Below are 144,179 nucleotides of genomic sequence, written 5' to 3' on the forward strand. Positions count from 1 at the left end.
AAGGAGCTGACCAGGATTTCTTTAGTGATGGAGAGTGAAGAAAAATCCCTACTCAGCAAGCAGATGAGAGAACTATGAGTTGTGGAAGACTACCTTGTCTGGCATTGAATGGGGACCAGAGCCCCTCTGGTCAAGGCTCAGACTACAGATGGTGTGAGATCATTAATAACTTCTGTCATATTAGGATTATGTTAATTAGGATTCCTAGAGCCTGATTATTTAGGAATGTCAGTCAAAGTATGTGGTTGAGTAGTACCATAAAGAAAAATAAAAAGAACTTTGAAGAAAATGAATGAATACATTATAATTTGTTTAGAACTGATAGATCAATCATCTAGAAAAAGAAGTAAAACAGAAACTAAAAAAATAACATTGTAAATATAAACATTAGTTTGTATAAGCATTTAAAAACATAAACTATAATTCCATGTATCTTATTGCCTATATTTAATGCTTTCATTTTCTCGTTGTGAATTGCTACATTATGAAACGTTAATGCAGTTGACTCTATACCAATAAAACGTAATATCTGGCTATAATGTGTTTTGTTTCCTGCAATAGAATAGTACTTACTGTATGCAGGAGTATGCAAGAGCAGGTTCATCTTTAACTGAGTGTAAATCCTCCATGTTCTATTTTCATTCATATGGAGTTTAAATCCATTTAAATCCACCGAGCATTTATACTTCAAAGAGGTACAGTATAAAAATAACCTTCCTACATGTACCTGTATGTTGAATGGATTTAAATATTTGGGGAAACCTCTATTATTATGAAACCTTCTCAAATAGACATAACAAAGACAGCGAGTGACAGAAATAATGGGAATTACCATTATTACCAGTGTGTGGCGCAATTGAGCTTTTGTTTGTCAAACTATTTCGTGTGTGACTATCTCTTTTGCAGTTTTACTTCGCCTTGTAGTGAAAATGTAGTAGTGAATGGGTTTTATTTTATTTTGTACAGGTTTGTACAGGTTTATAGCTCAGTTTGTTGCTCAGCAAATTAATGTCCCCAGAATGATGAATACTCAAGTCCTACTCAGATATTTTAATCCAGCACTGGTTTGTAATCAGAGTGTATTTTAAACCACTACATAATCCCCTTTCTTTTCCACTTTGATTGATCATTTTGGTTTATATGAGTTATTAGCCAGCACAGAAACTGCATCACACTGGATGCACATCTGGAATAAGCTAAGCAATTATTTAAGAAATAATATTTTCAACTTCTACTGTACTTTTAACTAGTACTAAACTAGTAACTGGAGTGTTTTCAAATGTACAACTGGTCTTTTGAGTCTGTAGCACTAGTCCAGTCTTGCACTTCTCATTATATGAGGTGTTTGGCAACTAGACCAGAGCCAATGTACATCATTTGTTCCCACCTTTAAATATTGTTTAATATTTTCAAAGTAAGTTCCCCTACTCGAACATTTTAGCATTGATCTCTCCTGCCACCTGGTCCTCTTTATCTGTCATGCCTTCTGCAGCCAGAGGGCGCTCCTACTCTGTCCCTAGTTTCCTGTGCTTTGCTGTCCTTCCGGTGTCTCTCTCTCTTAGGCTATATATTTCTGGGTCACTTATTCCCCTTCGTTCAGCATTGACGTTCGGATGTCCTGAGACCCACCTAGCACCAGGCCGCCGCTCCGTCCATGGCCTGAGGGCATAGGTTTCTATACGGCATTTCCAGAACTCTTGCACTTCTGAGCCCAGACTAACTCCCCGTTCTGCCGCTTCGCACAGGGTCTTTTTCCGCTCTCCTGCCATTCCACAGTTCGTCCCTTCCGACATCCGTGACATTATCATTGATGAACATAACACCCTCCTTTCTCCCCTCTCCCCTCTCTCTTAATTGCAGTGTTCTTGCATAGTGACTTCGACATTCACCTTTCTGGCTCAGCCAATAAGCTGTGCTATTTCCTCTGCTCCTTTCTTTTCCCCAACTCATACATCAGGTAGTCAATTGGACTCGATCTTTTTTCAACCTCCTCTCCCACCCACTCTGTCATCCCTTATGACTAGACTATAACACTATTTCATTTCCTTCCTTCTCACATTCCCCTTCATTGCTTATTCAGTGGCTTGCATTGTCACATTCTGTAGTAACTTTAGTTGTCAGTCTACCCTTAACTTTGCTTTTCCCGCACTCTCCTATCTTACCCCTGCTGACTAATTCTCTAAGCATTATGTACTGTAAACGGCTACCTACACCCTTCTTCTATGTTCTTAAGTCATCCTCTGATTTCCTCTGCCCACTCACCTCTTACTATGCATTCCCCACCTTTTCCTATCCCTCTGGTACTCTACTTGGTAAGAACAAAGCAACACTCAGCTGAAAAAAAAAACTTAATTGCTCTCTGCTTTGAATTTCTGTTGCTCCATGCTCTCACACTACACTTTAGCACCTGTCATTTCTTATCTTTTCTTTTCATATGATAATCCATTACTCCTGTCCCTCTGTTGCCCCATTCAAAACTCTTCACCCACTGCTGTATCATCATCATCATCATCATCACAACAACAACAACAACAACAACAACAACAACAACAACAACAACAACAATTAGCCAGCAGCCATATCACTCTGCAACTCACAACTGGCAACCCACTGAAGCTGGAAGAGGTGTTAGTGAGGCCAGCAGGGGGCACCCACCCTGCGGTCCATGTGGGTCCTAATGCCCCAGTATAGTAATGGGGACACTATACTGTTATCAGGCGCCGTCCTTCGGATGAGACGTAAAACCGAGGTCCTGACTTTCTGTGGTCATTAAAAATCCCTGGGCGTTTCTCGAAAAGAGTAGGGGTGTAACCCCGGTGTCCTGGCCAAATTTCCCATTGGCCATTACCAATCATGGCCTCCTAATAATCTCCATCTATGAATTGGTTTCATTACTCTGCTCTCCTCCCCACTGATAGCTGATGTGTGGTGAGCGTTCTGGCGCACTATGGTTCCGTCGCATCATCCAGGTGGATGCTGCACATTGGTGGTGGTGGAGGGGAGTCCCCATTACCTGTAAAGCGCATGAGTGGAGTGTCCAGAAAAAGCGCTCTATAAGTGTAAACTAGTATTATTAATAACAATAATAATAATAATAATAATAATAATAATTATTATTATTATTATTATTATTATTATTATTATTATTTGGTGGTACACCATCTCAAGTCATTATACATAATAAAACAAAAGAGGTAGGAATACACAAAATAGTACTGTGAATTAAAAAAAAATGACAGAATCGAAAACTGCATACCGACTCTGTGATCTTTTAGGCTGAGAGGTTTTTTTCACAGTCTTAATTACGTTTATTCTCTAATAAAAAACAATATCTGATGTGGGAAAAAGAACAGTACCTAACTATATTATCAATGTGGTTTTAAAAAAAATCTCTGAAGGCTGTGTGAGTTACCTGCCTACAGTCATACAAGCTGGGCGGGTGCTTACTCAATAGTGTCTGAGAACTTTTCACTTCTTAACTAGAACTCAAAGATTCGCTCTGCTGGGAGTGGGACGCTCGATACTCAGGTGAGTTTTGTAGGGTATTATTTAGTTTGCCTTTAAAATTAAGGTTTAATCCTGTTCTGTTCTTTTTTAGTCGCAGGTTCCAATCCCAAAATACAACGTTGTTTTTCCATAGGTATTACTACGTTTTCTTTATGATTTTTAATACTATGCACATCGGAAAACACCTGAACGTACTGCAGTGTTAAAACAATTCAAAAATAAATTGGGCTTTGTCCTACAGAGGTACACAGATCTTCCTTTATTAATTATAAATTATCCTACTGATACAGCCCTCCGTAATAATAATATCCCATTAAAGGGTATTTATAATTTCCATTAATGTATTGAACATTAACTGTATGATGCCTCGTGTGCTTTTAAAGTTTGTCATCAACTTGCAGAACAGGTAGGTACTGTGTTAGTTTCTTCCCTGAATTAAAAACAAAAGCTTTGAACACGATCTGAGATTACAAAGAAAAATTTTAGTATGGGGGTTCCAAATGGTGGGGCTATTTTTATGCATGTTAACGTGATATGTTTTTTGTAATCACGGTCAACGTCTGTTTCATCGCGATGTACGGGGATTCGTAATCTTTTGCGGTTTCTTCCTCTGTTAATATGATGCCGTGCTTCTCAAGTACCAACTTGAACAGCAAGTAATAAAATAAAACAGATGTGTTTTCTTCTGCTACGAAGTTAGAAACGATCGATCTGGACTGTAGATATAAATAATATGAAGATACAACTGTGTTGACCATTTAAGAAAACCAATCACTTTTTCTCATCCCATTTACATTATGTGAAAAAATGTTAAAGTTTATTATATGAAGAGCATTAAAATAAGTTTAAAAACAGTATAGATGTAAAGTATATATATTATAAGACTGGTTATAATCGCTTAGCTCCCACACACTATACAGAAAACAGCTTTTATAGTTTTAAAAGAGCTCAAATAGGTAGAGTCAGAAAAAGATTTTCTTTTGTCTTTTAGGGTGCCTATAGGCTGGGTTTGTTCTCTGAATAGGGCGTGTACCTGTGACTTTTGTTTTCCCTCCAGCCCTAGATTTTTTTTAAACAATCCTACTCTCTATACAAGCCCTGCAGTGATAAAAAAGGGCTCCGCCCTGACTAACAGGGTAGATAAAAACTTTTTTTAACCTTTAAAGAACTTTATACAAACACATTTTAAAAATGTGACCTAAATATATTCAATTTTTTTCTTAAAGGTATTGCTTTTTTGTAAATCTACTGTTTTCAGGCATTTGAACTATTTATTTTGTGCCTTACACAATAGAAAGAAAAGCAACAAAACATGTCTACAAACTGCCCACTATAATATTATACGCCATATTAGTCAGTCCACTGTTTGACAAATTTGACAAAAAAAAGTATGTTACAGCAAGAGTTTCTGTTCTTGCTTTTGAATTTGGTTACTTTTACACAATATTTGCTCATGCAGAGAAAATATTATTCATTATACAAGTATATTGGTGTGTTTGCAGCTGGTTCGTCTCTAATTACACTTGTTGTAGTGTAAGGTTGATTTAAGTAAAGATTTTGTGTAGGACTCCATAGTACCTCATACTGAGTGTTAGTTGCTCAGTTAATGTTAACCTGTGAATCACACTGCCAAGTTTTGGAAAACAAGACACACACCTAAAGACCTGTGATTTTTCACCATGACATAATGACAGCATGTTTAGTCATGTGGCTGCAGTATAGTGAGTACATCTGCAGCATCAGGAAATTTCAAACCTCTTAGCTAGCCTTAAGACTATAACAAGTACACTTTCGGTGAATACATTTCAAAGGTGACTACAGTGACTACCCTAGAGTCTTTGCCTACTGGAAGCTTATTGTCTGTGTGTAACAGAATACTCTTTTTGCCATTTGTTTGGATACTCAGTGAGATGGTGTCTTGACTCTCTAAGTGCAGGTAGCAAACTGTACTGATTATTTTTTTAAATCCTCTATTCATTTGACATTTTTTTCAAGAAAAATAATTGCTCATCAAAATCTGTTTTGTCACTGAGCTTAAGTTTATAATGTACTTTTTTAAATGTTGTGTTCACAATAACTTCAGTAGCTTTAAAACTGATACATTATTACTATTTCTTAGCATTCTTTTACATTTTAAGAAATTGTTAAAATGTGAACAGTTATAGTTACATAATATAATTAACTTAAATTTAATCCAATACCTTCTTTTTGTATTTCTCTTAGAATTCAAATACTATATATGTGTGGAAAACGTTGTCAGAGAAAAAAAGTGCAAACAACTACTGAAGTGAATAAAACTGTGGGTATCACACTTTAAAAATTGCAATAAAGAAAATGCAGAAAATGGAAAGGCCAGTTGGATACCACAGCATCTGCAGCCTAAACAGTTTCAACTATAACCAGACCAAGTCTAATATTTACAGTTCTCAGGTACGGCTTTTAGTATTTTGTAGTGTGGAGACAAAAACTACTTAACGTCTAGATTGATTTGAAACAACAGATGTGGTTTGCTGTAAATTCACAGTATAGACAAGGTCAAAGTTCAGTCTTAATTAGGCCTATTTGCAATCTTTGTACAATCTGTGGAGCATTCATTTTTTTGGTGGTTATCATTCATTATTTCTTAGAAAATATATCTTACGTTTAGGTTAAGCTGGTTAATTTACAGTTGCTGGAGTTTCATGCAACATTTATAATATGCATTATTAATAAAATCTAATTATTCTAAACACATTATTATTTGTAGATTTTATTTAGCTTCAGAATAAAATTCAAACATTACAGTACACGCTAATATTGATGGTTTTTGTATATCATTTTACCCAAAGTTCTCCTTAATTTTCCCATTTTCAGATTTCCAGAGGTATTAATGTTCATAAAACAATTGCATGGCCTAGAAAGAATTAGAAATGCTTCAGAGGCCCATATTAAGTAGTGTGAAGAAATTTTCACTGGAACTTAAACTCATCCTGTAAATATTTAAGTTTCTGTATGTGAACTGTTCAAATCGGCCACATTGGCATAAAATGCAAAAAATCCATTCTTCTACAGTTGTAGATGAAACATACTTCTCACCATTTTTGATACTGCTCTGTGTACTCTTTGAGGACATTGGGGGTCATGTAATTGAAACACCTATCTAACATTAAAGTAAATGTAAATGGCTGCTCAAAGCATCTGTGTAGCATGTAAAGAAATCGTATTCAAAGAATCTGCATTATGTGGTTTTTAAAACAATATGTATATTATGGTTTAGCTGCTCTTTGAAGACTGTGGAAATGGTAAAAAAGAATAAACGTAGGTCATTCCATTGTGAAATGCTTGCCTCAAGTTATTCATGTTGCCACATGTTTGCAATTCCTCTGCTAGATCTACATGTTCTTGTTTCTTTAAAAAATGAAGCTTGCTATTTCTTCAAGTTGTTCTGTACATATTTTAGATTATTCTATTATTTATCTACCAATTGATTCAAATTACAAGGAAAAAGTATTTGTCACTGTACAGGAATGGAAAGATTTAGATGTTACATACAGTTTTGTAGTATTTTGGGATTAATGGCAGGGATTCATGTTTCTAATGATTAGAGGAAAGAACTTTTACAGAACATACAGTAAATTATTTATTTTTCTCTATTTTTAATTAAATATTAATAATCGAAAATAAGGTTCATTTCTAAACTTAATGCTACATAGTAAATGTACTGTACATGAACTGTGACACCAATATTTTACAAATTGTCTAAATGTACCTTTGGTGCAGAAAACGAATATACAGTACATGTTTTGAAAGACAAATGGACCCCCTCCATAAAGTAAATCACATTGCTTGTTACTTTTTCTTTATCAGTGTTTCACCTTTAGTATAGATGGATATATTAATCCTTATCAAATAATGGGTGTGCTCACTAATTAAAAATTAATCACTAATTAACAATTTAAAAATGCCTTTTTTAGACTGTGTAAAGGGGATAATATGATATTAATGATAGTTCACAGTAAATGGGAATATATTATTTGAATTTCAAATACTCTTCTCAATTTATTTGTTTTTATTCTTCTTATTCCTATAATTATTATTGTAGTATTATTAGTTAGCTTTGTTTATTGTAACATAAAATAAAGTATTATCAATTTCAAATCCCTTCATATTTAATTCATAGCACCCAATAACTGCATCCTATATGTGATGTTTGGGGTTGTTATACAGTATGTAAAGTAATTCAGTTTTACTATTCAGGCAAATCATAGGTATTGCCAGGTATTAAAGGGCAGACAGAGTCTTAACCAGACAGCCTTTTAACTGTGGTATATTTATTGTGGTATTATGATGATGATGATGATGATGATGATGATGATACAGCAGTGGGTGAAGGGTTTTGATTTTATTGGAGTGTCAAGGGGCTCTTTAGTAATAGGACCTTTGCATTTCTTAATGTGTGTGATTTAGATTCTGGAATGATAAACAAGCTACTCAAGTTTAGAGTTCATACTATAATAGGTGGATTAACACAAACAATCACAGTAATGGATACAAACAGAGCAAATGATGTGGTATATTCAGATCCTCGTAAGATTAATTCTGAAATTACAGATTTAAGGAAATGCATTATTGCATTATTATGCTGAAATTCAAGAAATATAATTATCAGAGTACCACTGGGATCTGTATTATGACAACTGCTCTACCAGATGACCTAGATCTATACCATACATAAAAAAATTAAAACTAAACTAAAAAAAGGGAAGCAATTAAAAGGCAAACAGGATATGTGTCAGGATATATATTTATGGGTTATATTAAATTGTACAATGACTACTAAGACCTCATTTATTCCAAGTGCATTGTATAATTATATATTTCAAGCACCTGCATATAACATTGAATCATTTTAATGCTAAGATTGTCCAAGGAGTAAACAGTCTCATAGCAAACACAGGTGTTGTTGTTCATTTCAGAACAGACAGCGTTGGCGTAAACAGCACTCTCCGTTCATAACAAATTCAAGAGACTTTGGAAATAAATTGAAGAGAAAGACTAAATCAGTGGTTTTCTCAGGAATCCTCCCACACTATGCAAAGGAAATGTTAATTTTAATCCGTTAACACTCCAGACAGATGAGGATATAGTGTGTTATAGAAGTGTTCAACCTTCTTGGCTACTGGAAGCCTTTCCAGTGAAATTGGCATCTGTTCAGGTGACGTCATTTGAATCATTGGAATATGGCTAACAGAAAGTTAATATTTAACTAAGGATGAAGTTTTGTACATTATAAAACAAACAGAGCTTTCAGGAACAGGAAGTTAACACAGAATCAAGAATCTTAGAATCCATATAGGTCAGAATTATAAAAAAACATCCAAAGGGCATAGTGTCAGGAGTATGCCACAGACCTCTACATTCAGATGTAAATTCAAATGTCATATAATGAAATTAGGAATATAATGTAAAAAAAGAAATGGTTGTTGGAGATTTTAATTTTCCTCACATAGCCTTGGAAATAAAATCAGCAATATCAGTAGCTGAAACATGAAATTAAAGACACGGTGAACTCTTTCTATGTTTCTAATTACTTATGTACTGACCTTGTCTTTTTAAACTGTAATGACAGATTTGGGGTAACTGGTGAGAGAACCATTATGGAACTGTGATATTGATTTGGTGTGTTTTGAAATATATTTTAATGTTTACAGATAGAGGTCAAAAAATAAGTTTAGAATTTCATTAAATTTCATTCATTTCATTTCCACAGGTCATCACTGAGAATGATTACTGCTGCAGAATATGGAAACACATCCTGGGAGCTCACTGTACAGATTGATCACGATGAAACAAAAATGGATTATAAACTGAGGGTGAAGGGAGATCTTCATATTGGTGGACTGATGCTGAAATTGGTGGAGAAAATCCGTAAGTGACCTTTTCATTCTCTTTTGGAAGATGAACTGCTACATGAACTGGAAGATCTTTGGTAGGCTTGTGAGAAATTAAGAAAGGTTTCATATGAGTGAAGGCCATTCTGGCTTTCTTGTTTCTGTGGTGTTAATCATCCATGTTTTGAGTGAACCTTATTTGCAATGAAAAGGTGAAAATTTAAATTTAAATTAATGGAGTCAATTGAAGTAACAATGAAATGTAAGAAGCATAATATAATGAGGGGTGCCTTGGTGGTTCGGTGGTTAGCATTGTTACCTAAAGCTCTGGCTTCAATTCCTGGGGTGCTATCTGTGTGGAGTTTGTATGTTCTCTCTGTGTTTCACCTGGGTACTCCAGTTACTTCCCATAGTCCAGATGGTAGATAGCAGAAAGTTGACCCTGGTATGTGATAAAAAGGTTAGAAAATAGATGGAATAATTTGGATGTTTTGTTTTTCTTCTTTATACAATAGCAAAAACACAGTACCTTAAATTAAATTAAATGAGTCTGTTGTAAAGTCATAATCACCAACAGACAAGCTGAAATATCCGATGGTTCTTATCTTGCTGGTGGGTAATTCCCAAAGCATAGATTCATATAGTATGTTTTGAAATATAATTTAATGTGTACAGATAGGGGCCAAAACACATGTTTAGAGTTTCATTAAATGTAATTAATTTCTTTCCAACACTCATGTTAATATAGTTTTAGATCTTGGGGTATAATAAAGTTTAAGTAGGTGTACATTACACTTGAATAAATGACGGAAACTGTGGGTATTTATTTCAAAGTATATACAGGTAAAGAGACTGAGTATACTGTATATGAAGAAGTTGAGCACTGTGTATAAAATGGGTTTAAGTACTAAGACAACTATGGTTCAGCCCCCTCACTTAACTCTGCGTCAGCTTTTTAATTTATCACAGTAAGAATGTGTAATGTGAAACGTCTGTTATCAAACATCCAGTGCCTCCTACTGACAGAACTAAACATTTTTAGTCATCACATAACTCATGTTTGCACCCAGTGCCAGACAGGTGCATTCTTCAAGAAATGAGCTGCTGTTCTCCAGCAACAAAGTGACTAAATGATACCTTGGAGCCGTGTAGCAAGTGTGAAAGACTGTATACTGTATAAATGATACCTCATTTTCTTGAAATTATTTAGTACATTTAAAACCATTTAAATTCAACACAGTCCTAGAAATCTGTCACAAAAATGTTAACTGTACCTCCCTTTCTATGCTGATTACTACTGATGTACAGTATTCATGTTTATGTCTGAACGTGAATAAATCGGTGCTGTTGATATCCTAGAGCTGTTGTGACATGATTACATAGTAAAACCACGTAACCTCAGGTTTGTAACAGCTAATTAATAGTTCCAAACAGAAACCACTTTGTTTCTGGAGACTTGCAATTTACAATTGTAGATCATGTTGCAACTTCATTCTAATACATTGCTGGACTGTTATCTACATATTGATCAGTACCGAAGACAGTACTAATACATTAGATACCTTAAAGGTCAACGTTTCTAACTGCTATGCTGTGTTTTATTTTCCTTCATTTTAAAGCAGCATAAATGATTAATTTGAAATAATTAGGTTTAGTTAAATCAATTTATGTTTTAAATGTTTAAGATGTGATAATGGGAATAAAAATTAGTCTCAGCTTTTGTTTGTATTCTACCAAACCTTATGCAAGGACCAGGCATATTGTTTTCTTTTTTTTTCTTTTTTTTTAGACTAGAGATTAGATTGAAAGCTTTATGTCCCTTATTTTGGTTTTTGTTTGGGTGTCTGTCTGTTTTGAAATACCTGGTAGTTATGCTGTCTTCATATGCCCAATGTCACATATGAGTAAGAGCTGAGTCGTCATTTGGGAGTTGTAGGCTCAGGGATTTTCTCAAGCCCTGTCAGTTTTACTCAGGATAATTTCTAGGACTGATTACTTGATATTAGTCATTATCTATATACCACAGACCTATGTCTTATATTATGTTTTTGTTCCCTACTGAAACAAAACAAAGCGTTTGTGATGAAGTACTATTTTACTTGAAAATATTTGAAAAGTACAAATAAAAATAAGTAAACTTTCTGAAGTGGTCCTTCAAATATTTAGACCAGAAGGCCATAGCAATATACTCCTGAGTTTTTTACATTTCTTGTATAACCAGTCATTGTGAATTTATTTTCAATGCACACTGCACCTTTCCTCTCCTTAGTCTACTTTTTCTTATTGCCTTATATAGTATGATATTATTTATAGGTGAATATAAGCATTTAGAGTCTGGTCAGATAAAGTATATAAAATACTTGCATGAGGAGTTTGTCCTGGGATTTAAGTTATTCTATTAGAAAGGCATATTTACATCTGTATACTCCCAGGTATTGCTTTAGTAGAAGTCATGCTGATACATGCTCATGTGGTTATTGATTTGCTTTCCTTGTATTTAGATCAAGATGAGTCAATGGAAACTTTAATAGTGTTAAGTGCACCTCTATGCTTGAGTTCATACCTGCAGTATTAAAAAAACTGGTCTTGCACATATAAAAACAAGCATGTACTGTATATAAAAACAAAGTCTTTTGCAATGTTTGCTCACCTCCTGTTAAGAGGATGTGACACAGACTGAATAGTAATCAGAGTCCCAGATACAGTATTCTAAATACTTTCATGAGTAGTTTTTCCTGGTATTTAAGTAATTCACACACTTAACATAGACTGAATGACAGACTGATTGCTAATCTGAGTCACTATACAGTCATAATCTGAATATTGACTAAGTTCATCCATTCATTTTTTACCACTTTATCCAATACAGGGTAGCAGAGGAACTGGAGCCTATCCTGGCAAGTAATGGGCAGAAGGCACAATATCTACGACAGTCCATCACAGGGCACACACAGACACAGGCATGCACACACTCACACCTAGGGCCAGTTTTCACAGAAGCTTAATAACCTACCAGTGAGTCTTTGGACAGGAGACTGAAAAATTCATGCAAACAAAGGGAGAATTTCATGCAGATAACACACCGGGTCCAGAATTGAACCTAGGACCCCAGGACTGTGTGGCAGCAATGCTAACTACTTCACCACTATGCCAACTGCAGTTTATCACAGATAAAAAAAAGTTAAATGAATAAGTCGTACCAGTAAAACAATGGAGTGATACTTGGATTTTTTCACACCTTTTCTCATTGCTTTGGCATGTAGAGATTCCCCGAGACTGGTCTGACTATGCTCTGTGGTGGGAACAGAAGAACTGCTGGCTGTTGAAAACCCACTGGACATTGGACAAGTATGGCGTCCAGGCAGACGCTAAACTCCTTTACACACCTCAGCACAAGCCTCTGCGACTGCAGCTTCCCAACATGAAGACTGTGAAACTGACTGTCAGCTACTCCACTGTGGTCTTCAAGACAGTCACTGAAATCTGTAGAGCACTCAGTAAGCCAAGAGTTTTTTTTCTACCTTTTGATTTAATATAAAAAAGAAAACTCTTCATTGGAAACTCAGTATTTTAAAAAAAATATTTCATTAGCTGAGTCAATAAAAACATAACTTTGTAGTCGACACAACATTAATACTAAAAAAAAAATCAGTGGGTGGTTGATTGTTTTTGTGGATGTACAGTAACTGATACTGGCACTATCATTAATGTCAGTCACTGACATTTGTGTTTCAGGCCATCTACATATTATTCCATTACAATCCATAGACAGTGCAGTGCCCTAGTTGTGACAAATCTTCTCCTTCTTGTTCTTTATGATCAGAGCATTGTAAATGCCTTCATTTATTTATGTGCTGTTTTGCCATCATTCATAGACGTGAAGAGGTTCAATACTCCTTCTGGTGATACAGTATGCACCTCAAAATAATTTAAAAAGGTGTTTAATCTGATTGATTTAGAGAAGGTTTGAGATAACATGGTGGAATGATTGTGCTAGGGAGTAAATTTGTTGCTGTTCACTTTGAAAATGTAGTACTATGTACAACTAGAATAAAAACAGCTACATTTTATCACTGAAAAGCTGCAAAACTAAATTTTATCATACTGTAAATTGTTCTGTAGTTTTGAGAAATTCAAACCCATAACCCTTCTATCCACTAACAGGGAAATCTCATTAGAGTAACAAAGAACAGAGCTGAGAAGAACTTTAGCAGTTGCTTTACTGATTATATGTTTTACTCAGACAATAAAAAATAAAACAATGCTTTAAACATTTAAGAGAAAATCTTAACCTTATAGCTTTTTATTATAATTATTGTCAAATTTTCAAGAAATCCCACATTTGCTGCCAAAGTTGCAGATCATAGTTTCAGCTCTCTATGCTGTAAGTCTTGAAACAAGATGATGGATGTAGTTACAGCTACAAAACAATTATTAAAATTCTTAACATGGCAGTGGAGTCACCATATTGACATTTCTATGTGCTTAACTGAAAGGTGGTTTTGTCAACCTAGAAATTAAGCAGTGCTACTTTCAGAACAAAATTTAAAGTTTTACTATTCTATCAGTCCTACACAGTGGTTATCAAGTAGCACGACTCTCGTAACCAACTTCAGCACCTCCTTCTATGTTCTGTGCAGTATAAGCTTGAATGTGGAGGCTACACGATAGACTTAATTCTCTGAGTTGCTGCTAAGTGACAACGTGTGGTCAAACATGTAAATTGAGGTTTATGTTGAAGCTCTCGAGTACAAAATTAGGGTAGTGTTACTCTGCCTCCTATAGAACTGACCCCATTGGCATAACAAGCCTTATTCACTTCTTTTTCACAGCTTTCACCTTGAGTTAATCAATAGAGGAATTAGATTGAATGGATGCCATGGCCAACTTATTATAGATCTAGCTGTCAGCTACATGTATTATGTTATACTTTTTACTAGAGTAAATTATATTTTTGCATCACATAAATAAGAGCAATACTTAATTTGTGATGCATTTAATAAAACATATCTTTGGATGAGATATGAGTACTGCAATGCTCAATATATATTAAATGATCAATGGAAATTCCAGTTCCTTACTTTAAAACCTTAACATTTCAGATGTGAACAGTTTAATGGAATTGAAAATTAATTTGAATTGAACAAATCCAAATTAATTTTATGAAACTGGCTTAATCATTTACTTACTGGTCAAAGACTTAACTTGAGTCAGTTCAGCAACAAATACAAGCCTACAAAACACTATTTACAGAAGAAAAAACAATGTGTCTTCTGCCTGTGGGTTGCTAGGGTCCATCTTTTGCACTTTTTCTCTTATTGGTAAATGAGTCCAGATAATTGGTTAGCAAGGTCACCTTTAGTCAGGTTCACTCATTATACCTCCACCTGATACCTAAAAGTAACATCTTTTAGTTCAAGAAAAATAAATAGAATACTATCTTGTAAGTAATGCAAATGAATTTAAAGAAGAGCCTTAAATGATCACAGATACAATTCTGTTAAACAGCAGTATTCCTCTTTCTCCTGCAACTTGAAGGAGGAGGTTGTATTTCAACACTGTAATTGCATGTTTCTCACACATAATTGAGACGTGAGGTGCAAGCATAAAGCTTAGTCATCAGTTGAACACTTTTTAAGTCTCTCTTGTTACAATAGCAGGGTTCATGCATGTGATTGATCTTTATTCCATGAACTGGCACTTAGATGGAATTCAGACAGTCCATAGTTTTAAAAATATGGTTTCCTCCTGATAGATGTGTATGAAAACACCTATTATAAAGAGTAGTACTTGAGTACAGTATGTTTTGTGCCTATCATTATAGGCTTTGGAAACATGTTGATCATCCATTTAAAGACTCTTCAATGTTTATTTCTCAAAAATCCAGCTTTAGGTAATTTTTTAACCAATGTTGTCTGTATTGAAAGAAAAAAAATCAAGCACAGTGAACAAGATCTTGAATTATTGAAATAGGTAATGCCTGTCATTTTACTTATTCAGTGTTTTTTTCATGTCAGTGATTATCTGCAGCTTAGGAGGTATTTATTCTTTGAGTTGCAGCCATGTCACAGAATTAGTGCCTGCAAGTTTAAAGGTGCTAACTTTTCACCTGAAGTCATTAATATCTCCCACTCCTAATAAATAAGGTGGAAAAAAGTGAAAGGTGAAAGTTAAGTGATGCTCTATAATGAACCATTTTTTAAAGTGCCGCAGCCAGCTGCCATATCACATTTGGGGAACAAAAAAACCAAAGATCCCAGTCCGTTTAATTTATTTTTTATTTGTTTTCATAGCTGTCTTCCAGAATTTAGAACTTGTGTCATATTATTCCAGAATATTAAAAATAGAAAAATTAGATGGATATATTAGGCATATTTCCAACTTAGTGTTGAATTTTGTAGTAAACTATTTCATTTAATTACTTTTAGTAAATTTGATGTCTGACTGAAGTGTACAGTATCCATGTCACCACATTACATTAAACTGAAATACTTTCGCAGACACAGTATGACCAACTTGAAGCAGTACCTGTCATATGCAGCTGGTCATAGACTGAACACTTACAATGCATTTATGCATTGACAGCTTGTGTGAGAGCATACTGTAGGTTTACAAGGTTTTGGAGTGAAGTAGGGCTGTGTATAAAATGGGAGAACAAAAATTAAATATTGATTGCTTTGAGCTATGGAAATGAAAAATATTTCCAAGAGACTGACCTTGATATGTTAAAATAAGGACAGAATTCGTATCAGGTTCAGCTAAAATATTAAAGTGTCCATAAGCCAGCAGATAGAACTCTGGAGTAGAGCTGCCCTGGGACACTGCATGATGGAGAATGGTATGGAATGACAGAACAGTTTAATTTTGCTGTTTCTGATTACATTAGCTCTGTGTAACTGTGTGTGTATAAATGTAGGGAACTCGCAAGAACTGTGTGAGATGAAGGAAGGGGGTCACTCCTTCTTTGGTTTTCTGACTGTTGCAGGCAGTGAAGGGGACCACAACATCACTGTCCAGTGTTATAGATACCATTTTCTGGTAATGTCCCTCAGATATCTTTGCACATTGAAAGACTGGACTATAGATGGAATCTATAGGAATCAAAAAGGAATCAAGATTTGTTTATAACAACAACAAAAACAACAATAAAGCCTGGCTCTGTCCAAGCTCTAGCTAAAACTTCTTTAGATTTTTCTCTACAAACACAATGGGGCAGTGGAGTTGTTTACTGGTTCCAAAACAGACATCTCTCTCTGAGACCAATACAACATACAAAGTCCTTGGAGTCATGGATTGTTTGCCTCCCTCTTTATTCCGGAATCCCTCCAGATTCCAGTCCGGATTATTCCGGATCGGATGCCAGTTCATCATAGGGCTGACAAACAGACACAAAGACAAACATGCACACACTCATAATTAGGGCCAATTTTCCCAGAAGTCAATCAACCTACCAGTATGTTTTTGGACTGTGGGTGGAAACAGAAGCGCCTAGAGGAAACCCACGCGAACACAGGGAGAACAGTCCAACTCAACACAGGTAGTACTCCATGTCAGGAAATTGAACCCTAGGCCCCAGCACTGTGAGGCAGCAATACTAACCACTGTGCCACTGTGCTGTCCAAGAGAGATACACCTGTGTTCTAAATAAAACACAGTACAACCCAAAGTTAAATCTCCCCTTCTGATCTGGATGCTCTCAAAGTGAAAGGGACAAATTAGTGATGCATCCTAAGAATGTCTTTAGCTTGGGAATTCCTTACGAAGGAAATCAGAATTTCCAAATTTAAGAGAAGTCACAGCCTCATTTAATCATTTACTCCATATAAGCATTAAAATATTAGAAATTCAAGTGGGCTACACTGTAACTCAGAAGTCACTGAAATGTGCCCATAAGTTTTTTGACAAATCATGTGCTAAGCAGTTAACCCCACATGAATTCTCAACTAACCCACTGATCTAAGAAACAATTTCAATTAGGCCTTTTAAAAAAAAAATCAGATCTGTTTCATAAGTTATATGGTATATAAATGGAAACCTGAATGTGAATTGAACTATAAATGAGTTTTAATTTATTAATATCTCTTTTTACTATTGTTGCAACAGTGAGACTAATGCTAAATTCCTATCTCTTCAATTATACAGTTCATTTGCAGTCTATTTCTGACTATTCTCTGAATATTTGCTCTCTCAGATATCAGGAGACCAGAGGAACTATCCTTGTTAAGGTCTCCAGATGATGCAATGAAAAAGAAAAAGAAAAAAGACAAGCAGAAAGATACAATTATTGAAGAAATTTTGGATATGGATGGCTTAAACATATCAGCAGGAAATACAGGTAGTATTTCTTGCATGGGATTGACTTATTTACTCAAAACAGAAGCACACCTTTTCAATTATATAAAATGAATAGTGTAACATGTACCTAAAATTTACATGCAGCACTGCTTTCAGCACTGCACAATTCTTTGTTTTTAAGTAGCCTTAAGGACAAAATTCCATGTTAAGATGTCAAGATAAACAGCAAATAAAGGGTATTAGTTTCTTGTTTCCTCTTGCAGGATAAAGGTCACCAGCTTAACTACATAAATTGTAACAAAAGTTATTAAGATGATTTCAATCACTAAGATCAGGGCCTTTGAGTTAAGCCATTTTACAAATGTTCATAAAGAGCAGATGCAATTTTGTTATTCTTCCATATCAATTTATGTTTAATTAGGACAAAAGGATAAAACTGACTGAAATCAAACATCTTTGTCCTCTGCAGCTAGTCCTGGACTCTACAGTAAAACAATGATACCAACATATGACCCAGAGAATGGCACACCTGCTTCAGCAACGAGCCTTTGGTTCGGAGACAATCCTTTAACCGTCAGCCAGCCAAACCTGCAACATGATGAGCTCATCAAAATGTACCAGCCTCTACAGCTAGTTGACAAGGCAATCATGAACTCAGGGTAAGAAAGTGTATGTTGAACAGGCATTGTATGTAGCTTAGCCTTGGTCTTAAAAACAACATCAGTGTTTTTTAACCAAAGAAAATGGAAGTGGAAATTTAACACTTTATCAGTGACACTTCAATTGTTTGTACAAAACCTAATTATGGCACAATGGAGACATAATTTGGATTAGTGCTGTTAGCTGAGTGAATGACAGGATAAGACAACTGAACAGTCCCATTAGGTGGAGGGAGCTTATGCAAGGTTCATGGTGTGGTGAAGGGAATGTTAATGATAAACACCCGGAAAAGAAAGTGATTTGTTGATTACAAATATTTATGCTTAATCAGGACTGGCCAGTGATTTGTCTTAGATTGTGAAGTTCAATTTTGAGCTCTAGGATTGAGGTGGAAATATCATCCATTTCTAAGACAGTATTTTTCCCCAAAGTGTGTTTCGTTATTGCTTTCAGGCATTACCTGTGTCTTTCTTTTCTCTGTCAGTTTTATATTATTTTTTTGTACACAGGTGGTTGGACTCCTCTCGTTCCCTCATGGAACAAGACATCCATGAGGGTGACAAGCTGTTGCTGCGCTTCAAATATCACTGCTTCTTTGACCTCAACCCAAAAGTAAATGATCTTGGCAACATCCATTTTCCTCATAACATGGGCTTAGAATTTGGAGCTTCTGATCGTGTTATTCAAATATACTGTTGTCATAGTGTTATAGTAACTTTCTATTTGATTACAATAGTAGTCAAACAAGATTACTTTAAAGCAGAAGCTCAAATGTGTAGTTTTGAGTAGATTTTGGTATAATTACATTTTGAATAATAACATATCGTTTTTTCTTTACAAAATTAGGCAGTTGTACATCATTTTACACTAAAGAGGAAGTGTTAGAATGAAGCAGCAGATACATAATGTGGTGAAAGAAAGTAGGGAAAAGAACATTGCTTCCTTTACCTACTGAAAGGAACTTATTGTTCTTTAAAAGAACTTTGCTGACACTAAATAGCACCCGTGATTGCAGTCCTCGCAGCTTTTTGTAGTGTATGCCTGGCCAGATCTCAGGCAGATGTACTAACTAGCATAATGACTGTAGAACATATATGCTGATTGGCTGGGCAATCAGTTAGTTGGACACCAGAGGCATATGAAAAATGTAAGACACTAATTTTTAGTTAATATTTAAGGGAGCCATAATGTTTATTTTACTTGTTTTATGTTAAAATACAGAATACATACACAATTATTTTATTTTTCAGCTAAATTTGCTAATTCAGGTTTGCCTCATTTATTCATATACTGTACAGGCTTTTACAGTATGTGATCTCACATTTTTTTTTGCTAGAATACTGTGCATTCTAAGAAATCTGAACAAATTGTTGTAACCTACAAAAAAAAAGAAAACAGCACAGACAACATAGTGTGGTAGAATGTGAAGAGAGAAATTCATGTGAATTTGTTCTTTGGACGATTATATTCACAAAACACCCTTCTTATCTTGAATAAAGAGAAATGCTTGATGTCAGGTGAATGTTAATCTTTGTCTTTCTTGCCAGTATGATGCTGTCAGAATAAACCAGATATATGAACAGGCAAGGTGGGCCATTCTCTTGGAGGAAATTGACTGCACTGAGGAAGAAATGCTGATATTTGCAGCCCTGCAGGTACAGGCTTGACCATAGCTGCAGAACCAGTTCTATTTGGCTTTCGAGGGGGGAGGGGGTGCATGCTGTGACAAGAATATAATAAAACAGAAACATATTAACCGAGCTGTGGATGGGTGTCAGGTTTCAGTTTCCACTGGGAAAATGCATCAGTCTGAAAACTCTGCTTTTGGAGGAACTTCAATACAGGGCAAGGTACAAACACTTTCAAATAAAAAAATACATGTATCTTTGGCAGAGATCCATTAAGTATTAAAACACAAAGAATTGTACAGTACAAGTTTTAAGTAATCAAATTAAACCAGACTGATATTTTTAAATATACCCGCCTTCGCTAAATATCATTAACAGAAAACAGTTATACAGTAGTATAGCATAAAGGTAGATTCCTATTTTATTTGATCATTTTAATAGCAAAATATAAGTAAATCTCTCTAACCAGCAGCAGATGTATAAAATATTAGAGCAACTATCTACATTTACTTTTGAAATTACATTTTCATAGCACGACTACATAAAATAACAAATGTTTGACTGTCATTTTAGAAAGAGTATTCAGAAAACTCCTCCTATTGTTCCTATGTCCTTTTTTTAGTATTACCATTATTCAGTTTCTTGGTAGATTGAAAATACATTGTTGTTTTTGACTCTAGATCTCACAAGATTTTGGTACTGTTCTTTCAAAACCAGGCTCTATTTATTCACCAAACTGCTTATTCCTGATAACCAAGGGTTGTTTAATCCCAGAGCCTATTTTAACATAGGGTGCAAGGCAGTACCACACCCTTCATGGGATCCCAGTCTGATGCAGGGATACACATAGACATGTAGACAGGAATGAGTAAAGGATGCCAGTTTACCTAGATAGAATTGCAGCAGTGCTAGTCTGGAAGGTGAGAGGAAACCGGACCACACAGTGAAATTCCAATAGAGTATTGGACAAAAATGCAAACTCCATATAGAAGACGCTGCAGCCTAGATTTGAACCAATGACCCAAGGGCTGTGAGGCAGCAGTCCTAACTGCCACACCACCTAAAAACAGGCTGGTTAATTACTGTTCATTGTCAGTCCAAGTTCAGAATCAGAGTTTTTAAAAGCAGTCCTGGTCACAAATTTACAAATCTATCCTAAAAAACACAAGATTGAGAGTAAACACTGTAAAGCCCGAATTTGTACAGGAAAAAGGTTTTCTGTGTTGTCAGGCTGTGCTACTATAAACATAATTTTCATTACTTTCAGTACCATATAAGCAAGCTGACAATGTCATCTGAACCACTGAGTTCCTCAAAAGAGCCTGACGAGGATGAAGTAGAAGCTGCCCTTACCAGTTTGGAAGTGACACTTGAGGGAGGAAATTCAGACAGAATCCTGGTATGGTTCCGAGCAGCGATAACTGTGTTGTAATTCTTGTAACATCATTGAAGTTCCTTCACTCTAGTCCCATAACCAAAGATAGCTGTGAAGGAAAGTGGTACCAAAGCTTCTCTGTATTGGGGCAAATAGTGGAATGGGCTTGTTGACTCTTGGCAATAAACCCCAGGTATACAATTTTTACAGGAGTCAGGCAACAATACTGTCCTCAGTGAAGTTAGTAAAGTTAAAATATACCGATTCATATACCGAAGTATGTAAAACTGTTATTCTGAACTAATTTGTATTCAGTATGTAATTATTTCAAAAGCATGAAAAAACACTTTTAATACATTTTTTAAAACTCCTTTAGACACCCTAGGTATTAATGAAAACAAGAATAGTAAAGGAGCTTAAGAGACTGCACTGGGAAATATTATTCACATAAACTGTCATTAGATTTACTTGTATTTTAAATTTAGTTGATGTTTGGTATCCAAAGCATCAAATAAACCAAAACAGTCAGAAATCAAAGAACTAAACAGATAAAACCCTGTGGTTAGACAGGTCCTGGGGCTCTTATACTATTAGGATTCTTATGTTCATAGTTCTTGGTACTGTACATGTAAAACACCTTAAAATGTTTCCATATTAATAGACCATTAATAGTCTTACTTTTCATGTTTTATTTTTTTAATTTATTTTAAATAAATTAAATACTGAGTTACTTGATTTTTCTCAGTGTACTGGTGTATATATTGCATATTTGAAACATTTCTTATGTATTTTAGGAGGACATCACAGATATCCCAAAGCTTGCAGACACCCTTAAATTGTTTAGGTATGTGTGGGAAACCTTTTTAAGAAAGTTAAGGCATACCTAGAACAGAAAAAAAACAATTGATAAGCACAACTCCTAAGTGTTTTATTTTTAATAAAGTCAGTTCAGTTCTAGACTCTGGAGTCAATTAAACAAATTGATAGTGTTGGACCTCTTCATTTTCAAGTCGCAAAAGTATTGGGGCAGTTGACTTTTTTTAGTTACATGTTCATTGCTGTGTAATTAGGCACTCATAAAAGAGCTTTGAACATCACCTGTCTTTAAAGGCAGTGTTTGTAATTCTTTAAGTTACATTTTGAATTAAATTGGCAATTTTGATGCTGAAAGAATACCCCAGTCAGACCAATAGCAAAAAAGTGGGTAAACTAAAATCAACAATTTGGAATACACTGCAGAAGAATGAAACCATGCAAACCAATCAGCCAACGACGGCTAAACCAAGAAAGACATCTTTAAAAACCTTGCTGCACAGTTCTTGTGTTATGACAGCATAATTCTTAAATTGCATCCTGATACTCAAGTGTCTCCTAAGTTGACAATATTGCTCTAAAATATATATACATATCTTTATGAGAATGTTTTATGGCAGTTGTATAAACATCTTTCAAGTAAGTTGCAAATCTTCCTTTCTAAGCTTGAACTTGTGACTGTATTTTGAATTTTTAAAAGTGGTAAGAAGTTATCACTACGTCATTAAATCTTAATATTTTGGATGGCCTCATAGCCCCACCTAGAGGATCTTTAAAGGATATATGTATATTTTTCTGTCTGTCCTATTACATTTGCCTGGTCTTTATATTTTAAGTATTTTCCAAGACTGACATATGTTTTTTTTTATATTTCAGACCTAAAAGGCTGACTCTGAAACCATATAAAGAGTACTGGTTTGTTTTTAAAGACACCACAATATCATACTACAAGAATAAGGAATCAGCCACTGCGGAGCCCATCGAGCAGTTCCATCTCAGAGGTATGGCTGGAAGATTTGGTTTTGCACACTGACTGCTATCACACACTTGTCTCAGGGATGACAAGTAATGAGGATTATCCTGATTTGAAAAACTAGGAGGTTGATGCTGGTTAAATCAATTTGGCGTTGAAGTTTTAAAAAAATCAATATGTCATAAGGAGGATAATTTTCACAATTAATAGAAATATTTGAAGTGTCCATTGGATCGGCTATGAATCATGTGTCAGTCTGAACATACTCCCATGTTACAGTATGCTCACATCAAAGTCCAGAGACAATATGCCGTAAGCACAATGGAAAGCGTGTTCTCTGCCCTTCATCACAGACCTTGGTTTTTAGATATCAAGCCACCAAACTATGATAATACTTTCAGTACAATGATAGCAGAGATTGTAGTTCAAGTAGGTAGGTACTTAACACACCTGAAGAAGGCTCCACAGCCAAAACCTTATGTTTCTTTTCTTTTCTTTCCAGCATTGAATAAAACTTTACTTGTTTCTTAGCAGACATTTTGTCTGGTATATAGGAGACCGTATCCAGTGCAACATTGAGCATCACTGATAAATGCTAAATCAAGGGGTGAGGGGTCATACCAGATACTGACATTTGACTATAAATTCTGAAGGTGTAACAAACATGGGGAGCTGTTTCTAATTCCCCATAAATGTGCTACAGGAGGAGAGAGCTAAGTATACAGTAAACAATGTACTTGTATATAGAGGCACAGAAAGATAGTGAATAAAGGAGAGGGGCAGACAATGAGAGAATGAGGGTTATTACTGTCTGACTTTTCAAGAAATCTTTCTTTTAATGTTTTGTTATTTAAACTTTACACAGGTTGTGAAGTTGTTCCCGACGTAAATGTCTCAGACAAAAAGTTTGGAATAAAGCTCCTACTTCCTGTTGCTGATGGGATTAATGAAGTGTACATTCGATGTGAAAATGTAAGCTTATTACTAAAATCTTTTGATTAAATAAGCATGTATTTTCTTACCCATCAGAGGTACAGAGTTACACACATTTTGTTCAGTGCAAAATTACAGGGAAAGAGGGTTTTGAGATATTAAATTTCAACTGCATGTCATAACCAGGTATATACTGCATGGAAGCCACTACAGCATTTCTTGGACAGACATTTGTTTAGAAACCTCATCACAGTACCAAAAGCAGTTAACAAGAGTTAACCCCATGAGGGTGTGACAGTGAAACTGTTGCATTCCAGCAGTTCGGTGAAACCCTAATTAAGTCACAAAAATGGCATGATTTGCATAGTGAACTTTACAAGAGTAACTTTTAGGAAGGACATGTCTGTTGGAACCCCTTCCCTTTAATGAAGGATGAGACAGGAAGCAGATGCGAGGACAAAGGTGAGATGCAGGGAGGGATATACACAAACGAAACTTGCAAATGAAACCCAAGAGAGTAAGAAATGATATTTGTAGGTAGTGGGTGAGATTAAGGTTTGACCATCTACCAGACTTTTGTATAAACTACATCACTTTAAATGCCATATGTTTTTGCAGTAGTAGTTAAAAAAAGGATAAGCCGCATTGTTACCACCTGTTAATTTATCCTGTTGTTGTAAGGTTTGGTTGGCATGATAATCTAACATATACTGTATATATACTGTATATATGTTTGTGAAGGAAACCCAGTACGCAAAGTGGAAAGCTGCATGCATTCTCGCTTCAAAAGGGAAGACTATGGCTTACAGCTCCTACAGGAGTGAAGTCCGCAACATCCAGTCCTTTCTGCAGATGAAGAACCTGGCAACTCCCTCTGGACAGACGTCCCTCGACCCTGAAACCATGGAAATGAATTCGGAGTGCTTTGTGTCTCCCAGATATGGAAAAAAGTACAAATCCAAACAGGTATGACTGTACCCCCTAGGGATGTAAAGTTAGTAAATATTAAGTTCAGCAAGGGAAGAATTGTTAATACATTACTGAAGTTAGCAAGAAATCTGAGTTCTGGGATATGATTACTAAAATCACATTGTTTAATTTTATTGAATCAAGCTCAACAAACACATCAAGTACCATGATTTATTTCTCTTGTAGAAATTAAAATTAGTGTTACTGCTCCTGAAGTTCACAATTAAACCTCCTGTAAAATTAAAATTTCAGTCCTCACATTTTACATAAAAACATCTTTAAAAAATAATTTGTTTATCTCTAATTGATGTTAAATATATATATCTTCTTCACATTGCTTGCCAGGATAGGCTCCATCTCCCCTCTGGCCCTATATCCGATGAAGCAGATAGATAATGAATGAGTGGATATGTTTATATGAGTCCTTTAATGAGCATATCATCCAAGCAACTTCCTAATGCTACATTTTGTCAAAAACACCTTTCATGTACTTCTTCCTTGTAACAATTCATGCTACTCTTTACCAATAACTGTAACCATGTCTAATGAAATCATTTTTGTTTTGAAAAGCTTTCAGCCCGAATCCTGGAGGCCCATCAGAATGTTGCTCAGTTATCTCTCATGGAAGCCAAGATGCGCTTTATTCAAGCTTGGCAGTCCCTGCCAGAGTTTGGCATTAAATACTACATTGTAAGGTAATACTGTACTACAGCAAATTACCTTAAGAAATGGTTATCACACGTTATTTATATGACAACACATTCTGTCATATAACAATTCTGTCAGTTCTTACGCAGAGACATACTGTTTTTTAATGATTTCTAAATAGAAGATGACTACTTGCTTTCTAACCCCTCTACTTTGTCAGGGATAAGCATAACTAACAATTTCCACTCCTTTTTTTCAGTACTATAACTTTTGAGTGATGACAAACCTAGTACATAATTCTGTGTAAGAAGTGAGTCTGTTGCAGTGGTTGTGATTGTAACACACTGCTCTTGATAAGGAAGCAATGACCCAACCTACCGTATCTGCAGTATACAGACTAGATTTTTAGAAGGTCAGATTCAGTGTGAAATTCAGGAGCACTCCTTGTCCTTCTCCAACAAGTGTTTTTTTTGCAGATTGTATTGTTATATATAAAAATACTAGTCATTACTTTTTTAGTCAAAATGGCCTCCTCTTATTTGTAACCTTTCTTAAGTTCTTACTTGAAGGTCACATACAGTATAAATCCCTGTCTCACCTGTGTTGACCTGTGAATAATAGTTTTCTCTGGTACAGTTGTGGTCCTTCAGTGTTATAAGCTAATTTGTCTTTGTGTTCTTGCAGCAGATTGTTATACAGCACATATAAATTTATAAACAGCTGTTTAGAGTCCATTAAAAGGTCCAATTCTTAATCATTTAATTTGCTTTCCCTTATTTTTCCAGTTTGGAAATTTGCTTTGCAGGCAGGTAAAAGACAGAACACAATGCATAATACATTTCACACAACATGAACCCTTTAACAAGAAACATAAATGCATAAGATGAGAAAATTGAATTGGCAGCTTTAAGTAATCCTCACAATTTAGAAAGAAAAATGAAATTGGGTCATCAGTGTGTGAGATACCTATGAGATAGGAGACAGACTTAAATATTCTATGCAACTTAAAAACTTTTTAACCTCCTCTATATACATTTATACATATGTAGATATAAAGAAAAACACAAGATGGAGTTTTACTTTGAAGATGCAATGTGCATCTCACTGAGTGATGGTGTTAAAATGTAACGAACACGACATCAGATTTACAGTTCATCTGATGGGGTAAAAATATAGACTTATATAGAGCTTTTCTGGACACTCCACTGAAAGCACTTTACGGGTAATGGGGACTCCCCTCCACCACCACCAATGTACAGCATCCACCTGGTAATAATGCTATGGTTATCCCTATTTTCAGTTTTTTTCTTCAAATTTGAATTTTTATTAGCATAAATTCTGTGTTTAAAAAAGACGTTGTAAGTTACATATAACATTACAGGTAACTTTTAAAGTGTGATAAACAGCCATGGATTTTTTATCCATTTTCTAATTACCCATCAATACAAAAATTGTTTGATATGCCTGGAATACTTTTTTTATGTGATGATTTTATGGACAATACTCTGTCGTGGTGTTAAGGGTTGCTTTTGGTTATGAAATTTAATTCCAAATTCAGTTTGGACACAGGGAGAGTTTATGAGCTCTCCCTGATTCTATGTGAGTTTTCTTCAGGTGCTCTGGTGTCCTCAATAAATCCAGAGACATATTTTTCCATTTAATTGGCATTTCTAAACTGATCACTTTAAGTAACTGTGTATAGGTCCTCCTATGATGGAATGGAATACCATCCAGGATGTAGTCGATGCTGAATTAGGCTTCTGCTTACCACAATCAAAAGGATAAAGGAATTCCTAAAGATAGGTGGTTTCATCCACATTGGTGTGTAATCTAGGGATAACAGTGAATTGTCATTTTAATTATGTTAATTATTTTAAGTTTCATTTTTATGTTTCAATATTTCACTGCTACATAACAACTAACCTAGGGTACAGAAATGGATAAACCCAAGCCACAAATATGAATGGTTCGTGTAACATTCGGGTAATGAATATTAATGGAATTTGCTTTTCATCTTTGAAGTATTTCTAAAATAAATTCAGTGACTGATTTTTTTTGTAATGTTGGATACCTTAGGTTTCGAGGAAGCAAAAAAGATGAGATCCTTGGAATTTCCTACAACCGACTCATACGTATAGACATGTCAACAGGGCTTCCAATTACAACATGGAGATTTTCCAATATGAAGCAATGGAATGTGAACTGGGAGATTCGGCAGGTACAGTGCCAAATGCATATTAGCATACTAGCTACATCTGAGGAACGTGTGCCAAATATTATTTAAAAAGGAAATTAATATCTAATTCTTCCAATGTAGGCTACTGTATCCTTCACTTTCATATTTAGTTTATTCCAAGTGAGAATGGGACTTATTTCTGCAACATTTCATACCCCAGGATAAGACTAGTTGTGAAGAGAGGATAAAATTTTTGGAAAATCTGAATTTTATAAACAAATACAATGAAAATTGTGGTGATTTCCTATTTTATGCAGTTTTTTTGCAGTTTTGAAGCCCAGAATTGGTATGAGGAAATACAAAATTATTTGATACTGTATATTGTTTTGTTTTTTGCAGTGACCAACATTTTGAAAGTTAGTTTTTGAAATGGTGTAGTTAGTAAGGAAGCTTGAAAAATACATAATTTTCTAATTGAAAAATTATCAGTTAGATGTTTGGTGTTGTACTGTTTGTTAATATTCATAAGCGAAGTGTGTGTTTAACTGTATTCTGCCTACAGAATACAAAGGACATAAAATCAGCTACAAGAACAGTAGTTATACAGTTGCACATGTCCAGTGACAGACAAATTACAAAAAAATCCATTTAAGGTGGTTTTTAATGTTTTAGCATGGCCTTGTGGAAGGATGAAAATAAAGGATGTTTACTATTTTCTTAAAGACTGAATTAGTTTAATGCAGCTTGTAAAAATGAATAATTAATCAGATGTGTTATGGGCCCATTATGTGCACATTATATGCAAATTCTGTTCTTAAAAGAGAACATAGCAGTGTGCTGATGAAGGCTGTTGAAGTTTATTTTGAGGTTTTCTAGATTAGATATTGTTAGGTTTCCTGTCCATTTTAATGGTTAATTATTAAGGTTTTAGTGGTTAATTTGTAAGGAATTTGTTGAAGAATATAGTGAATATACTGAATTCTGAATGAGTGTCATTTAATGATTCATGGAGCACAAAACAATGTCATAAAAAACATTATACAGCAATATAAATTGTACCTAAGTAAGTTAAATAAGATTAATACTTCATTTACTTTTTTTTTCATTTTCCAGGTGGCCATTGAGTTCGACCAGAATGTGTCTATTGCATTTTCCTGTCAGAGTTGTGACTGTAAGGTGGTACATGAATATATAGGAGGATATATATTCTTGTCAACCAGATCCAAGGACCAGAATGAAACCTTAGACGAAGAATTGTTCCACAAACTAACTGGTGGTCAGGAATGAGCCTGTATAAACCTGTGATTTTGAAAGGCTCATACTTGCTACAAGTCTCCCAGAGCTCAAATTCATATTTGAATCTGAAGTACAGCGGAAATGCGGTACAAAAATGTGGTATAAAACTTCAATTTCTGTCTAGTTTCCAGCAAAATAAATGTCAGCACCTACCATTTTGCTAAATAAATAAAAGATGTAGCAAACAATGCAATTCAATAAACTGAGGAACTTACTTTTACCCATGAATCTTTCTTACCACATTCAAACTCTGAATCTGTTTTTTTCCTATCATGTATTAATATCACATTTCATGTTTTTTTTTAAATCATTATTCCCCCAACATTTAAAATTGACACATATTAAGACCATTCTTTTCATGCTAATTCTACAAAAAATACTGATAGTGCTGGTGGACTATATCGTAATACTAAACAAGACTTGGTTGCATCTTCTGGTGTTGCTTCATAAACTTAGAATCAACATCAATGCTTTAAGATCAATATTTCCATTTCACAATTGATTTGATTATTTTTTCTTCAGGTTGCCACTTATTGTAGTTCTTTAAGTTTATATAGGCAAGCTAGAGAAGCTCCCTAGGACACCAAGCTAAATGAAGCATCAAATTTGAGGAAAAATAAAAAAAAATAATGTAAGAAAAGTAAAACATATTTCAAAAATAAAAATACTGTAACAAATGGCATTATTTCAATTCATATGTAGGTATTTTATTCCTAGACAATTCTGAGAGTCTGCTCAAATCAAGACAATAAGACCTGAATTGTGCCCTGCATTCTGTCACTCCATTCCACAAGGGTACATCATTACTGCTTCTCGCCTGCACTACCGCCTGTGTTACTACCATAGAGCGGATACACAGAGTTATTGTCTTTCAACATTATAAATCCAGAATGTGAGGATATTGGGGTGCATAATTATTAACTTTTCTATCTTATAACTGGTTACTTGTAGTAAGAAGTAAGATTCATTGATTAATTTGTCATTTATTTATCAACATTCATTTGATAATATTGTTACCACTTAAGAGGTCTAAAACAATGGGTAGAAACTGAGTACTGTATGTAGCTGTAGGTGGGCTAAGAGAGAGGATCAAAAGGAAGCTTCTGGAGAGTTGCTCTGGTTACTCATAATGAAGAATAAACGTTTAACAGGGATTAAGAGAGCATAAAAAATGACAGAGAGAGATAAGGGAAAGGAGATAAAGACAGACAGGGAAGGAAAGGAAGGAGGAAGCAGCAGCACCAAGTGACAACCTTGTTTTATGTAAATTGAACCTTGATAAAGACAGCTTACTGTCCTGTTATTTAAGGAAATTCTAAGTCCCTTTACTGTGAGTTTATCAAGCTAAAAACATTCCCTCCTAATTTTGTGATGCATTTTTTAGAATAGAAACATAGTTTCTAAGTAAGAGAGATTTACCACTGGGTCAAATTCTGGCAATATGGCACACTCAGAAACAAAAGCTCTTTCAAATGGACTTTCCATGTTCAAATTTGTGACTTCACTCATTTTACGGTACAACAACCTTTTTGAGATTAACCTCAGTAGTAAGCAGCTTCAGGAAAATAACTTGAACATATGCTCTGCTATTCAAAACTAGGAGCAAACTATATTCCAGAACAATTCATAAGTGAGGAAAGGTTCCAAAGAAGGCCGAGGGCATTTTCTTACTTATTGTATTGAGCCAGCCCAGTGTAGCTTTGGCCTTTTTTCATGCTTTTTTCAGTTTTATGTCTGAAGCAAGTTTTCCTCTAAGATTTGACAGTAGTTTGCTCCATTTATGTCCAAATCCTATTTGACAAGCTTCTCCGTACCAGCTAATGAGAAGACATATTACATAATGCTGCCACCACCATGCTTCTTGAGTTTGCATCAGATGCAATGCTTTGCATTTAGACCAAAAAGTTCTAATGTCTGATGTCTGAGCACATCACCTTTTGCCACATATTTGCAGTATCACTTTGTTGAAAAGTCCTTGAGGTACTTGAGATTTCTTTATAGTTCCATAAAGCCCCTTTTGTAGAGTGACCATGGACATTTTCTCTCATCTCACCCATTAAGCTGCGTAACCTTCAAAGTTGCCTTTGGCATCCTTACCCAGTTGCCTCCCTTGACTGCCCATTTTGGAGGAGCAGTCTGATCTAGGCAACATCTGGGTGTCTTCTACTGTACTTCTTAATGATTGACTTCACCTTGCTTTTAGAGATTAAGGTTCTTTAAAATGTTTAATACCCTTTACCTTATCTGTAATATTATTCAGCTTTATCCTTGAGTTGTTTTAAAGATCCTTCATCTTTCAGATTGAATCTTCACTTGAAATTCATTTCTTGATTCATGGACCTTACAGAGATATGTGTATTTATTCTGAAATCATGTAAACCACTGTTAATGCACACTGACAGAGACCAACTAATTGTGTGGCTCTTAAGGTTGACGTTTTGCACCTATTTTGCATCTATTTTCTTCGTTTTGGTTTTTACTTTAAATATCTGGAGAAGATTAGGTACATAAATACTGCTACTTCAAAATGACTTCAAGCTTTAAAGCAACAAAATTTGAAAACTGTGGAAGGGTCCGAATTCATTTGCAGGTCACAAAGAGTAAAAGCATCTGTCCAGAGAAGAGATTCTGCTACTTTTTTACTTTGTATGGACAGTGTACCTGTGTTTACCGAAACAGGATTAGGTCAGGTATCAGGGTCCTTGGTTTGCTCTGTGATAATGATAATGTCTCCAGCCTGATACCTGCAGGCATCAGGTATCTTTCTAAGTGGCAGCAGTGTACACACTCTTTCTACTAACTAATCTCTGCTGTTATAGATCTGGGTTTACAGCATACGATAAATAAAGAATTGGTTTTGCAAACTATGCTCTAGAATTGAAGGAAAAAGTATTCAGATTTTTAAAAAATATCTTGAAAAATAATTTTGAAAAACAGCATTCTGTAGGTCTATAAGCTCATATTTTTCCAATATATTCTTCAAATTTTATGGTGACATCCCATCATGACTGAATGCCAAAGAATTAATTCTTGAAAGGGATAACCAATCTTCAATAAGAAATCAATAAGATTGTATTTATTAAATTGTAAGCAATAAATGTGAACTTGCCATCAGTATAATCAGGTAGTAGTAATTTTTACAGTTATTTTAGGAGTGTAATATTTCGCATTAAGGTGGTTTAAATTTGATAATAATAAGGAGAAGTATGTCAGGGGTATTCCTTACGAGATAAGATAAGAGTTCTATTGTTGACATTTCACATTCCATACATTTTCAAGGAAACAAAGAATGTTTTCTGAAGACTGATTGGAGACTTTTGTATACTGTGTAGTAATATTTTGAATCTAACTTCCCCATCTACATGGTGTCATCTGGTCTCTGTCAGTGAAGTTTTGAAAGTTGTCTGGATTGTATAAAAAAACAGTGCTCTGTTAGTCTGGCAATTTGTAACTTTAATGTACAATGATCTTTTTCTTTGCAAAATAATGCATTAAATGCTTAGATTAACTGCATTCTGAATATATATTTTGTATGGATGTTTTGGTTGGTTTAAGTGTGGTGTGTGTGTGTGGGGGGGGGGGGGGGGGGAGATAGAGTATAAGGGAATCTATCTGGGGAAAATGTTAGTTTTTCTTGTAACCATAGAGACTGAGAGACTGAGTCTTTGAGTTTCTTGAATGGTGCAAGCTAGTGCTGGGTACAGCCGGTGGTGTGTGAAAATTCCATAGATTTACATTGCATTAGTCATATTATTATAAATGGCCATTCTTAACTTTTCCCTGGCATTCTTATCTTTATCCAAGTAAAATCGGAATTAAATTTTTAAAGGTATACATGAAATGGGTTATTCAGATAATAGGTTCAGTAACTTTATGATAATTTTTCAGCTTATTTGTTTCTCTTTCTGTCCTGTATACAAAAAAGGTGTTTTAATTGTGTTCTTAATCCTTTTTTGTGCATTAATTTGTGCATTAATACAAAGAGAATGCTTAAAATGTACAATATTTTAACATCCTTCTCTCCATGTTGACATCTTAAAAGTTTTTTTTAGAAAGCCATACACAACTCCCAAACTCTATTTGATAAAGTTTGATGAAGTTTGATTTTCATTTCCTTAATTTCTGAGATTGTCCCTCCTCACCCTGAGCTATTTCTGAACACTTGAGAGTTGCCATTTATTGCTTAACTGCATTAAATATTTATCAAAACCTTTTATCAAAACAAAAAGCAAGGTGCAAAAAACATGAAAGATTAAAATCAAAATTGACTGTAAATGCTCTGCAAATACACCAAAGAGAATTTAACAAGGATCATATGCAAATAGGCACTGCCTTTTTAAATGATAGTTATCTGGACAATCACTTTATAAAAGAAACAGGACATTTGAAATGTACTTTGAAATGTAAATTTCTCAAATGCAACATACTGTATGAATTGTTTTGTGGTCATTATCTTCCCCTGTCCCCCTGTTAGCAGTTACATATTTCCATAGTAATATGGTGTTCCATAGCAAAGGGGGTGAATAATTATGCAGTTATTTCTGGTATTATATTTATATTTAATTTACGAGGATCTGGAAAAATTTGTTTTCACTTTGACATTATAGAATATTTTGTATTGATCAATGACAAGAAGTTACCATTAAATAATGATTCTGAATTGAAATACAATAAAATGTGAAAAAGTCCAAGGGAGGTGAATATTTCTTATAGCCACTGTACATGTTCTGTACATCCTGAACCTGAAACAGGTGTACCACTTTTGTCTATTCAATCAGAATTGTTTCCAACCTTCTCTTTTTCTCTATTTTCAAGGTCATTACACACATGGGTTATGATGTGTGGAATGTCGTTGACAACAGAAAGAAAACACGTACATAGTGTACTTAGCATATCAAAGAGTTTTGTATGTATGACTGTGGGTGTGAAAAACAGTTTTAATGTTACACAAAGCTCATGAACATTTTTATTTCTATAAGGATATCTTAGGTAAAACTGAGTTGATGATCTCAGCTTCTTACTGAAAAAGAACTGATAAGTTTACTCCCTTCAGCTGTTAGATAACAGCAACATGACCCTACACTCGGTCCTCCCCCTCCTTTTTGGTATGTTAAGAGACAAAGTGGAGTTTGGGTGGCGTCAGAACCTTTTAATATTACAAGTAAGAGCATACCAGTCGCTTCAAAGGAAAAACACATACTGATTTCATTTGGATTCTGGTGAGTACCATTAATTACAACATTTACAATTTACCTTAAGATGACTAGACACAGATGGAATTACTTGATTTACACTGTTTGTTGAACAGTAAAGACCGAATAAAATCCGCAGCTAAAGGAGTAATAAAAACCTTTAAAAAAATTTAAAAATTGTGGTCAAAGACAAAATGGGAGGCTACAGTTAAGGTCTAATTACATGCCTTGTGATTTATTTTTAGTGTGTATTTTTTATGTTAAATTATTAAATTGTATTGAAGACGCGTGACTTTTTGAGAAACTTAAAAATCAGGGTTGGCAAAGCCCAAAAAATAATAAACCTTATGTGGTTTCTTCCTTAGTTGTATTCCCCCTAACAAATATCCAGTAATATAAAGATAACAAAAACTGTATTAAACTACTTTTAAGTTCTAAATTGATTCTATTGTCTATCTTGGTACAATGATATGTTGTAAACTTTTACTGTATGTTAATAAAACTGCTGCATTAAAATGCAAAATAAAATAACAAAACTTGTTTTATTTCAGGACGCATAAAGAACAAATAAAATGCTTCTGATACTAGGATGTGTTTTGACCACCTCTATAGTTTGGAAAACTGAAAGCAAAATAACAAATGATCAGATTTCTCATATCATGGACACAGAAAACAACAGCCTGATAATAGATCTCTCTCATAAAAACCTATACAACCTCTCCTGTGGGATATTAACCGATCTTAAAATTGAAATTCTAAACATATCAAATAACAACATAATAGAGATTCCACCCTGTTTACCACCCACTTTAAAAACACTGGACTTGAGCAGAAATAATATTTCGTACTTAACAGACCACAGTTTGCAAAACCTCACACACTTGCACAACCTGATACTCCATGGTAATGATATAAAAGAAGTTTTTCTGAAACAAGTGGTGAACCTGGAATTGTTAGATCTTAGCTACAACAGACTACAGGCATTTCCACATGCACCAGATTGGCCCAAGCTGCAATATTTATCTGTTGCACGAAATGCAATTAGCACCATGAATCTCCGAGACTTAGAGGCTATGCCAATTCTGAAACACCTTGATCTATCACAAAATGATTTTAATTTGAACTTCTCTGGAGGATCCAATATCTCTACAGGAATCATCAGGGAGCTTGTCATGAGTGATAGCAACATTACTTTTGTAAAAGGCAAGTGGGATTTTATTTTAAAATAAAAATGTTTTTTGCATACCTATTTTGGGCGCATTTGTAATGGTTTATTGCATAAACCATAAAAATATTTTATTAATATTTTTGTTTAAACAAATAAATTATATGCCTATGTACTTTTTAGCATTACATACTCTAGTATAAAGTAATTCAAAATATTTGAAAGTCACTAAAATGAAGTATTTAAACCTACTTAGGATTTGTTGTTTTTAATGCCTCTCAAGAACTAGATTCAAAGACCATTCATATTAAAGTTATCTGCACCTATCCACTGTTCATATGGCATAATATATTTCTTTGTTTGAGTAATGTATGTAGAGTTGACTATTACAGAATATTCCAAAATAGCTTCAGATATAGCTACTATTATCAAAATGCTCTTTAATTTGCATGTTTTGGGAAAATTTAAAATAATCTAAAAGTTGTAGCAGGAGTTGTATATTTCTGTAAATTAAATCATTTTTAATTTGTCCAATGGACGGACACTGTTCTTTGATATCAGGCTCCAATTCCTAAAACTAACTTTTTTTTTATTTGCAGATGATTCGTGGTGCATATATTTCAGGAATGTAGAACAACTCTACTTAAGAAATAAAAATATTTCAGATTTTCCTAAAGACTGTATGCCCAAATTAAAGATGATACATTCTGAGGAGTCACCCTTAGCAATGAAAATAGATTATTCCCAAAATGACAAAGCGATAGAATTATCCCTCAGGTAAGATACTGATAACATATCAGAAAAAAAACTTTAATTTAAAAGTGCTTATTGTTTCTAGAATAGTATACAAAAGGTTAGGTTTTATACAACAAAAAGGCCTTAATAACATGTTATTAAAAAATAGCTTGTAATATTTAAATTCTGAAATGCACACTAAAAGAATGCAAGTTCATTAAGTCGTCTGTCTTGCCAAACTAATCTATGTCATTATGGTCAATTCCGGATTAGGTGACCCATGTTAAAAGATAATTTAAGCATGTTGTTTTGCAAAACAATTAATATCTCAGACACAATGTAGATTATTAGGACCTCAATTAGAAGTTTCATAAAATATGTGTACTCAGTGTTATACTGTATACATTCAAAATAGCACACTGTGTTGTGTATAAGCAGATTTATATTACAATGTGGCCTGTTTATAGGTTTAAGAACATGACTACTGAACCACTAGGATTGATTACCTTAGCCTCAAGGATGTCATAAGATACATGTTAAGTGCATTGGCTACAATTAAAACATTAAAGTTAGCAAACCTACTAATGCACATATGTAATTAAAAAGGATTGTAATACATTTAAATGTATTGTTTATGTTCAATGTACTATTTTTCAGTTGTGATCAATCAATACTGAATACATCAGTTACAAATAATATTATCGAGCCTACAAGTGGCAATGACAGTATAGCTCTAAGAAAACTCTGCCTTCTGAATCCTACATTGAAAAGGTAAGCTCTATAATAATTTAAATACAAACAAAAACAGCTTACAGTTGTGAGAATAAGTTTGTGAACCCTTAAAATTTATACGGATTTCTGCCTGAATGGCTCCTAAAATGTGATCTGATCTTCATCTAAGTCATAATAATAAAGTTTTATTTAACAAACAACATTTTACATTGCCATAACTTTATTGAACAAATGGTTTAAACATTCAAGGTAATTGATGGAAAAAGTATGTGAACCCTTATATTTAGTAACTAGTGGAACCTCCTTTACTGGCAATAACCTCAACCAAACACTTTCTGTAGCTGCTGATCAGACCCACGCAGCGGTTAGCAGGTATTTTGGCCCATTCCTCTATACAAAACTGTTTCAGTTCATGTATATTTTTGGGATGTCTTGCTGTCACGGTGGACCAGACTTCGGAGGATTGGGATCCTATGCGAGGCTCTTCAGAGAGGAAGGTTTGGAGTAGAGATGGGATGCAAAGACGTGGTCGAGTAGAAAAGCAGGGTCTAAAATCCGGGAAGGCATCTAGGGTGGGTCGGTACCAAATCGGGAGGCGAAGGCATAGTCGGAGTGAAGCGTAGAGTCGAATTGCCGGGGATCTAACACTAGTAAACGCGGGTTGGGAACATACAAGTACGGAGCTCAGGGAGGAGACCTCAATCGTGAGCAAGAAAAGGAAGACTAGTGAGGGTTTGAATAGTGCTGAGAAGATTGGTGCATGAACGTTTGGGGAGAGAAGAGCTTGTGGAAATGCGAGTGCGCTTGCAAGCGCGAGTGCGATTCGTGACACTTGTTTGAATGACCTGCTTCAGATCACACCACAGCACTGTGGCTCAGGATCTGCATCTGTGGCTGGAAGGTTGCCTGTTCAAATCCTGCGGCCGGCAGAGGAATCCTACTCTGTTGGGCCCCTAAGCAAGGCCCTTAACCCCACCAGCTCCAGGGGCACCATGTAAATGGCTGACCCTGTGCTCTGACCCCAAGCTTCTCTCCCTGTCTGTGTGTCTCATGGAGAGCAAGCTGGGGAATGCGAAAAGACAAATTCCTAATGGAAGAAATTGTAAATGGATAATAAAGTGATCTTATCTTATCAATGGGACTGAGGTCAGGGCTCTGACTTGGCCATTCTAAAATATGGAATTTCTTCTGTTTTAGCCACTCTGTTGTTGATTTACTCCTGTGTTGTCGATCGTCACGTTGCATAACGCAACTTCTTTTGAGTTTTAGATCGCAGACATCCTGACATTATGCTATAGAATTTCCTGATACAACTTGGAATTCATTGGTCCCTAATGATTGCAAGCCATCCAGGCCCTGAGTCAGCAAAGCAGCCCCACATCATTATACTCCCTCCACCATGCTTCACAGTTGCGATGAGCTTTTGGCGTTGCTATACAGTGTTTTGTTTTCTCAAAACACAACCCTGTGTACATTTATCAAGAAGTTCAACTTTTGTCTCATCTGTCCACAAAACATTGTCCCAGAAGTGTTGTGGAACATCCAGGTGGTCTTTAGCAAACTTGAGACAGGCAGCAATGTTTTTTTTGTAGAGCAGTGGTTTCCTCTGTGGTAACCTCCCATGAACATCACTCTCGTTCAGTGTTTTTCTTATGGTAGACTCATGAACAGAGACGTTGTCAAGTGCAAGCGATGCCTGCAGTTCCTTAGCTGTCACTTTAGGGTTCTTTGTCACCTGTTTGAGGATTATACGGCCACTCCTAGGGAAAGTAGCAACGGTGCCCAGTTCTAGTCTTATGAGCTTCAACAACTCTTCTTCTGAGGTCCTTTGAAATCTCTTTTGATCTGGCCATATTGCACTTCAACAGAACTCTGTTGTGAAGAGCAGGTAACCAAAATTATGAGTTTTGTAAATGGCATGGCAGGTCAAACCCACACCTGAATTGATTGGAACAGCTGATTCACTGATTGGAATACCTGACTCCAATTACATACTTTTACATACTTTTTCCATCAATGATCACGATTGTTTAAACTATTTGTTCAATAAAGACATGACAATGTAAAATGTTGTGTGTGTTGTTAAATAATACAGGCTTTATTTATTATTATGACTTAGACGTAGATAAGATCACAATTTAGAAGCCATTCATGCAGAAATCCAGATAATTCCAAAGGGTTCACAAACTTTTTCTCACAACCATAAGTAGTTATATTCAACTTTGTTGTGAGAAATGTTAGTAGAAATAGTAGTATTTCATGATCACGCACTGTATAAATCGAACCACGTGGGACAATTTTTCATAGACAACAACTTTACAGACGATCCTGCATCAGTTGGTGTATTTGGTTTACACCCTAAGCACACACTGTGTACACCTTATGTTCCTCATGGTTTCATCTGTATGTGTGCCAGCTTTCACCACACTATCATCTAAATGAGTCAACTACATGCAAGTACCTTCTGAAAGAGTCTTTTATAATAGGCTCTATTTCAAGTGAAAAAGTGTTTTTAAATGGTTAAAAAAGAACATTTGTCTGAAACACAATGGTGCAATTTTTTAACCTTTTCAACAATGTAACCATTTAAACAATGTATACTAAAAACTTCTTAATTTTGTAAAATTCTTTGCATGTGTATATATGTATATTTGTATGCTGTCATCTGTTTATCTCATGGATTGTACATTTTCAGGTACAGCGCATCAACAAATGTCTCAATTCCAAGTGTGCATCAAACAACTGTAGTGACATCTCCCACCACAGCTCACTATGCTACAGAACATAAGTCCTGGACTACGCATCAATCCCCCATTTTAATGAATATACCTGCATCAACAGTCCACACAGAAAGGACAATCACTTCATCAGCCTCAGATTTAAAAAGAACCACCATCAAAAGCCCACCGCAAAAAAAGCCGACTCATAAAATGACAACTATACCAATTTTAAAACAAGATTTTCTGGATTATAATGACTACTCACATGAAGCTGAGCCCGAGACTAACTTAGGCAGGAAAGAATGTAATTATGATCGATGTAGGCACCTCCAACGGCCGTGCTCAGAACTTGCCCGAATTCACAATTGTTTATGCCCAGGTTTATCACAAGAAACAGTCCGTCCCGATCCTCCAACAATGGCAGAGGTATCCAGGATTACACACAAGTCTGCGGAAATTCAGTGGTGTGCACCTTACTCTGTTGTAGATGAGTACCAGCTGAAGATCAAGCAGGAAGGAAAAGTTAATACAATTAAAAGCATCAGCCCCATGTTTAGAAAGTTCACCGTTTATGAGCTGTTGGCAGGCAAGGCATACAACATTTGCGTTTTAGCAAAGAACAAAGCAGGTGTTTCAAATGAGCACTGTACGACATTCACAACTGACATGAACAATATTGCTTTTGTTTATGCCTTAGCCAGTGTAGCTGGACTTCTACTGCTTGTTGTGATTGTACAGGCTATCTGCATATGTAAACTTTGCAAAAAGCTACCCCCTCCTGCTGAAACGGCATTCCTTGCCAGTTTAGTCTCCATCTCCAATCCAGCATTCTGTGACTTTGAAGAGAAACAGGCTGCATCAGCAACCACTTTCAAGACATAGAGAGAAAACGTTGCCTCAAGGGTAGAAAGAAAAACTGGAAATGTCCAAGAATTGTTGAAAGTCATTACAACAACACAAAGTCATTATTGTATAAGGTTAATTATAAATTCAGTTCCAATCAGTGATATTTTCCATGAATATATTTTCCATCAATTATGTTTTTTTCATTACCATCAAAGTGTATAACATTTTTTCTTGACTGCACTGTTTTGATCCGTATGAATCACTGACGAACGTATCAACATGTTACATAAGTGAGAAAAACTGGAAATGTCCAAGAATTGTTGAAAGTCATTACAACAACACAAAGTCATTATTGTATAAGGTTAATTATAAATTCAGTTCCAATCAGTGATATTTTCCATGAATATATTTTCCATCAATTATGTTTTTCTCATTACCATCAAAGTGTATAACATTTTTTCTTGACTGCACTGTGTTTTGATCCTTATGAATCACTGACTTACTTATCAACATATTGCATAAGTGAGGTATCACAATCTTTAACTATTTTCTAAAACAACCAAATAAGTTTAATTATTATTACCAAATTTGACATTGCTGCCTCTTAGAGGACATGACTCTTCCAAGTTCAATGTAAAGATCTTGCATTTGTGTGGAATGACTGGTATTCAGAAGTCTTTCGTTCATGTTTTGGAAAATTCAATCGGAGTATTATATTCCTGTTTAATATTTCAACACATGCAGTGTAAAAGCATCTGATATACCACTGACAGCAATTCTTAAATGTGTGCAACAGTATTTTAAGCTTTATCCTCCTTGTAACTGCATCAACACATAGAAAAGACAGACAAGTTTTGTGATTGTCTATTTTTTTAATTAAATATGTCAGAAAATTTTTAGATTCCTCATGATATAAACATTTAAAAATGTTTAGGTCTTTATGATGAGGCTTCCATAAGAGAGGCTGAATCTTATCTGAATATAAAACATGTCCCCAATTTTGAAAATTTTACCATTTTAAGTGCACATCAAATTCAGCTGATCGAAATTTAAATTCCCTTGTGATTGGTGTAAATCAGTAAAGTGTAAATCAACCGTCAGTTACGGATAAAGCACAGAAATTCCATAATTGTTTTCCTTGAAAAGTACAATTTCCAAAGTTTAGATATTATTTGCATTGATCATCAAAAAAACTGTAATGAATCACATAATTCTGCTTTAGTGTTGAAGTACAGTGATTTTGCCAAAAATTATTTTGTATTGTTTAACACTTGGACAGTCTTTTTACCATAGTGGTAATAGCTATATGCAGATGCTGTTGTTGTGAGTCCTGTAATATACCTGAAAAATAAAAATAAATTAATGGTGATTCTGTGGACCTCTGCTGTAAACTGTTTTTTGCAAAATAGCATTCATGTTACTCAGTTTTTCCAGGTGATTTGATATAATTATATCAAACAAATGCTGATCAGAATCTTTCTATTATAAATAAAGAAAATCTAAAATCATACTTAAATGTTGACTTCTTCAGCTTAATCCACAGCCTTCTCCTATTACGAAATGCTACAGTCACTCAATGAGAAATACAGCTGGAAATTCTGTTACAGATTTCTTATTTCTTACTATATTTTATCCCTGAATCCTGCTTATTTTACAACAAGTGAGGTCTAGAATATTTATAAACACGGTTCCTGTATGACAAACCTGCATTATACTGCATGTACTTACCACAGAGCCTGAAGGAATATGCTGTCCACATAGTGAAAGACAGGTGCAGCTAAAGACGCAGCCACTAGAGCCAGCTGGACCGCAGTGTTCACCTGCACAGCAACATAAAAACATGGCACAATTCCTGACTCTCACAAACCTTCACCGTCTTATTACATTTCAATATGAAACACTCAAGAAAAAATGTCAGTGAGAGAAATACAAACAAAAACCTATTTACCATATTGACTGTGAGGTAATAGGAGAGTAGAGCTTAAATGAAATAGATAGCTATCTGAAAAGTACATAGACCAATATATGTGGAATAATCTATTGTACAGATTCTTTATATAATTAGCTTAATCTATTTTAAAATATATACTTTTCAGTATCTACTTTATTTAAATATTTAAAGACTATACTTTATGCAGTTTAATCCACTTATAATGGATGTCAAATTACCTAAAAAATAATCCTTCATTCCTCTGTTCACTATTAATGCATTATGATTTGCAGGAACATCACAAAAGATGGTAACAGTCAAAGACATAAAGCATACACCGCTCCAAAATGAGACCTCTAGATTATACTTTTGACAAAACAGCTCTCAAATTACATTCTCCATTTCTCGTAGAACATGCCTCCAAAAAATATTCCATTTCTTAATTTAGAATAAACTAGTTCTCAATTTAATATGCTTAATTGTGGCTAGCAAACCAGAATATTTTTATAGCAATCGAGAAAATGTACATTGCGCATACCAGGTGCATGCTTAGGAAAAACAAGAATTTGTTTAAAAAACAAATGAATAAATTGCTTACAAAAATTACAAATCATGTTATTATAATACATGTAAAATATATGGAAAATATATGTATAATGTTACTTATTCAAATGAATGGCATTCAAAAGTCTGGTAGACTAAAAATCACCCACCAGTAAAAACACTCTTCATTTCACATTTTACATTAAACTGAATTGTTTCACTTGAAAAAAAACATTTAATTTAAAATTATGTATACTTGTAAAATTATATAAACATTTTGCATGTAAAAATGTGTGCCACTGTTTTATTTGGCAGTTCAATCTCTTGCGGGGAGTGGTCCTGAAAGGCACCTCTACTCCCATGTACATACATTTCTATGGGGAATTAAGATTTAATTAACATTTTGTTAAAAATAATGCTGCATTTTTCAAGAATTAATTCCCAGCATGAATTAAGAACTACCTGTACACTGGTTCACTGTTCTGCTCAGTTAATAAAGAGTCTTACCTTACTAATAAATGTTGGCTTCAACTGAGCAGTAGCGTAACATGGGTTGAAGTACTTACTAATGGTTCTCTGTTAAGAAAAATTAAATAAAATGATTTATATCTTGCACTGCATGAGTACAAAAAATCATCAAGGTAAAAAATGACAAAAAGGCATTCAAGGTCTTTTCTAATGGTAATATAGCAAAAATAAATTTAGAACAAAAATAAAATGACAAAATATTTATAAATATCTTAATAGTGATTACCACTGACAGCAAGATATTAAAAGCAAATTGCATCTCAATGTTATTTTTTATATCTTAACAGTATTAGAATTCTCACAAAGCATTTACATATAATGCAGGCTGCTGCTGTACATAATTATATTTGTTTATTTACTTACTGGAGGTGGGACAGTTCTGTATCGGACATAAAAAACAGCTGCAATCAAAGCAATGTCTCTTGAAATAACCATTGCAGTCAGTGGAGCTGAAAAAGAACACAGAAAAATATTGAAAAAGAAGCCTAGCAGCTCAATATTGTCCTAATTCTGCAGAAGTAAAAAAAAATATGAATATGATGCACATCTAATTGACCACATACTGCAAAGCATATACCTCTTGTCATGGAAATATAACTATCAAGGAAGCCACAAGAGAGAGTTCTCACCTGAGTAAGGTCTTTATTTCAATATTGCAATATTGGGAGCCCTGCTGCCACTTCGCAAAGTGCAACCAGAGACTCCCAATATTGCAATATTGAAATAAAGACCTTACTCAGGTGAGAACTCTCTCTTGTGGCTTCCTTGATAGTTATATTTCCATGACCATTTGGGGGCTCGTCCCATTTTTGTCTCTGAATTTTAATTTCCCATTTTTACCGACCGGTGCCTTACTTAGAACCTTATCACATTAACTACTCCGCAGAGCAAAAACCACACGTCTGTGTTAAGATAAGTTCTTTATATGAGTCCCAGACTCATCAAACCCGCGTGAGAACATCCCTGTGGCTCGCTTCTCAAACTATTAATTTTAAAGGATCACTTACTGACGTCAGACAGCTGCCAATTCTCCAGACACGTCTCTGGAAGGATAAACAGTTTATCCTCCGAGGTTCGTCCAATTTGCTAAAATTGTCCGGGTCCGGATGGAGTTTCAGCAGCCGTTTGCGTTCAGGTTTGTGATCCCGGACGAGCCCCCAAATTGTCATGGAAATATAACTATCAAGGAAGCCACAAGAGAGAGTTCTCACCTGAGTAAGGTCTTTATTTCAATATTGCAATATTGGGAGTCTCTGGCTGCACTTTGCGAAGTGGCAGCAGGGCTCCCAATATTGCAATATTGAAATAAAGACCTTACTCAGGTGAGAACTCTCTCTTGTGGCTTCCTTGATAGTTATATTTCCATGACACTCTTTAGGAACAAGTTTATTCTATGCTGAAAAGAGAAGAAAAGAAACACATTTCAGCTGTGGAGCCTTCCTCGGGTGTCATCAGAAGGCTCCACAGCTGAAATGTTGTGTTTTATTTTCTTCTTTTTTCAGCATGGAATAAACCTTTACTTGTTCCTTTGCAGCCTAAGCATGCTGATGCAGCCACCTACTTGAACTACTATATACCTCTTTAATTTACTTGATCCCAAAGATGCCCCTTTTTTAATCTATTTCACTTATCAATGGTAAAAGACAGCTTAAACACATATTGAAATAATTTGGTTCTATTAACACCTGAGCTTTCACTCATGACACATGGCACTCTAATGTTCTTTGACCAAACAACATTCTTGTTCTACTTACCTGGAATGAGATGCGCATAAGTCAAGCTGATATACAGAACACTGATGAGAATTTTATCTGCCAGTGGGTCAAGAGCACTCCCCAAAGCAGATTTCTGACTGGCCCAGTTACGTGCAATGTAGCCATCCAGCTTTGAAGAAAACACATTGAGCAAAGTTATGTCTGTCCTTCAAAAACACTTCATATAAAGACCAAAAATAAAACCAAAATGAAAAACTAAATAACTGTTTTGGGTGACATTTGTTTTGCACGTGTAACTTAACCTTTTATCTCAGTGTGATTGTTCTGTCGAGTGTAAAGTGTTCTGTCTGGCTAAAATTGAGCAAAATCACATTGCTTCTTTTAAAAAACTTTATTCATAAGCTGTACTGGTAGCTACTGTGTAGCTAATCTAATTTGTATAATTAATTTTCAAATGTGCAGCAAAATGGTGGAGCCACTTTTTAATAAGTACAAAACTGTAAAACCTAAAATACATATGTGCTTCTCCAAATACTTAACTCACCAGGTCTGTCACTCCAGCCAAAACAAAAAGGCAGAGAGATAAATTGAAATCCTTCTCCACAATCAGGTACCCCAGAACTGGAGACAATCCAATTCTTGCCATGCACAGTAAATTTGGAATCGTCCATGGGTTTTCATACTAAACAAATTAAACAAAAACTTGTGTTGCTTTAACATTAAAATAGATTTCCTTTGAAGCAAACGCCAAAAATCTGCTCATTCACTTTTTGCCCCAAAATGAAAAGATTAACAACATAAAAGCAAGGTCTACTGTATATTAACACAAAAATATACAATTTCATTAGAAAAAAACAATAATGTTAGCCAGTTTCTAACATGTATACAATATGCAGCAGATCCAAGTGGTGCCACTTCTGTTATTTACAGTAAAAACACTTCCGACGTTTCTTCACCACCTTGGTCTAAGTGACAAAAGTTTGCTACAGTGGCCCACTGGCACATACAGTAGCGTAAGCCAGCCGACTCTAGCAGTGTACATGAAGACCGTCACCCGTCGATCAGTATTTGAGTAGCAACCTACCCCTTATACAAAGTTGAATAACTGATTTCCCTGCTTCATCAAACTACAGACGCCTCTGTCCTTTACAGCTAACACTCCCAGCCGCACCTACCAGCTCTTTAAAATTAGACAATCCTTCGGGTCGAGACGGGGTCTTCTCCTCTGCGTTAGGAGAGGATTTGTTTCCACTCCGCTTCTCTTTTGACAGGCTATGATTGCCATCACCTGGGGGCTTCCCAGAAGTAGTACTGCTGTAGCCCCTACCGCACTGAGGAACACCTGAGCCCCCCAAGGTTGCATTTGTGCGGAAGACAGATTCAAGTTTTTTAGAAAGGAAAGTCAAACGGGAATATTTCATACTATGTTCCCAACATCCTTTCAGCCTACCGTAAATAGTTGTGTTTCCCTGAGTTTGAAAAGAAAAACTGTTTTGTTGTGTTGGGTGTACAGCAATTGGCAGAGCAGAAGCTGAACTATCCTTACGCACAGCACAACGTCCCGTATTAAAAGTTGACCTGAGAACAAGCAGCCCGTCTGTAAAGCACTCTTCAAAGTTTAGCGACTGTCCACGGAAAGATAGCGGGGCTTTCAACCTTTGGAAGCATTTCCTTTCTGTCTTTGTGTGCTTTATGAATGTTTTCTGTTCCGAAGTTGCCGGCGATGCTTTCATAAAGTTTGTCGTGCTCCACAATCCACAAGGCAGAGCTACAGCACTGTATCTGTCCACTAAGGGACTAAGTACATGTCCTTTTGCACATGTTATCAAGTTACTTTTACAATAAGCCGAAAGCATCGCAAAAACAATTTACACCAAGCTTTGCAATAGATTAAAATGCAATGGTACGAACACTAAAATCTCTAAGCCCCTGCAACCACATGTGTACAATTTACAGCCCCGACAATAAAATTTTCACATTTTCGTTTAACAGATCTAATCCCATCCACCCTCTCTTTCCACCTTGCCGCATTCCGTTTTGACGACTTTACGACAGTCGTTCCAGCAGTACGCTTTGAGGCTTCGCTGCGCGTTAGTGTTGTCCCCTGGCTCAGTGCTGCGAACGTCATAAAATTGTTCGATAGGCATAAAAAATAATAGGAATGCAGTTTGAAATCTGGGATTATTAAGTGATAGCGCTTATATTTTGTTTACTTTTCTTCCAAGTATTTTATCTTTTAATCTGATCCAGAAAATAAAATGCTGTATATCTCTAGTGCAGTGAGATCAGACCGTACAGTATGTATCCACATATTGTATATTACACTTAGGGGGTTTGAGAGTAGCGAAGCGATGTACATTTTAGGAGCAAGAACGCGTAATTGTACTACACATGGTTCAATTAATGCTTAACTTTTAGAGACATTATTTAAATCTATCACACGTTTAATATTAAATATGCACTTCATCGCTTTAAGAATTTTATGTTGTATTATAAAGCACTCCAATAAATTGCTCCATGACTGTGCAGCATATATTGTTCACATATTTAAAGATAATCCACACTGCTTTGAATACTGAAGATAAATATACAAACAGAAACATTTAAACAGTGTTAGCTCTTTAAGAACTGTATTTTTAAACACCACGATCAACAAATATAACACTTCGAAAAGAAATAACAAATACACAAAATTTAAAACATAACATAATCCTGAAAATAGTGTGACACTTAAAGGATTACGTAAACCAAGTTTTGATGGAAAGAAAATCAGATATCATAGAGCTTCATCTAAATGAATGCATTAGAAAGGACAAACTTTAGAAGCACAATAATAAAGAGTAACTTCATTTTAAAACTATTTTGAGAGTTTAATTATGAAATACATGAATTACAAGCCCTTTCTGAGGCGTTCTACATATGCAATGTAATATGTTGCATTTTAGACATGAAACTCCATTTAAATTGTTTGAAGTTCATACATTTTTGGTCCTTTTTTCAGCAAGTAGCCTTGTTCATTCAAGGAACTGATAAACCCTTCAAAATCTGCCACCTACGGAACAAAAAATGGGAACTGCATTAAAGATTCTGCTGTGCAGTTCTTCAGAAAATACAAAAATACATATTGCACAAATTGGACTATAAGAAAAATCTATTGCTGCTAGAAACATACACAAAGCAGTTACTTTAATTTTCAGCACATGTATTTCTAAACATGTTTTAGTCTGGATTTGCCTATAGAATAAAACAAATTAAAGCTTTGTTACAGAACAAAGTATAAAATGAATGCTGTGAAAATGTTTTTTGTAAATCAATATTTTCATATAAATGTCCTTTTCTTTTTACTCTTTAATTTTTACACACCCATAAACTACATTTAAAAGACAGACAACAGTAACACATTGGCTATGCATTTTTACATGACTTTTGTTTAATAAGAGAAAGTGGTGGCATGATGGTGCATTAGTTAGTATTGCTGCTTTGCAGTGCTGGGGCCTTGGGTTCAATTCTGGACCTGGACCTGAAATGGGGTGTTCTCTCTATGTTCATGTGGGTTTCTAAGCAACACAGACCACTACAGACACTTGTGGGTATGTGGGTGCTGTTGGTGAGGGACATGCCTTTTTTGCTTTGGCATTGAACCTCTGGTACAGGGTAATGCTATGGTGCCTATAATGTGTTAAAAGATGAATGGCTTGGAAGTGGGTGGGTAGGAGGATCTGTCTACCCCTACTCAATTGTGTGAATTTGTGGTGTTTGTAGCTGCGAGATGTGTGAAAAACGCACATTTGTCCATTCTATAGCCAAATCAGGGGGTGTGTAAGAAAAATAATGTAAAAGTTTTCATTTTAAACTTTCAGCAGTGAGTCAATTTAACAATACATCTTCGTATCTGAGGGTGTTTTCATTTTTATGGCCACTAATCTTTCCTATGTGATACTTGCACTTGTTAATGCTGCCACATCCTGTACTTTTCTTTTACTACATTGTCTTCTGTGTAACAAGGGTATTAGTCTCTTTGCCAGGTCATCATTGTACGTAAAAATGTGCTCTCGACTGATGCATCCTATAATAATAATAATAATTATGCTGCGTAACAATCCTACATCGTTAGGAATCAGACATCTTAACAAATACTCCTTGTTTTGCAGGATAAATGTGTAAAAAACACATTTCAAATGGATGCCCACGTACAGTATCTTACCTGTATATGCAGCTCCTTAGCAATTTGGCGCAGCTGCTGGACATCAAACATGGTCTTGTAGGTCCGTTCTGCTATCTGGTTAAGCCCGGTCACAAATTTCTTTGCTTGTGATCTATTGCTCATTCCAGAGCCAAGCTGCGAGCGATCAAAATCCAAGTGACCAAATTCATCTGAATAGGTGTCCAGTAAGCTGTAGAATTCACCATTTAAATATGTATAAATTATCATTTTAGAGATAAAGGGAATACAAATTGTATGATTTGACTTTTAAAAAAAGGCTTTATAAATCAAAACCAGAAATTAAAACTGGGACACAGAGTCAATTGGCCCTTGAAAAATTTTTTACCAGAAGGCTATTTATTATTTGTTTGAAATGACAAAAGTCTGCTCCGTGGCTTCCAAAAAATAATTAGGCTAAAAAAATGCAGACCATAAACACCCACCTGTGTTTCATTATCTCAACTACATCTTCTGCATCTGTTTTTGTAGCCTTCTCTCGAAGTTCCAGTCTCGCTCTTGCCTTAAAATAATTCAATGTTATATGCCAAGATGTGCAGTAAGTACCTCACACAGTACATATTTTTTCTGAAGTCTAAATGTTTAAAAGATAATAATACCTTGTTTATTGTTTACACACACTACTACCAGATACACAGTAAAAAGGTTAAACTCTACTTCCAAGTAACCTGCAAATAGTTAAAAAAAGATAAAACTGCTCAGGAAAATATAGCAAAGATGAAAATAACTCCAAAAGAATAAGTTACATCATAAAACCATTATATATGTTTTTCCGTCATCAAGTATCAGCTGTAAACACTGAATAATCGTGACAACAAAGTTTCAACATCTTTAAAAAACACCTTTTCAACCAGTGGCTTTATGTCATATGCCTTTTACCTCAGTCAGTCGTATAAGCGACTCCAGCTGCCTAGTGGTGATGGGAATGCTGTCTGCTCCATATTTCTGCTTCCGCAGCTCCAGGTAAAACTCCTGCAGTACCTGAGCTGCTTCTCCAGTCAAAGTGGGGTGGACATAGTGTCGAGCATAACCCACATATTTTCTCAACATCTGGTGAGGGATGGGTTTAAAGCTTTCTCCAGGTTGGACCTGCAAGTCATTCAGGAGTAAATATCTTAACACGAACATATGGTTGTTTTTTTGTTATAAACTCTCATGTAGAGTCCAACATTTTTAAAACAAAATGTATCAAAGAGATGAAGCAAAATAAAGTAAGTGATATTAAAGGTGTCCTAATTTTTTTTAACTCTTATGCTGTTGTACACTGCTTTCATATACATTATGTAAACAAAGTCACCTTTAACTTCTCTGATAAAGGTTTATCAGGGAACAAATCCAAAGCAGAAGTGTTTAAATCCTGTGATCTGTTCCTTGTGACAGTGGCACTGCTAAGAACCTCTTTCTTCCCTGACCGCATAGCCATGACATGTTCAGACAGCATGTGGTCATGATCTTCATTTGGGGTGTCCAACAGAATGAATACCAAGTCAAACCTGGACAGCAGTGCACTCCCCATTCTGCAAAACATACAAAATGTAATTGAATGCAAACACAGAAAGCATCACACAATCATAATGTTACAGCTGAGAGGTCATAAAATTTCAAGACAAGAATTCCAGTTTGCATATTACAGCTGAGCTTACAGACAGGTAAACAGTGGATCAAAGGGAATGTTCTGGTGAATTACCCTGCTTAATCATGATAAAGAATAAACATTAAACACACAGAAAGACATCATAAGAAGGCAAAGGAGAGGTACTGTAGGAAGAACAGAGACAGAGACAAGAAAGGAAGGAAGTTTATGTCAGGTGAGAGAACCTTGTTCTGATCAGTCTTGGTTACTGTCTAAGTAATTCAAACCTTGTTTAAGGGAGCTTTATTATGGGAATTTCTGATTTCCTTTCTTGAGGACTCCTTTTGCTAAGACAGTGGTTCTCAAACTTTTTGGACCAAGTACCACCCCTAATCCAACTAAAGCATCCAAGTACCACCTATAAGCCATATTCTCATAGGAACCCCAGAGATTCTCAATGACCAACATGAGGGCGCGTGCACACACACACACTCACACATACATATAATAAATATTATAATAATAAACTGAATTTTTGAAATAGCGCCTTTAAAGGTGGCTTCTCAAAGTGTTTTACAGAAAAAAAACATTAACAACTAATAAAAAAGCACCATTTCAGTGAGAGGGGTGAGCCTGTTTAGTTGAGCAAAGCAGATGTGAATTAATTTTTCGAGCCTTGATACAATTCACAACAGAGTCTAACAGATATTAAATCGTCAGGCATTTTCTTGACGGCAAAGGTCTCGCGGTGGATGTTGTAATGCGTACATTAATTTCTGGAGCAACCTATCTAATTCGTGCAACTACACCGTTATGTCGGCTTGTCATTGCTCTAGCACCGTCTGTACAAACTCAGACGCATTTTATCCAGTCGAGGCCATTCTCTTCGAGAAATTCATTCAGAAGCTGAAATATGTACTCTCCTGTAGTTCCTGTTGGTAGCGGTTTACAGAACAGAAGGTCTTCATGGGACATGCCCTCAAACTCGTATCTAACATAAACGAGCAAATTGGCCAAATCGACTACAGACTCATCTAATTGCAGTGAAAAACATCTGCTCATTTTAACGCGCTCTATCAGTGTACTTTTGATATAATCCTTCATTTCAATAATTCTATGAATGACTGTGTCTTTCAGGGGGAGGGGGGCAGCAGGTCGAGCTGTTTAGCAGCTTTTTCTCTACACATAATACATGTCAGCTCTTTTGCCAACGGTAAATAAGGTTCTTCAAAAATAGTGTAGCTTACCTGCTTTAGCAATCCGCAAGCTTGCATTTTTCCGTGTTTCCGTTTTTATTTCCGTATTTATTTAAAGTTTTCATTTCATGCGCATGAGAGCGAAACACAGAGACGCTCGGTGCATTTTTCTCAAATTAGAACAGTTGTTAAATATTTTTCTGTTATCTATCACGCTTTCCTGTGCTCACAAGATTACCTGCGTTCGTAGCACGTATTTCTATGCATTCCTGTGTTTACAACGTTGGCATTGTTCCAAAATCACGCACATTCTCCTTTCTCCCTATTTGCTGGAGATACAGTAGCTTTTTTTAAATACAATTGGTCACTTGCATCCGTAGCACGCATTCCTATAGAGTGGTATAGAATTACAGAGTATCTCTTGTGTCCACTGAAGTATTAGCGCGCACTGTATCATAGTACGTAGGTTGCGTATTCGACACGTATTAAAATACAAAATATGAAAACCGTTCCGATTTTTCAGCGCACACGACACAGTTCCAGGGTCATTTGGCGTACCACCTGGCGGCACTCCACGTACCACTGCCGGTACGTGTACCACAGTTTGAGAACCACTGTGCTAAGACATTCTTTTCTAGTAGGTGATGCCTTTTGGAATAGGGAGATAAGATTCCCATTCACTTTTGGGCATCCAGGTTATAGGAAGGGAGTTTTATATTGCATTGCAGGTTACAGCATTAGCATTCTGGGTTTTCTGGGTCTGAAGTACATAGTCCTCTGAGATGCCTTGGTTTGTAAATAGTGTAGCTATTTTTGCTTTTTTGCTTATTGTTATTTTTTTAGGTTGTGTTATTATGTTGTTACCAAATATTTGTTTTGTCCTAATTTGCCTCCGAATTATTACTTTTTTTTTTACCAGAGCTGTCATTGTTGACATTGGGGTTATAATATATAATACTGTATTTATGTAAGTTTAAGGTCACTGTCATTTATTGCAAGATGTTTTTAGTGAATCTCTGCTGCTCCTCCCAAAGTTTAAGGAAAAGATAAGATGCTGATATTGGAAACATCAAGACACAACTTAAATCCAAGGGACTTCAAGGAATTGATAGTGCTTGTTTATCACACGTCCTTGAAATAAGGTACGTCAATCAAAACAGAAGATGCAAAACTATAAAAGTTAAGTTTTAACTGAATTTACTGCTGTTCTTTTTTAGTGGTGGATTTTTCTCAGTATCTAAACAAAACCTTTCTTAAATGAATTGTTATGTGCATACTTCAAATTCTCAGAGACAGTTTTGGCTCTGTTGTAGTGTCCTCCAACAGGGTTTGCAGCTGCAATAATTGAGGTTCGTGCTGGTAAACTGCAAACAATCCCCGCCTTTGCCAGGCTGATGCTCTGCTGTTCCATGGCTTCGAGCAGGGCTTGGTGCTGATTCCCCATCTTATCAAATTCATCAATACAACAAAGACCTAAATAAAGCAGAAATACAATGTAGAAATGGGTATGTTGATACATAAAAGATGTCTACTGATAATTAATTTTTTTTCTACATTTCTCTAAGGAAATTAAAAGAAATAAATGCAACAAAACTTTCCTTTTTACAAAAGGATAAATGTAAGCATTTATCTTGTTTAATAGCTATATTATGGCTTAAAACTGTCATCTGCCTTGTCTTGAATTCTAAATCTTGAATTTCCTTTGCAGGTTCTACAGTGTTTTCAAAATGGTCTATTTTAGTACCATCTGACAACTCCATAAGTGTTTAATTATACCTGAATCTGAATCTTAAAACATTCACATAAATTAAGTTACATTACATTGAAGGCTTTCGATCTGCAATTTAAGAATTAACTTTTTATTAGGAAATGTATTAAAAGCCTTCAGAGATTATAAATGTACTGTTTATTGTATGTTGTGTCCACTATTATCATTTCTTGTTCAGAGAACACTGACAAGTTAGTGGAGCCTTTTCTAAATCATGCTGATTCTATCCTAGAGTTCTATTTTCATATACATGATCTATGAAGTCCTAATCGATTCAATAACCTTGGAAGTAATAGACAATGTAGTCTATAATTACTTGATTATTTTTTTATATTTTATTATGGAGAGGCACTGTCAGAAAGTTTTCAGTCAATGGGTATTACTCCTGCTTTCACCAACTGTTGCAAGAGTTCTGTTAACAGTTAACAGTTCTGTCTATAAACATCTTGATTCATCGAGTAGAAATTTAACCAAAGACTAATTCAGTGAGAACTCAGAGCAGCACTTACGGCATTTCCTGTCTGTGTTAATTACACCCATCCCTGAAATTTATTTTCAATATTTTTTTAAATGGAGGAGTAACCCTATCACACAAACTCTTACTACTATATTAAGAAATTCTGTAATAAAGATTAAGTTAATTAAGTCTAATTAAATTTACACACCTTGATCTCCAAGTACCAGTGCTCCAGCTTCTAGAGCATAATCCCCAGATCCGCTGTCTCGGGATAAAGTCACTGTGAGGCCTGAGGTAGTTGTAGTATTACCACACACATAAACACCACGTGGTGCAACGCTGCAAACAGCCTAAAGCAAATTAGTGAGAATGCATAGTTAAACTAGCAATCACCATTTAATCTATCATCTCTGAATATTTATCATGTACAGAAAAAAATGATTTTGATCTAGCCTGAGAAATCAGGGTGAGTAAGCTAATTATCCCCAAAGATGTGTGATACATATTTTTACTTTCATTCAAAAGGCTTTTTTACACAGGTGCATTAAACAGCAAATACACAATGATTATAAGCAATCAGTGTTAAATCAGAATGTGTCAACTGTTTTTATCCCCAAAAATATAGTGTTAGTTTGACATCTGGCCCAACAATGTTATTGAAGCAGAAATCCTGGGGGAACCTTCAAGACATGGCTGGATGAGATTCTCAGCTCAATTACTGTAGGTACCAGCAACCCATCCATCCATTTTCTTACCACTTCATCTAATGTAGGGTTGCAAGGGGGCCCTAGCCAGTCTTGCCAAGCAATAGGTGCAGGGTGGGGGACACAGACACAAATATGCACATACTCAGAGGGCCAATTTTCTTAGAAGCCAATTAACCCACTAGTTAGAAGCAACATTCTGTGATGTGGGGTGAGACCGCTATAACATTACAGTTGCAGAGCATACAATACAATTTAGACATTTATAAAACAGATTAGATTAAACATTTATTCTGCACTGGAAATCTAAACAAGACTGGAATAAATGTTTTGTTCTTTTAGGTAAAATTTCCAAGCCTTTTGCTTACCTGTAACATTTGACTTTTACCCAGACCAGGGTCTCCTACAACAAGAACATGAGGGTTTCCTCTTATTGATATCCGATTCTTATCATCCACATACTTTTGACAGCCCCCAAATAAGGCCAGTATCAACCCTGCTTTCACCAGCTGGAAACAAACAAAAACAATACATGTGGGTTATCTGAAGTTCTCAAAAGAATTTATAAAGTTGATCCTTGAAAATATATAAGGATGAATATTTTATTCCACAGATAATGCATTTCATAATTTTTGTAGAAAAACATAAGGAGTTTACCAGGCACTTACAGTAATACATCTAGCACTTCTGTATCATGTATTTGCATAACGTACTGTACTCTTTCATTCTCAGTCGATAGGTAATAAATGTGACAAATACATATTGTTTGTTTCTTCAATTAAATTAAAAAAATTCCTAGATAAAAAATAATGTATCTACGGGCATTCAATGATATTATATATATGTGATATTATTAATAATACTGGATTCTTAAAAAGATTTTTAAACATATTTACAAAATCAACTCACCACATGGCCATAAATGGCTGGACACAATGAGCTAAAAAAGAAAAGAGCATTGTCAGGGAATTATTCTTGATTATGATTATTCTTATATAAGGAAAACTTGGGTTATTAAGTTTAACACAGTAATTCACAATGTACTTCTTTCTTACTGTGGGTGTTAGGACAGTGTTTACCATAAAAAACTGAAAGAACCAATTTCAAGTTTAATGTCTCTTTCTAATTCAGAATTATTTATTGTATTTTATTATTTGCTATTATTTGTGATGTTCACATTTTTTCAGAACATTACTACTGTATTATTATAAAGTATTGAAATTATGCTGAATCACTTGTTAGTAAACAAATAAGTACATATTAGAAAAAAAATGGCCCTTACTTGACCATGAATTTTAAAAGGTTTTCTTCAGCTTGAATCTTCTGAATGGTCTGAAGGTCATTGAAAGAGAATTCTATTAATGCTCCCTGGCTCTCAGACTCCATCATATCTTTTTCTTTCTGCCCTTTGGAGTTGCTGATGGAGTTAGCATCAATGTACAACAGAAACATGCACTTATCTTTTTTATGCTTTGCAACTCCTGCGGGCATAGAAAGAACACAACAAATGATACATACAGTACTGATAAGTAGTAAAATCAACTCAAGATGGTAAATGTTTACACTGTGAAGAGCCAAAGTTAATTGTACACATCTAAACAGCATTATTAGCAAGCTTTAATAACATTTCTCATGCGCTGAACCTACAGTACTCTGATGATAGATTGTCCATGACCAATTACTCGTAATACATTCATGCTCATTTGAAAACAACAAATGCATATCAGCTAAGGCAGATTTCCCCATGGTATCATTACAAACAGTCTGTTTTGAAAAATCAGCACTATCCCTATACATGCGTCATGCTTAAAAACCATCATGTAATATAATTACTGAATTGATTGCATTGCTTTTACTGTTTCCTTCTTAATGTCTTCTACGAAATCATTTTACCCATCAAGAAGCAGATTCATCTTGCATGGAGACGAAGGAAACTTATGAAAAAAAACATGAGTAGCTTGAGTAATAAAACAAGAACTAGATTTAAATATATATTTTCATTTATAAATTGCGTACAAAATGACAGTCTGCACATGGATGGGATCTGAGATCTTCTGAGGCTTAGAATCCTTTTAGAATTGTGTTTTATATTTTTCTGTTTTATACGAGAAGAAAATTATTTATCAGTTTGGCCATGTTATGGGACTCTTGACATATGAGATGAGCAAACATCCATACATATGGCTTTTCATATACACCATTATATACAGTTTATTATATTCTATATATATGAGAATACAAGAATTCTAAATAATATTTTAGCAGTTTTAAATTTAATATCTAGGGAACCCCAGGATATTAAAGAAGGTCTCTGAGACCTTCCCAGATGTCCCCTAGGGAAATATGTTTGCCCTAAATGATAGTCGGGTTTTTGCTGCTTCTTCCCGATTATTTCAATGATGACAATATCACTGTTCTCAAAAGAAAAATCCCTCGATGACTTTGTAAAAGATTCCATGTCTGGGCTTTTTTTAAAGCCTTTCAAATAATGCAATGGAATGTATATCAGCCATTCCACATTGAGGAAGAATGATTAACACCTCATCTTTGACAAAAAAGTCAAGCACATTATGCTGAACACACCCTGAACTCTTACAGTGAAATACCAATTAGAAATGTGTAGCAGCAGTTAATGAAAAACAGCCACCTGAAACTAGAACTAACCTTCCTCGCTAGACACCTTGACAATCCCTGTGATGGTCACAGTGTCCCCTGGGACGCAGCTGTCCACAAGGCCCTGAGAAAGTTCGCATTCAATGGTCCGAGGTATTCGTCCAGCTTCTCTCTGGTCATCTGACATTAACTCTTGAACCCTGAAGAGAACATGAATGTTCCAGAACCACTTAGGCACTACATAAAAAACAAAACCTCTTTTTCAGGGGATCTTGTCAAAGCTGAGAGAAAAACAACATTTTGTTATTGTTATTTTTGAAAAATATTGTTAGTTTATTGTTGACATGAACAAGCCTTTTACTGACTATATTTTTCATTTGTAGTATAGCTGGGTTCATCAGAAATTACACATTTCATTTATCAGAATAGGTAAATTTTTGGTACATTTTGGTCCATAATGCAGTGTTTCCTAGGAACATAACTATCTCGTTATAGCAGAAATGGCTATATAGACTAAGTGATGCACTGTGTTGACTGTGATGCACCAGATGTAACGCTTTGCATTTAGACAAAAACCCTCATAAAATGTGATACTTGTTACTATCCATCCATTTTCTAACCATTTCATGCAACTCAGGTTCAAAGGATAGCCAGAGCCTATCCTGTCAAGCACTGCACAAAAAGGCAGCATACAACCTGGATGGGACACCGATCCATAATAGGGCACACACAGACACAGACACACGTACACTCATACCTGGGCCAATTTTCCCAAAAGCCAGTTAGCCTACCAGTATGACTTAGAAATGTGGGAGAAAACCAGAGCACCCTGTGAAGACCCACATGAACACAGGGAGAACATACAAACTCAGATAGTGCCTCAGGTCTAGAATTGAACCCAGGGCCCCAGCCCTGTGAGGCAGCAATGTTAACCACTGCGTTGTAAATGTTTAATACTTGTAGATGTATTTTGTTTCAATAAACTAAAATTTTAATTTCAATAAAGCAGAACTAAAGTATTTTAAGTAAAACAAAACCTGCATTGAACTTAATTAATATAATTTCCAAGTTATTTTACAAATGTTGAAGTTGTATTGTTTGAAAACACCTTTCGTGTTCTGAAAGCCACTGAATTTCTAAGAAAAGAATGTGGCACAAATACACTGATTTCTCTGCAATTTATTAGGATATGCACAGTCACAATCAATTAATCAATGCCCAGACCAATTACTGTAGCTACTAACTACCAAATGGGCCAAATGTAAACTTTCTTTCTTTCTTTAAATGAATGTTGTCTGCCATCCTGTACCTATTGAGTTTTAATTTAAATTAGCATAGTAATTATAAATACAAATTTAAGTACCAATTTCCCTAAAAAGTTACAAAAATAACTAACTGCCATCTATTTAATGGCACTTCCTATCTCTTAGCCTCTGATGCCCTATAATGCCATTTGCAGTATCATTAAAACGATGATTTCCATAATACTGCAATGCGTCATTGTGATTCATGGAAGAGGTTTCCTTGAAAGATTTTTAATACATTTACATTACAAAATTTGCTAATTCAAAGCACGACAGCAAACAAAGCCTTTGTGCCTCACACTTTGATGTTTACTTCTATTTACATTTTCTTTGTGCCAAACCACAAAAAGTAATAGGCTTACTTAATAGTCTGCCAGTCCACCGTTAGTGTTAAAGGTGAACTTCTGTTTGGCGTGAATGATCGGCTGCGACAATCTGTCTGCGGACACTGAGTATGAAAGAAGAACAGACATTTTAAAACAAAGCTGAAAGAACAAGACCAAAATAAAAAGATTTGTCCGTTTATCATTCTTGGAGCCTCAAGAGAAAATTAGAATACATTTTCTAAAAATAATTAAATGATAAAATCATAAATTTGAGCTGAAACACTCATAATTTCCCCCCACCTTGCATCTTGTTTTGAACTTCACATTACTTTGAAGTACAAGAGCAGTTTATGATATTGTCGGAAACCAAACTTCCTTTTTTTACATGTGTAATTTTTAGATGACATTAACTGTAAATATTTTGATAGCCTATCATTGTATATGAAAATGAAAATACCCAAAGCCCAGTAATTCATGTATTTGCACAGCATGAATGCTTTAGTAATATTTTGTATTACTAATATTACCATTACTATTAATATTACAATTGTAACTTTTTATACAATATATGGCAAATATTGCTGTTAGTGGAGGCCTAGCACTACTAGGTTTGTTGAGCAATATATATTATTCTTTAGAGGACCAAGAGATGGTAATAGGTAACTTCAGAAGAAAGCTTGTCCACTACCTCTCAAACATGGTTTTAGATAAATAAAATAATTCATTACACCATATAGGTCATCACACCCTGTTTTTAGTTGTCCTGGGCCTTGCTACAGCAATATGTTCAATTGTCTTTCAAATAGCCGAACAATTCCTGAGGAAGTATTCTCACAAACCATTTCAATGAAATGATGTCTGAAGGAACGTGAAGAAAGAGAAGATTAAATTATAAATTATAAGCCATTTCATGGAGAAATAAGACTTTGATAGAAAACCTAAAACATTTTAGTTTGGGTGAAACCACTACCTTGGTAGGTACAGTGAACTTGCCATCAGGGAGTTCAAGGCTCTGGATGTGTCCACACGTGTTGCAGGTGAAAGCCATCTTTGTGCAGAGTGGCTTGATATTACTGACTCTCACTACAGTTCCCCGAAGAGCTACATATTTGCCATACAGGTTAGCGCGGAGGTTCTTCAGAGGTGTTAGTGGTTCGTAGTTGTAAATCCTAAAAAAATAAGCACATTAATGCACAAAGGGGGGTTGTTTTTTCCTCCTTATCCTAGTATCCATTTTAATGGATATTTATATGTATACAATAAATAAAATATAAACGGAACAATTTCAGGTTTATACTATTTCAGCTTGTACATGTTAAAAAACAGATTTCATTTCTAAAAATAAGAATGGATGACAGAATTTTCAAAAGCCCCTTTTGATAGGGCCAATTTCATCCTTTCACTGAAGAAGGAAGGAAAACAAATTGGTTGTTTCTGAGACTTTAGTACTTCTGTTTATTATAGTCCTTGTTATAATATCCATGTTCAATATCACCAAGGAACTGCTCTTAGACATAAAATGTGTACTGAAAAAATGCCTGTTACATATTGCATACATATTTAGCACTTGGAATAAGAAAATCAGTTGTAAACTCAGAGTGCAGGAACCTTATACCAAAGAACTTTCAAAAGCAACACACCATTAATACTGTACATATTATAATGACTACAGCTGCCAAATACTAAAAAAAGAAAATTTGTACCTTGTTTTTTATTACCTGGCATGGATATATGGCATATTGACAATAGGTGGTACCCCACTGGGAAGCCCTTCTTGTTCCTGCAATTCTGTGGCATGTCGCTCCAGATCCTTTGTTAACACCTGGAAAATAGTGAGAAAACATTAAGTCAATCTGACAACATATGACAATATATCCAGATGAATGACCCTTAGTAATTCCTATTTAGCTGCTTATATTAAAACATTTCATTGCACATTTCATTGACAAATAACTGAACTGAACTACATTTTTATTTAACATTGCAGGACAGTTTCATTTAGATACTATATACAGATGAACACCATTTATAAAACCATAGTTTCCAGAAGTTGTTAAACAAATCTGCCATTATCAGATTTATAATATGAGTTTATGTGGTAGCTGGATGTTTTCATTTAATGCACACCTTTTTAAGTAATTACTACTTAAAAAAACACAATTAGATATTACATTTTAAATTTGAAGTAACAAGTTTGTAAATAACCTTTAATGTTTCACAGACAGATCCTTTGTTAACATGACCCATCGTATTTTAATATGTCACATTTCATAAATGTTAAGACTAAAACACAGATAAGATTAGTATTTTAACAGCGAGTGGAGCTTCTTCTTGGAATGCATAGGAATGCATACCTGATGCACTGCCAAACCCAGGCAGTCCAATGTTTTCTCTGGCATATCTCTGAGCTCTGCTGCTAAATTGGGGATTGCTTCTGTGATATTTGTGTCCTGCACAAGATCTTTGAAATCCACCAGTATGCTGCCTTTCCTTTCAATTTCATCCTGTTAATAATCAAAAGGAAAAAAAAAAAGTCTTCCTATAAAAATTGAGACATTCCATAATCCCAAACCAAGACACATAACAAAGTGATGCATTAAATTGGCCTAGCAAAGGATGTTGAGAAGATTCTATATTTGATAGCCACAGTATATTTATAAGCCAGTGAGGATTCAATTTAATCACTACAAATATTCCCCCCTTTTGGGGGTCTCCTTAATGGCTCAATCAGTAGTAGCATTTAAAACAAGAGCAGGCAGAACTCATCAATTATGGGTTAGAGACCCATGTCTTGTCAATAGCTAACTGTGAGTGGGATTTCCTAAGCAGCCGAGGTTAGGGCAGGATTAGCTGGCCAGGGTTCTCTTGGCTTTTTGCAACACAGATGCTTCCAAGCATGTGGTGCTATCAGTGAGAGCGACACTGTGACATTGCCTGTCCTTCCTCCTCCGCATTCCCCATCTGTACTACACACTGCCAGAATGTCACTTTATCTTTTACCATGTTAAGTGGCCGGTCTCCCTGCCACCATACTATTGTGCCCCCTCCAGGATCCAGCTCTCTCGCACCGCATAGCTTTTGGGGAAAGTGCAGGTCTTCCTATAATCTCGTCTCTCCTACACACACTTCTCTTCATACTTGTCACACTTGGCACTGAAGCACTCTTACCTCTCAAGAGCAAGCACTTGCAAAAACAAAACCTGCGATAACAACACAACAGCAGCCAGTTTGCTGCTTCCTTTCTATCTTAGAGACTCTCCGATTGCTCTTAAGGCACAAGCAGTAGCCGAGACTCAATCTGTGAGATCTAGGCCACTCTCTCTTTTCTGCACACAAAATATATGCCATTACCTTGCCAGGAGACGCCCCACTCCTCCAAGTGCTAACGACTCCAGTCGGCTCAGGCCCAGCAGGCCAACCCTGCTCTTCAATAATGTACTTCATTCCAACTGGGCCATGTGAATAAGCTGTCACACAGATGTCTGTTCCAAATCTTTGATGCCCCTCAGTATAAACTAATTTATGTGTTCCTCAAGCTACCTTGTAGCCCACTGATGTTCCACAGTCCTGTAACCCAGTCACACCCGTCATTAGCAAAAACTCCCCACTGAAGCTATCACTCTCTCTCCAACTTTGCTGAAGCCTAGACAGAGACTGAATCCCTTTCCTCCCATCCCACCTAATAAACCAGAAGAGCGGCTAATTTCATACAAAGCCTATCCGATAGTTCCTTTCCCTCATGTGAAATCCCAGCCATATATAATTCTACAGTTTTTCTCATTAACGGACGGCTCAATGACACAACTTTGGTCCTGGGTTTTAAGCCAAAATGGTGGCTTTCTCAAGGAGCTACTTCTCACTACATCCGATCGGCACTGCACCTCTAGTAAGGGGCTTCATAGCCAGTGAGATGTTAAAAGGCAAATTGTTTGAAGATAAGTATAGGAGGGGTCTGCTTATGGTTCCTCATTCCTCCCTACCATTCATAGTTACGAGCAGACGTGTTGAAAATACTCTGTTCCTATCTTGGGTTTTCAAAAATAAATTGTGATTTTAATTTAAAAAAAACATTGTTTTGTTATATATTTTTCATTATGTTTGCCCACTTAAGGACATTGAAAGCCAATATCTGTTGCACAAAGATCTAGAAAACAGTCACAACCAAAAAAGAAAACTCTTCACCTTGTCATAAAGTTCAATTCTGGCAATGCAATACCGTTCAAAGGCCTGAATCTTCTGTACGTATGGTGAGCTCTCACTGTAACCTAAAAAACATTCAAAAATCATGCAAAGTTTATATAAAATTACAACATTTAAAACTGTGTAAAGAATTTAAACCCCTGATAATAACTATATTGTTGTACAACATTTTGAAGATGCTTATTTAATGATAACTTCTTCCAGTGACAAATTTGTTGATTTTTCTTCTGAAGCCACTTTAAAACTCTTGTAGACTCCGTATACAAAAGGCCACCCAAAAGCGACTTCTCAGTTCAATGGCAATTGGTTTTATGACACCAAAAATATTAAACCATTCTGCTACTTTTTCATAACTATACCTTCAGAAAAATAAAGTTTCCATCCTTTATAGCGGCAAGCCGGGTCCAGTGTGCTCTGTGTCATTCGAGACTGTGTATTCCGTACACCACCTGGCTCTAAAACAAAGAAAGAACAGTCCCACTAAAAGCTCCTTTCCAAAGCTGTACTTAAAGGCACATGAATAAATAATACTGTAAATGTATAAACTAAGAATATAAAACACAATATTACAATGGAGACCAAGAAGGAAAAGTGGAGATTTTTCTGTTTCGCACTTCTCTTTACGTCTCTTACCACCAGGTGAATATAGAACAACATGACAGCAAGAGTACCTGCGTCTCTGTTGGCTCTCGGACCGATGCCACCTTCTCTCCAAGGCCTTCCCCTCCAGCTCCCACTTTGTCCTCCTCCTCCTCTCCCGTAACTCCAGGCTCCAGCACCCCGCCAACTGCTTCCTGCCCCTCCTCTGTAGCCTCTCTGCCCCCCTCCCCTCCAGGTTCCCCTGCCTCTCCAGTCTCCACTCATTCTAAAAACCTCGCATTCAGATTCTGAAAATGGAAGAACAGACGAAAACAAGGGTTAGGAGAGAGAGAAGAGTGTTCACTAGGTACTGTTCATTTGATTGTTAGTCTAGTCGACTCAAAATCCCATCCAGCCTTTTATTAAAAGATCTCAGAGTCTCCACTTCAACACTTTTGTTTGTGAGTTTGTTCTAGATCATCGTTACTCTATTCTTATACAGAACCATTTACTAATTACTGTCCTAAATGCATCTCTTTTTATCTTCCTCTTATCCAAGAGAACAGGGTCACTATGTATCCCAGTGAATACGAAGTAACAAAGACGGGAATGGATTTTATCATTGCCCCCAAAACAGACAGAATTATATTAACTTTTAAATTATCATTACGCCTTTGCTAAATTTAACAATTCTCAAATGTCACAGAGAAATAAGCAAATGCCTGAGAAAAGCAGTGGGTCTACACATACCAAAAATTAAAATATTTTGTTAACACCACAATAGGTATGAATTTTTGTACTAACACTAACAATAACAACAATAGCACAATAACAATAATAATGCAGTTATTTAAGAATTCAAGTTGAAGCCAGTCACGCAAGAACAATTTCAAAACAAGAACAGTAAATCAAGCAGTACAAGCAACAAACTGAGCAAGCGCGATTCATGATTTTGAAAAAAGGAACTTACACTTCAGAAACTATCATCTAGCTGTTATAACTTTCAAAGCTTCTATGAAAATCAAATTAAGACATAAGTGAATTTTATTGATAAACTGATCAAACGTGCAGCTTCTGTTGACATTTTCAGGTTTAGCGCGGTAAATGCGTCACTACCGTTTCCTACTACTACTAATAATAATAATAATAATAAGTTCAATTTTGAATAAAGAGTTCAATAATGAAAAAAAACTGTTTGCAGTAATTTTATAGGAAACATATCGGTCTTAACTGCAGCAACAATTAGTGGTTATATAATAATAAATAGGTATATTCTATTCGTAATGTTTTGAGTCTGCGATCTGTTAATATGCCTGTATGTGTTGCTTATCTGTGGCTGTTTACTTTTCCTTAATTCGAGAGGAAGTACTCACACACGTGGGTAAGTGTCTTAGCAAGGCAAGCAAGAGGGAGTCCCAAGCTTCCACTAAAATATCTAGCATCATTACATCGCTGAATTGTGGAGTTTCCTGACGATGGAGGAAAATGGGGAAGCTGTTAATGCTCAGTGGACAATTAAAGAAGGCGATTACGTTGTGCTGAAACGAGAAGATGTATTTAAAGCAGTACAAGTACAAAAAAAGAGGTAACAATCGTCTGTTTGATCCAATTCAACTACTTATCCCTTGTATAACTCGTAATACAGTGTATTTTTATGAAGAAACTGTGCTTACTCTTTTAACTGAACCTTACGTTAAAAACTTGTATGGTTTTATCTACATTCTTGCTTATTACCTTTCTATTTGACTATCATGCGAAGTTATAAATATTTTTTTTTCTATTACCGCAATTCATATTTGATATCCAGTATTTTAGAAACGGTTTCAAATATCAGAGCCTCCCTGTTTTAGGAATGTGTTAAGCTAATACCTTTTATAATGATTCAGCTATTGTGTGTCGACGTCGATATTTAGGAAGCGTTGCCTTATTGCATCATTTCATCTCCTAACCCTAATGTTAAAAATAAACGTTTATATATTTATATATTTCCTCAGCATTATTTTGCTATGCTCGCCTTTTCTCAGTCTGGATTGCAAACAAAATTTAGAACACACGTAGAAATAAGCCTTAGGTAGGGTAGTGAATCAATGCCTCATTTGCTGTTTTGTCATAATACGTCTGTCTATTGTTTATTTTATGCCTTTGCTTAACTTTATGTTGATTTTCTTGATACAGGAAAATAATTTTTGAAAAGCAGCGGTTCTTCCTTGATAACGCTATTGGTGAATTGTATGGAACTAATTTTGAAGTTGCTTCTGGTGGAACTCTTCAGCCAAGAAAAGTGAAACATGAAGAAAATCCTCAAGGTATTACAACATATGTTATGATGTGTAGAAGCTTTGTATGTATGTGCCCCCAAACTTTTCTTTAATAGTGTGCATTGAGGGACTTTTGTTACCTCCCTTATACTGAAACTCAGTTTCCCTTTGGGATCAATAAAGTCTTCTCTGTCTAAACTAATGTTCTACATTGTATATAGTACGGTGGTACCGTATATGGTATTGGTATTGTATATGATACATATATATGGTACAGTTCTATCCAGTTTGCCAAGTAAAATAATGTTTAGAGCTCACTGGATGAGTCAATATACCCATTTAATTTATGTTAGTTGGCATTAAGTATGTCATTTATGCATTTTGCATATTCCAGTCCTATAAGGTGATTGCTTCCATTCTTAGTCCTTGACAAATAAGCAACACACTGTACTTGATATTTTATCAGTCTAACTTAAGGATCAAATAAATGCAGGTTGTGACTCACCACAGTCATAGATGCTAAACTCCTGCAGAATTATTTTGATTAGGAACCCATGGAACACAGGAATATGCATGCATGTGTAACAAGGAACACTTCAGTGAACAAAGCTTCGAATACAATCATTCTTTGGAAAAGGAAAGGGTGAAATCCTGACCATATTGAACAGAGTTTTGATGTATCTCGTGATCCACCCTTAATTTGTGATTTTATTTACAGAGACCAAGGAAGCAGGGATGGACAACAGAAATATAGTGGATGATGGAAGATCCCAGAAACTTACCAGAGATGATATTGAAACTTTAAAAGAGCAAGGCTTAAAGGGAAAGGTACATCGCTCAGTGTTGTCTATTGCCTGATTGAATCCTTAATTATGTTATGTTGTGTTTGATATTGAATTTTCTTCAGTGTGATGTAAAAGAGTATTATATTTTGTTAGAGTCATGTGTAGCAAAGCCTTCTGTCCTGAAAAATATGTTGTGTTCATAAAAATGACAAACTAGGGATCCAGACTATACATCTTCTAGACTTGTGAAGTAGCATTTGCTGACTGGGTTGTGTGACATTTGCCTATAAAAATAGCGGATAGTATCAGGATAGTGGGAGCAGGAACATTTGGAGCTTAAATTATCTGATTTGTTTTCAAATCTGACTGGCACATCAGCAACTTACATTGTGCAATGTTTGTTTTTGTTCAACCTCCAGGAGATTGTGCAGCAGCTCATAGAAAACAGCACAACTTTCAGAGATAAAACTGAATTTGCACAGGAGAAATACATCAAGAAAAAAAAGAAAAAGTAGGTTTTTTAAAAAACAAAGGCTATATATTATGAAGGTAGAGTTTTAAGTGATTGTATAGAAATCCTTTCTGTATGCTGGAAAATACTGTAATAATTATGTATTTTATCTATATGAGTAATGCAGAATTTTGCACACTATTTGCCCCTGAGTTTTACTATCTGATGTTATTTCAGCCTTAGTTATATAACGTAAGACTGTATACGATTACCATTATGAATATTTTCATATCTTTCTCTTTATTTACTAGAAATTATGGAATAAATCATGTCTAATCCTAAAATATATTGGATTAAAAATGAACAGCTTTTATTTCACTTGGATCATTGCTTGCTTAGAATTGTTTTTTTTGTCAGTGAAGTTTAATAATCAAATAGACATTGAGAAGTCAATAATAGTACATTTGTATATTTTGCTCATATATTATTTTTTACTTACTTAAATCTCGCCATCAGACATACTCTTGACAAGTAACAGTATGCAGCCAGGTGAAGGCCTGTTTTGATTTGTTAAATGAAAATATATGAAGGATCATTGTTATTTTACAGGTATGAAAGTGATATAACTGTTTTGAAGCCTTCTACTCGTATTCTAGCATTGATGTATCATGGTAGAGAACCTGGAAAAATATGGTAAGTTGATGTCTACCAAAATAATAGTTAATAACCAAAGCAGTTGTTTAGGTGTTATAATTATGAACTTGTTCAAAGAAGAAAAACTGTAAAACTGTAATCCTTATTAATAAACCTGTGTATTCATTAATACCAAAATGTTCAGTTATTAACTCTAGTACACAGTACTAATATTCTTTGCAACAAAAATTAGTGTTTTCAAACCAGTATTCTTAAAATTATCTACAGAATAGATAGTGAAAATCATGTTTTGAATGTTTGCATGTTCTGAAAAGGAAAATGGTTGTTTCACATTAGGATATCAAGTATATGAGTATGAAAGGATAACAAACATTGGATAGTGAGGACAGCTGTCATGTGTCACTCTAGTATTCCCTTAATTTGATTTTTTATAATTGTTCTCCTTAGCAGTCTTTTTCTTGTTATGAAAAATACTATTTTTAGAATTCTTTTTTTAGAATAACAAGTCAGTTCTTTAAGACCTGCGAGAGTTCAGTTTCTACAGATTTCTATAGTTCCTACATTTTATATATATATAATGTATAAGTTTTCAGCTTATACATCATATAGTGGAATATTGTTTGTCATTTATTTTGCTGTTTGCCTCAGAATTATAATCAGGGTGGCTTGGACTTTTTTAGCTTAGTTTTGAATTTCTGCTTTTCTTTTCTTGTAGCCATTTACGTTATGACACTCTGGCACAGATGTTAACTCTAGGGAACATCCATGCAGGCAGCAAAGTGATAGTGTTTGATACTTGTGCTGGGCTAGTTCTGGGAGCAGTCATGGAAAGAATGGGAGGTATGATGTCCACATTGTCTGATCAGAAATGTGCGTAAAATACAAATGTATATATTTTGTACAACTCCTTTTAGAGTTTACTGTCAGTCTTATGAGAAACAAACACGTTATTAATAATAATTTTGTGTTCAATATTCAATGTCTTCCAGCTTTAAAGATGTCACCTGTCTTTAAAATACTGTATATTACTGACTCTTCCTAATTGTATGTACTGAGATTTTGAATAGTGAATTAGATACTAGGGTTTTTGCAAGAAAGTTATGCTGGTGTTTTAAATGTTTTGTTTTTTTTGTCATATATCATTGTTGACTAATAAATGTTATTCCTGTTTTGCCATAATCTTGTGTTTTTGCAGGCTATGGGTCAGTAATACAAATGTATCCTGGGGGAGGGCCAGTCAGAGCTGCTACAGATAGCTTTGGCTTTCCTGCGCACTTTTATCAAACACTTCATGAGTTTCCCCTCGCTAAAGTGAATGCCCTACTGGCTGGAGCTCTCTCCCTGGAATCTGAAGAGAAAAGTGGTTTGGAAGATAGCAGTACAGGGGCAGGAGAGTTGCCCCAAAAAACTGTATCTGAAACAGAAGAGAGAGAGGCAGAGCACAGCAGCCCAGATGCAGAAGCTATGGAGGTTACCGGTGAGGGACCAGAAGACAAATCAAAAGCAGAAAGAGAAAACCAGAGAGAGCTCAGAGTAAGCTTTGTTCCTCAAATAACATTTGAAATTTAACAAAGAGAAAAAGCCATAAAATACTAAAAAGATGAATATTTTAAATTATGCTTGGTGGTAGCTACAGTGTAAAACCTAAAACAAAAACTGCAAATTACAAATTGAACCACTTGTGGACTTTTTGTTCGACCAGATATTTCTTCTGCTCAGAAGCAACCTGCCAAGTGCTAGAAAATGGACTGTGATATAATTTTTGACATGGTCCTCAAGTAATACCTCCTCTGTTTCAAATCTTCTATTTGCAGATAATCTGCTAATCAGCCTTTAAAGGATGTTTTAAATAAAGGTGTTAAATTGACGTTGGTTCAAAAATGGTTGTTTGCTCTTGTTCCACAAACTGTATTTTTTTAGGTTCAAGAAAAGAAAATTAAACTTGAAGAAAAAAGAAAGAGACTTTTGGCTGCTGCCTCTTTGTTAGAAGGAAGAAATGCAGATGGGTGAGTTAGTTTTTTATTGCAGCTCTTTTGCATAAAAATGATTCTGTACATCCTTATTGCTCATTTATTGGGCATACAAACAATATTTTTTCTTTTCAGCTATGCTGGACATGAAACAATTCCTTACATAGGAAAAAATGTTTTTTTTTCCTAAACTGAGTGAAATGATTGTGTATTTTACAACCTGTTCTTCGTTAAATATTGTGGTGGCCCACATAAGTAAATCATAAAGAGAATAATTTTATCTATTTTTTTTAACTGTAGAAACAAGTTAATAAGACTGTAATGGTACAATAAGGAGGCTACTAGGATGTAATTACAACACAAAGGCAATTGGAGTAGCTCAGACTATTGTATTTTTAATTAAGGTAATTACCCTGCTTCGATATGAAATGTAAAATATAAAAAACGGGATTAAGATTTTGAATAACTAGAAAGTGGGTGGATAAACTGGCTCTGAAGTCAGTGAGAAAGGAAGAAAAGATATAATCAGAATCCATTACATGATAGCTGCTAGTTCTGGTGAGGATCCTGACCGACCAGAGCCTATCCCAGAAGCCATTTTGAGCGAAGCAGGACTGAAAGCTCGTATTTTTTCTTGCCGTGCCATCAAAGGACAAACAAAAAAGGAAGATCTTAGAATAGCCAGTCAGATTTGAGAGGTGTGAGAAAACCCCTGCAAATGCAGGGAGAATATGCAAACTCTACTCAGAAGGCACCCCATTCTGGAATCCAAGCCAGAACCCAAGAGCTGTGAGGCAGGAGTCCATAACATCACACCACTTCACCACCCCTATAGAATAACTAAAGTAGTGTAAAGTGTTAATAAAGATATTCATAACGGAGTATGTGTACATACAGGAGATTCCTTCATATTATAATAAGGAAAACTACTTCACAACATCTCTAACTTAAGGAGTTACTTTTTTGATAAGCGCTCAGGAAGTGTTGAGCTGGTGCTACACTTGCTTGGCTGTTACAGTAATAAATAATGCTTTTGATCCAAGTTGTGTGGTTTGAGCTAGAACGGCTGGCCCCAGGATACACGTCTAATGTTTTCAAAGCAGAAAGAGGTATAAGTCTGGATGCTGATTCTCTGAAGAGCCCTTTTGTACTTCTGTTACAATGTCTGTATGTTGGCTGTATAAGCTGGGGAAAAAGTGTAAATCAATCTGATTTCTCCTAACCTGAACTAGCCTCCACTAATTCACACTGGACATAATGGTAGATTCTTGTTAAAAATTGTTGCACTTTTCTGCTGGGACATCCCTTGAGTCAGTATTTGACACTTATGATGAAGTTGACAGAATGTACAGAAAAGAGTGCGATGAGCTTGTTTGAATGTGGTACCTTGGGAGTGGACACCACAGTTTTAACAATTGGTCCCTTCCTTAAAGAGTGGTTCCTTTTTGCTCTTTCCCTTAGTGCAAACCTTGGAATCAGAAGTTCAAAGTTATCAAAGTCATGTTCTTACCTTCTTTTCCTACAGGTTGATCATAGCCAGTAGGTTTCATCCATGCCCTGTGGTCCTTTCTTTATTGAAATTTGTGGCTCCGTCTCGACCTTTTGTAATATACTGCCAGTATAAAGAGGTATTTATTATTCTTCTTACTCTGTTATTTTATCTTTGCTTCCTAAGAGATTAATACTAATCTCTCTTTTATCATTTTGGATTTAGCCTTTAATTGAATGCTACACAAAGCTCAGAGAGCAAGGTGGAGCGATCAGTCTCAGGTTGTCAGAAACCTGGCTCAGGCATTATCAGGTAAGCTTCCCAAATTTTGCTTTCATCAACAAGAGGATAAAGGTGTATGTAGTATCCTCGATTATTTTGTTAGCTAGGCTTGATGGGCAATTGGTTGTTCAATTTCTTGTCTGTTTCAACACCTTTAGAAGCCATATGTTAAGCTGTTTGCAGTATTAATGTGTACTTAATTAATTTGTAGTTTTCAGTGTATTTTCTTGGCTTTGTCATTTTATTTGCTAATAAACTCTCTATAATATTCAGGCCTTTTAGAATAATTTTGGTTTTCCACCTGAATTGTCCAGGGCCTAATACATAAGGCCCTCCCTTTCCCTTCTTGCTTTACCAGTCTCTTTCTAAGACAGAGACGCAGTGCCCAAATCTTGCAACGCTACTCCTCAGTTGACCTCATAGCCAGCAACGAACGTGATTCTAAGGCATCGTTGGCCTTAGTTCTTCTGGTTCATTATCTATTTCTGAGTTTGTGAGGAATAGTGTAAGTTAGGGGTGAGAAGAATGTATCCTGCAGGCCAGGTTTGGCCCACCTGACAGTTGCAGACGGAGCCATCGATGATTCAATTCACGTCTTGTCTGAGCCTGCATGGCCTACACTGATGATGCAGGAGCACTTGGTGATGTTACTGTATTGGTCTTGCACACACAGTACTCTCTGAAGTTCTGTACCTCTGCCCATTTGGGGTCTTCCTGTTTGATATGTCACTTATCAGGTTTGACAGGGACATGTAGTTGCATGAAAACAATGGGGGGAAAAATTGATCCCGCAAGGCCTGTACACACTCTTGTTCAAGATTTGGAGGAAACCTCAGTGACTTCACTGCTGGTGGTTACACTGAAACTGTACTAAGTTTTTTTTTTATAATCTCAATAGGAAATTTTTGACATAGTAATAAGAGCCTTGTAATTATGTTATCAACAGAAATATTAATAGTGCAGTTCGAGAGAAGGGAAATGTCAGATTTATATTCATTTTTACAAAGAAATATACATGTCAGCATTTGTGCAACAGAAAACTTTAACCAAAGAGCGATAGTAATAATTGGAAGTGAATTTTTTGCTGTTTTTGTCATTTATAATATTTAGCAAATCGAGTGTTCTGAATTTTTGCTTCAGAACACTGTCACACAATTTACCTTTAACTTTGCCCTGTGCCTAAGGTTAATTAAAAAATAAACTACTAAGGATTCAGCTCTGACACATACAAGTTTTTTTTCTGTGCTCTGTTCATGAAGCTCTTTAAATTTTGGATTTTGTTTGCTGGGTCTTCTTCCTGGTTGAAAATGCAGACCAGCAAGCTGTTTTCCAGTTACCAACACAGGTGCTGAGTGTTAGTGACATTAGCCCCTCAAAGCAGAGTTCACAAGTGAATCTGATCTCTCTGACTTGATTCCAGAGCCTATATTAATAATATTTTAGTCCTGTACTTTACCAACTGATATGGTAATTTGTTCCTCAAAAACTGTTCATAATGTTTAAAAGGTCTAGCTAACCGCCCGGTATTACTCATTGTTACCACCTTAACAGTACTGAATTGTCAAAATAAGAAATAAGAACATTAGTGCATGTTAAGCATTATTAGCCCATTTAATTTAGTACAGTAGTTAACAAGATACAATATGTAAAAAATTAAAACTATTTAACATATACACAGCCTAAGCTCAAAGTAAATATCTTTATAACTGCTCGGCTATTAAAATTCTTTCTATCACTTATATTTTTATAACCAAGGGATTGTTTTCCTTTTTTTTTCCTTTTGTAACACCTGGACATTCAACAGTTTTTGCTAACATGATGTTAAAAATAAAACAAATTGTAGCAAAAATGCTTCATACAGCCAAAAGACCATTAATAATCCTGAACAAAATAGATGCAGTACATGGAGTAATGAGTATATTTTGCTGAATTACCATCTAGTGAAAACGCAAGGACTGATAGTTGCATTTAAGAGAGAGATGCTTTATTGTAGAAAAAGACAAACTCAAAACACCAATAAATAGTACAATGTAATGGTTGTGTGTAGTATAATTTATGGTATGGATGATTGTTCTAATCAAATCTGGCCAGCCGTAGCAAGTGAGTTTATCATCCCTGTTGTAAATGAGTGCAATTTTCTAACAAATCTGATTGGAGAACACTGCCACTTGAAGTAGTGTATGAGCATAGTTCAGTTAATCTATTTACACTATTTTTCTTTACGTTGAAGATTTTGCCGAACAGAACTCACCCCAAGCTGTTGATGAGTGGAGGAGGTGGATATCTTTTGTCAGGAACCACAGTTGTCATGGATACTGCCAAATCTTTGGGACCTCAGAGAGTGGAAGAGCCAGCACCTAAGCGGCAGAAACTTGAAGAGACCGATGTTTGACTGCAGAAGCATGATGTCCAGCACTTTTCTTCAGACATAAAAATATTTCGAGAGTGAGGCATGTATCATTTTGGTGCTTTTAAAATATTGTGTTGGAGTGCTGAAGGATGCAACAAAAATATTTTTAGAAATTTGCTTTGTTTTATGTGGCTTCTCTCCATCATGAGGCAGTGAAGCTATATTGAGCCTTTTGTATTCAAAAGTGGGCTTAGAATTATGATTACCTAAAAACCATTACTGAACTTTTTCTAAAAGTTTATTTCAAAGTAAGTGCCAAGCAAGAAATCAAAAACTGTACTAGAGCAAACATGAGCTGTTAGCCAAGAGACCTATCTGTATATATTTCAATAAACTACTATGGAAAAATGTTTTTGTTTATATTTTCAAGAACAGTGTATGTATAAAGGGAGTAAGTTAAATGTGCATGTATTGTTGAGAATACAGAGAGAAGTACAACTTCTACGTATTTTACTTTTAATAACGTCTGTTCTACCCTCTAGGGTGAATTTAAAGAAATTTCTAATGTTGAAACATTTATTTTGAAGGAGAAAAAATATTGGGACAGTAGGTCAGGTTGAGTAATTGGGTAGTGAGAAAAGAATTATGACTATCCTTTCAACTTGTCTCACCTTGACTTTGATGACTTTGAGGTACCATTTCTGAGCCAATTTAACTTGAAAGAAGCTACAAAACAGCCACATTTAACACTGCACTTGAGTGGAAAATGATTTCCTTCTGTGTTGTATAAAAGGGCAGAATACAGTACTTATGTGCTTCTGTCACCAGCATTATTTTGTTGTCCATAAGCAATACTTGCCTTGGCTATGAAAAGCTGTCATAAGTATAAGATTTGGATGTGGTGAAGACCTGGTGTTTTAAACATCATCCAATTTTTTCAAAAGTAGTGACAATAAAATGAGTTGTGTGATATTTCTCAGCTCTGTTTCATTGTGCCTCATAATAGAAAATGGGAACTGTAATGTAATTCAGAAATATAATTAAGGATCCCATTGCCTAAGGTTTTGATTAAATTTAGGTTTTATAAGCTGCAGGCTCTTACAGGTAGTGTACCCATAGAGGGCTTTTTTTAATAATGTAAAGCTGCAACTGTTTATGAGCATTAAATTTCAAATACGTAAAAACATATGCCCAACTTTAATGCAAGATATGATATGCAAGGCTGTTAATCCGGAAATTTGTAATACAGTTTGTAAGCAACCAGACTTATTTCTCTTTCACTATATTTATATTTCTTATTTCTGTAATGAATCAGTCCTGAATTATGTTACATTTATGTGTTTCATTGTTCGGTATTGCAAGAACACCATCAGTGAACTTTTAACACGTTACAAACACATAAGTGATAGAGCATATTTAGGACACCCATGTGTAACAAAGCCAGCACAGGACAAATGAATCAAAGATCACACCTCTGTGAGGCAAAGATGAATACTAAAGGTAGCTGTGTACGATACTGAATTTGTGACGTGTTTATAGCCTCCAGTGACATAATGGAATTTAAAGACTTTGGTTATTTGACTTGTCTTCAGATTTGTCAAGTGTGTTCCATCAGTGATGGATCTACATATTTTGATGTATGTGATACCTCGACAATACACCAATTTTCCATTCAGCACATACAGTATGCATGCCACATGATTAGATAAATTGAATGAGAAGAAGCTAAACTGAATGAATGTGACTTCTTAAATTAAAGATTATGATGAACTGTTCATCAAGGCATGGACAAGCTAAGGTGAAATATTCAACAAGCAAAACTTAAGGTATCAATGACGTATGGCTAAAATCTCTTTAATTACAGTGAACTATAGGAAGTTATAAAAATGGTAATGGCCAAAAATATTTTCATTCGCATTGAAACAAAAGGTTATAAAGAATGCTGATTGGTGAACAACATTTTAGCTGTAGATCCCTGTTAAAAGATGTAATGTCCAACTTTTGATTTCATCTGTGAATATTAGTAAATCTAATGATTTGTAACTGATTACAACAGAAAATTGTTCACAATGGTATGCCATGACAAGCTGAATGATGATGCAACTTGAAGAAAAGCAAAGAAAGTAAAAATCTAAAAATGCAGTGAGTGCTTTTGACATTAGTTTTTATTGTGTTGTGCACAGAGGGGCAGAGGGACTTTAAACTGCTTTTGATTTATTAAATGGCAGCAAATAAATGACTGTCAAGCCCTGAAAGCTCCTTCCATGAGTGATAGTTAAATATTTAGACAAAGATCAACTGTGAAAAGAGAAAAGCCACAATAGAGCATTCATTTGGTCCCAGAAAGTTGGATTTTATTGTATGCAAAAAAAAAACATACCTCAAGAACAGAAACAGTAATGTCATTTCAGAACAATAATAATATATATATCCAGTACACAGTTTGGTCAAATGTATCTATTTTGTTCTAAACAATTCCCATGCCAGTTATCTTGAAATAACATAAAAACCGCACAATACAAATAGCTCCAACAGTGTATTTGAAACACTACTTGAAGTGGATTATAAAGGCTTCTTTGAATTAAGCAACATTTCTTCACTTAAGTGGAAATTACAATAACACTGCAGGTTAATAAGTCATTTTTAACCAGCACTAGTTCATGTTCAGCAGTACACAGGTTGACAGGAGCTCTCTTCTGCTTTCTCATCTTAGCCTCTTCGGTTTTCATGCAGCTTCTCTGCAATTTTCTGCAGCTCCAGATCCATTGCTGCCAAGTTCTCAAGCTCCTTCTCCTTGGAATAAAATTAAACAGAAATATTTGTTATCTGTTTTTTCTTTCCTATATCATTTTTCACTATAGGGGAATGTATGTGATATAGATCTTGTAAGCTTAAAATGACATTGTTGTCCAGTTAAGTAAATGATTATTCAAATCGACTAAAACATGCCTTATGCCTAGTCTAAGCTTTGCAGTGAGGTCTATAGTGTATTGAAACTGATTTTGCATCAGCGCAATAGCATGGTATTGAAAGCTGTGTTCATAAATGTGCATATCTGTGGTTCAGCTATTATATGGCTTATACTGTACATTTGCCATCCACCTCATACAAGCACAAATGCAGCAGCTTCCGTTTAATTTTCTCAATTGTGAGAAACTATGGCTGTAACCCAAGACAATCAGACTAGTAAACTGGACAGCTGTGGGTTGAAAAGACACCCCCATTCCTGATCTTATTGGATAGCTGTCTTGAGTTTGATTAAAGTTATCAATTTGCAATGGATTTCAAACTAAAACTTCATTCTTATGAGATTTTAAATACTGGGCTAATATTTATACTGTATTTTAAAATATTAAGTAATTCCCAAACCTGGTACTATGGGACCACCATGTTTACTGGTTTTCGTTTTCAACCAAATTCTAAATCACTAGTGCTAATTCATGCCTTTAATTGTGTTGCATGCTTGTTTTGACTTTTGCTTTGCCTGTTTTGTTTTGCCTATTTCTTATTCCTGAGTGTCGAAAATACATAAAGAACACTAAGCAGTCTCTCCTAGATTGAATTTCTGAGTCAACAGCTATTAATAGGCAATTATAATGAACAGACACATGCAAGTGACAATGTAACAAAAAATTCACAATGAGCACTGTGTTGACTTATAGACAGGTCCATTAGTTAATTTTCTAACCAGTTCATCCATTGCATAGTCGCAGGGGAGCCTGAGCCTGTCATGGTTAGCAACAGGATTACGGCAGGATAGACCCTAGCAGAACTCTAGTTTGCAGGTTGGGCACATACAGACATACATACAGTATGCACACACTCACAACAATGGCAGTTTTACCAGAAGCCAATTAACCTACTAGTACGTCTTTGGACTGTGGGAGGAAACAGAAGCACACACCAGAAACCCATACAAACAAAGGAGAGAACATACACATTCCATGTAGATAGCATTCCAGGAATTGAGCTCAGCAATGCTAACCACTGACAACTGCCAAAAGCTAACCACTGACATAACCACTGCAACACCGCGCTGCCCTGCGTAGGTCCAGTTGGATGCAAATGATTGCATCAAATTCATAGTGACTTATTTTGCAAATTACAAATCAATTACGAATCCAGTTCAACAATTTAAGAATTCAGTGAAACTTTAGCATTGGGAAAACTGAAATGAGCATTTCCCAAGACCCAAAGTAGGGAACCTCTGCTGTATAACTCAGTGTTGTTCAGAAATTGATTTTTTTTTTATTCCTAAAGCCAAATGTTTCTACAAATCCTAAAATGGAATACATCAGCCCACATCTAAACAATTTCCCATTGAAAAACAATTGCAAATCCCCAAAACCTCTTTCAAGTTGGAGTTCAAAAGATTCCCCTCAATAAGGCAGTTATAGAACAAAGCCAGCATTTGCATTGCACGGCATTTCTCATAGACTGTACATTATACATTTCTCTTTGGTCTATGTGCTGTGAGACTGCTTAATTATGCTGTAATTAGTGTGACTGTCATTGAATAGGAGACTCCTACTGGAACATTCCAAGAAGAAAATGAAAACTGTGTTGTCTTAAGGTCCCAATGGTAAAGGATTAGAGCTCTCATCCTTCGTTCAAAGAGCAAACAAGTCAGCCGTGCACCTTCTTTTCATTTTTATAACCTCATTTTATAATTAAATGCTTTCTTTCACAGAACTACCAATGGAATAAAAAAAGATACAATCTGGCATCAAAAGGTTGAAAACCTCAAGTCCCTGGGAGCCAAATAGTTTGAGGTCTTATTACAATATTGGGGCTCAGAGCCACAGTTTAATAATCTGCTGAGAAGTCATGCATTCTACCTGCTCTCTTTGCCTGGCTCCCACAATATTACAAATTGCTAAACGATATTGCTTTCAGAACAACAACAATAATAATACAATTTTAATCATGGTTGCTTTTTAATAAATTCTAAGCAATGGACAACAGCACACATAATAATACAAAACAGAAGCAATAAAGGGTTATAAAAATCCAGCAAATTGCCTTTGTGAAGTAAGGAGAAAGCTGAAGCATGCCTTATTAACAAGATCTATGAATCTAAAAGGTCTATAAACATTGCAGAATGTCTAATAGGTTTGGGTAATGAGTTTCTCAGAGGCAGTGTTTCACATGAAAGCACTATATTTCCCATGGCATGGAGCCTCCTTCATCTTTCGTAGATTAAGAAATCTAAATCACCAGATCCCAATCCCAATAGCGGCTGGACTATAAACATCCTTATATCAATATTGCAGTGACATATGCAGAGCAAGGGTCTTACCCGATTAATGTTATGCAGGTGGAAGAAAGCTAGAAGATGCTCTTTAAATGATAACACGTGGTCCATATGACACCATAATTCCTAACTTACATCAGTTTGATTCCACCACTGTCAGCAACAGCACATTTAAGTCAGCAATTTTACAAAGCTGATATTTGAAGCTCATGACTGTAAACTAAACTGGGACAAGAATGAACTTAGGAACATTCTGTTGCTTCCATATCATATCAGCCAGACACCTGTGAAGTGCAGAAAGTGCAGCTGCAGTATCTGATTTAGTATACAAATAAATCTAAGTGTCATCAGAATAGACTAGAAGGCAGCTTGTAAACACTTAAAAGTAAAGGTCCCAGCACAGAGCCTTTTGGAACACCCTGAGTAAGTGGACAACATCAGATATATATATATACAGTATAAGCTACAGTTTATGAATTGACAAAATAAGAACTAATCCAACAAAAGGAATTATCATATATCAACATCATTCTTTTGTTTCCTCTTTTTATCTTTTCGACATTGATTATCCTTGAATATTGGCAAATGCTCCACTTAAAGAATTCCTAATATGGGAATGATATATATCTGTGTAGAAGATTTCAAATGATAATTCCTACACCACCATTACTTATTGCCACAACAGATTGGTTTTCATCTTCATAATTTTATTTTGTTAAATTGTGCTTAAAATGTTTAGTATTTTATAAGGGTGTTGCATGGTTTCTGGTGTTGCTACTTCACACCTTTATTCCCTGTTACTTTCTCAGTAAAGTCTTCATTGTTGGGTTCTGGATGAATTTCTTATATTAAGTGTAGCAAAAAATACTAAATAATTAGAGGCAAACGAAATGGGTAAGGGGACGTTATGCATAAGACAGTTTCCTGACACTAAAGGTCCCAGAATCAAGACTAATGACTTACATGCAGTAAATTATAGCATTTATGCTGGTACTAGCTGCAAGCTTAGTAACAAATCTTGTGCAATGTCGTAGTACTCAATTCAGTTGATAACCCAGTGGGAGAGCTTGACAGTCCAGGTTCAAGCACTTTAATTGTTTAACCAACTTGCAAGTTCAGTCATAAAAATCAGAGTAGCAGGTACAGATCCAATGAGTGCACAAATACTTTTCTCTACAGAAGAGCAATTGTGCCTTCTATTAGTGAATGCATCATAAAAGAAGAAAAAAACTCATATTTCTACAATTAAAAGTTTTTGATCTTGAGCAATATCAAATGTGTTTTGATAGACTTAGTTACCTTAAACCTACTGTATCTACTTAACTAAATCAGTACAATAGATGACACAATATCCTATTACATTTTGGTTCTAAAACTAGTAATACTAGTAATAACATTGTAAGTGCCATTGAATAATTACCCTTATTAATTATATTTTCTGTACATTATATAATTTTTTTATTTTAATTTTGAAAATCTCCATTTTCGTTCTGTTTTACACCCTACCACTGAGGTGTTGCTAAATAATCACTGTCATCATACTCAGAATTCCTACATATTTCTACATACTTCATCATACCCAGAATTCCTATGTATAAATCAATTACACTTTTATACTAATGAAATATGTTTTGTGGTAGCTGTGGTCAAATAAATTTAAATAATGCTACCTCTTCTGGAGTGAGAGGTCTTTGATGAAGGCTTCTCTTCTCTTCCTCAGCCTCAGAAAGCTCAGAAAGCTCTCCTGCTTTTTTGTAGTTCAGTAACTTGGCTAGTTCATCCATCCTATGACTTGGATAGGGCCTTTTCTCCTGGAAATGATGAGGAAAGGCATAATTCATTTTCTCCTCATAAGCCCGATGTCCATAGTCCATGTCTGCTTGCCTCTTGTCCCACCAATCTTCTTCAGTCCCTGGGTACTGACGCCTCTCTACCAGATGTCGTTTTTCTTCTTCATTTTCAAGGCTGTCCTCTCTCAGGCCATTTCTTTTCTCATAACTTCTCTTCCACCATGCCGGGTGATAGTATCCACGGTACTCCCAAGGAGACCGTTTCTCAAACCTGTCTTCTTCCTCGCTCACAAGCTGTTGCTCTTCTTGGTTTCGTTTCTGCTCCTCAAGAAATCTTAAAGTTTGTTCTTTCTTGTCTTCTTCCTCATCTTCACTTTGGGGTCTTTTATACTCACTGTGATGCCTTTTCTCTGTCTCTTCCATGTAATGTCTATTTTCAGATGGTTGATGCCACTCTTTCAGCTCCTTATCCTCTTCAAGATTGTGCCTTTTAAATTCTTCTTCTTTGCTGTCCTCATAATGGTGCCTCTTTTCTTCTCTACCTTGTGGTTCATCTTCCTCTTCACTTTCTTCTGAAAGGTAACGTTTCTCCTCATCTTCAAAATCTTCAGCATTTTTCTTTGCTTCAGCACTATGCCATTTTTCTTCAGTGTCTAAAAAAGGCTTTTCTTTGAGATGTCTTTTCTCTTCCTTGTCTCGTTCCTCTGCATAGTGGTTGTTGGCTTGTCTGTGATGTGTTTCTTCTTCACTTTCTTCAGACGACTGTCTTTTCCCATGGTGCTTTTTATCTTCTCTGCTGCCTTTGAAGTATCCTCTCTTGTTTCCATGGTGTATTTTTTCATTTTCCTCACTCTCCTCTATACTGTGTCTTTTTTCTTCCAAGTATTTCTTATTTCTTTCTGGTTCCTCCAAAAAGTGTCTTTTCTCAGTGCTGTGGTGTCTCTTCTCTTCATCTTCCTCTTCCTCTACTCCCACTTCTTCTGAATGGTATCTCTTATATTTAGAGTGATGTTTATCTTCCTCCTGCTCCCCACTGTGCTTTCTGTCAAAGCTATGGTATCTTTTGCTCTCTTGGCTATCTTTGTAATGGTGTCTCTTTTCTTCATGGTGGTGTTTATCTACCTCTTCTTCACTATCATCCCACATGGGTCTCTTATCTTCGATATGGTATCTTTTTACCTCCTCCGAGTGGTGTCTCTTTGCCCCATGATGGCGTTTCTCCTCCTGCTCCCCACTTTCTTCTAAAGACTGCCTCTTCTCCTCACTGTTGTGCTTCTTCTCTTCATTGTCTCCCCAGTGGTGCCTTTTCTCTGTCATATGTTGTGTACTTTCTGCATAGTCATGTCTTCGGTCTTCCCAGTGTTCATCATCCCTTAAATTCCTCTTCTCCTCTTCATAATGCTTGTGTTCGTCCCCTGTATAATGCCTTTTCTCCTCTGAGTGGAACTCCTCATCCTCTAACTCTTCACTTGTTCTTTCCCTGGAGGAATCACTGTTCTTTTTGTGCTTTCTGTGGTAATGCTTGTGGCCTCCATAGCGGCGCTTTTCTCTCTCTTCACTGTCTTCCGTCTCCTCTGATCTTTTCAGGTGGTGGGCCTCATGGGCACTTTCATCCTCATATTCCTCATCACTCCTTTGACTCGGCATGTAGTGAGAGCTTTTACTGTCTTCCTCACTCAATCCTTGAGAATCCTCCTCACTTCTGTGCTTTTTGTCTGCTAGCCAACTGTGGTGGCTGCGTTTGGAGAATTCTTCATCATCATTTTCTTCTCCACTCTCTGAAATGTGCCTTTTGTCTTCTAAATTGTGATGCTTGTTTTCCTCCTGTCTCCTGACTATTTCCTCACTTCTTTTGTCTCCTGTTACATAGTTCTTTTCCTTGTGGTTTTCCTCATGGAGGCTCCTTTTTTCCTCAGGTTCTACTTCTTTGATTTCTTCTTGGTGTGTTTGCAAGTGCTCTTCAGGCTCTGGACTATGGAACCCATCAAAATGAACAACCTCTTCATTGCTTTTCTTCTCTGCTATTTCATGTTTTGAACCTAAATGGGCACATAAAGGAAGCCTTTTGTAAGTGTCCAAGCAACAGAGAATGGAGGAAAATGACATACAGTAGTCATACAGTATGTTTAGCACAGTTGGAAATCTGTTGTGAATCAAAAATGGAACTTACACAAAGTTAGCTCTCTTTGCTTAGTATACAGTTTACTACTACAGAATTTTTGGTCTTATTTATCAATTTAATATTTAGTATGTCATTTTTATGTTTGACTAATTTTCATTAAAAGAGCTTCTTTGAAGAAAATATTAAATGAGTTGGTTGTATGAAATGTGTTGAAATTATTAACAGGGGCTAAGAATTACTGGCATGACTTGCACTAGTTTTACTTATATTTAACCTTATGATGTCTTGTTTAAGATTTATTTTTAAAAGGTATTGGAAAAAAATGTTTACTTTTTTTTAGATTTTTAGAAAATTCTAAAAAGTAGATGAGCCACAAGTTTTAGGCGGTTCTAAATTTAACTTTGATATTTAAAACAAATGAAATGAGAGCATCATTTGACATTTTGGAAGAGAAGCCGATGAAGTGTAGCAAACACTAAAGCTGTGAAGCATTTAATAACATTTAAAAGAGCTCAGCAGGAGCAGGAGGCCATTAGGCACAGCAGACAAGGAGTGGAACTATATTCAGAGAGTTTGTGTAACTGCAGTAGATGAGGAGTGTGTGGGTGAGGAACATATGGGAAACCAAGAAGGAGAGATGAGTGGTGACAGAACAAAGAGGTACAGGGGGTTAAGTAGAAGGCGGAGGCAAGAAAGAGAATTGGAATGAACAATACAAAAAAGTGAAGAGTTCACAAGAGCTCATAGAATGAAAAAAGCATTAAGGAAAGTAAAACAAGACTCCAAAGTAGAGCTGCATGTGGAGCTGAAAAATCGAATAGATACAGTCTGGAAGATGCTGTATGGTTTGACACAGAGCAGGCAGCAAGGAAAATAAGATGGAAAGAGGGAATGACAAAGACGGAGCAAATAGCTGGGTCAAGTGATGTCCTGCCTGTTATGATTAAATTGCTGGGGGTGAAATGTTGTGGATTGACTGGCTAGAGTCACCTAATTAAGTTGGAAGGAGACAATAATACTAAAAAGCTAAGGTGTGTCAATTATAATACACTTATATAAGAAGAAAAGGAACATTTACTGTATAACAACAGTAACGAACAGGTCTGAAAGAATAAATGGCAGTAGAAGTTTAGCTGAGAGAAGATTAGTCTGGATTCAGAAAATGAAGTGGCAAAGCATATAGTTTCTGAGCATTGTGCTTCATGATTACATTTTAAGTGAGATTTGAGAGTGAGATTTTCACCAGTTTAAACAGTCGTGAAGTCTTGGAGTTCTTTGCAGCTATTAGAATTAAGGTATTCTTTTATGACAATATCATAACAACGGTTTGAACATTGCCCCGAGTCATAGGAGACAAAAACTGGAGATACATAAATTACATCTCTCTTATGTGAGAGTGAATATTGCAATATAACTTGTAATACACAGCCTCATTTTAACTATTCTGCCAATACTATATCATGAATGTGGAAAAAGAGGCATGAAAAAGAAAAACCATCTCAGTCTAACAGCATTCCTAAGACAAAATAGAATACCAGTAAAAATGTATTTTATGTGAAGCAAAAGACATTTAGATGAACATTAATGGTTTATGCATCCATCTGATTTGTAAATCAGCGCAATTTCTTTAGCTAAAATATGGTCTCATAATTTATTGTATATACTACATTGGAAGTAGATACATGCCTGAGATGGAAATGGCACAGACAATTTTATTATATCTTTCAAGTTCAGTGATCATATTTCTTATTGTTATCATTCATGCCCTGGAATTCCAACTATTTCTCAGAACATTATGAAAAAAGCTCTCCAAGAATAAATGACAGCACACTATGGTTTTAAGAAAACATTTTGATTCAGTGTTACTTGAAGGTCTTAGAGATGCAGTTCTTAGAAATATTAACTATGATTAGCATACAAACATATCAACAGTTTTAAGATACTAGGGTCTTGTGCCTACATTCTAAAACGTTTGCCTTATTTATAAATACAAAAACACATGAGTCTCAGAAGCCTTGTGAAATTGCTCTAAACACTTTCCAAACTATTATTATAACTCTGGTTTCCCCCCCTCTGACTCTTGTAGGCAACCCTTACTGAAGATATAGGCTGCCTGGAAGTGTCAGTGGGCTTGGGACCAGCTCATGATCCAAGTGATATCAATCTAAATTACAGGCTCCCGTGAGGGGTTAAGATATTCATTTTAAATCTAAAAGCACAGGTCGATGTGTGAAAAAGTACAGAAGACCATAGAAACTGATGTTACTAATATATTATTGATTAAACTGATAGTTTCTTAGAAATGTGTCTCACTCAAAAAGAATACCATAGTGTCAAGAAGGTCCTAACACTGGGTAAATAATGGAATTGCTTGAAATATTGCTGTATTTATGCTGTTCAGATGTTTAAAATACAATGGTCTGTAATCTGTTAGTGCTTGTTCACTCAGGATAAGATGAGCTTGTTAAAGAATTAATTTAATTTTATGTTTTTGATGATACCAGGAGACTACAGACAACATTTTCCTATTACTATTATGTCATGCCCACATACATAATACTAGATTTGTGTCACAGTTAATAATCACTTAATGATTTTAAAAAGAGTATATACAGTATATAAATACATAACATGGGACTATTATGAAGAATAAGATATGCAATCAAGATTTCTTTCAAATTGCTAACATACAACTGGCCCCAGTTAAAACCATTTTATACTTCATCTAGTGCAATTGACATATAGTATACAGTCAATACAATGTGCATATCAAAGTAAGTGACACATCCAGAACATAATACGTAAATACTGTACATAACACGGGACTAATATGAAAAACTAGATAAGTATTCAAGATACCTATCAAATTGCTAACACACAACCAGACCTAGTTAACACTATTTTATACTTTATCTAGTGCAACTGACATTTACTGTCAATACAGCATACATATCAAAGTAAGTAACACATCCAGAGCAGAGCACTACACAAATTACAATAATCTGTCTGGAAGCTAGTGTGAGCTCTCTGGGAGATTTAATGCAGTGGAAATTCAAGACAAGGTACAAATGCATCTCATATTTGGAGTGCAAGACTTGAGTTGTCTGGGATATATACAATTAGACCATTTTAGACATATAATTTTGGACATATTAATATTTCTGCATATCACTGCTCCTAAACACTACTGTACTTATTTTTATAAAGAAATGGTTCTATAAAATAATAATGCAGCAGAAGAAAGAATGATAAAGGCAATTGGTGTATGATACTTGTTGTATAAATCCATATAAAACAGCTCATATAGATATTTAAGGACTAATATTTTAATTCAAATTGAATTCAATAGACTTTTTTAGGAAACAGGAAATTTGAATCATATTTCAAAGCTTCCTTCATTGATAATAATATAATGATATAATAATATGTAATATCCATTAGATGTATTTCCAATGGGTCATTTAAATCAATGAGACATTTCTTTCAGAAAATCCAATAAAAAAAAATAAAGCAACTTTCCTCGTTTTCTGTCTACATAATAAATTCACATAATTTAAACCGATTTTACAGTAGTTCATATACACCAGCAAAATAAAACTCCATACCAGGTCAAATGATCTAATACAGTCCTCATTTTCACTTACTGTATATATTTTCCATTTCATTCTTAATTTCTTACACATTGCCAAGTCCAAAAGGTGCTATCGAAAACGTTTGTTCGCATTACAACTTCAATTCAATTAAGTTCATTTGATTGCTAAAGTTTCAAATAACGAGTCAAAGCTGTTCTGAACTTACCCGTTTTAATAATTTCTTTGCATTCTGGATCGACAGGAGCAGCGTTTGGTTTAGAAAGTGCGTTGGAAATGACTTCGGCAATACAACGAGTGACCTAAAATTAAATACAAATATATTCGTTATTTATTATATTCCTGTTTAAGCAGCAGGAGTACAAGTCCTGTTTTTTTAAGAATTCCTTTTAAAAAATATTATGATGTTTAGATTAGATTATGAAGTTTAAGAGGAATTAAATCATACCAAATCCTCCTTCTTTCTTTCTTTCTCGATAGGCACAGATGAGATATCTGTCAAGCACAAATTAAAAAACATGTTTAAAATTAATCTGTACATTTATGATAGCCCTAAAAGTGGTTATACCACTATCACTGACACTGCTTCTGCTACTGCTTCTGTAACTACCGCGGCTACTGTAAGGAAAGAGATTGTGCTATTGTAATACGTTTTGTATGGTTTAACCTACATTTTGTAAACTAAATATATATATATAATCATGTTCTTATACAGTCAATCCATCTTCAACATGCAGTAGCAAAAATGCCTAATTGGTTATTTTATTAAACTCATAAAAATGTAAAAAGGTACAAGGTTAATATGGAATCGCGATACGCAAAACAAACACACATTTATATATATATATTAATTAAATAACAAAATATATCTGGTGTACAAAAGGTATTTCAACTTTGAATATAATCTACGCGAGCTGCACCACATTTCCAAAATAACCCTTGATCAGGTCTGCTGTCCACGGTGCTGAAAGCACGATACTCCTTTTCAATACGCATGAAGTCGAAAGGAAGTTTTAATACGAATGGAACTACAAGTCTGCTTTCCTACCTCCGAGGAAAGAAACCGCAAGAAAAACAAGAATCATAAGCTTCATTATGATAAAGTGCTGCAACTCTTATTTTTCGCAGGATATTGTTGTTATTTTTCCCGATGTTATCAGTGCTAAGCGAGAAAATAAGTCAGACGCGACACTAGCCAACTGCGTCGTCTTCCACCGAAGGCTTTACATCGAGGGTCTCCTGCTCACTACAGCAGGCAGGCTCCTTCTGCTTTGATATAAACAGGGGGGAGGCACATGAAACAAGCTACTGCTTGAAAAGGCGTGGGAGGCTTCTCTTTTACTCGTGACCTGCGTCATTAACCCCCCCCACTCCATCCCCTCACCCCCAGAAAAGTGCTCTTCCATATTCAAATCTTCACCGAGAATAAGCATAAATAATATTATATCGTTGAACTTCATGCGTTGTATCGAAATATTAAACCCATTTCCATTCTTTTCTTTTTTTCGGTTGAGTTGTAAATTACAGATTTTTATATTTTTTTTAAAGTAAAATAACTTAATTAGTAATTTAATTGGTGTATAGACTACAAAAAGAGAGATCATACTTATATAATAATGTTAGGTTTTGTGGCAAATAGACTTGAAACGCCAAATGTTACGTTAAAAACATGCGTAAGGAAACGTTCTTGAATTGAGAAAAAACGTAGTTACTTCTAATACTTATCAATATATCACAGATTTATTAATAGCACTAAGGCTTTTATTAATGTTCCCCCAAAATTATTTATTTATATCGCAGTGAAACACTGTCAGCATGCAGAAAAGGAGTGAGGCAGCAGAAGTTCTCCATTTCGGAATTTTGAATTTTGTACAAGGAGAATTTGGAGTTTGATATGCTGGTATATACCGTAAGGTATGAAACTTTAGTTTGAATTTTAGTAGAATGTCATGTTTCTAAATACTCATTATACACAGTACCCCCACTGAATTAGAGATAAATGTGATCTATTTGTAGAAGTGACCTATTCTGTCCAAAGTAATGGGAATGGTTCAACAAATGGTGAGTCCCAAAATGCCTGAAAACTGTAAAGAACCTGCAGACTGAGTCTTTCCATAATTATGCTGTGCTATGGGAAATTAGACTGATATAAGCAACTTCACAAGAGATACAGTATGGGTGTTGGTTCAAGTGTCTCAGTCAGCTGCATCGCTGAATACCTGGCTAATGTGTCAATTTAGCAGGTTTACAGGCAAATAAACACACCACCAATAGGAAGTTGAATTCCAGAATACCAGAATTCCACTACCTACTGTATGCCTCAAACAGAGCTGTGTCAACTACTGTGGCTTGAATGGTTTCATAGTTTCACAGACAGTTGTGAACATGCAGCAAAACATCGTTTTATACTGGCTGCTCGACTGATCCACTATTAGCAGAAATTTCTAATGTCATCAAACCTGCAAAATGGAAATATACAGTATATAAATATGAGTGTATGAGTTGTTGCTCATTTAGTCTCGACAAAGTCATGAAGATACTTTATAGAAGTAATTTTTGCTAAAATAGTGCACGGACATGGAATTTAAGAACCAATGATAAAACCTAAAAACCATGTATAACACGCATGGAATAAAATGGTGGTGATATAAACTTATCCATAATTAAAACAAGGCCTTGTATTTAAAATAAAACAATGTGAAAATTGAACAATGCAGTGAAGATTATTTTAGCTTTCTTATATCAATATTTATTGTGGGAAAGAGTGGAAATCCGATACTATATTTAATAAAAAGTGAAAAAAGATTCCATAATTATGCTTCTTTCTTTAAATAAATTCTGTTGTGAAAGGTGATTTGATTGATTTCTGCAGATTAAGATTAAAATTTTCATTCTAATCTAGAACTATCATATATATTAACTGCTACATATGCAAAACATGTTTGAGTTTTGGAATCAATGTGAATATATTTCTATAAGGTTTCAAATAACAAACTCCGATTTGCACACATTAACACTATATTCTGTATTGAGATTTATTATTAAGTAGGATTGTTAATTAATTTTTCATTATCCAGCTGTGAGCCTAATTGTTTGGAATTTAAAATGTCATTAACATTGTATGTAGAGTGGTTTAGTGTAGAAATAACATCAATATTTTGCACCCTGTTCCTGCTTTTTGTTGTATGTAATCAGCTTCCGACAATAGTCAAATCAGTTTCTTTGAGGTGTTGCATTTCTTTCCCATGTGAAGTCAAAGATGAATAAATCTAGATCACAATTAAAATCTTTGAAGATGTAACAGAAGCAGTACATTGTAGTGTCTTTATTATTTTAAAACTGGAAATAGGACTATCATTGTGTTCCATCAGGTAGATAATTAAGACAGGATAGCTTTACTGAACATTTATAAATATTTGATTTCCATGAAATACCATTACAATGTATATTACAATGTATATAGGGATTGCAACTAACACCATAAATTATTTTTAATCCCACATTTACAAAGGTATAAAATGTCCTAAATTCAGACACTGACTGGCACAGGCACCAGTGATCAGTAGTATTTACTGGATTGAGGGTAAATCTGTAAATACAACAGAAATATATTAAAATAAGATTAATACAAAATAAAATTGGGCTTACTGAAAAAAGAAATACATACAACATGCATTGCAAATACATACACGTACGGTGTGTGTGGAAAAACTATGCATGTAGAATGATGTCTTGAATGATTAATGCTCAATTTAGACTTTTGATTTATTTATTTTAATTATTAACCTGTTCTGTCTCGGTGTCCATAGGAGCATTGGGCCAGACTGAAAGAAGACATTTTTTGGGGTGCTTGCAAAACTCATGTTTCCGTTTTCTGTTTTCAATAATTCAACTATGCTGTAGCAGATTAGAACAATCCATTTCATGAAGCATTCGGAAAAATCAGAAAGCTCAAGTGGTAAATTAAAAGACTCATAACTTCAAGATTCAATATTTTGTTGGAATTTAGCAGCACATATTATTTCATGGTAGATTTCCACTGCATTGCAATTCACACTAGAAGACAAAGAGTTATACTAACACTTAGAAGCCCCTCAGCAGTATTTTTAACTGCAGTATTCAAAACACTATAAATAATATATAACAGAAGGGAAAGCAGCAGATTTAATTTGATTTTATATGCTAAGTATTACAAAAAACATTTAAACAACATCATTATACACATATATAGATTTTGAAGATGAATAATTGTGAATGTTCTCAAGCTATAAATGTACAAATCTCAAGATTTCAGCAAAATGATTCTGCCCCACTATATTAGAAATAAAGGGTTTTTTGACCATATGCTATTCATATATTTATCTATGAATTGGCTTCATTACTCTGCTCTCCTCCCCTCTGATAGCTGATGTGTGGTGAGCGTTCTGGCGCACTATGGCCGCTGTCGCATCATCCAGGTGGATGCTGCACATTGGTGGTGGTGGAGGGGATCCCCATTACCTGTAAAGCGCTTTGAGTGGAGTGTCCAGAAAAGCGCTATCTAAGTGTAAGCAATTATGAGTTATTATTATTATTGAGTGGCATAATTAACCATATACTTCACAGGCATATAAAATAGTTATAATTTTACCCCTTTTCTCTAATAAACTGATTAGATCACATAGATCACTCTATTGCTGCATCATTCTGCCAGATAAACATGTGTTAAACATGATATTGATTTCTTTTTATTAATACTGTCATGAACTATGTCAAGAATTCACACACAAATATGAACTACACTGTATACTCAGGGCACTTCAAAACTTATCATGTGAAAAAATCTAATCATTCAGGTATCTGAAGATATTAAAAAGTAATAACTGTAGCAGGAAGAGACACCAAATAAGATGTCCATATATACCTGTGAATACAGGAGCTGTTAGGAGGAGGAATAAAGAAACTAACTTTCTGCACAGCTAATGTTCCTAGGTATTCAATATAAGGATTTCCCCTTCACTCTCAGTAAATTGAATGGGCAAACATTAAAAAAAAACAATTGCAAATTATACTAAATACATTTCACTTTCTGGTACTGGTGCCTTCATAAGGTACACTGTGCTAAACAAGACAACACAAAGAGATGTGCTGGGTTTGTGGAATTGAAAGCCTCCAGGGTTTTTAGTTTCATGACAAATTGAAGACACAGTCACAGCAGTTGTCTGTCTAGAAAAGGTCAGACTTGACAGGATACATAAACCTGCTTTTGAATTATCCCACAATCAATCAGATTGCATGAGACTGAAACCAGTACTCCTTTATATATATCATAGTCTTGCTATGGTCTTTACTTTAATAATGTAGAGAAATTATAAGGAAATGTATGTTAAATAAATATTCTTAATCCTGTATGTGTTGCAATTAAATGCTACAAATTATGATTACATTTATAACTTATTATCCCCAAAAACATAATCTTTAGATTGGAGTTTCCAGATCCCAATCCTGGTGGCTCACAGGTGGCTGATGGCTCAGTATCTTTTGATTTTTTTGTTCTACTCTTAAATGTTAGAGGTTTCTTGCTGTTTGTAATTTAAAATCTCCAGCATTTGAGAAGCAAACAACTTGCACAGGTTCCAAATCAAGTAAACTGTTAATACAGTTAATGAATTAAAGAGTTTAACTAATTAAAGAGCACAGCTAGTACACAAATCAGTATGTGTGTGATTCCTCAGAGCTAGGATTGGAAGCCCCAGGTTTAGATATGAAATGTATCACCCATAATGATGGGAAATTCTATTACAACTTTTAAGCTGTAAGTGTACAGTAGTCCTCCTTTTATTCGATTGGAAATTCCAATCATCACAAAACCTGTTTTCCATCTTGTTTCATTCCAAGAGAACAGAGATTCACAAGTTCAAAGTATGAGCTGCAGGGCCAGACGCTTCCTTATATAACTGTGTTGCTATACCAGCTGGAGGGTGGATAATGCCCACTAATAATGCCAAATATCTTATATTAAAACAAACCTGATGATTTTCAAAAAATAAAAAAAAAGTTCAGAAAAAGGTTTAAAATAGATTTGTAAACTTCAATCACCTTTTCATAAGTCTCTTTTCAAGGCAACATGGCTCCTATAAGAAAGACGGAAGTATTAATTGTAAGATTTTCTTTGCAAAAGGAAATGATAGAACACTAGGTATTAATGGTAGTGATTTAGAACATGGCAGGCATGTTTGCCCTTGGTGGCACATTGTTGCCATGCAGCACTGGGGTGTTGGGATCATTATCCCCATGTTTGCGTGGGTTTTCTCCGGGTGCTCTGGTTTTCTCCCACAGTCCAAAAACATTCTAGTAGGTTAACTGACTTCTGGGAAAATTGGCGGTGGTGCGTGTGTGTATGTCTGTGTTTTTGTCTGCCCCGAGATCCCATCCAGGGTGTACCCTGCCTTGCGGCCTCTGCTTGCTGAGATAAGCTCCAGCTCTGCTGCACCCCTGAATTGGATGAATCGGTTAGAAAATGGATGGATTGATTAAGAACATAAGAAAGGTTACAAGCAAGAGGAGCCTGCCATTTAGCCCATCTGGCAGTTAGTAGTGTAACGGGAGCTGGTCCAAGCTCCCGCAAAAGCATAGTTCAGGGCCCTATGTAGATGGTATAATCTGGAAGTAAGTGGAGAAGGACATCAGGGGAGGAGACGAGGAGGATCAGGAGGGGTTGACAGACAGGGGGGCGTGACTACGGTGATCCGGTGCTCGGGGGATATGGCGATGGCAAAAAAGTTCAGGCAGTCCAAAAGGGGGAATCTGGGGAACAGTCCAAAGTCCAAAACCCTGGGATCCATCCAAGACAAAACAAACACAGTTAAAATCCGGAACAGGATCCGGAACAGGGACAGTGAATAAAACCAGGATAACGCAGCCAAGCACTCCGAGCCCCAGTCTCAGATGGTCAGGACGCTGTGATAAAGCCTATGCCTTTGGGTCTCTCCTGGACCTGCTGGTAAGCGGGCTTCCGGGTGTCCATCTCCCAGTGCTGAGCCAGGAATAAAGAGAGCAACAGGCTTAAATAAGGAGACAGAACAGAGGGCAGGTGCATGTTATCAACTAAAATACGAAAGGGCCGGAGCGCCCTTAAGAGGAGGGATTAAGATCGTGACAAAGTAGTTTATTGACCCAAAAGCATCATCTAGTGATTTCTTGAAAGATGGCAGGGTATCAGCTTCAACATGGTTGGGTAGCTTGTTCCATATTGCCAGACCCTTTGAGTAGGAAAGTGCCACCAGTTTTCGGTTTTAAAATGCACTTTAAAAAGTTATGCTTTTTAATCTGCGATTCTGTTCATTTTTAATAAAGCTGCTGGGCTGACATTGTCCCTGCCTTTAAGTAATTTGATTATCTGTATCAGGCCTCTGCTCAAGACTGAAAAAGTATATTTCTTTTTTCCTTTTCTGTAGGACATGTCCTTAAGCCCAAGAATATATCTGCTTGCTTTTCTCTGGATGTATTCCACACCAGCAATATCTTTTCTAAACTTGTAAATGAGGCCTTACTAGTGCAATACACTAATTTCACATTACATCCTATGATTTGAATTCTACACCTTTGATTATATACCCTAACATTTTGTTTGCCTTTTTAATTGCTTCCCGACATCTAGAATTATGACAACATAAACATCTAAGTGTTTTTCATAAGCATTAGCTTCATAAGAACTAGATCAGAACTTCTTATTTTGTTAACTATACCAGAATCTAGATCATTTATATAAATTAAGAAGATCAGTTGTCCTATTACAGAGCCCCATGGTACTCAAGTAATTATATTACTCCAATTTGAGTTCTCACTCCTTATCTGTAGCGTCTGTTTTCTATCTAATAACTAATTCACAATCCAAACATTTTTCCCTGGACATCTACCACCTGTAATTTGAGAATTAATCATTTATGGGGATCTTTATTATACCTTTTCTGAAAATCTAAATACACCATATCATGTGCTCTGTCTGTTCCCATTACTACTGTTGTTTGTTCAAAGGACTGTAAGTGTTAGGAATCCCTGGTGGGGAGATACAAGGATCCTGTGCAGACACAGGCACAGGTAGTAGATGAGGCAGGCGAACAATCCAAAATGATAAGCGGGTACGTGGTCTAAAGGAGAAGCGTGTACAGCAACCAGGAAGAGAGTAGAAAGCGTACAATCCGAAGCAAGAGGCAAGGTCATCGTCAAAAGGCGTAAGGTTGTAATCCGGGGAGAACACAGGTGGCAAACAGTCCGAGATGAGAGGCGAGGTCCAAAGTCGAAAAGGCAGAAGGGGAGTCCTATATCCAGAATAAACAAGGTACGGGGAAAAACGCCAGGTAGAGCTCTCAAGGAGTAGACTCAATACCGAGCAGCGGGAAGCAGGTTAAGATGGTATAAATAGCACTGCGTACTGCACGGTGGAGCGTGTGCAGGTGGGTTAACTAGTGCGGCGGCGTTTGTTAATAGTCACCCGCTGCTGGTGCTGATTAGATCGCTTAAGAGTTGGTCTTTGCTGGCTGGCGGTCGTGACAGTACCCCCCCCTTCACGGGTGGCTCCTGATGCCCGAGACGGCCGATCGGGATAATCCCTGTGGAAGTCTCTGATTAGCGTAGGGTCCAAAATATCCTTCTCCGGAACACAAGATCTTTCTCTGGGGTCATAACCCTCCCAGTTGGCCAGATACTGAAGGGTACCGCGGTTCCATCTAGAGTCGAGGATCTTGTGGACTGTATACGCCTGGTGCCCCTGAATGCGACGCGGGAGTGGCGGGCGACGTTGGGGAGCTGCAAGAGGTGAGCGGTAGAAGGATTTCAGGAGGGAGACGTGGAAAGACGGGTGGATTTTGAGAGTGGGGGGAAGTGCAAGACGGAAGGTAACCGGGGTGATCCGGGAGAGGATCCTGAAGGGGCCGGTAAACCTAGGGCTGAGCTTCTTGGAAGGCAGGCGTAGAGGTAGGTTCCTTGATGATAGCCAAACAAACTGTCCTCTCTGAAAATGGGGGGCTGGTCTGCGGTGTCGGTTTGCAAATTTGGCCTGGCGCTGGGTTGACTTGGTGAGAGCTGTCCTCACCATTCTCCAGGTCCTCCGCAGCTTGGAAATATATTGTCGCACCGACGGCACTGCCATATCCGGAGGGGTGACAGGGATGAGAGTGGGTTGATAACCTAGTGAACAGAGGAAGGGAGAGAGACCTGTGGAGGAGGAGGTAAGAGAATTATGGGCATACTCTGCCCAGGGAAGTAGCGATGACCAGTCATCCTGCGAGTTGGAGGTGAAGGCTCTCAAAAAGGTAAGGAGGCTTTGGTTGGTCCTTTCCACCTGACCATTAGCCTCAGGATGATAACCTGAAGCAAAGATACATGGGTCCCTAAAGCTTGGCAGAACGCCTTCCAAAAGGCCGAGACAAATTGAGGTCCCCTGTCTGAGACCACATAGACGGGCAAGCCATGTATCCTAAAGACCTGTTGCACAAACAGTGATGCCATTTCCTGGGCTGTGGGCAATGCTGGGAGGGGGACGAAATGGGCTGCTTTGGAAAAACGATCAGAGATCATCAAGATTACCGTATAACCTTGACTGTTAGGAAGGGCCGTAATAAAGTCAACAGCTATGTGGGACCAAGGGTGGTGTGGGATCGGAAGGGGGTGAAGAAGACCGGTCTTCTTAGCACGCGGAGTCTTGATCCTGGCACAGACCGGGCAATCTCAGACGTACTCTGCAGCATCAGATCGCATGGAAGGCCACCAGAAATCCCTGGTGAGTAGGTCCAGAGTTCGTCTGCACCCAAGATGGCCTGCAAACCGGGAGTCATGCCCCCATTGCAGGACAGCAGAACACAAGTTGTCGGGTACAAAAAGCTTATCCGGGGGGCAGCACAGAGGAACTGTAGTTCCGTTGAGGGCACGTCTGATCTGATCCTCAATAGAGCAGTGGATCGCCCCGAGGATTCTGTTAGATGAAATGATTGGTTCCGGTGTGTAGTCCAGATCCGGGGGATCATGGAGCTGAGAGAGAGCATCAGCAGTCCCATTCTTAGAGCCAGGCGTATAGGTGATAACAAAATTAAAGCGAGAAAAGAAAAGAGACCAACGGGCCTGACGGGAATTGAGGCGTTTGGCAGACTGAATGTAGGCCAGGTTCTTATGGGCTGTGATAATGACAAAGGGGTGTTGAGCCCCCTCCAACCAGTGTCTCCATTCCTCCAGGGCCAGCTTGATAGCTAGGAGTTCTCGATTACCCACATCATAATTAACCTCGGCGGGGGAGAGCTTCCTCGAAAAGAAGGCACAGGGATGTGGAATGTGCTTATCCCCATGGCGCTGGGAGAGGACTGCTCCAACCCCGTAGGCTGAGGCGTCAACCTCCACAATGAATGGCTGAGAGGGATCCGGGTGTCGTAGAAGTGGTGCCGAACTGAAGAGTTGTTTTAAGCGTAAAAAAGCCTGGTTAGCCTCCTGGTTCCATTTACCCAAGCCTGGTCGATTGCGGGTTAGAGCTGTGATAGGTGCCACGACGGAGCTAAAGTTCCGGATGAAACGTCTATAGAAGTTCGCAAAACCTAGAAATTGTTGAATTTGCTTTAAATTACGAGGAGCTGGCCAGTCATTGATGGCCACCACCTTAGCAGAGTCCATCTCTACACCAAGGGGGGAAATGATATAACCCAGAAAGTGAATCTTAGAGGCGTGAAAAACACACTTCTCAAGCTTGGCGTAGAGTTTGTTGTCAATGAGTCTGGTCAGGACCTCCTGGACGTGGTGGACATAATCCCTAGGGTTGGCAGAAAAGATGAGGATATCATCCAGGTAAACCAAAACAAAATTCCCAATAATGTCCCTAAAGATGTCATTCATGAGTGACTGGAAGACCGCCGGGGCATTAACAAGACCAAAAGGCATCACCTGATATTCATAATGTCCATGGGTGGTCATAAAGGCCGTCTTCCACTCGTCCCCTTCATGTATCCTGATTAAGTTGTAAGCCCCCTGTAGATCTAACTTCGAGAAGATGGAGGCTCCCCGTACGGACTCCAAAGCGGCTGGAATTAAAGGCAGGGGGTAACGATGTTTGACCGTAATGGAGTTCAGTCCTCTGTAATCAATACACGGCCGCAAGGAGCCGTCCTTCTTCCAATAAAGAAAAAACCCGCACAGGCTGGAGAAGAGGAGGGACGAATGAATCCTGACTCCACAGCCTCCTTAATATAATCTTGCAAAGCCTGGTTCTCTGCCTGAGTGAGAGGGTAGATCTGTCATTTGGGTGGAAGGGTTCCAGGGAGCAACTCTATAGCACAGTCGCAGGTATGGTGAGGTGGAAGCGAAAGAGCCTTCTGCTTATCAAAGGCTTGTTTCAGATGCCTGTATTTGGGCGGGATGGTAGAGTGCTCCTCCATAGAGGAGGAGCAGCAACCTTAACCAGCTGACGACAACAGTTGACATGACAGGCGTGGCTCCAGGCAATGAGCTCATTCTTGTCCCAGGAGATGTGAGGATTGTGCTTCTTGAGCCAGGGAAGACCCAGGATTACCAGGTAGGCAGGCGAGTCCAGGAGAAGGAGTGAAATTTTCTCAACGTGTGTGGCACCAACTGTTAGAGAGAGAGGAACGGTCTGCCAGGTAATCCGTCCAGGCGCAATCGGGGATCCATCCAGAGCTTGAATATAGATCGGGGGCGAGACCGGAGCCAGGGGAATATCCCACTTCTTAGCAAAAGTGGTGTCTATAAAGTTCCCCGCTGCCCCCGAGTCAACAAAAACCAAAAGGGGAAGGTGTAAGTCAGTCCAAGAAATTTCAGCTGGGAATAAAGGCCCAGACGAGGTTTGAGAAAAAACAGCACTACTGACTTTAACAGTAGGCTGCGGAAGGGTTCGAGAGGGATACGGGGGTCTCAAGGGACAAGCAGAGAGAAGGTGATCTAGTGCAGTGCAATACAGACACAGTCCCTCCCGACGGCGCCTTTTCTTTTCCTCCGAGGAAAGGGGTGCATGATGCAGAGTGGGCACCGTGGGGGTAGTACCTTCGGGACGGCCAGGACTGCTTCCAGCATGAGTCTCTGCTCTCCGCAGCCGAATGCAGGTGTCCAGTTCAACCACCTGAGCGATCGCTGCCTCGAGAGAGCGGCTGTGAAGTGGCGAGAGCACCAGGTGGTCCTTTAGTTCTTCTGAGAGACCCTTAGAAAAAAGGCAAATCAGGGCTTCAGGGTTCCAGTCAGACTCCGTGGCGAGGGCTTGGAATTCAGCCACATAATTATACAGAGATCCATCACCCTGATGAAGCGAGGCGAGCCGGAGATGAGTCAGGTCCGGGTTGACTGGAGAAAAACGTGCCTGGAGCCGGTCAGCAAAAAGCTGGAAATCAGCAAACTGAAAATCTCCCCTAGCAAGCAACACAGCTGCCCAGTCCAGAGCCTTGCCTGTGAGCAAGGAAAGGGCAAAACCGATCTGCTCCCGGGGAGAAAAAAAATGCTCAGAATGCAACTGGAAAGTCAAGGAGCATTGCGCAATAAAACCCCTACAGCCCGCGGCGTTGCCATCATATCTTTCCAGGAGAACAAACGGTGAGGTTACTGGAGTGGTGGGCGGGGTCACAGGGATCGGAGCAGTGGTCGGTGTGGGAGCCGAAGAGACAGGGGAGGGCGGAAGGCTAGCGACGTGGTTGGAGAGAATTTGGAGCAAAGATTGAAGCTGGGTGAGAGCTTGGGAATGGTGATTGAAAAGTGAGCGAAAGGCTTTAGCGTCCGCGGGATCCATCTTTGGCTCGGTATTCTGTTAGGAACCCCTGGTGGGGAGATACAAGGATCCTGTGCAGACGCAGGCACGGGTAGTAGATGAGGCAGGCGAACAATCCAAAACTATAAGCGAGTACGTGGTCTAAAGGAGAAGGGTGTACAGCAACCAGGAAGAGCGTAGAAAGCGTACAATCCGAAGCAAGAGGCAAGGTCGTGGTCAAAAGGCGTAAGGTAAGTCGTAATCCGGGGAGAAGACAGGTGGCAAACAGTCCGGTGGGTTAACTCGTGCGGCGGCGTTTGTTAATAAACACCCGCTGCTGGTGCTGATTAAATCGCTTAAGAGTTGGTCTTTGCTGGCTGGCGGTCGTGACAGTAAGCCCTTGTTTAGGTACAGTAAGAACTACCTTTTCTAAATGTTGACTATTTGCAGTTATACTATTTCCATACAAATGATCCTCTACTTTTGTTCTAATAATTGTTACCATAACCATACATATAATAGATGTGATATTGGTCTATAGTTACTTGTTCATATTTCTCATATTTGTTATGGGTACTACTCATGTATGAAGCAATTGATTGAAGAGTTTGCATCAATGGCTTCTGAATAACATATCATGTTTCCTTGAGTACAATTTCTTAGTTTCCATCAGACCCTGGGGATTTATTAACCTTGAGTGTTCTTAGTACCCAGAACACTTCTGTGTCTTCTATGCTAATGTCCTTTAATTTTGAACTTTGACCTTTAGCTGCCTTGGCCATGTTGTTGTTCTTACTTAATGGACTTCTATAACGAACACTTGGGTGAAATATTAATTTAGTACATTTAACTATATTAATTAACTATTTTCCATATTTTCTGGAATACTCTTATTTTATTCATGACAGAGTCTGCTAGTAGAACCTATAATTTATTCTTTACCTATATAGTGGTAGGAGATGTAAACTCCTGCTGAATTTACATGCTAAACTCTAACCTTCATGCTTGCTTTAGCACAGATGCTACTCCCTCTGTACTAAACTCCCATCTTCTGTACCAACCTCCCTGATAAGGAAGGAATGTTTTAATTGCTCTCTGAGTCCTTGAGTTTCTTGAGAAAGTACCTCAAAGACAAGAGGTGGGGGGGTGAAGAGAAATTGTACATAAACTGTGTAGAGCCATGTCCCCTTTGAACTACTATAACAATAGTCCTTGTTGTGGTTCCTTGTATGCATACAATAAAGCTTGGCTTGGTGAACGGGCACCTCAGGATCGAATCTCTTGGTTTCTAAATTCATGACAGTTTCTTTGCTTTTGTAGTACTTGAAAGACCTTTTTAATAACATCATTGTGTACCAGTGTTTATAATTCATTATATTCCTTTTCTTTTACTTGATCCTGTTTTTGATTATTTTTCCCTTATATTTCTAATTGATTTGTTGAAATATGCAGGATTCCTTTTGTAGCTTTTGATTTACTAACTTTTGGGATACATTTGGTTGTTTATAAAGACAAGATCCATATAAGCATTTCTTTTTGTCAGTGCTCTCATAAACTGAATCAGAAAGCTATTATTACATTAACCATGTCTTCCATTTCAGTGTATTGCTGATATTCCTATGGGTCTTTTTCACTCTATGTTGGGAACATTGAAAAGTACTTTCATTAAAACTACTTCTCCTCTTCAATATTTCAGTTGAAGATCTATAGAGTACTCATTAGACTTTGTTAGAACACATTTTTAATTAGACTGATCCATATAGTTTCAGAAACTCTTAATTTCTCTCCTGTCTCTCTGAGAACATTATGCAGTTGCTAATGATACATTCCACTCCATCAATTTTTGTGAGCCATGATTTTGTGATTCCCAAAATGTTACAATTGCCTGCTAGTGTATTAGCCTCTAAATAGTCAAATTTGTTTTCTAATGCTCCAGACATTCAGGTACTAACATTTAATTACCAGATCTTATGTTCTATTTTCCCCTTTGGTTCTCCCTTAGTCTTTGCAGTCTGAAGCCTGTTTTTCCACTTTCTTTGGTTTGTCCCTCATTTCATTCTAGTTTAAATGTCTTTGAATTACATTCTTTATGCCAAGATGATTGATACCTGTCTCATTTTGGTGTAATCTGTCACAGACAGCTTCTGCTATGGAAAGGTTTCCAGTGGCGAAGTCAGCTGAATCTTTCTTTTGCTCTCAACCATGTGTTGTGGACACAGATTAACATAAGAAGTTGTTTACCTTTTACCCAGTCTGGGTAGGATTCCTGCCAAAATGAATCTGTTTAAATATGTTCTTCAGTTTCTTGCCAAGTTGTATGAATTTGCCCTGGATGTACAGTGTGCTGTTTATTCCAATGTCATTTCTTCCAACATGGACAACAACTAGGTCATTGCCTGCCTAAACTAGGAATCTGTCAACTCTAAAAACAATATCAGTTGCCTTAGCTTCAGAGAGATAGCAACCTGTTGTTATCTTTACACTAATACTATTTAATACTGAACTTTGACCTTCTGCTGCCTGGGGCTTGTTCTTCTTACTTAATAGACTTCCTCCTTAGTGAACACTTGAGAAATACTCATTTAGTACATTTAGCAAATCTTAGTTGCAGTGTTTTGAAGAATGGGGTCTCCAATACCACAATTTCTCATTTTGGATTTTTAGTCAAGACAAGTGATCAAGTTTTCTGATCAGTGATGGAGGTCTTTGAGCTTCCATGTCTGGTTCCAAGTCCTGGAGTGGAACAAATGTGTTTGATGGTGCGATGCTGTGTGGTATTTTTTTTCAGTCCATTTCTCTATGTCGTTCCACAGACAATCTAAGATGTTTGGAAGCCTTCAAGTGCCTTTACTTCATTGTACAGTCTATTAGCCCTTTCTTTCTTTGATTTTGAGGCAGTTACCACATGGGTAGCTAAGCTACACTCTGGCAAACAAAAAAGAAGATGAACTTGAGCTTTCTGCCTCGGAGTATAAATTATTAGGGACATACAGTACTAACAATAATTTTATATCATCAGATACATCAAACGTTATGCAAGGCAAAGTGAAATCTCCTAGGAAAAATAATTATTGTACTAGGAGTGGTGTTGTTTTACCAGTAGGTGGTATTTTTCCATCTGGAGCAGAAATTGCAAATTTGTGCGCAAATATGGTGACAGGGGACATAGTGCTGTAGGAGGTATTGGCTTTCAGATGAGGTCTTAACTTGTTATAAAACTAGAAGAATCAGGCTTATAACTAATTCCTGTCCAGATTTCTTTTGTCTAAGATATCTGAATATTTCTCTTTAGATTAAATGACTAAATAATTCTTAATACATTCACCTTTTCTAGTTACTTCAGAGCAAGCTGTGAGTTCCTGTCTAGATGTAAAGACTTGTTGTTTCAACATCTCAACATGCTTAATCAAGTAACATGCAAAGTATGACCACACAGAACAGTTCAACCTTCTGAAATATGTTTTATAATGCATTATGATTGTTGTCAGTTAGATTTGCTTCATAGTTTTTTTTATGGTTTGCATGGTCTTTCAGTCACTTCACATGTACAGTACGTTGAGGTTTTTGTAAGGGTTAAGTTTGTAAAATGAGTACAGATATTATGTAAATAAAGTATGAACCTTGTAAATTCAAACTGAGGCCATACAGGAAAAGGTTAATGTAAATTACAAATTAATATATCATATTTATTAATAGAATATAATAATATTAAATATACAATTACATTACGTATTGTTTTCTGTGTTGGGTTGGTATGAAGCCATATTACTAAAATAAATAGAACATTATTTGTTAAGATGTTCTCCTCCCAAAGGACATCCACCAATGAGAGACCTGCAGGGTGGGTACTAGGATTATACTTAACATAGATAACATCCTAGACCAATCATCAATAATGACGTTGCACCATAAAAGTTAACACCCAACTTATTTTCATTGATTAACTCACTTGACTGTTGTCTTTCCAACTAACCTGGCCTTCTGACTTTTCCATCAACATGACTGCAAGCAGTCTAAGTCAGGGCTTAAACTTTTATACAAGATGCCAGGAAGAGAGTGTCATGATCGTAATCCCTCCTCTTAAGGGTGCTCCAGCTCTTTCTTATTTTGCTGATTACATGCACCTGCCCCCAATCCTGCCCCTCCTCATTTAAGACTGGCACTCTCGCTATTCTGGGCTCAGCATTGGAAGATGGACGCCTGGAAGCCCGCCTACCAGCGGGTCCAGGAGTGACCCAAAGGCATAGGCTTCATCACGGCGTCCTGACCATCTGAGTCTATGGCTCGGAGCGCCTGGCCTCGTCATCCTGTTTTTATTCCCCGTCCCTGTACCACATCCTGTTCCAGTTTTTAACCTTGTCTTGTTTCATCTCGGATAGATCCCCTGGTTTTGGACCTTGGACTTCACCCCGGATTTCCCCCCCTGGACTCCTTGGACTTGTCTGCCTTGGTCACGCCCCCTGAGCACCAGTTCACTGTCGTCACGCCCCCCTGTTTGTCAACCTGCCCTGCAATAAAGAAGTCTTGTGTTTCAGATATTCGGAGTAATGTGGATAATTTTTTAAAATTGTTTAAGCAAGAGACACATTATCCACTCCACGACAGTAAACACCTATTATGTGATGCTTTTGGTGTCTATTTAATTGGGGTATAAATACATCTGGAGAGGACTCTATATTACTGTATACAGTATATGCACTCTATATGATAAAGCCATTGTACAGTATATCCTAATAAAATGGTCATTGTGCAGATCTGCATGCATTAATGTATTTACCAAGCATAAATATACTCATATCTAGATATCCACCCTTTCATGCCAGTAAAGAAAGATACTTAGAGTCTCAAGGGCTGCATAAAGTTGTTATTTATACTATGAAACCAGAAATGCAATTATCTGACATTTTTGCTATCTCAGGTCAGTGGTGATCAATTTAATATTGCCGATCTGCTATAAACAAAAATGCATATTAAACACAATGGAAGGACATTTGTAACAGAATGTCACTTCTGAGAGAAGTAACAATGAGACCTTTGGGAAAACAGCTTAGTATAAGTAAAAAAAATAGTTGAAATTGAAATAACTTTCTACAAGTCTATATTTTAAACCCACTCAGTGTTATTTAAGAACTGATTTGTATTTCAAAAACTGTATGTTTAGGAAATGCATATACAAAATGTCCTAGTTAATTAATAAAAAGGGAATTTAATTCCCTTTATGATCCTCAATTTCTCTCAGTTTTAGCTATTCTCATTGTTAGAGCAGGGGTCTCAAACTCATATACAAGACTTACAAAGTGAATTTGAGTACTCATTTGTAAAATCTTTGAGCCAGGAACAAAGACTGCGACTTGTTGCTTGTAAAAAAAACTTTGTCTATTCTCACAGTTTTGACTGCTCTTTAGTTAAATATTATTAGTCCTAGACTTTTACGTAAAGATGTATAGGTTTATTATCTGTAATGGAGGTTAGTTTATTAATGTTTTACATTAAGTGTTTTTTATTCTAAGTGGTATAATGATACTATTTACTCATATACTGCCCTTACAATACGCAGCTTATTTCACTGTCAATCCAAGTTGGTAGAAGTAAATACATCTTTCCCATAATTTAATAAGAAATCATTAACAAAAATAAATTTGAAAAGTCACAATGCATCCATAAGTCATCTGACATACCCAGTTCTCCATGAATTAAATATGTACTGTACGTTCACTTATTGTGAAGTGTTACTGGTTAACTTGTAGTCTTCATATCTAACACCTAACACTGCTTACAAAGAGATTCAACCATCTGGTAGTTTTCCTCATGATGTGCCAAATGACTGTTTATAGATATCTGTATCAATCTAAAGAGGTTAGTAAACTGTCTTATGTGCATTGGCCTGCAAAAGTACTCACCCCTTTCCAATGGTACCCTATTTGATTGAATTACAAATGATGAGTACACATTTTAATATGAATACTTTTAATTCTAAAGCTGAACACTTTTATAATGGAAATAAGTTAAATATTAGCAACGTTTTAAAAATGGTCTCTATCTTTAAAATGTACTGATGGAAAAAAGAAATGCAACACCTCCTCCTCCACACTCTGGCCCTCCTGTCTGCATGGAACAGGCTAAAGAGGATCTGATGCCACTGCTGACGAGTCTATCGCAGCCTCTGTCTGGCCCAAGCCAGTCAGCTGTTACATCTAAGAGGTGTGACCAGAGGGCCTCTGGCAGGTCGTCTTGCTCTAAGGCCAGCAGCATGGAGCCTCACTGTCCAGTCACTGATACTGGCATTGTGTCTGCTGGCAGTTTCAGCAGCAGTACAGGTGGCTGATCTGAAACGATCTCTCAGATGTACCAGTCTGATGTGTCGGTCCTGCTCTGAAGTGGTCACCCGAGGGCAACCGGATCTTGGACAGTCATCTGTCCTGCCGGTCTGCTGAAACCTTCCCTGCAGTTGGGACACAGTGGAGCAGCTTACTCCATAGTGTCTGGCAATGCTGGCACATGATATGCCTGCCTGAAGCATGCCAATGGCCCTCTCCCTTGCTTGTGGTGACATTCGAGGCATTATGGAATGCACAGAAAACTGACTAAGTGTGGCCTTTTTCTTGCAGTGACCTAAGCTTTGAATTAAGGCCTTTTTAAAGGTGACCTGATCAGACATTGTTCCACCTGGACATTGTTGGGTAAAAGTGCACCTAACGAGCATTCATGTTGTTTAGTTGCAATGCCTCACTGCACACGCTGTATTGCTGGTCAGAGGGCTTAAAATAAATTGACAACTTTTTGTGAAAGTTCATAAGCTATACTATAGCTCACTCCAGAAAATATATCAAGACATATGATACAGTCTTAAACTATTATTAAAATATTTTGAGATATTTTCAAATTATTTAATTTTAAATAATAAAAATTTAATTATTTAATTTTAAAAATATCTAATTTATATTTTCAGTCCACCCATATACTGGAAGTTTTCATTTGGCAGACTGTAAGTTCTTCACCTGGTGGGACTTGTCTAGTACAGCTCCAGTTGAAGTTTCTCAGGTTTATCTTTACCAGGTGCCTGAACCACATCAGCTGGCTCTTCCTGACACTGCTCCAAGGTCACTGCCTAGTGATCATTACCATCAATGAGGGTAGGGAATTAGATCAACCTGTAAACTGAAAGCTTCATCCAAGAACTCAGCTCCCATTGCACCACCAGAGACCAGCCCAGCTCCTGTAGTACTGAAGCTGCAGCAATCTGGCAGCCAACCTCACTTTCCCACTTAACTTAAGAGCAAAAGTCTGAGGTACCAGAACCTCTAAAAGCAGCTGCTCCCCCTTCAGCTAGAAAGAGCACTAAGTTCCCTTTATTCTGGGAGAGACAAAAGACTGCAGTTTTGAAGAAAAACAAACTCCTGGAAATAAATTGTATTTTGAAATATATCACAGTCATTTTGATAGCTTGTACCTGTAATAACTATTGTCCTCTATTTAATACATTTAAGATGTTCACATATTAAGTTGTTAGAAAGAAAATCTCGAATTCTTTGTCAGCTTGAAATGTGGAGGTAGAAAAAACAAGCTTAAGAATTCTGTTATTGTTGCTGTTGCTGCTGGCGAAATGAGTTTGCAGTTTGTTCATTAACATCGCCAGCATTTTACGCTGTTCATGTTTCGTTCAGGCATGCTTTGGATTCTAGCTGAGACAGTTCTTAGGAAATGTTTATGAATATTACAGAATCATGTTTTCCCAGTTGTCTCAGTTGCTGGTATCTGAATTAATATTTAATGAATTTCTTCACAGAGAAGCCAGGGAAGAGATTTACTTTAACCAGCTGGTGTTAGAATATCACTATCGGTGTAATGAATTAAGGTACACATTAATTATACAGTACATAGGAGTCCACAATATGGAAATGCCAAATCAGAAATGAGATGGTGGCATTGCAAAAAAGATTTACACAGTAAAACACTTCACTTTTTAGAAAATATAAGAATTACATTTCAAATCAGAAATTTCCATTCACTTAAGCATTTATTGCCATTTGTTATCATATTAATGTTGATATTAATGTATTTTGTGCATTTGATTCATAAATCTGCACTCTGGAACATTTTACTTTTTTACAGTATTTAAAGCCCTAGTGTTTTTTTTTTCATGTAATTTGTTACAGCATATTCTTACTGGCAAAAAAGAAAACATGATTCTATTATTAAACAAAGAGAAGGAGGAAATATTTACTGCAGAGAGCAATTTCATCCTCAGCAAAATACATCTGTGGATTTGGAACATAAAACTGCACAATCTGAGATTATTAAATTGGTACCACATGACCAGAAACTTAGATTCAGGAAAAGAAAACAGTTTGTTATATTTTCTGAAGAAACAGTAGACATAAGAGGGGGAAATGGAGTGTCTAGTTTTGCGTGTATGAAAATTTGGCTACAATTTTGAACTGGTTGAAGTCTGGCTTCAGCGCTTTCCTAAAGTCTAATCAGATGAGCACAGAAATAATTTAAGCTTCATGCAACAAAATCATACTCTACATTATCAATAATGAAACATCTCAATCCAAATAAGAATGGAAACATAACAGTTTACAAAGCAGAAGGGACAATTCAGCCCATCTTGCTTGCTAAGTTACATGTAGTTAATGTGTATCTCACACAGCTATTGATTAAGAGATAGAATCGTTTTCAGCAACATTGCTTGCTATCTTGTTCCAAACACCCACTACCCTTCTTGTGTAGATGTTCTTACTCAGTACTAATGCACTCTTATTCCTGCAATATTTTACAGAAGAAAGAAGATTTAAATATAGATTGTCTGTGCAGTTCTAAATCAAGTGCCTGTCATGATTGTCATCCCTCCTCTTAAGGGCACTCCGACCCTTTCGTATTTTAGTTAGTTACGTGCACCTGCCCCCTGTTTGTCCGTCATTATTTAAACTGGGCGCTCCCATTACTCCTGGCTCAGCACTGGGAGATGGACACCCAAAAGCCAGCTTACCAGCGGGTCCAGGAGAGACCTGATGGCATAGGTTTCATCACGGCATCCTGACCATCTGTGTCTGGGGCTCAGAGCGCCTGGCCTCATCATCCTGTTTTTATTCCCCATCCCTGTACTGGATCCTGTTCTGGTTTTTAACCTTGTCTTATTTCGTCTCAGATGCATCCCCCAGTTCCTGCACTCTGGACTGCACCCCGGATTCCCCCCTTGGACTGTCTGGATTTGTTTGGCTATGCCATGCCCCCCGAGCGCCGGATCACCGTCGTCACGCCCCCCTGTCTGTCAACCCATCCTGATCCTCTACGTCTCTTCCCTGTTGTCCTTCTCCACTTACTGCCGGATTATACTGTCTGCACAGGGTCCTGAACTACGCTTCACAGTTACAGCGCCACTTCAATTCCTGACTAAAAGACTAAGTGAAAGACAATGACTGTTTGTTATGAAGTACTTGCTTGTGAATGTCACATTTTGACAACTGAGGTTTGGACACAAGTGCTTTAGCCAAGTGAAATTCATTTTGAGGAACAAAGATAACAAACAAACAAGAAATGAAGAAAGTTTAATACCTTTAAGTTTGTTCAATGTCTGTTGCACCATAGTACAACTATAAAGGTTATGTCTTTTCCAATTGCTGAAGTTTATTTGAACCTGTGGTCTACCCTCATAGGGCATAGTTTTGCAAAAGTCTTTCATCAAGATTTTATCGCCAGCAGCCATATCACCTTGTAATTCACAACTGGCAACCCACTGAAGTTCAGCAGGTGTGAGCCTGGTCAGTACCTGGATGTGAGACCTCCTGGGAAAAACTAAGGTTGCTGCTGGAAGAGGTGTTAGTGGGGCCAGCAGGGGGCGCTCACCCTGTGGTCCATGTGGGTCCTAATGCCCCAGTATAGTGATGGGGACACTATACTGTAAACAGGCACTGTCCTTCAGATGAGACGTAAAACCGAGGTCCTGACTCTCTGTGGTCATTAAAAATCCCAGGGTGTTTCTCGAAAAGAGTAGGGGTGTAACCCTAGGGACCTGGTCAAATTTCCCATTGGCCCTTACCAATCATGGCCTCCTAATAATCCCCATCTATGAATTGGTTTCATTACTCTACTCTCCTCCCCACTGATAGCTGATGTGTGGTGAGCGTTCTGGCGCACTATGGCTGCTGTCGCATCATCCAGGTGGATGCTGCACATTGGTGGTGGTGGAGGGGAGTTCCCATTACCTGTAAAGTGCTTTGAGTGGAGTGTCCAGAAAAGCACTATATAAGTGTAAGCAATTATTATTATTGTAAGTAAAATGGTCTAGGTGTAAGTTATCTTTAGGACCTGGAAAACTGTCTATGCCTTATACTGTAAGTATACTGGATGATCAAATTCAGTGTTCAGGCCACTGAACACTGAATCCAATCATCATTTATCTTTATCGTCTGTCACCTGCTTATAAATCTGGTTATACAGTATACTGGATGTATTAAATCTGCACCAAAAATAAAACATGGCAGGGGTAACTTCATCCAGCTCCAGCAACCATGTTGAAAATAAGTTGCTTATCTTGTGGCGTCAAAGCCAAAAACACAAACAACTATATTACTCAAATTGAAGAAGCATAAATGGCAGGTGGAAAAATAGTGGAGATCCAACTGGATGATGAGTCATTCTGAGTTTATTACAGGACATAAGCACATTGGAGAAGATTTGACGAATACTAACTGTAAATTAACTCCAGTGAGGTTTGACTATGTGTCTGTGGTATTTTCAATAATATTTGTATGTGTCCTAAATAATCTAATTCACAATAGTCATTTAGTCTTTGTTAAATAATACAACAACCAGTACTAGGCCCTATGGAATAAGAACACAAACAGTATATGAATAAAAATGTATTCATATTTAATAAGGATGAGAACAAAAACAAGATGAAGAATAAGCTATACAAATAAATAATTTTTGTAAGCAATCAGCTGCTCACTGGGACCTTAAAAATAAAAAAAGCTAAAAGCACCAGATCATTTATTCAGTCTGACAAATTTATAATTTTCCTATGCTTAACTGACTCCAGTTTCCAGAATTCAGGGATGTAGTGGATGGCCTGTTTTGAAATGAGGTTAGTTAATAAATCAAAAGGATTTTACACAATCACAAGATTCACTGTGCACACTCCACATGCTGAAGAAAAGCAGAGAGCTCTTTCATGGGTCAGCAGCTTGCTGCCACAATCTTGTCTGATCTCAGAAACTGTACAATAACGGGTCTGGTTAGTGTTAAAAGAGCTATCAGAGAAAAAAAAATGCAGCTAAAAATAATGGTGGTAGGTAAGTAAATGGCATTTCCCCCTCTAGACAGAAATGTCCAAACTAACAGTCTGGTATAATGACTGGAGACAGAATGTCAGAAACATTCAGAGATCAGCCCACACTTTGATCATAAATTATGCCTTGATTATAAAATTTAGTATATACAGTAGTAGCTGTAGGCAAATCTCTATGAGCAGCAATCAGGTTTAGATGCTGTCCACGAACTGCATAGGTATTTGCATGAAAAAGCGGCATATCAAAGCATTAACCATACAATGCTGCTATTTGCCTGCATACCCATAAAAAATAGCAACATAATTTATGAAGCAGAGCAGAGAGTTAACTCTAATTAATAAATATACTATACTTCTTCAGCATTTGGGATGAACAAAAAGAACAGCAGGGGAGAATTTAGAAGTACTATGTAATTACTGCTAAATCTAACCTCCTAGGTGTTTTAAGAGTAGGTAACAGTTATTTTAAGGTGAGAACTAATCTAAAATAAATAAAATATTAAGAAAGACATTCAATGCAAAAATTGTCTTTAATTGAAATTCATTAACTATGCTGAAGTAGCTTTGAGCTAGTTATATGCCTTCAATGTCGCAAAGAATTTAATATTACTTTACCATGCATTTCATATCTACTGTGTCTTTGTTCCGAATATTTCCTGTGCAGGTTAAAGTCTTACAATTGTAGTGTGCCTTTTAGTTAATGTCGCCAACATTATTTCAGTTATTCAACATTTTCAGTCCTATGTTTATTTCTTTTCCATTTCTCCTTGCTAACTTGCAGAATCTTGCTTTTTGAATCATGGCCACATGCTTACTGCTGGGTGTAGCTCAAGAGAATAATATATGCTAACAGCTAACAATTTAGGGTTTCTGACATTCTACTGTGCATCTACTGTACATGTTATACTTCCTTTACTGTGAGAAAATTGAGGATTCAGGATTCAAACCACCTGGTTATAGGTGGATCTCTTGGGAACCAAAACGTTTTGTCAAAATAGTACAAACCTCAGCTTCACAAAACACATTTTTGAATAAAGTCCACCTAAATTTTTTAAACTATGTATATATGAAAAACATTATTTTATTTCTCTTTTGCCTTGGAATGACAGAGGGTTCCATCAAGATTTAGTCCTTTCTTGTCCCCTGTTCTTCTGGGATAAGTGCCTTAACAGGTATTGAATTGATGAACATTTTAAGTAGTTTGGCTAATATATTTAAACATGTGAAAAACAATTACAGTATTTTCCCAGGTCTGTTCTCCATTAAATCTCAGTGCATTCATTCAAATTTTGAATCAAGCAAATATTTAATAGGTAAAGAGTGCATCTGAGTACATTTTCTTTTCTAGCTGAACCAAACACAGTTCACTTGGAAAAAAAAGGAACCTTTCATATTCATACAGAAGCTTTGGTGCAAAATAATTCACTTCAAAGACATCTGAGTTTCTTCACATTTGTTCAGTGCAGCTCTGTGAACAGAGCTCGTTTTCTATTCACATTGCTCTGTTAGAAAAGAGCTTGTGGTTTTATATTTTTCTCTGTTCAAGCACCTTTCAGGGAAAAGCATTACAGAAGAGTGCTTGAAGATGTGCACCATTCCTAATGGCATGAAGGACCTCTGTCTCGTCTTGGGCTTGCTTAACACCCTGAATCACTATGGAAACACTTTGCTGCCAAGACAAATGATGGTTATCATGTTCTTACATGAAATAAATTGTCCATATAATTACTTGAAATCTATCGTATACTGTAATTTTGTAATAATAAATTATTGTGTAATTACCTGATAATGTACTGTACAGCTTTGCCTTCTAATTAAAAAAAAGAGAGTGTTATGGTCGACTGTGTTAGAGGGGAAACCAGTCAATCAGTCAGTCAGTCATTTTATTTGCTACATTGCAATTGACAACTCTTAGCCACAGTGCATTTTACAGAATACACAGACTAGGGCACCAAGGCCAAAGGATGGCTTTTGTTTTTGAACAACATTTAACAAGAACAGTTCCATTTCTGTTCTTTACAGAAAGGATGACATTTTTCTCATCATAAACTTCACCTTTCTATGCTACTGCTGTTGAGATTGCCCAAAAATTCAATTTGTGTTTCATCATCACATCCTGTTTGACTTGGGAGTTAATTACATTAGATGCAATTTGGTACCTTTTTTTAATTCACTTTGATGTTAAACTCAGCTGCTGAAACCTAAGTTGATTCAAACCTGAATGAAGACCCTGCGTCCTAATGATGCCAATCTTTGTTTGAAGATTCCTCATTGCTGACTTTGGGTGTGAGCAAGCGGCCAAACTAACTTTTCTGACAGCATACTAAGATAAATCTTACATCCCTACATCCTTTCTCAGGTAGAGTAGCAAGAATCCCATTAGCCTTTTACATCCTGATGATGGAGACTGTGGTTAAAACTTGAATGTTTTTATTTTTATCTTTTTTGTAATTATCACTAGAGCTGGTATGAGTAATCATTTATTTTTTATCTTTGAGTTTTAGACACTGAATGATTTGCTTCTGTGTTTAGCCTTCTTATTACCACATGATATGCCAGGAAACTTTCTGAGGCAAAACTTTCTATAAATATTCCAAATATTTACAGGTTACGAATACATTAGAACAGTTTTAGTATATTGTGTGCAATTATTTTACTGTTATTTGTTACTGTTAAGAATCTTCTGTACTGCTGCATCCTTTATCTAAGTAATCTTCTAGTTAGAGTTGGTAAAGTGCATCAGAAGTTTGGGGGCTACTATACATCTGTTTATAAGAGTAGTTTATAAGGCACATTTCTTCTGTTTTTCACTTCTGCTTCTTTTATGTGCTTAATGTTACTCCTTTTTCAAAATATGGCATTTTGGAGCAAAAGGATTTGTAAAAGTCTTCCCTTGCTATCTGAAATGTAATATATATATACAGTATGTACTCTCATATAAAAACTGCTTCTTGCTTGTTCTTATCAAAATCATCTTTCTTCAAACACTTAAATTTAATTTAAATCAGACATATTTTTCATTAATTTTAATATTTTTTTTTGTTGGTAACATGAATACCAAAATATAAAATCTGCAAATAAATAAAATAAACCAAGAAACCAAGAAAAAATATTTTTTTCTGTCAACTGAACTAGGATTTGATTCTCTCTCATGCTGCTCTCCATGTGCTTCAGTGCAAATTAAGAAGCAACTCCACTCTTATTTTAATTCATAGATGTGTTACAGCTGATGAACTGCAATGATGGCAGTTCATTAAAAATATATGATGAATTCATTTTTGTATTACCCCTACTTCCACCCCACAATCACTATGGTTATATTGGAAGAACAACAGCAAATAAAAAAAACACACTCATCTTTGGTTATCCAAAAAGCAATATTCTATGTAAATAACAATTCAGACAAAGATGAACTTAAGAATCTGCTTAACTATGAGAAAATCAAATGCAAGCACACTGAATGGAGAGTGTTTAATTTGCATGCATGTATAAAAAGAGATGTTTGTTTTGTAGACATGCATTGAGCAGTTGCATTGTACTAGAACTCGTAATGTTATGTGTCCGTATTGTATTAAATACAAAGCCTACAACAAATGATACCTATTTTACATCTATGCCTACACCTAATAATAATAATAAGAAGAAGAAATGAAAATTATGCTACAGTTTGGACTTTGGGGAACCCCAGAGGTCTCATCAATTTCACTGCTCAGCCAGTATGACTTTCAAATAATTAACTCCAGAAAGCTCAGGAGAGACCTATTCTGAAATATAACTTGCAGCGCTGTGCTATTTTAACTTTTTTCTGAGCTCTATATCTTGAAAGCTGAAGGCCATGAATTATACAAGCCTTGTACAGCGAATTTCCATGGCTCTATTAATATTTTATTGAGTCATAAAGAACAGTGCAAGCTTTTATGTTCAAAGTAATGTATTGGATTAAAAACAGGAGAAAAAGTAGCAAATGTCATTTGCAAACCATGCAATTTAAAAATATAAATTCAATCATACATATGTGCTCTTTTGTTTTACATATAATAATTATAATAAGTTATTATGTTTATTTATTGTTCCTTTTATGCAAGAAAAAATAAAGGTCATAGCAATAATGTGAAATTTTAATGTCATCTGCAGCTCAAATCTCACCTGCTTTTAGGCTTTGATCTACTGAATCACAGTCATAGCATATTCTTTCATTCAGTCTCCTACTAAAATCAGTTGAATTACAGTGATGTTTAATATACAATACAAAAAGACCACTATCTGAAGCTTTCTGATTTGTTTTCTAGGCAAGCAATCAAAGGCAAATGGAACACTTTTCTCAAATTTGCTCATCTTGGTGTGTTATTTTGGCAGAAATGACCTCTTGGCTTCTATTTCAGGATTTCAATCAAAATCTCAGCCTACCTTGTTTCCTTTCATGTGTCTAAAAGACACATCCACCAAAGGCTTGTTAAGGAGACACAGGAAGAGACTAAGGAATGCTAAGGGAGAGTGAATAGCAGCCTTAGACCTTCATTGATATGCTCTTGGCTCACAGGTTGACTGATGTGTGCTCCATGCTGTTTAAAGTAAAAAGTTATTGGTTTCTTGATTATGCAAGTAAATGCCTTCACCAAGTAATTTGTTTTTCATCCTCTTAATTCTAATTCTGCCTTACATGGAAATTGAAACACTTGATATTGAAATCTTAAATGAAAGCTGTCTACCTTGTAAGGCATAAAAGAAGATGTTAATTTCCCAAAGTCAGAAGGCTGTAAAATGTTTAATTAACAAATGTCAAGAAGTTTTAATTTTTGAATCCCAATTGTGAAAGTGCCACTTAGTGTTAAAAACAGGATTGCATTCTAATTAATAGTGCCTTTATCAGATTCACTTGACACAAGCAGCTCCTTAATTTATATATTCATCCTGTTATTTATTCATTAAATTATCAAAATTGTTGTATTAAGTGAAGAGGATTGGAGTGATCACAGGTTGAGTAGTCCTGACCTACATGTTTCACCAGAAAACATGGGAATGCTGTGACACAGCATTTTTGACTGGTCATTAGACTCAAACAAATGTCTGAATATACAATCCTTTTCAAGTTATCAAAAAATGACTAATATTAAGGAAGAATGTCTCAGAAATGTCATATTGGACATAAAATCAACAAACTAATAATGCATTTTAAAACACATGTATACACATAACATGTGAGCCCTAATACTTCACATGAGAGCATTGCACAAGTTAAGACAAAGATATGGAGTGTGATCTTCACTGGACCCAACTTACCTATTTAACTGACCAGCATTATAATTCTATCAGACTTTCATACTGTAGAAATTTTATCTGTGGTTCCATGCAACCTACATTTTTATTACAAATTAGATGTAATGATATTAGAATACGGGACAGCATGGTAGCACAGTGGTTAACATTGCTGTGTTGCAGCACTGGGGCCATGGGTTCAGTTTTAGACCTGAGGCTATGTGGAGTTTGTATGTTCTCCCCATTTTTGTGTGGGTTTCCTCCCGCAGTCCAAAGACATACTGGTAGGTTAATTGGTTTATGGGAAAATTGGCCCTGGTGTGAGTGTGTCATGTCTTTGTGTGCCCTGTGATGGACTGGCATCCTGCCCAGGGAGTATACCATGTGCCCATTGCACGCTGGGATAGAGTCAGAAACAGTTAGATAATGGAGGGATGGGTTTTGAGTAAACATACAATTGGAGAGCAAATTAAACATATGACTCATTGTAAAAGCCAGAGACTAAGGAAACATTTACTTATTTTGTGTAAAAAAGTAATTAATAAAAAATACCAAACAAACCTCCTACCCCTACTCCTGACCCTCAACTCAGTTAAAAAATGTAAACATCTACCTAAAGGTAGTTATTTCATGGTATAGCATGATAAATTAAATTGTTTTTGAATCACTTCATCAATTTCCAAAATAAAATAACTGAAACAAACTTTAAATGATTTGTTGATATTTTTTTAAACCTACAACCAATACAGTATTAATCTAATTAAGAGATATGCTCTAATTTAACCCGTCACATATTAGGTAACCATGGCAGCAGCACATTTTGGTTTAAATAAGCTTTTTTTAAATTTGTCTCATCTTTGTCACAGTAAAAACCTATTAAAATTCTAATTGAAATTTTTAAGTGTTTCATTTTGAAAAACATCCTTCAAGCTGTTGCAGAGGCACTCATCAGTTCTTTGAATATATTGTAAATAATAATTAATAATTGCTTACACTTATATAGTGCTTTTCTGGATACTCCACTCAAAGCTCTTTACAGGTAATGGAGATCCCCTCCACCACCACCAATGTGCAGCATACACCTGGATGATGCAATGGCAGCCATAGTGCACCAGTATGTTGTCATCCTGCAGCAGCAGTGTGAAGAAATATTTTTTAAAAAGATATATGAGGATAATTCAATATATATATTAGAATGATTAAAGTTGTTTTGAAATTATTGATATTTGAGTAATTGATTGCATCTTAAAATTCCAATAACTTACATCTGATCTTAAAAATTTACTTTTTTCTAATTCAGAATGCCAGAACAGTTTTAGTTAAGGTGAAATACTTATAATGCTTTGTGTAGAGATACTTTAAAAGTAAAATTATTGTCAAAAATATTTGTCTGTCAATCACTCAGATAAAGACTTGAAACAACAAGATTGTTAACAACAAAAAAACAAAATATATAAGAGAAAGGAGTGAAATCAAAATGTATTTTACACCTTAAAACATTAGAATATAATTTCTATTTTGTTATCCGTTTATCTAATTTTAGGACAAATCTATGGCTGTGCTGTATTATACTTGGATTATCATTGTAATGTACCAAGCCAATGCTGAAAAGGTAGTCCTGACGTAGCAGAGTTACAAAACAATAGGACTTTGCTGTCATCTATCCCTGAAAGATGGCTACATTAGTGTAGCATTGAGTGTTAGAAAAAAGAAAAGGAGAAATTACAGGCAGAATCTGTAGGCTAAGGAAAGGAACATAGTGCAGGTGTGATTTCAAAGACTGATTTTAAAACCTCTGCTTATTTATACATTCAGGAAATGACAGGCGACTGAGAAGCTTTGTTGATACCTCTTTGTAGAACACAAAGGTGCTATTTCCATGCCTAAAGCGGTTCAGATCTCTAAATCCAATCTCTTATTCCAGATACTGCCCTTATGCCACACAATTGCATGTCAATGTGCATGCTCGCTTACAAGAACCGAGGAACAGAATTAAATCAGAACAACTAAAGCTTATTTCCTAGAAAAGTGTGAAAAACTCACAATAAAATACCAAATCGAATACTGAAAAATGAACAAAGCTCTTCATTGTATAATTAACACTCTTTATCTGTTTCTGCTGCTGACTACATGGTACTGTATGATCTTTATCTCCAGTGGATGCAGTGTGCCTCTATTTATCAGGAAATAGCATGATTAAAGTACAGTAGCTTCCAGGCAAGTTTAAACTAGTTTTCACTACTGCCCTCCCTAATTTCACTTTGGGCTCATAGAAAGATCAATTCTGTGATTCAGACTAGAACTCTCAAAACTGAAACAAACTTCAATGTCAGCTGCAGTGAACTGGTGTCCTGTCTAGGGTGTATGCAGCCTTGCTACCATTGCTGTTGAGATAGGCTTCAGCTCCCCCATGACCTTGTATTGGGTAAAGCAGTTAGAAGATGGATATGGTGGTAAGGTGCTTAGTTGCTTCCCAGCTCTTGGATCCCAGGTTCAAATTGATTGATTGATTGCTTACACTTATATAGCGCTTTGCTGGACACTCCACTCAAAGCTCTTTACATGTAATGGGCTCCCCTCCACCACCACCAATGTGCAGCATCCACCTGGGAATTCCAAACTAGGGCACCTTGTATGTAGAGTTTTCATGTTCACCTTATTTGCTACTGAAAAGTGCTTTGAAAAGTTGCCTTTAAAATGGATGGATGAATAAAAAAATAAGCCAGCAGCCATATTGCCTTGCAGCTCACAGCTAATCATCCACTGAAGCTAAGCAGGTGTGAGCCTGGTCAGTACCTGGATGGGAGATCTCCTGGGAAAAACTAAGGTTGCTGCTGGAAGTGGTGTTAGTGGGGCAAGTAGAGGGCGCTCACCTGTGGTCTTTGTCGCTCCTTATGCCCCAGAATAGTGATGGGGACACTACACCGTAAAAAGGTGCCATCTTTCAAATGAGATATAAATCGTGGTCCTGACTCTCTGGTCAATAAAAATCCCGGGTTTGTTTCTCAAAAAGAGTAGGGGTGTTACCCCTGCATCCTGCCCAAATTTCCCATTGGCCTTTATCAATCATGGCCTCCTGATATATATACTGTATGTATTGGTTTCATCCCTGTTCTCCTCACACTAATAGCTGATGTGTGGTGAGTGAAGTGGTTGCCCATGTATCATCCAGGTGGGGCTGCACATTGGTAGTGGTGGAGGGGAGGTCCCATTACCTGTAAATTGCTTTGAGTGAGTTGTCCAGAAAAGCGCTATATAAGGAATATAGAATTATATACATATATGGGTTGCTATAGCCCTGTCTCATGAATGCGTAGTGCCAATAATAGAAACTTCCACCTCTGCCGGTTCCCAGCCATGGCCTTGACTTGTTGCCAAGTAAGCTGTTTATCAGCAGCCATCATTTCACTGCCCAAGCTATGGCGCCAGGTCCCTCTGGGTCTTCCTCTCCTACGGGATCCTTGAGGATTCCAGTTTAGAGCTTCCCTACAAATCTCATTGACGTTTTTGCGCAATGTATGACCAATCCACCTCCCTGTTCTCAATATCTATGGGGCGCTGGTGGCATCTACTATAAAGATCACTATTTGAGATCCAGTTATCTGGACACCATATGTGGAGTATATTTAGCAGGCACCTGTTTATAAATGTCTGAAGCTTCCCCGTTATCTCCAAAAACACAAGCCACATCTCACATCCATAAAGAAGTACTGACTTGACGATGGAGTTGAAGATCAGGATTTCGGTTCTTAAGCTGATTTGATTGAAGTGCCATATATTCTTGAGACTTGCAAAGGAACACCTAGCTTTCATAATCCATGCAGCGATGTCCAATTTATTTCCACCATCAGGTGAAATTTGGCTACCAAGGTAGGTGAAGGCGTTGTTGTTTTCAATTGGTCGGTCTGCCACAGTGAAAATAGTGGTATGACCAACATTAATCTTCATTTATTTTGTCTTCCCTACATTTATTTTCAGGCCTGCTAGTTTGACATAAGTATTAAGATCATTGAGCTTGTCCTGCATGTCACCGCGCCTTCTGGAGAGCAGTACGATATCATTGGCATAATGCAAGTCATCAAGGTGGTCCATATGAATGGGATGCCATAGGATGCCTCTTCTGGGTTTTCTGTCGAAACAGGCTACCAGTATCTCATCTATGATGATCAGAAAGAGTAGTGGCGACAAAATGCAACCTTGTCTCACTCCAGCAGTGATCTCAACTGGGTCGGATGTGGCCCCATCATGTGGCAAAAACATGTATCTTTTTTATATTTATATACAAAATAAGTATTGTACAAATATGCTTTGTCATTTCATCTGTTAAAATATAGCAATGAAACCTACAGTATTATCATTTAATATAATTTCATATCATATCATGGAATGATGCATATTGTGCCTTAATGAGGTTGCATATTTTCTCTGGAAATCTTAACACACAGCACCATAATGCATAATGTTATCACAGGTGGATAGATCACCTTTCTTTGGAACTTTCACCGAGGTGCCCTGCATCAAGTCAGATGGAAAAGACTCAGTCTCCCAGATCTTCTAGAAGAGTCGATGCAGCATTGATGCTGAGAGCTCAGCATCGGCTTTGAGCATCTCTGTGGTGATTCGATCAAGTCCAGGCACTTTTCCTGACCTCATGCTTCGAATAGCCACTTTAATTTCTCTGATCGTTGGGGGAAATACATTGCACCTTGCTGGTTGACTGACTCCCTGTTTATATGGTGGGAGAATTTTGAACACTTGCTTGAAGTGCGTCAACCACCTCACCTGTTCCATGCAATCAGTAATAAACTGTACACCTTGATCCCTAACTGGTATTTTAGCTGTGCCATGAGCACCTGGCAGCTGTTTGGTGTTGCCATAGAGCAGACGCATATTTCCATTGGCAACAGCTCTCTCAGCCTCATCGGCAAGAGATTCTGTCCACCTCCGTTTGTCGCATCTACATAGGCATTTCACAGATTTCTCCAGCTCAGACCATTCATGCTCATGCTTTAGAAGCTCTAGTTCTGGCACAGGCAAACTTGGCCTTCGCTTCTCTCCTCTCTTCTACTTTGCTCCAGGTCTCACTGGAAATCAAGTCCTTCCTCCAGGACGCCTTCACTAATTGCAATAAATATGTTCTTGATGCTATTTCATTGTTCTTCCACTGTCCCATCTACTAAGATTTAATTTGCTTGCATTCTGAGTTGATTGACAAACGTTTGTTGCATTTCAGGGTTTTCCAGCCTTCGGACATGATAGCTACATCCAAATCTCTCTTCCTGATGCTGGACTTGTGCTACATATAGGCGAACCTCAGCCATAAGGAGATGGTGGTCAGAGGCTATGTCAGCACTACATTTGTTAAGGACATTTAACAAATTGCATCTCCACTTACGGCTAATGCATATATGATCAATCTGATTTTCAGTCAGACCATCATGGGATGTCCATGTAATTTTATGCCCGACCTTGTGGGGGAACATTGATCCACAAACAACCAGCCTGCTGCTTGCACAAAATTCTGCAAACAGTTCACCATTCTTGTTCATCTTACCAAGACCTTGGCTTTCCATAACATACTCGAGGTCGGTGTAATCAGGGCCGATCTTTGCGTTCATACAGTATAGCCTAGTAAGATTTGGATGTCACCTTTTGAGATTTTGTTCATGACACCATATAACTTGCTATAAAAGTTCTTCTTAGCCAACTCTGTGGTTTCTGTAGGTGAATAGCACTGGATTATAGTAACATTTCACACGCGCATCCTAAATCTACCCATTATCATTTGTTCATCAACAGGTTCCCACTTAATTAATGCTGCCTGCGCATGTGAGCTTAGAATCCAACCCTGCTCTCGTGTGGTGCGTTTTCTCCTAGTAAACCAGAGTAAAGCAGGACTTGTCTAGATGGTAGCCTATGTTCTCCATAGTTAAGCCAGCTGATCTCACTTATACCCAGGATCTCGAGTTTAAGATGCTCAACTTCCCTGCCAAGTTGTGCCAGCTTGCCCGCTTGTGCAAGGGTTAAGACATTCCAGGTGCTAATTTGTGTCCAATTTTTCAAGCCAAAGATTGAAAGATTTCATAGCCAGATTTCCAATCCAGTTTCTTTCTCTACTGGTTTCAGTAACAATTATGATTTTGGGGACAGTAGGTTATCACCCTAAGGTCCCTAGTCCGAAGACGGGGCTGCCATCTGAAGGCGTTTGGACCCTCCTTTCACCTGTGCCATTGTCAGTCACAATCTCATTCTTCTGGTTCAAAGTATTAATTATTAATTAAAAATATATTTATATACTCAGTGTTAGTTATATTTAAATGTGCAATTTTTAACAGGTTTAAGAGTTTAAGGGATGGATGTTTCATATTCTTCTATGCTGGTGTGCATGCAGTAAGACATAGGGAAAGAACAACTAAAGAAAAAAACAGTAAACAATAATAGTACTGTATGTATGATGGAGGTAATTTAACCATACAGCTCTAACTGAGGAGTTAGCCTATTTAATCTTTTAAATGATATTTTATTTAATTATTTTAAAATCAATACTAAGCCCCATGTGACCTAAAACTGTCCAAAAATAATCCCATTCCAGATGGTCAGTGTCCAGTGAAAGAATGGCAGAAGCAGAGCTGTCAGTGGAGCTGGCAGTGTGGATGATCTATAGATGACATACTGTACGCAGCAGAGTCCTCACAAATCCTATATCCTGCCTGGTCATGATGTATTAATTTATTCATAAAAGTATCAATCCTCTGTGTTAATACTTTGGTGTATAGCTTATCATCAGAATTTAATAATGACAAAGGGTGTCCTTTGTCACAAGAGTGGTAATGCTGCTGATAAATCCTTCAACTACCTATACAATTCAGAAGCCAAGAAAGAAATTTGCAGACAGTAGCTTAGACTGAAATGGAAGCTGAAATGCTTTGTTCTGCAGCAAAATAGTATTGCCATAAGTACCATCTTGTAACTTTGATTGAGATGCCAGTAAACGAGAAAATTAGCTATCAAGGGATTGTGATCTGAAAGAGTCAAAAGGAAAATATGAACATCCTGAAATCTGGAAAATATAGAAATGGAAATGAAGATAAATTCATTTTTCACTAAGAAAATCATTCATGAGAAATCTCAATCCTAATAAAATGTTTATGTTTGGGGGAAAAAAACAAGCAAAGCCTTGAGTAGAGAGGTTAAAATAATTCAGCAGGGATCAAGCAGAGCTAGATCAGATGTAAGCAGATGATCTACCAAGAACCAGGATCACAACCATATGCATATTAGCTCCTACAAGTAACTTATATTTAGATAAGTTAGATGATATTTTTTTAAGACAAGTTAAGTATTCTGTATAAAATGTATTTGCAGCATATCCTGAAGCAAAAGCAATTTATTTGGAAGAGGAACTCGTCTTCCAAAATTCAACTATGCCCCCTTTTCATCCCCCTTAACAAGAAATGTAAGCTGCAAATTGAGCTCTCGCTTGTGTTTTTGCATGCAGAGGAAGAAATAGATACACAATGATCATTTCTGCTTCAAGCATGTCTCCTGAATAATGGTGACATCTATCATTTTATTATGCAAAGTATCAAGACTAACATGCTTGTTAGGGAAAATAAGATTGCATTTGTTCCAGTATAACAGGTTAAAATGAGGTTTGATTATCAACAACAAAATCAAAGTCTGGACAAAGGCAGAAAAAGTGAGCATTTTGAACCTGTGAGGCTATACACTCTCGAAGTACAAACACGGTAAAATTACAAATAACTTGCATGTGAATCTCAGCCATACAGATAAGTAATCATCAAATAAAACAAACAAGCACACCATTCAACCTCAAGAGGATGGGCTTCCTAAGCTTTCTGCAAAATAGACTGGCAATCTGTGAAGTACAGAAGCTTGAAGATCAGGGGCCTCTGCTTTCCTAATATGTCCGTAGGTCCACTGTAGACACAATGGGCATCAGTGTGATCAGTCCTCTAGGTGATTTACTTTTGCCCAATTTTTGCCTAATATTCAGTTGCTGCAGACCTGTGTTAGATTCTCTTTTTACTTGCTGCAAGTCAGCTTTAAGTACATCAACAGCTGTTGTCAGCTTTTTGACAATTTTGACTTGTTTTTTTAAGATAACAAATCCTGAAATGACTGGTTAACATGGCTCATAGCATCAGTTAGGATTGTCGTGATCATGCTGGGAACAAATGACTTTGTGCAGGTGGAGCTCTCTCTATAATCAGTGTGATTTCATCATGGCAAAGACTCTGAAGAGTGTTGAGTTTCACCGCTGGGGACAAAACAACTTTCTTTTTTGTAGGCATGATGCTGGAGGTAAATCTAAAAGAAAAATAGAGAAAAAAATGAAAATACAATTCAAAAAGACAGGAAAAAAGAGTTATATGGCAAATGATAATTGAGTCACAGCCATCACATACCTAGTTTCACTGGAAGTTCGTCTGAACACACTTACAAAGAAACATGATCACAAACCTACAGTATGAGGGGTATATATGTTTGCCTATAGAACATGATATGAAAATAGTTGGTATGCTTTTGCTTCTGTGCAGAGCTAATTTGTCCTGAAAATGGTAGATAGCTACTATAAAAATACTTTGTAATCAAAACAGCTTATTGTAGCCCTTTTATTGAAAACTTACATTTATTCCAGATAGTTCAAGTAGGTAACTGCAACAGCATGCGTAGGCTGCAAAGAAACAAGTAAAGGTTTATTCCATTCTGAAAAGAGAAGAAACACAATGTTTCGGCTGTGGAGCCTTGTTGAGCCTTATGTGACACAAAATTATACAGAAAATACACACAAAGTTATAATTACGTCAGTATAAGTGGTGGTTTATGGCAGCAGAGTTTAATTAGTCCGACCTAATTACTGCTGTATAGAAGGTTCAGCTCTGAATATTAAACTTGAAACATAATAAAGATTCAATAAAGACAACCTATGATTATTTATTTATTTTTGTCATAATTGTTATGACCACATTACAGATTTTCCAGTCAATGGGCATTTCTCCTGTTTTGAGTTACTGGTTTTTGAAGAGTTTTGTTCAAAGCATCTTGTACCAAAATACCATCAGGTCCTAGAGATTTTTTAGGTTAAATGCCTGTAATTCTGGCAACACGTCTGCAGCTTCTATGCTAATTTAGACCAGATCGATTGTCAATTTTTTTCTCTGGTAAACACCAGAGTGAAATATTCATTTAATACATTATATTAGCCATCTCCATTTCACTGTCTAAAAGTTTACTAAAAATGTACTACTATTATTTGTGAAATACTTTTCTTCACTATTGTTTTTTCGCTGTTGTAAAACTGCAAAACCCTTTCATCCTCTGCTGCATTACATTTTTTTTATCTCTCTCTCTGGGCCTTTCTAATATCCTTTTTGCCCATGTTTTCTATTCATTATATTGTACTACTTTTCTTTCACTGGATCATTTTAAAAAGTGCTTTCTTTCTCTTTATAATCACTGAAATATTAAATCATTGTGTAAATGTTGAGTATGAAAATAATTAGAAAATGTTGCAAGGTATGGCTAGCGTTCTTCATATGTATTGTTTAAAAGTGATGTTTTGATGTTGCTAATGTGTAAGAGCCTCTTGCTCGATAAACAAATCTCCTACAGCCATTACTTTGCAGTAATGACTAACCACTGTTTACATCTAACCAAACATTTACATAGTTTTGCTTGTATTGAAGCTTCTCTGCCATGACAACAAAACTCATACACTTATAACAACATTTCTTTATGTTTCATAATCAAATGCTTCATGTATTCTTAAGGGTTTTTTAAAAGATCAATAAAGAACTGTAGGTGTTCGATTCAAAGCAACTTTCATCTGCCCATAACAAATGTGCTTTAGGACACACAACTGTGTGTGGAATCCATATTTTATACAGACTCCTATTGTTTCACAAATTAGGTGCTTTCTTCAAAACATGCAGCCCTCCATATTTAAAAGAAAATTTACTGCCTTTTTATATTTTACAATTAAGACATTGTTTAGTCTCTTTATTGTTTTGTGAATATGAATAATTATATTTACCACCAAAAATTAGCCCTGCAAATGCAGTGTAAATGCATTAGGTGTAAATGCATTCATGTCTGTGCCCGTGTTAGCCGTACAATGGACTTGGGTTCCATCCAGGGTGTGCCCTGCCTTGCACCCCTTGCTTGCTGTGATAGGATCTCTGTAATCCTGCATTTAGAAAATGGATGGATGGATATTTACGAACTGTAAATTCCGCCAGGAGTTAAGATACAATGTTATCCACACAGAAAAGTATGAAAACACCTTGCAGTACTGTTTTCAAGAGGATTAATACTTAGAACCTCTATAAGTAAAGAAAGCTAGTTAGCCGTTCAACAACTGTTATTAAGCCAAGACAACATGGTGGTTGTAATGCATTAGAAAGTGAAGAAACAGCTAGGTCTTGCCAATTTCATATCCCTCAACATTGACAGATGAAACTATACTCAACTATGACAAATTAAATAATCTTCCTATTACTGTCTGATTTAATGATGCAATTATATTCTTCCTCTCTGAATGCAGCTTTTAAAATGTCATTTTCAGTGGATAAAACAGTAAATGACCAATAACTTGATAGGACCTTGTTCAACTGGATTAAATAAATCCATTTTGCAAGGATTCCAAGCAAACAGTTGTACAATTAGCCCCGTTAGCACTAGGAATAACAACACCCAATAATTGTATTGAAAATGTTAATTGATTGTTTCAGCCATAGTAAATTTGACTTAACTTGCTTGGCTAGGAGCCAACCTCCTGGCCACAGGACGTGGAGGCTGGGACCTCATATAGAGTGAAGAGTGACCAAAGATGTGGCAAAGAAAAAGATGTGGTGGACAAGGGATGCAAAAGATGAATGCAAGGGAGAGAAAGGGTTTATGTATAATATAAATATTAATATTTTTTTTAAAAACCTGAGGAAGTGACAACAGGAATGATTATAGGACAGCTGAGGCCTGCGGAACTCTGAATCTTGATCAGCACAAAAATGTTACACAAGTATAGTTTAACATGGTAATAAAACACACTTCCAAATAAGATGGCCCTATGGTGTATTTTTTTCAAAAGTCCTCATTTCCTATATGAATAAGAACACTTTTTGACATTTTTTGTGTCAGAACAATCATAAGAAGATGTTGGCAGTCTGATGATAACGCAATGGAAGATATGGTTTGAACCATCCCATTTTTCCATTTTAAGTTGTGAGAGATCAAGTCATCTAAAGATCTAGAATGTTCTAAGAATATCATGTTGTTTAGTACATAGATTGAATCATAAAAACTAGTTTCAGGATGCATATTGCAACATGGGACAGCCAAACATTTAGAAATCAGCAATAAACGATATTAGCACTAAATATATCAACTCTCATATCCTTCACTCTGCTTTTAAGTGATGCCTAGAAGTATAACCCTACGCTCACATTCTCAATTCTAACATGAATATGTGGGCACTGGATATTTGGATATTTTCCATGAATCTAGAAATTGGCATTTTGAAAAGTAATTTCTGTCATCCTACCTTAGCACATTAACATCTCTGATATTGTTTAATCACAAACCCAACTTGAAAACATGTTGATAATAATAATAATAATAATTATTATTATTATTATTATTATTATTATTATAAAAATAATCACCTCTTTTAGAATGTCCTATTAGTATACCTAAATTAGTGTTTATCTTCCTATAGTCCTTATATTAGTGTCTGCGTAGGATTATGGCCTACTGTGTACTTTCACAGTGTCGTAGGTGGATTTAGCCCACACTATCAAAAACATTACAGCAGGTTTTTTTCACCACTATAATTAACAATATAATTAAACAACTTCATCCAGTTTCTTCTTAAAACATGAAATGCTCTGAAATACCACTACAGACATATTTCAATTACAGAGGTCTTTTTTATTCTGTGACTGAAAGTAATAAGACATGTTTGTGGGTGAGGGGATTTTGGGACATTTATTAAACTGCATCCTGACAAAATTACAGTGGATAGAAAGAGCAAATATTGTCTAATTCGGTCAAGAGAGGCATAAGATTATTTCTTAGACATTTTAAAAAGATGATACAAATGCACTGTATTTGAACTTTTAAAGTAAAAAAAGGGGCATTAAAACCAATAAATTACGATTTATATTATTATTAATGATAATAGTAACAGTAGTAGTAATAATAATAATAATAATAAACAGGATCTCTGTTACTTCCAAATTTTACCAAATAATGACTTACAAATGATTGCATAAAAACCACTGTAGAAAGGAATTGCAGAAATAAATATGAAATTAAGTAAGAAATAAAAAAGTGTACTCAATAACAAGAGAGGTAAGAACAGTAAGGCTGGGCAGATGGGAAAGTTTTATTAAAAAACATTCTAAAGTCAATTTGCATATATTTTCAAGCACAGGTATGTTTTCATGAAAAGAAAAGTTCCTTTCTGCTCTTGCCGCTGTCACTGGGATAGAGACTGCAATCAGAAGGGCTTCAGGTTGAGTTCACGAAATCCCCATTTAATGAAATAAAGGAGAGAGCACAAACAAAACAATACATATTAATGCCAATTACGTATAATCGCTGAACAATCTTTTGTACTGTACATTTGCTTTCACGCTTTTGTTTGGCCGGGCAGTGCTAATTTTTTGCCAGGTGGCCCACACAGCAGGTGTACAAATCCAGGAATCGTGAATCTGTTAACTTCTGGTAAAAACACCTCAAACAGTCTACGTCTTTAGCTTGAAAATGTGACATGTCTACCGTTCACTAGTTGTGAGGATCTGACAGACTCAAAACCAAATGAAGTACAAATTATTACGTTATTACACATATTGTTGATTTTTACAATGACTTGATTAGACGTACCTCAGTTTTGAGATCGCCTATCCCACTCTTCTTTTCTGTGCTTCAGAATCATATTATGCACTCCATTATGATTGGTCAGTTTTTTGGACTGGACTTCCATTAGGATAATCCAATGCAACAACAGTAAGAGACACCGATTAAAAACATGTTGTGTTGTACACTGAGGGGGCCCCCAGGCAGCCTTGGGGCCCTAGGCAGTTACCTACTGTAGTTCGCCTATGCCCAGTGCCATCCCTGAGCACAACGAATTTGAATTAGCTAGAACTCATGGGTTTCTGAACAACCAGAACTCAAGGGGAATGCTCAAAACAGAAAGCAATCCTAGAATGAAATCCTATGAATCTAAGCAGCAGAAATGTCCCCACATCAAACAACAACAAAAATAAATCATTCAGCCTGAGATTTTTTCCCATATTACAGTGTCTACCTGAAGCTGATTCATTTTGCCTTTTTGATAGCTTATTGAATCTATGTAACTGTTACTGTTTTCACACAACAGTTCCAATGGAGGTCCAATCTGTTATCCAGATCTGAGGTTATATCTTTGTTTTTAACAAGTGTTTGCTAATCTTGTAAATTGTCTTTAATGGAGTGCTATGAAGATGCTCCCAGACAAGCTTTTGCTTTTTATTGGAGATCTTTAATTTCCACCACTCCAAACTGAAATGCTGTGCCTGAAATACAATATGATACACAGTATGGGACAAAATTGTAAGCAGTTTCATTTTGGGAATGAGCACCCACTTGGGAACACTACATAAAATCTCAATCTCGAAAAAAATCCTACATGGACACATGTGGAAAATTATAACAGTAAATCTAGCTCTCTGGTATTCTTAGTTGTTAATAACCAACAGAACAAAAACGCACTCTAATTTAAAATTTAAAAGATTAATTATTTCTAATAATGTTGAAAAAACTTGTTTTTTCATTGTCTGAGGGGAGGGGGTTGTGTGTTTTACTGAAATTGCTTCTTCTAACATGACAATTTGCTTAATATTTTTTAGAACTATATATTTAAAAAATTCCTTTAGGGCTACCAAATACAATTCTGCTGTCTCCCTGGCAAACTAGACTAACTTGCAACATCAATAAAGAAGAAATCTACTGGGTTTTCTAGAAAGTCCATTAAAGAATTACATAATTTCCTATCATACCATTTTTACATAAACTTGGACAAAACAAAGTTCATACTCATTTACAAAAATATATACAATTTCCCTCAGATAAAATTTAAACTAAAAAGCTTTATTATAGAGATTTTTCTTGCATTTTAGATAAGATAACTATGATAAAGCACTTCACCTTTTGTCAAATGTTCCCAAGCTCCCTTCAATTTATTTCAAAGTTTATTTATTTTTCATTCTGCTTCTAAACTAATCAATTTCTCTACTCTTCTGAATATAAACATTATTATTGAACAACATACAGCCATCAGACTCCATTAAGAATGGAAGAACTGGGACAACAAATTAAAGATTACAATGTCAAATGAATACAAAATGAAATACATTTTTAAAAGCTGATTGTACTTGAAACCACATCTACTGATATATTTACAGTACAATGCTAAATATTGTCTAATCACTTGACAAAAACAGGACCTCTGTTCGTTAGTTCCTCAATTCCTCACCTTGTATCAAGAAAATTAACCAATATATAATATTCTAATTTTGTTACAGTTATAGAAAAAAATTGATATGTGTTTTATTTATTTGTTTCTTTTGTATTACTATAGAATCTAAGGTAACACAACTTGTTTCATTAAACTGGAAGCAGTGTATTAAACACTAAAGCAGTGTATCAAATGTTGAAATACATAAAACTTTAAAATAGTAAAAAAAAGAATGCCTGGTTTTGAATCCCAGTAAAGGCCTATAATTCTCCAATTATAGAATTAAATCTGAATACTGTTTTGAGCTTTATTAATTTTGTACTGAATATTACAGTATATTAAATATTAAATTATTATCAAAAAATAAAATAGGGCTGTTTTATTAAATAAATTTACTCAGTTGGATATATAAGTTTATTATTATAGTAATTCAGGTGGGTAGCTGCATCTGAATGCTTAGTCTGCAAAGGAAGAAGTAATAGATTAATTCCATGCTGAAGAGAAAAGAGAGAAAACACATTTCAGCTGTGAAGCCTTCTTCAAGTGTGAGCACCTGAAGAAGTCTATTATTTATTTATTATTATAGCTTGTTGTGAATGTGATGTGCTTTTTTCAGGTTGACATCCACGCTAAAATAATCTATATTTTTTTCACTTCTAAGTTAAGCAACAAGTAATTAGTAATTATTACTATATTATTAATCTTATTTTAATATTTGGCATACTGTGATATATACAATTATCAGAAATGTGAATATGGTTTGCATACTATTTTATTGTTAGAAAAAGGCTTTATTATGCCCAAAGGACAATCTGTTAAAAAGGCAGCTTTGGTCATAGCAAGTGAGTTAAATACATTAATTCAGAAAATGTTTATGAAGAAGGTGAAATACTGTTGTGTACTTTGTTTTTTAATTTTTAGTTACCACTACCTGCTTTACATGTATATTATTTTTCATTATTATTCTGAAATTAATCATATTAATGGCATTCAGAGACATTATTATACCTCAGCCATTTTTTTAGCTACCAAAATTTCCTTTTATTTACAGAACATTTTACATATTAATATTCCCTTTTATGTGGATTTAAAAAAGTTCTACAACTTTTTTACAACAATAGCGACAGCAAGCATTCAAAGGAAATGTTAAACATTATAGCTTTTTATAAAGTATATAAGCCTTATATAGTTAGAATGAGCACATCAAAGGTTTTCCAAAAAAAATAAGTACTGTATAATGTATTTATATTAATACATTAATATCATTTATAATATTCAAAGACTTATTCTAATAAAATATACTTGTTGTTTCTGTTTTCACCTACCAAGATGTCCCTTTAGTTACACAATTCCATATTAATATTCCATGTTAAGTGGATTTAAAGTAGACTTTAGTCGAGAAATATTAAATAAAGCAATTTTTTGACTAACATCTCATGCAGCACAAGTGCCATCTATCGATCGTCTTTGCCCATTGAATCACACACCTATCCATGATGACGTACCGCCAATATGGTAATCAGAATTAATGCACATTCTAAGTCACTGCATCTGTAGCATAGAGTTCATTGTCAATGTTACCAGAGCAATGTAGGATATTCCATCATTTCATTTCATTTTGCATTATTATTCCCAGTGAGATGATAACTTATATACTGATGAAGTGAAAGCATAAGAAGATGCAAAAGTTTACAAATGAGAGGAGGCTATTCACTACATCCAGCTCATACAGTAGATTGCTGGTACTTAATTCATCTAAACATTTCATCTATCCATTTCTGGAAAAACCCTGATTTTATAGTCAAAACCACAGCTGAGTATAATGCTCCAGACTCCCACAACACTTATAACACTTATAAAGTTATAACCTTATAAAAACAATGCCTGCATGTTCTTAGTTTTAAATGTTGTTCCCCATAGTTTCCTTTTTTGCTCTATGGTTTGTGTTTCACTGTTGATCTGAAGAAATCAGTTGGGTTGACTTTGAGGACTTTGAAAAACTGAATCAAATCCTATCATATTCTTTACAGTTCCAAGATTAGAATGATTCAATTCTTTTAGTCTGCCAGTGTAGAATGTCCTTTAATCTAAAAAAATGTATCAGATTACTTTTCTCTGGACTGATTCCAAAGTAAAATTAAGAGAAGATAAGACCAATTTATTAGCTATATACAATTTCTTGCATTAGGAATTTGTCTTTTTGCATATCCCAGCTTGCTCTCCATGAGACGCACAGACAGGGAGAGAAACATGGGGTCAGAGCACAGGGTCAGCCATTTGTACAGCGCCCCTGGAGCAGCTGGGGTTAAGGGCTTTGCTCAGGGGCCCAACAAAGTAGGATTCCTCTGCCGGCTGCGAGATTTGAACAAGCAACCTTCCAGCCACAGGTGCAGATACTTAGCCACAGTGCCACCACTCCGCCCTGGTGCCCTACTGATTATGATCACTAGGTTATAAAAAGACGATTTTATAAAAATTATCGTTTTATAACCTAGTGATCATAACTGACACACACAATTGTGACAAAACACAATAAAATATAATATATGTGTGTAGCGGCAATGCTTGTTAATAAGACAGAATTAAGCGTTGCTGTGCTTTCCCAAATGAGGCCCCATCTCTCTCTTCATCTCTGTGGTGCAGCCACAGAGAAGCTATTCATGCAGGCTGATTTTAGATGTTTTCTTTTGATAAGGGACAGCTCCCAAATGGGGATGCACTTAGCTAAGCCTGACTATCATGATCAATGGTCATCCATTGGCGACTATCTGTCTAGGGAGTGCCAGATGGACATCTGGACTGCATTCCTAAGTGTCAGGAGTAAGTGACTCATCTCTCACCTTGATCAACCAATCAGGGACTGGCAGGGCGTGGTAACACCACGTGGGTCTCCCATGCCCGCCAAACTCTCAACCAATCAGCACACATCTGTGTCTTGGTCAAAAAGGTAGAGCAAGCTCAGGTTGGGGCTCTCCTTGGCCATTTTTCGCGCACCCTCAGAGACAATCACCTGACAACCGCTGTTGTCTGCACTGGGACTTGGACTTTGTTCTAAGCACGAGGCCGAGGATCCCGTACGTACTCAAGAATTCTGCAACGACCAACGTGAATGCTCTGCTTGATCAACGGCAGCCTACAGTTGGACCCTCGTCGACAACCTGAATAGCTTATTCAGAAGCAGCACTGGACCGGGAACGAACCAGTTTCTTCCCGTGCAAAAGAGTGATTTGCGAGGACCCTCAGTCACACTCTGTGCATAGATACTTTCTACTAGTCAGCCAGACTGCTGGTAGACCCCTCGGAGCAACTACTGCCCTGCGCGCCGCAGTTAGATTCCTCCGCCTGTCCTACTCTGAGCTGCACCTTGACTGGTTGGCTGGTAGCCAGAGGACACCTAGATGGACACCTATTGGACGACCGCTGGAACAGAGGTTGCAACAGAGCCTGTCAGCTGGTTTGGTGTTCGTGCCAGGAAAACCCCAAATCCATACACAGTGGATAAGTAAACCCCATGTCCTACATTGCGTCTCGAGAATTTAATTGTTACCTCAACACAATACCTTAAGTTGTTATCAATTTAATTAATGAGTCATGTATTTACTTCCAAATCTAGTGTAACAGTGGGTAATAACACTGATTAGCGATTTGGTATAGCCGAACGATATATTGAAATATATTCTCTGTTGTGTATCTCTTTGTGTTTGCATCTCTTTGAGATTATATACCTTGTATATTGATAACCCTCACAGTAAGGTCTGCCGCCTGTACCCAGGCAGACTGGTATATGTTTGGTGCACAATTTATGTTTAATAAATGTGTCTCGTGTATTGAATCCGTGTGTGTGCGTTGTTAGTTGTTCTGACGATTGATTTTCTAAAAGCCACAACGAACCACCTCGTGATTGCTGCTACAATTAATAATTATCTCAGTAAAATCATAAAACCACTACATGTGTCACAGTTATGCAATTTTAATTTTATATCTCAACCTTCTTTTTACTTTTTATTGTTAGTCCACATCGTCTAGAAGATAAAAAGTATATGGCAAAATAAACATTTTTATATTTATGCATGAAACACTTACTGTATGATTGTAGATGATAAATTACTGCTACATGCATGTTGTCTGCATTAAATTTATTTTCCCAAGTGATTGCACTGTGATGCATGCTGTCATTTTGAATTCCATCTGGTGTGATTAGTAACCATCTCATTTTGATATCATCTGACACTTGTCTAGTTTACTATAATATTCAGTACCAGAATTGAGACCATTGATATAAGTTAAGAGCAATAATCTTAATACAGATCCTTGCGTTACTCCAAACCTACTTAAACATTCATTACCTATAATCCTTGGTTAGCTATTAATTAACCATGTTTTAATCTGAAAACAGATCATCATAAAGTGCTACTGTACGTTTTGTAGTGATGATAGCTCTCTTATGATACAGGTCATAGAACATTATATACTTTCAGCTTGAAAAAGTCCAAATGTAAAACAAAAACCTGCCACAGGCTATAGATACAAAATAATGTCATAACATTAAATCCTAAATGCATAATACTAAACAATGTATTATTCTTCAAATGTAGTTGATTTCTCTCTTTCTTAGGAAGCAAAGGAAGAAAAACAATAATACTTTCTGAAACAAATTAGTTTAATATCTATAAGATACAATTGCTTATGTTTTCATTCCAGACACATTTGTAAGCAACACTTGGACAGAAAGCTGTGAAGTCTGAATTTAAGGTTCTTTTGAAAGTGCAATAAAATAAAAGGCACTTTTTTTCTTTCCAAACATCAAACTTGTACTGGTGCCTAAGGCATATTTTTGTCTGGATGCTGGAGGAGCATTTTCAAACTTGCTTACAAACTGAATATTGTCAACATATTAAGAGCTGATCTTTCATTAAAATGCAAAATTTGAAACCCTAATGACTTGTTCGTAGTACTCAGGATGAGTACTGATGTAAATTTCCTTTTTAATTATCTACACTTAGGTGCATGTTCTTTTTTCCAACTGAATATCATAAAAAAGTGAGTGGTATTTCACTAGGTGACAAAGTACTAAAATAAAAAAAGAAATATCTTAATCTGTCTGCAACTTCTCAACAAACAGCAGTGCCAAGCATGCTATGTAACAAAGCTCTTGGATCCTGCCCTGCAGATCAGTCGTCCATTTATTAATTCACATCTGTTGCTTAAGCCTCGCTTCTAGAAATATACAAGCTCAAATAAGATACAAGCTGAATAATAGTTTTCTAACACAATTGTTTATCTTGCTATCATTACTCTCCACTACAGAACAAGTACAATTAACGATAGTCTGCAAATCTGCATAGCCTAAAGCTATCAAAGAGGTCATAAAAGGCACAACTGCAGAAAAAATAATTAGATTTCTTTCAAGAAAGCTGGAACAGACCCCTAGGGCACCAAGATAAATAGAGATTGATAAGATGTCTGCTTCTAGTTACTACTTATTTATTTTTTAGAAAAGTAGGTGGCTCTGGGTTTAACCATATCTGGTTGCAATGCATTTTATTAATAACTACAGAAAAACACAAACAAATCATTTTCCACTGGCTATGCTGTTTCCATTTAACAATGTCATTTTCTAAAGTTTAGTTCTGAGACTCCTTTGGCAGTTGCTCCTTGAAATATCTGAAACCATAAACAGCAGTAAAATTTCACAACAAACATTAGTCTTGTGTTCACGTAATCCAGATATTTCAGAATGACTATGTAAATCAATAAATTAAATGACTAATTGAAGCACTTTCTGTTGGACATTCCCATCAGTAAATATGTACAGTATGGACCAAAGTGAATGACAAATGGCCAAAATGCTGGCATCACTGGTAACTGTTTTAATGGAATTAAACAAAATATTAACAGACAAGAAAGTTTATACTGAATGCTTAACTATATCTACCGAGTTTAAATGATAGTGATTAAGTGAAAATTATGGATTACAAGAATATAATTATTTAAAGAAGAAAGCCACATATCTAGTGAAATTATGATATATCAAAAGTTCATATCAAAGGTTTAAAAAGAAAATTAATATTAAAATTGGGAATGCTATGCCTTGCAACACATTTAATAGCTAAAACAAGTGTTAAGTATATTATGGTGTGCTTTTTAATGTGTTTAAATGTAATTTAAAATGTATGAATACTTCTATATCTATATATACTCTCCTTTAAATATATTTCACTTTTCAAATAGTTATTTTTAGAAAAATCAGTGTCAGCCCAATTGAAATTAAAAACTACAAGCAAAAATGGAGCTTGTCTATGCTGAAGCACTTAAATATTTGATAAAGACTCAAGATGACAGATGCCCTGTGCTAGACAGGCCATGACAATTTTCTTGATAATTAAGCCTTCAGCAGCTCACTATGAAGATGACTTACATCCTGAGAAAGACCTAGGATGACACTTCAACAAACAGTCTCACTGCAACTTTGGATGACAAGGTATCTATGAATCAAACCTCTGATCTTCCAGGTCTGTTTTAGCACTATAATCATACAAGAAGCACAGTACAAAAGAAAGGAATAAAGAAAGCAAAGTTTTGTTAGTTTCTTCTGTTCAGCTTAATTTCTTCTGAAATGGTCAAGCACCCAATATGTTTATTCGTTGGTTTTCATTACATTTTCATTATATTTTATTTTCCAAAAATCTTTTCTTGTAGGTCAAAAGGCTTTACACTTAAGTCACCTCGGGGTCTTCATGTAAAAAACAACCATACTAGTCCAGTTTTTGTTCTTGTATTTATCCAAGGTATTGGATTTTAGTTGAATACATCAACTTCAAAACTGTCACTCAGAACTAGGAGTGGGGTAAAACATTTGAAATTTGCTGTGGACTTCAGTGTAGTGTGGATGAACAATGACTTTTTACTGAAAAACATAGTTGCTTAAAGGAAATGTCCATTATAAAGCAAAATAAAAAACACTATGTTCTCTTTAACACCGGTATTATATGTGTATAGAACTGTTTAGTTCGCAAAAAAAGAGAAAAATGACATGTTGTGGAAGTTTGTGTGTTTTCTTTTATTTGTTTGAGAGAGGTTAAAGAGAAAAAAGTTTTGGTTTACAATGAAGGGTGAAGGGGGAAGGGTGACTAATAATTTTCCAATAAAACAAAAAATGTTATCCAGAAAAAAAGTCACCACAAGCACCCAATTCAATCATTTGCTGCAGCTACATGGGGACAGATTCGGCTATCAAAGGAAAAAAAAAAGCTAAATATGTGCAACTGTGTTTCTTTGTTTATTTTACAGAAAACACATAACCTATTCTTGTTTTTCTATGAAAATATTTTTGATTATTTACATTTAAAAATCATCAGCTGTTTAATATAAGGAATCTTTAACTTCAGTATAGTGAAGTTGTAAAATACTTTACAACTGTAAAAGCTGCTTCCTTCTATTAAGTTAGTTATCTAGTATAAAGGTTCTGGTGACCTTGCTGGAAAACTGCTCAGATGTTAAATGGTATATAATTTAATAAAAGAGGGCAGTAGCTAAAGGGGATAAGATGGTTTTTGAAAAAATAATTTTGAGAGAGTTTTTGGCTTGTTTAAGGCCAATACAACTCTAAACTGGCTGACTATTATTAATAGAGAGAGACACCAGAAAAGGATTAGTTAGACATTAAATAAGAATTAGGGTTTTTTGCACTTTTTTTGCACAATTTTTCAGAGTAAAATAGCACTGTTTTTACTCAGCCTTACAGCTTGGTGTGTCTGTTTTACCAAAACCCATCTATTAAAAATCCCACCTACAGAATCCAGGCCTGAATGTGTCAGATTCAGCTCCTTTGATCTTTTAAAGCTATCACTACAAAATGCATTCTTGTTAAAAGTTACTTTATAAACAAATATTAATTTCACAATTAATATATATTATATATACCTGTATGAACAAGTAATAGGTTTATTCTGTGCTGAAAAGAGAAGAAAGAAAGCACAACGTTTCGGCAGTGGAGCCTTCTTCAAGTGTCCACAGCTCCTGAAGGCTCCACGGGCAAAACGTTGTGTTTTCTTTCTTCTCTTTTCAGCATGGAATAAACCTATTACTTGTTCCTTTGCAGCCTACGTATGCTGATGCAGCTACCCCCTTTAATTAAATTAATTTAGGAGTACAATTTTACCTTGACAAGACACAATAAGTTGAGTGACCTCTGTTGGTGTTACCTATCTCAGTAAGGTTCCTTAGTCAGGCAGTGCATTTTAGTCAAAGATTTAACTATGAAGACCAAAGTGCTTTTAAAACAGCTTGGGAATAAAGTTGTACTAAGGTACAGATAAGATAAAGGGTATAAAAATATAAAAACATTTAAAAAATCCTTAATATCACTTTGAGCATGGTGAAGTTGATCATTAGGAAGTGGAAGGCACCCAGACTGTATAGGTAAGGATGTCCCTCCAAACTCAGCAGCAGGGGAAGGAAGAAACTGTCTAGCGATGTTACTGTGAGGCCAATGGCAATTTTGAAAGAGTGACAGAGGTCAGTTGCTAAAATGGAGGAAAGTGAGAATGTAATATCCTAGTCACTCCACAAAAGGGGATTTATAAACTGAAAAAACCTTACAAACCATATGGGGTTTGCAACAGATACTAAATTTATACTGCAAATGTGGCAAAAAAAGGTTGCCAAACAAGACAAGATTGGATCTTTTTGGTCAAAAGTACATGCTGTAGGGGTTTTGCGCATTTATTGGGACAATTATTAATTGTAGCAGTAAGTCACAAAATGATTCTTTGATGGCTATTAGAAAACCAACTTTGCGGGATATCTCAGCAATGCACACACACAAATACTAATACACGACAATACATTTATTAATACATAAAATGTGCATATGCACATAACAGATCTTAAGAGTGAGGGTTAGCAGAATACAAAAGGTATATATTCAATAACGAAGAGTTACAAACCAAGTAGGACATACATTCAGTATACCATTCATTTATACCGTTTCGTAAATGAACTTTGATTACAACTGCTACACTAGATACTCAAAGGCAAGTACATCACACATAGGAATTACATTGATATCAACTGGGGTTGAGGTAACAATTGAATTCTCGAGCTGTAATGCAGAATGTTGCAGAATACTCATCCAAAATGTGTGGATTCAGATCTCCCGCGGACACAAAGGAAAATCGACAGGCTGTTGCTGCGTCCAATTGGCATCCTCTAGCCCAGTGCCAGGCCATCCTGGTTCAGCGTGAGGTGAGGGAGAAGGAGGGAGCGATTTCTGCTGTGGCGCGCTGGCAGTTAATCTCTGAAGACCAGCTAGTTAGTTCTGGCTGAACTAGTGAGATTTTGTGCACATGAAAAGTGACTGTGGGTCCAAGCAAGTCACACTCATTAGACGGGAAGAAGACCAGTTTGTTCCCAATGTAGCGCTAGTCCTAAATACTGAGATTCAGCTGTCGACAGTTCTGACCATAGTTCACTCGTTGATCAGGCAAGCGTTTGTGGTGGGTTCACAAGGCTTGCTGCTGGGCTAACCTCGGGCGGATCCTTTGATTACGCACGGGCAGCCTCCTTTCTCGACTCTTAGAACAAAGTAAAGTCCTGGCACTCGGACACACTGGCCGTCATGTGATTCTCCAAGCTGAGTCTGAGAATGTCCTGCAGGGGCCCCTTATGGGACCTGTGCTGCCTCTTTTATCTGGAGGAACTACGGTCGTTCATTGGTTGAAAGTTTCACAGGCTTTCGAGACCCACGTGGGGTTGTCCTGCCCTACCAGTTCCTGATTGGCTGATTGAGGTGGAGGATGAGTAACAATGCTCTCTGACATTAGGGTTGTAAACAACCTGGGATGAGACTCTCCCAAGGAATCTCCCAGACATCCCATTTTTTAGGGTGGCAGAGAATCTCAGCCTTGGGAGTTGTTCCTTATCAGGAAACTCTATCAGCTAGAAAAACACCTTAAATCTGAACCAAATGGAATGGCCTCTCTGTGTCCAGCACCACTGAGATGGAGAGAGGGACTGGCAAGTGAGCAGCTAACTTAATTCCTGTATTATTAATAAGCCATGCCGTTACAATGCAAAATATTACATCTGGTAAAAACTTCACATAGAGTTCAAGATTTCACAAGACTAATGGGAATATAGACAGAGTAAAGGATTGGCAAATCATGGAGGTTTCCTTGGAAGGAAGGAAATCCTTCTTCAGACCTAAACAGGATCTTGAAACATATTGACAATCTCTGGAAATGGCATGAAAAGTGCTATCCACAGCTGATCCCCAAGCAGCTTGAGAGAGCTTGAGAAAATCTGTCCAGAATATTGATCAAAAATTGCACCAAACTGATGTGCAAAGCTGGCAGAGACTTACCTGAAAGACTTGTGGCTGTAACTGATAGCAAAGGTACTTCTACCAAGTGTTCATGGGTCTGAATACTTATGCATTCAACATATCTCTTTTTAGTTTTTGCTGACATTTATTGAATTGTATATTGAATTGAATTATAAACAACCTATTTGAGCATTTAGGTTTTGAGTTTAAAAAATGTGTACACATCATTTTGCAATTTCACACAATGTGGCACCATAAGAAAGGTGTAAATACTATTGCACGACACTACAGATCTGAACTGCTGAATTACAACACTTGCAAAAACTCTTGCAAGATGAGAAGAAAGGAAAGAGGGAATAATAAGCATGATTCCAGAAGTGAAAAATGGCAGGAAAGTGCCAAAAGGGTTCAAGTGTACACCAAACTCCAGTGCTATTTCAGTCTTATTGGTTCTCTATTCTCTTTTAATTTTTGTCATCGTAACTGTGGCATGCCGTGGAATGGCCAGGAGAGCAAGAAAGACCCTATGCGTAGCAGCAAAAAGGGGCTTAGCCCGGGCTCAGGAGGTCAGATGATGTTGGGTAGAAACCTATGCCCTCAGGCCATGGAGGAGACGACCTGGAGCTAGGCGGGTCTCAAGACATCCGAACCCTCAATGCTGAGCAAGAAGGAAAGGGTGACCCAGAAATATATAGCCCCAAACAAAGACAAACCAGAAGGACAAGCAAAGCACAGGGAAACTAGGAACAGGACAGAGTAGGAGCATCCTCTAGCTGTAGAGGGTGTGACAGTAACAATGTTCTGTCTATTCTAGCTATGATTACTGGGCTTATTCATTACAGTCATTATCTTTGTTAGTAGAAGAAAACACTTCTGGATTCCATAAGTTTGATAAACTCACTGAAAAGAGGTATATAGATATAGATACAGTATGTTCAATAGATCAATCGCAAACTTACTGTTTATAGCTTGAAAAAAAAATTGAATGTCCACTAATATGAAATAACACAGTCTACTGAACACAAAAGGAAAAAATATTGTGTCTGGTAAATGCAATGTTTGTACCACTGCTTTGCTTTGTAACATCAAAAAGGATGTCAAGTTATCTTTAATGCATCATAACTATATTTTAACAATAATAGATTATTTTACACTGTTTCTCACACCCGAAGAAGGCTCCACAGCCGAAACGCTGTGTTCCTGTTCTTCTCTTTTCAGCATGGAATAAATCTTTACTTGTTCCTATATTTTGACAATGCCAGACTATCAGTGTGCTTCATTATATTTTGCTTTGACCAGGGTATTTTACACTAACTTTTTATGCACGATTGATTTCATGACATTAAGAAGGTATTGTGGCAGGAAATAAAATACCACATTTAGAAGAGGCAGCAGACTGTGAAGTGTGAACAATGAGCATGTTGTTATCTTATCACACTTAGAGATATTACACCATTTTGTAATGTCAGTCTGTCACAGTTATGTTTTGATCATTGTGTTACACTATGCTGTACGTTTACTGTGTGTAATAAATTAATAGATTATCAGATCATGTTATTATTTGTTATTATAAATAATAATATTGTGTTATTGTTTGCACAGCAAAGCTTTACCTTTCTTGACATTATGATGTTACATTTGACAGAATAAGATTGTAGCTATGTATGCTGTATTACCAGAAGTATCACATTAACTTGGAAAATCTCAATTTTCTCAGTGACAGTGTGGTCTAAAAAGCTATATATCCGTTGTACAGATCACCACAATGTTTGATTCTTCCAAGTCAATATCCCTATTAAGTTTTTTTTCTCCACAGCTATACCAAAAATATATTTTTAAATAGAACCTTTTTCACTTTGTGCAATACACATACTCTTAAAAAGTACAATATACTTTTTATATAGTATAAAGTGCTTGTTCTACTAGGTTTGCCTCAGAGGCTGTGGCTGAGGACCTTGGTGGCCACAGCCAATCACTGTTCAGTCATGTGTGGAAATAAATTACTATAGAAGACCCAATAAACTCAGAGACTCACTCATACACTTGACATTCAATTTATCAACATTATAGCTTGCTAAGCACAGCTGTACATGATGAAAAAGTTGGCATGCCCTTATAACAAATATTTAATGGTGATACATCACCACTGTTAATCAACACCAGAACATTTACTTCATCCTCTTGTCTAAAAGGTTCAAAGTGACTTCCCTGTCAATAGAATCTATCATATAATTGAGCATAGTCTGAAGTATTGCCTGACTCAGGTGAGTTTTGTCACTTGTCAAATGTTTAGAGGAAAAATGCTGAAAGCTGCTTGTAGGTCAAGACAACTGAAATGTACCTAACAAGCCCAGTGACAGTCACATCTCTAAAGGAGAGTGTGCAGACTAGGCCTTATATGCCCCGAAATAGATTTGAACAACAATACTTTAAAATTCAAATCACTTTGTGGGCTGTAAAGGAAAAAGTTGAACCTTCTTGAAGAACGCTCAACAGCCAAAACATTGTGTTTTTATTTCTACTTTTCAGCATGGGATAGTGAGGAGAGAGCATAGATTCAGAGGATATGATATGTCATCAGTGGATGACAACAAGTTTAAAGAAATTTTGTCTGGAGCACAGGACAGATTTATCCCAAAAGAAAGTAATTTCACTAAGGATGAAATTAGTGAAACGTGAATGAAACGGGAAACATGAATGAAAGGGAAATGGCTGAAGTATTAAATAAGTACTTCATACTGTTTTCATTAATGAAGAGATCAACAACATGCCTCAGACAGCAGAAGCAGACATGTCTTTATTTGATAGTATTATCATAGAGTAGGCAAAAGTGTTTTGGGTCCTACAAAATTTCCAATGTAGGGAACATCCTCAAGAAGGATGACAAAAC

The 144,179-nt window shown here is 36.3% G+C and overlaps 6 protein-coding genes across 9 annotated transcripts; 3 read left to right on the forward strand and 3 right to left on the reverse strand.

Annotated features, from left to right (window-relative positions):
• Nucleotides 1–3,459: 3,459 nt before the first annotated feature.
• Nucleotides 3,460–29,794, forward strand: fermt1 (FERM domain containing kindlin 1). Its single transcript, XM_088907307.1, has 15 exons — nucleotides 3,460–3,528; nucleotides 9,257–9,414; nucleotides 12,641–12,874; nucleotides 17,569–17,712; nucleotides 18,142–18,331; nucleotides 18,842–18,944; nucleotides 19,880–19,987; nucleotides 21,228–21,359; nucleotides 22,130–22,179; nucleotides 23,025–23,149; nucleotides 23,987–24,093; nucleotides 24,796–25,020; nucleotides 25,594–25,718; nucleotides 27,748–27,889; nucleotides 28,961–29,794. Exons 2-15 carry the CDS (start codon nucleotides 9,270–9,272, stop codon nucleotides 29,132–29,134), a joined length of 2,004 nt encoding a protein of 667 aa, XP_088763433.1. The 5' UTR covers nucleotides 3,460–3,528; nucleotides 9,257–9,269; the 3' UTR covers nucleotides 29,135–29,794.
• A 5,113-nt stretch (nucleotides 29,795–34,907) lies between these two features.
• On the forward strand, nucleotides 34,908–41,271 carry LOC148839660 (leucine-rich repeat neuronal protein 4-like). Its single transcript, XM_088904709.1, has 4 exons — nucleotides 34,908–35,538; nucleotides 36,100–36,277; nucleotides 36,893–37,006; nucleotides 39,663–41,271. The coding sequence occupies exons 1-4, from the start codon at nucleotides 34,908–34,910 to the stop codon at nucleotides 40,567–40,569; spliced, it is 1,830 nt and encodes a 609-aa protein (XP_088760835.1). The 3' UTR covers nucleotides 40,570–41,271.
• Nucleotides 41,272–41,385: 114 nt separating this feature from the next.
• On the reverse strand, nucleotides 41,386–47,288 carry crls1 (cardiolipin synthase 1). Of its 3 annotated transcripts, XM_088904703.1 has the most exons (7): nucleotides 46,425–47,288; nucleotides 45,794–45,931; nucleotides 45,289–45,418; nucleotides 43,898–43,983; nucleotides 43,514–43,582; nucleotides 42,262–42,353; nucleotides 41,386–41,874 (listed from the first exon to the last, which is right to left on the reverse strand). In XM_088904703.1, exons 1-7 carry the CDS (start codon nucleotides 47,103–47,105, stop codon nucleotides 41,784–41,786), a joined length of 1,287 nt encoding a protein of 428 aa, XP_088760829.1. In that variant the 5' UTR covers nucleotides 47,106–47,288; the 3' UTR covers nucleotides 41,386–41,783. The 3 variants fall into 3 exon arrangements, with proteins under 3 accessions (XP_088760829.1, XP_088760823.1, XP_088760815.1); XM_088904697.1 differs by lacking the exon at nucleotides 45,794–45,931 and having other exon boundaries at nucleotides 46,425–47,281; XM_088904689.1 differs by lacking the exon at nucleotides 43,514–43,582 and having other exon boundaries at nucleotides 46,425–47,281.
• Nucleotides 47,289–47,862: 574 nt separating this feature from the next.
• mcm8 (minichromosome maintenance 8 homologous recombination repair factor) lies at nucleotides 47,863–65,285 on the reverse strand. Its single transcript, XM_088904716.1, has 19 exons — nucleotides 65,162–65,285; nucleotides 64,284–64,499; nucleotides 63,972–64,067; nucleotides 63,595–63,677; nucleotides 61,767–61,916; nucleotides 61,131–61,234; nucleotides 60,383–60,581; nucleotides 59,449–59,534; nucleotides 57,834–57,982; nucleotides 56,452–56,650; nucleotides 56,079–56,109; nucleotides 55,538–55,678; nucleotides 54,674–54,815; nucleotides 53,518–53,713; nucleotides 50,769–50,988; nucleotides 50,351–50,560; nucleotides 49,897–49,973; nucleotides 49,454–49,643; nucleotides 47,863–48,301 (listed from the first exon to the last, which is right to left on the reverse strand). The coding sequence occupies exons 2-19, from the start codon at nucleotides 64,474–64,476 to the stop codon at nucleotides 48,209–48,211; spliced, it is 2,559 nt and encodes an 852-aa protein (XP_088760842.1). The 5' UTR covers nucleotides 64,477–64,499; nucleotides 65,162–65,285; the 3' UTR covers nucleotides 47,863–48,208.
• Nucleotides 65,286–65,561: 276 nt separating this feature from the next.
• trmt6 (tRNA methyltransferase 6 non-catalytic subunit) lies at nucleotides 65,562–74,838 on the forward strand. 2 transcript variants are annotated; one of them, XM_088907318.1, is made up of 11 exons: nucleotides 65,562–65,776; nucleotides 66,367–66,497; nucleotides 67,168–67,277; nucleotides 67,654–67,745; nucleotides 68,295–68,378; nucleotides 69,055–69,209; nucleotides 69,535–69,872; nucleotides 70,260–70,345; nucleotides 71,835–71,937; nucleotides 72,024–72,110; nucleotides 74,311–74,838. In XM_088907318.1, exons 1-11 carry the CDS (start codon nucleotides 65,667–65,669, stop codon nucleotides 74,470–74,472), a joined length of 1,458 nt encoding a protein of 485 aa, XP_088763444.1. In that variant the 5' UTR covers nucleotides 65,562–65,666; the 3' UTR covers nucleotides 74,473–74,838. The 2 variants fall into 2 exon arrangements, with proteins under 2 accessions (XP_088763444.1, XP_088763450.1); XM_088907324.1 differs by having other exon boundaries at nucleotides 69,055–69,179.
• A 1,924-nt stretch (nucleotides 74,839–76,762) lies between these two features.
• On the reverse strand, nucleotides 76,763–88,468 carry chgb (chromogranin B). The gene is made up of 5 exons (XM_088907308.1): nucleotides 88,235–88,468; nucleotides 87,635–87,681; nucleotides 87,395–87,488; nucleotides 81,355–83,513; nucleotides 76,763–77,223 (listed from the first exon to the last, which is right to left on the reverse strand). Exons 1-5 carry the CDS (start codon nucleotides 88,278–88,280, stop codon nucleotides 77,140–77,142), a joined length of 2,430 nt encoding a protein of 809 aa, XP_088763434.1. The 5' UTR covers nucleotides 88,281–88,468; the 3' UTR covers nucleotides 76,763–77,139.
• Nucleotides 88,469–144,179: the final 55,711 nt, after the last annotated feature.

This window comes from Atractosteus spatula, chromosome 2, assembly GCF_055471065.1.
Source record: "Atractosteus spatula isolate fAtrSpa1 chromosome 2, fAtrSpa1.hap1, whole genome shotgun sequence".
Taxonomy (NCBI): Eukaryota; Metazoa; Chordata; class Actinopteri; order Semionotiformes; family Lepisosteidae; genus Atractosteus; species Atractosteus spatula.

What these genes read in the sequence shown, in the direction of transcription:
- crls1 (XM_088904703.1), bottom strand. Translation starts at nt 47,105, where the DNA reads ATGCTTTCGGCTTATTGTAAAAGTAACTTGATAACATGTGCAAAAGGA. An exon ending in TGGCTGGAGTGACAGACCTG is followed by an intron (nt 45,419 to 45,793) that starts GTGAGTTAAGTA and finishes TTTTCTTCAAAG; the next exon opens with CTGGATGGCTACATTGCACG. An exon ending in AGCCAACATTTATTAGTAAG is followed by an intron (nt 42,354 to 43,513) that starts GTAAGACTCTTT and finishes GTTGCTGTGCAG; the next exon opens with GTGAACACTGCGGTCCAGCT.
- LOC148839660 (XM_088904709.1), top strand. Translation starts at nt 34,908, where the DNA reads ATGCTTCTGATACTAGGATGTGTTTTGACCACCTCTATAGTTTGGAAA. An exon ending in CAACATTACTTTTGTAAAAG is followed by an intron (nt 35,539 to 36,099) that starts GCAAGTGGGATT and finishes TTTTATTTGCAG; the next exon opens with ATGATTCGTGGTGCATATAT. An exon ending in CTGAATCCTACATTGAAAAG is followed by an intron (nt 37,007 to 39,662) that starts GTAAGCTCTATA and finishes GTACATTTTCAG; the next exon opens with GTACAGCGCATCAACAAATG.
- trmt6 (XM_088907318.1), top strand. Translation starts at nt 65,667, where the DNA reads ATGGAGGAAAATGGGGAAGCTGTTAATGCTCAGTGGACAATTAAAGAA. An exon ending in ATCAAGAAAAAAAAGAAAAA is followed by an intron (nt 67,746 to 68,294) that starts GTAGGTTTTTTA and finishes GTTATTTTACAG; the next exon opens with GTATGAAAGTGATATAACTG. An exon ending in CACATTGTCTGATCAGAAAT is followed by an intron (nt 69,210 to 69,534) that starts GTGCGTAAAATA and finishes GTGTTTTTGCAG; the next exon opens with GCTATGGGTCAGTAATACAA.
- fermt1 (XM_088907307.1), top strand. Translation starts at nt 9,270, where the DNA reads ATGATTACTGCTGCAGAATATGGAAACACATCCTGGGAGCTCACTGTA. An exon ending in TGAAATCTGTAGAGCACTCA is followed by an intron (nt 12,875 to 17,568) that starts GTAAGCCAAGAG and finishes TTGCTCTCTCAG; the next exon opens with ATATCAGGAGACCAGAGGAA. An exon ending in TGTACATTCGATGTGAAAAT is followed by an intron (nt 24,094 to 24,795) that starts GTAAGCTTATTA and finishes ATGTTTGTGAAG; the next exon opens with GAAACCCAGTACGCAAAGTG.
- mcm8 (XM_088904716.1), bottom strand. Translation starts at nt 64,476, where the DNA reads ATGAGTGGAGACTGGAGAGGCAGGGGAACCTGGAGGGGAGGGGGGCAG. An exon ending in CAAGGTGTCTAGCGAGGAAG is followed by an intron (nt 56,651 to 57,833) that starts GTTAGTTCTAGT and finishes CTATGCCCGCAG; the next exon opens with GAGTTGCAAAGCATAAAAAA. An exon ending in GTAAAAGTCAAATGTTACAG is followed by an intron (nt 54,816 to 55,537) that starts GTAAGCAAAAGG and finishes AATTTGCTTTAG; the next exon opens with GCTGTTTGCAGCGTTGCACC.
- chgb (XM_088907308.1), bottom strand. Translation starts at nt 88,280, where the DNA reads ATGAAGCTTATGATTCTTGTTTTTCTTGCGGTTTCTTTCCTCGGAG. An exon ending in AAAGAAAGAAGGAGGATTTG is followed by an intron (nt 87,489 to 87,634) that starts GTATGATTTAAT and finishes ATTTAATTTTAG; the next exon opens with GTCACTCGTTGTATTGCCGA. An exon ending in GACCTCTCACTCCAGAAGAG is followed by an intron (nt 77,224 to 81,354) that starts GTAGCATTATTT and finishes TTTTATTCCAAG; the next exon opens with GAGAAGGAGCTTGAGAACTT.